The sequence below is a fragment of the Mauremys mutica genome, chromosome 1, assembly GCF_020497125.1.
Source record: "Mauremys mutica isolate MM-2020 ecotype Southern chromosome 1, ASM2049712v1, whole genome shotgun sequence".
NCBI lineage: Eukaryota > Metazoa > Chordata > Testudines > Geoemydidae > Mauremys > Mauremys mutica.
The window spans coordinates 172,349,409-172,493,587 of NC_059072.1; the positions used below are offsets into that span (position 1 = coordinate 172,349,409).

Genomic DNA, 144,179 nt, shown 5'->3' on the forward strand with positions numbered 1-144,179 from the left:
TTTGTATACACATACGCACTCTCGCTCATGACTCAGCCATGCCTCCACCGCTGCTACTTGTGCTACTGCGACTACGCTGCTACCTATACTCGTGCTAGCTCAGTGAGAGTCTGAGCCTTGATCCGCTGAGGTCATCCTGGTTGGTACCAGGTGACTGCAACTAGGGCCCAGTCTGAGAATGGGAAAAAAGAACATGATTACACTCTGAGAGCTGGAGATGGCCCAAGGCTTGAGACATAGAGGGGGTAAACTTGACGAGACCAGAAGCAGGTCAGAGGTGCAGTTTGTCCAGTAACTGACACACCCCAAGTAGAGAAAACAATAATACTGAAGTTCAGTAAACACTTTCTCATTAAAAATAAGCTATGCAATGTGGGTGGCTGATCATCTGTAATAATGAAGGATTTTCCAGGCTGTCTGCATCTCTCATTGTAGATCTTCTCCCCCCCCCAAAGCTGTACAGTTCACATCTGTGCTAAGATTTGGATCTCCACTGTGATGTGTAGAGTTCTTCTGATGACTCCATTTCATCTCAGGTGCTAGGACCCTGCAGAGAGATGAAGGCTTATACTGCTTACTCACCCTAGCAGACCAGGGAGTTCTGTTAGCTCTAACACAGGAGTATGAAAGGGTTTGAATGTTTGGAAGTACAGGGAATTAGGGGCAAGATATAGAGATGTCCAGCCAGGGAAAAACTCTAGGAAGAGCCATGCTCTGGAGAAACTGTGAGCTGAAGTTTTTATTGCTGTTTCAGTTAACAGAGGCAAACTTAAGGAAGGTGGTAAGTTTGGATGGGATCTGTCTGCATATACTATGCTAGGAACAAGGTTGGAATGCCACCCACTTTATAATAGGAGAAAACTGGGTTTTGTAAAATTTTGTTGGCCACTTTTTTTGAATTGTAAATCCAAATGTCTATATTGGGAGTAATTCAGATCCAGGTCCTATTAATTTAAAGCACTGAGATTTTGTTTGTTGGTGTCAGGGTAATGGTTCCGGCTTTGGTTCATCGCTAGTTCTCTGAATGCAAAATAGATACAACTGAAAAACAAAAGAAAGACCAAATAAAGGTTGTAGCAGTGGATGCTAATGCAACTCAATTTCATAGAAAAGATATTATACAGAGTTTGCGTGTTCATTTCTTTGTGTGATTAGGGTGATATTTGTCCAAATCTCAGATATTCGAGTTATTGTTTGGTTTTGGCCAGACTGGGGATACAGTCACCTGTATGGTATATAATCACTTATTGCAGTTAATAATAAAAGTCAATATTTAGTCAACCACATCACCACGCAAAACCAAATGTATTAGTTCAGGATAAGTGTTCCTATTATACTTTAATAACTTGCTGTTGTAACTGTAACATGTAGTGAAAAAAATATAGCAGATTTAATTTAAGCCCAGTTAGATTTGCTATATGGAAAGTTCATACCACCTCTAATCACAATTAACGATTATTACCCTTTACAAAAAAGAGACAATTGATCAGTCTATCAATTATAAAAACTGTTATATAGTGATTATTTGGTATTCGATCAATAAAATAGACTAATGTGCTCTGGAATGATCAAAGACCTTACTTAAATTGCTCTTCTGCTTGTACTATTAAAGTAGGGGGGCTAATATAAGTAAATGAACACCCTCATTTAAAATCTGCCTCTTTTCAGTAGAGGTTTAACTGTGGTAAAAAGCTGTTCTCAACATGCAGATTGGGAGAGTGAAGAATGAGACTAGCAGCTGCTTGAAGACTTGGGTGCACATCCTACTCCCACTGAAGTCCATGGCAAAGCTCTAGTTGACTTCAGTGGTGCAGGATCTGGCCCCATAAGCAGAGTTTCAATCCAATCTGTGATCTTAAGTTTCTTGCTCACCCCTAAGCGGAGGGGATGGTGTGATACCAGAAAAGTGGGTATTGCAGAAACATCTGGAAGAGGATCTTACCAGGACTGGCCATAAGGAGGAGAGACAGAAAAGCCTCCTCACCATCCCAGGGCATGTTGGGCCACCATCAGAAGAGGCCTTGGAGAAGAAGTAATTGAGTTGGCAATGGCACTGGCTGAGGAAAGTGGTGCTTTCTTCTAAGTGTTCAGTTTCTAAAAGATATTATCAGTCAAAGCCACACCTCAGAATTCTGGCCCCATTTCAGCCATTTATCTATTCAAAGCCAAATTGCCATACAGCTGTAGTGAGATCTGCAAACAGCATTACAGTGCTTCAGGATGTGGAAACAAAATTCAAGATCAACTCTAACAATGTAATAAAAGCAACTAGTATGGCAGAATCGAATTTGTGCAGGTGTGGAATGAGAGTGCTCTGCGTGTTCTTAAAGCTCTGTTTTTAATGCGAAACGTGGGGCCGTAACACTTTGGGACATGTGCTCTAATTCACTAATTTAGTTTGCTCAGTCCCGGTGGAACATTATTGTCTCTCGTTCAATCTTTAAAAAAACAGTAAAAGTTTGTTGTGTCCATCAAGGCTGTGTTTTATTTTAACACATTGGGGAGAGGAGGAGAAAGGGAGGAAAATCAATCATTGGGAGTATCTGACCTTTCCTCTTTTATTTGAGCTTTTCTATTTCTTAAGGCTTAAAAGCTATCTGGACTCTTTGTTGTTTAGGGAGTTTGATTGTTGTTTTTCAAACATAAAAGCAGCTGATTGTATAGGAAAGGATCTGCTGAAGGCAACAAGATGACAAAAGCATGCAGGTCCGTGAGGAAGGAGTAAGAAGGAGGTGTGTTCTGGTGTGATTACACTGAAAGGGGAGGGGGCGATAGAGGATTTCAATGGCAGTGTTAAATTATCCAGGAGAGGAATGTCTTGTCATCTAGTAATGGGGAAAAAGTTAATATTACTTAAGATGAATGGGCCATACTGACTGTCAACATAAATGGACACAATTCCATTGACCTTAGTGGGATTGTGCCTGTCTGTACCAGTGCAATTGATATATGTAATGTGTCATGCATGGGTGGTGTGTGTACACATCACTGCCCTCTGCGGGGCAGAATTTCTGAAATATGTAAATCATAATGTAAGTACATAGCATTGTAGATGTGAGTACCACACACTAGTTGTTGGGCTTCTTGATATATTACAACTAGGAGTGATTCCTTTAACACAATCAGAACTGGGTGGTGTGATATTTTTGATATGGAAGATCATGTGTGTTAAATACTATTTATGACCGTGAAGTCCATAGGTGTTTTGTGAATAAATAAATTTGCAAATACTAATAGAGAAGAATATCAAAGCCACTCTTTTCCACTTTCTTAAGTTCATATAAGGGACAAAGATGGAAAATGAGGCATACAACTACTAGACAAGGCTGCAGAAAGCATTCAGTGACATGAGATTTCTTTTGCATAAACAACATTGTCTTGTGAAGCCCCTTTTTATGATATAATGTCTTAGATATCAATATACAGTTAAAAAAAAAAAGAGAGATGACAGAGCTACAAGGGAGGTGGTCCTTGTACCAAAGGAGAGTTCAGACACTAGTTTCAATATAGGTTAAAAAGAAAGTTCAAACTCAGAGTATCTTGTTTGTCATTAATGGTAAGATGACATGATTCATTGAGGTGGGTGAGATTTATCAAGGTTGATGGCGAAATTGCAGACTGCCTGATAAACTAAAGAGGAATTACAAACTACAGCTAGATTTGTGGGAAAGTGAGCAATTTGTGTGAGGATACTTGACTCTAAATGTAAATAGGTGTATGATCAGTGGTGGAGTGGGAACTAAGAAAAGCAGAAAAGATAGTGTGGGGAAAGAGAGGGATGGGATAAGAAGAGACAGAAGGATACATTACCTCTTTGCTCAAGCTTGCACTGTCTTGATGAAAAGTACTCTGTGAGAAAGTCCCAGCCAGGCCAATTACATTTATTGTTGTTTCTGGTAGTGCCCAGAGCATTCTATACAAATACTTAGGAATTTGGTAGGTCTTACTGGGATGAAGACTTGAACAGAACATTGTGTATGGAGAGTGCTGCACTCCATTCCTCTTCGGCCATAGAGAGAAAAGATATCTCTTTGCTATGAAAGTGCAGGCACGGCCTTTTGAATTGTGAACAATTCCTGTTGTAACCACTGTGTGGAGTTATTGCAACACAATCCCATCTAGGCAATGTCTGAGTCACACTGTGGTCTCATTTGGTCTCTGATTGTCACTGGCCACACTGATTTTCCTGTCAATTATATCACTTCCTATCATAAAGAAATGGCTCTATTTTTCTATTTAAACTAATAAATGCGCATGGCACACATTTTCCTGTGTGCGGCTTAGATTTTTCTTTGTACAATACAGATGTTCTTGTGAATTTGACATCTTTGGTAATAGGCCATAATCTCTCTATGCTTTCAAAGCATTGTGCAGGGTTTTTTAACCATGTGATTCCCATTAAAATCATGGGAGCTACATGGTAAAACTCCATATGCCACTTTGCATACTAATGATCTTAGTGAAGTGACTGGATGTGCCTCTGAGGTTTTTACCCTCTTCTTACAGCAAAGATTTTTGAGCATTACTCTTTTTAAAAACTTGTCTAAAAGTAATTTTCAAATAAATTTACAGACTAACATGTGGGAAATATTAGGGAATTAAAGAACATTTGAAATATGTCGAATTTTGTGTGTCCTATTCCGCTTTATTTTCGCCAAACAGTGTGTGAGGCTTTGGGGTCAAATTCTGAGAGAATCTGGTCATCTTTTGATTTTTGGAAGGAATCGTGGCTCGGCAGCAGGTGCTCAGAATTTAATCCTATTATTATTTGTATTGCAATTGTGTGTAGAAAACCCCATTTAGGGTTATTGAGCTAGGCACACAGAGCAAAAGGACAGCAGACAAACCCGAACAGCCTCCAAAAAAGTACCATGAAACACGATGTATGAAGTCTACAAGCAATTATTTATTGCAATTAAGGAGCTCTAACAATAAGCATGGCTGGAATGAGATAAAGATAACTGCTACCTATGGTTGTTGATCAAATCCGTTTCACTGCTTAACATGAAGGGCAAAAAATGAGGGGAGATTTAAGCTTCCATGTGTACTGCAAGCACACCCATATTTCTGTAACTGCTTCTGACTGTCACCTGACCTGGTTACTGCAAACATGGTTGAAAGTTGTCCTCACAGCAGCTGTTTTTACATCACAATAATCTGTCAACTGAGTTTGTGACTCCACACCTATTCTGCTGCCTAACTATTTTTATCAGTGCATCCTGATAGATTCACAGCATCCTCTCGGCAGAGGTTAACACTCTCGGAGGACAGGCATGCAGAGTGATACCAGCAGCACATGGAGAAATGCATTCCGTGTTGTCCTACTTTGGAAGGAAGGGGGACTAACCACACTTTTTAGTTAGGCCTAGTTGTGGGATCTTGTCCACACAGCCAAAGCAAGCATGCAAAACCAGTTGCAGAATGGCCCCCGCAGCATGTGTACATTACCCACCTGCTGAGACAAATAATTGCTCAGCAACCTTGCCTCCAATGTTACACAGGCAGAAAAACATAACAAGTATTTCAGCAAATACAATTACAGTGATCTTGAATAATCACAAATCTACCATATTTACCTGATTAGAACAATCAGGGCTCTGTATACCAACAAAGGAGGAGATAGGGGCAAGTAAGAGGCCATATCAAATGCTGAAATTGCTGAAATTCGAGCCCTATGGAGCCTCGTTCTTTTGCAATATCACACATTGCTAAGGGTATTCTTTCCTCTGTCTGGGACTACAGCTACTAGGGGAAATGCTTTTTTCCCCCATTTTTGGTTCCCAAGAAAACGATCAATAGATTGATAAATTTTAACTCCAGAAGGGAGCAGTAGATGGTCTCCTCTGACCTCCTCTATAACACAGGCCAGTTACTCCTGTACTGAGCACAGTGACTTGTGTTTGACTGGAGCATATCTTCTAGAAAGGCATCCAGCCTTCATCTGAAGACATCAAGAGATGGGGAGCACACCATTTCCTGTGGTAGTTTGTTCCAATGGTTAATCACCCTCATTAAAAATTTGTCTTTGTTCTAGTTTGAATCTCTCTGGCTTCAGCTTCTAGCCACTGGATCTTATACCTTTCTTTGCTAGATTGAATAACTGTTAAATACCTGGTATATCTCCCTGTGATGGTGCTTATACACCATAGGCTAAAGTGATTGACAACTATTTAAATGAAAGTTCAATTTAAAAATGATTGCTTGAAGTAGCCTGAAATCTGCTCACTAATGTTCACACTGCATTCTTCATCCCACTGCAAAAGCTTAGTTGCGCTGGTGCTGTGAAAAGGAAGCTGGCAATTCTGAAAGTAGAATATCACAACTTTCATACTGGAAAGCGGAATTCACCATTAGAGACGGTGAGCTTTCACCTTGGCGCACCCACCTCACATTTTCTTCAGAATATTCCTTTCACATGAGAATTCTTGCCAAGGGAAGACTGATAACTTAGCACTTCTTGGCTTGTGCATGGCAGGCACAAAGGTCTTGTACCCCTGTATGTATCTAATACAAAGGAAGGGAAAGTGGTTGATTTTGTGTATTGGCTACTGTAATTAGCCAGCAACATGCACAGATTTTTTTTTGTGAGGATGGGGGGGGGGGAGGTATGTGGACAGGGGAGAGAGAGAGAGAGTTCTATTGACCTAAATTCTCAATCATCAGTTCTCAACAGTCCCTGTTTAAACCAGACCCACTAATTTTATAATCCCCTGCCTCAGAATCACTAATAAGTCTAGCCTGCTCTATGTAGAGGCCCAGCCAAGAAAGCACACCTGCTTTAATTCTACCACACATAATTTATGGACCCCAGTTCCCAACAATAACTTTTTCAGTTCTCACCGAAAGAGAAGTATTTCTGTCACTGATAATGTGAATATCCTGTATAAGATTGGAGTGGTTTTGTGTGTGTGTGTAAGTAATTGGGGGATCTATGGGATCAAGATACAAATGTGAAATAAAGAAGTGACAACCTATGGACAGAATGCAGACAGTTCTCTGTGTTGTGGGCCCTAGCAAAGTCAGTTGTGCAGAAAAACACCTGGGAAGTCTTACAACATGGAGCAGTCTCTGGTGCAGGGGTGTGTGAGGCTGTAGAAACCTTTCCCTAGCACTGGGGCAGGGAGTTAGTGCCTTGATTACTTTCTGCTGCTGACATCCAAACAGGTGGAAAGGGTTGAGATGAGTGAGGCAAGGCATGGTCAGTAAGTGAGAGCTTAAATCAAAGAGCCTTATAAGGAGAGTCACCTGTAGGGTGACCAGATGTCCTGATTTTATAGGGACAGTCCCAATTTTGGGGGCTTTTTCTTATATAGACACCTGTTATCCCTCATCCTGATTTTTTACATTTGCTATCTGGTCACCCTAGTTACCCAGGAGAAAAAGATTATAGTGAATTAGTCACCAAGAGTCAGGGAGCCTTAAAGAAGGCAACAATTTTTACTCTTCCGTTAAGGCTGCATGGGGATTTGAATGCTTGATTTTTAGCTTCAGAAGGGAGAGCTGTTTCCAACACCACCAAGTCATCTCCCAAAGAAGAGTGGTTTGATCTGAGTCCATATTGGCCTTCCTCCCGCTCCCTCATTTTAAACCCATTTGATTGTTCCTGGACAACAGCTCTCTTGACAGATCTCCCCCTGTGCATTAGGGTGATATCGATGTGATTCTCACAGTTCACAAGGAATTCAAAGGTATTTTTTTCTTGGTGTTTTCTGGTTGCTTCTCTATTTCTTTTCCTCCTTCCTTTCCTTTCCTATTGCTTTCTATTCATCCCCTTCCTCTTGCCATTCCTTAAAGGTGTGGTTAAAAGGAAAAACAATAGAGCTTGTAAACACTTGAAAACTTCACGATTCATTTAAAAAATAAGTCTTGAAGGTTTCCTTAAAAAAAGAAGCAGTTTTTGTCTGTCTGTGTTGTGGGGGTTTAACATTAGAAATTGAGGTTTGTAGGCTCTTGGGGGACAGGGACTGTGTGTGTCTGGTTTTTGTTCAGTGTTGGTACAACACCTAGCATAATGGAGTCCTGGTCCATAACTAGGACTCCTACAGTATGTCTACACAGTGATCCTTCCAGTCAAGGTCAACAGACTCAGACTCACACCAGTGCTCTAAAAATAGCTGTGTAGGCAGCCCTTTGAAGTTGAGATTTTTCTTTTCAGGTCTGGTTGAAAAATGAAAAATATTTAAAAAAATTTTTTGATGAAAATTTCCATTTTCAGCAAGTGTTATGGTTCAGTGAAAACAGTTTGTTTGCAGGAAAAACTGATCAGCTCGATATTATTATTATTTTTTTAAGTCATACTTCTGGGAAGTATAGACCGCTTGCTTCTAGCTGTTCCCTGCTATGGGCTAGTTCTCCGCTGCACATAGCTTGCCAGAAGGAGAGCTTAGCACACCCAGGAACTTCTTGATCAGGAGGGGAAAAAAAAGGACGGATTTTCCAACTAGCATAGTGTGTCCTCCTCTGTCCCCTGGCTCCTTCTTCACTGAATATTTCTATTGCCCTCATTTTCAGTTCCCACCCCCATTGTTCGGTCTTTCCTTCAGCACTGAATCCCTCCCCTCCCCTCCCCTCCCATATCCCTTTTGCAATCTCCTGTTGCTCATCAGGGTGTTCAGTGTTTCTGCTGCGGCTCCAGCTGGGTTGGGTAATGGAAGACATGACTAAAGGAATGAGCTTGTAAGAGAGGACCAGTGGCCTGGGAAAGGGAGACTTTCCTAAGGAGGTGGCTTGAGATGGCAGAAGACAGATCTTGGAGGTGGGAGAAGGAAGAGGCTCCCTAGGGAGGTAGAGGGAAAGATGTAGAGAGAGGGTGGCAGAGGAGGAGGAGGAGGAGGGAGGTGGTTGCATCTGGCAAAGAAAACACAAAGGAAGAAGACTGGTGGAAGGGGGCTGTAAAAGGGAAGAGCAGGAATGTTGAGTATTAATTAGTTAATGTTTGCTGAGTGCTCTTGAGGATGAAATGGCATGTGTGTATACGCTAACCTGCCAAGAAATAATCATTAGTATCTTGTTGCCCAAGATCATACATCACTACTCAGGGCTGTCTTGTCAATAGCTGTGACAAACTGCAACATGACATGAAAACTAAGCAGAAATTAAAGCACTGATCATTCTCTTCTCTCCTCCTCCCATGCCAGGGGGTAGATGCTATAGAAAATGAGTCTAAACTTGCTCAATTCCTCCTGCAAGAAGAGAGGGTTTCCTTTCTGCAAAAGGGCAGTGGGTTCTTAGCCCTAAAGTCACACTGTTCTGGGATATCACTCTGGAGGACAGGCCCCCACAACTGATGTTAGTTGAGCTCATCCCTTTCATCCCCCCTTCAGGAGGGTGGTAGGTAGGGTTGCCAACTTTCTAATGGCAGAAAACCAGCCCCTTTGCCCTGCCCCTTCCCCAAGCCCTCTCCATCACTCACTCCCCTCCCCCCCACCCGCTCATGTTCACCAGGCTGGGACAGGGGGATGGGATGTGGGAAGGGGATGAGGGCTCTGATTGGGGGTGCAGGCTCAGGGGTGCTGGCTCTAGGTCGGGACCTGGGATGAGGGTTTGGGGTGTAGGGAAAGGGCTCTGGGGTGGGGTTGTGGCTGAGGGGTTTGGAGTGTGGAAGGGGGCTCTGGGCTGGGGCAGGGGGTTGGAGTACAGGCTCTGGGCTGGGGGGGTGGATCCAGAAATGAGGGGTTTGGGGTTCAGGAGTGGGCTCTGGGCTGGGATCAAGAGGTTCACAGTGTGGGAGGGTGTTCAGGGTTGATGCAAGAGATTGGGATTTAAATTAAAAAAAAATTAAATAATTGGAGATATACCCATCTCCTAGAACTGGAAGGGACCTTGGAAGGTCATCAAGTCCAGCCCCCTGCCTTCACTAGCAGGACCACATACTGATTTTTGCCCCAGATCCCTAAGTGGCCCCCTCAAGGATTGAACTCACAACCCTGGGTTTAGCAGGCCAATGCTCAAACCACTGAGCTATCCCTCCCCCTGTAGAAGAGGGTGAGGGCTCTGGCTGGGGGTGCAGGCTCTAGGTTGGGACCTGGGATGAGGGGCTTGTGGTGTAGGAGAGGGCTCTAGGCTGGGCCAAGGGGGTTGGGATCCAGGCTCTGGGCCATGCTGACCTCAGGTGGCCCCTTCGTTTCCCAGGGACAGAGGAAATCTGAATGGCTCCTAGGCAGAGGGGTGGCCAGAGGGTTCCATGCATTGCCGAGGGGCTCTGTGCATTTCCCCCGCCCACAGGCAACCCTCCCACCCACAGTTCCCATTGGCTGTGGTTCCCAGCCAATGGAAGCTGAAGAGGTGGTGCTCAAGGCGGCACCTGCGGGCAGGGGCAACACATGGAGCCCCACTGGTCACCCCTCTGCCTAGGCACTGGAGGGACATGCTGGCTACTTCCTGGGTGCTGTGAAGAGCTGGGCATATAGCCTGCCTGCCTCACTGCAGCCAACCAGACTTTTAGCAGCCTGGTCAGCTGTGCCAATCAGAGCTGCCAGGTCCCTTTTCAACTGGTGTTCTAGTTGAAAACTGGATGCCTGACAATCCTAGGTAAGAGGCAGGAAATGCAGGAGTTAGTGTTGCAATAAACAGCATTTACTTGTGCAGCAAATTCCACAGTTTTGGAGGGAGATGACAATGCAAAACAGCAATTGCTGGTTCTCTCTGCCAGCCGCATCCTCTTCATGACTCCCTCACATGAAATTTCAGTGTCTCCACCCTATGCAGTGTATTCCTCTGGGCTCCATGAAATCTGGGGTTGGGAGAGGGTTATGCTGCATGAGTTTCTTCCCATTCTGCTCCCTAGCCACCATACATTTGGTGTCACAAGTTGGACTGGCCCTTTAAGCGGAGTTGGGCTCAGACTCACCTCCTCCTAGTTATCAGTCTCACAGGTGATGGATGGATTTGGACTTGGTTGGATCAGGTGACCTGGCATCACAAGATAATGCAGTGTGTTACATATGGCTAGAAAGGGTTAAATATCCTGCAAAATAAATAATCCTCAAAAGACATGTGGAGGGATAATGTTTGTGTTTTTGTGTATTTACATATCTATGAGTAGGGTCGACAATGTAATCAACAGTCCCTGTCTATACCATATTCTGATAATTCAGAGGTCAAAAGAACATCCTATCATTTAAATAAATTGTAAACATGGCATATCCTGGGACTGACATGGCTACAACACTACAAACATTCCCTTGCTCTTCTGCTGTATGGGTTCCAAGGTAGTGCTCCTAATTGGGAGACTTGAAAGTTCAGTAACATAATTAGCTACATGAATCAATGTAGAGGAGTGTGATGTCACACAAGTTCACAGCCACTTAATTGTTAATGAGGTGAACAAGGCACCATAATACATAATATATTTCTGGAAAACTCTGGCATCTTCCCCCCTCCAGAAGCTCTCCCTCCAGAGCCATCAGTGTTACTCACTGCAATGGTTACTCAGAGCATCTTGAGAACAAATCAGGTATTTGAGCCAAGGTCTACATTTGTAACCTGAGCTCCTTATACCCTTCCACAGTAGCACCACACTTCCTGAGTAGTGGAAGGAAGAAATTCTGTTTTTCCTTAATGATGTTGAAAATTACCATATATTCTCTAAGGGAAATTCTTAAACATGTCAAAGCAAGATATATCCTGGTAGAGACTGTAATGTACCCATCAGGTCTCCTCTGGTTTATACTGGTGACAGTTGGATTCTCTTGGATTACTGCTAAGGGAGGGAAGGTGGCACCGTCTCCTTTTCCAGGGAGTGGCTGGAGAAAATCAGCTATGGTGACAGATTTTCCTTTGTGGAAGAGGCAGATATAGTATTCCTATCTTTGATAATTCTTCCATGTGTAAGCAGAGTCAGAATGAGCTCTATCATGACATCTGGTGGTGAGCTGTGGAAAATGACTTCAGGGGCTGATCTCATTTGCATGGGCACCTCCACCCTGCTTAGCATGATGGACTGCTTGCCCAAATGAACACTTTGGCTGCTGTGGCATCCCCAGTCTCTTTGTTATTGGGGCAGGAGTAATAAAGTGTTGTTATCCTGGTTATGTGAATCAAGAACAGTAGAACTGTACTTGGCATTTTATGATGGAGGGACTCGCCCTCAACTAAGTAACACTTGCTAGGCAAGGGACATGGGTTCCAAAGACCAGTGAATAGAGAGAGAGAAAAAAAGGCTGGAATAGGTATGTGCACCTGGTAGCATGGGGCCCTTCTAAGGGCCCCAAACACCACTTGATTCTTTTTTTCTCTCTATAGTGTAATAAGAGAGCTAATTTTGACTCAATTAGGAGTCTTGTTAGGTGCTACAGAACTGAAATTAGACCTACTTTGGGCTAGTTGTTCTGAGGGCATTGGTACTGAGGCCCTCTACTAACAGCTGAAATCACGGCTGGTTGTGAGGTCTAGCTGGTGGTGAAGACTGCAGCAGAACCCTGCAGAGAGGTATGGCAATTGGCTGTTGACCTGAGCAGCGGGGCATGTAAGATGTCCCCCTCATGTCTCCCCCACTTCCACCCAGGTTGGGAGGTAAACTCTGCAGATGAATTTCTGAACTCTGGGGGCTGCTTTGACCAAGGACAGAAACTGGGGGAGGGGTGACTTCTGGGTTCCTGGACTTAAGACCCTGAGGGGAAAAGGACACTCCCAAACTTACTTGGGGGTGGGTCTTTTGCTCTTGGTTTGTGTTATGAATCCTGTTTGTGATGTTTCCCCAACATATGCCGCAATGTTTCCCTCTTTTATTAAAAGGCTTTTGCTACACTCAAACTCTGTGCTTGCAGGAGGGGAAGTATTGCCTCTTAGAGGCACCCGGGGGGTGGTATGTAATTGTCCCAGGACACTGGGTGGGGGCTTGAGCCGGTTTTGCATTGTGTTATTGAAATGGAACCCCCTAGATACTGAACCCTACCCTTGTTGCTGCCAACTCTGATGGGCAGAAGGGTTACACGTGATGCTCCATCTACTGGAGCAAGAACACTAGAAACTGCCCACCTAGGGAAGAGCTCTCTCTTCCTGCTCCGACATCAGTTTCTCCCATCTGATTTCATCAGTCAATGAAGAAGAAAGTGGGGGAGCTGAGCTGCTTCAAGCACAGGAGGGGATGCAGTGTTTTTGTGTGTGCAGCTTTACTTTAATGTCTAATGAGCAGCTAGGGTTTCCCTACCAGGGGGAACTTACTGGTGTAATGATACCAATATAATTAGGCTGGTAAATTTCCCTGTGGAGACAAAGCTCTAAATTGTCCATCTGAAATCATGTAACTGGCTTTTGTGAGGGTACTGGCTCAGTACCTCTATCATGTTTGTTGACTTTTACTGATTAAGTGTGTCTACTTTCTTGTGTCCATAGACTATACAATCCAAACAGTTAGCTGTAATAATCATTAACTTAGTTTAACTATACTTCTAACTTCTTAATAGATAGGCTAGGCACAAGAATGCCATTAATTTTAGGTAGATGGAAAGTTTCAAGAGTCTATGATTCAGTTAAGATCATTCAGGACAAAGAAAAGACTGACAAAGATTCTAAACTGGAAGGGTCCATTTAAAATTAATTTTAACTCCTAACCAATGTATTTACTAGTAAATGAACAGAAAACTCATCCTCTACTTTAAGTGGGAGCTAAAGTTTTGTGGAAGATATACTGCATCTTTCACACAGAAAGCTTGCTGTGCTTATAAGACTTGGGACTCTGAGGTCTGGTTCTCTCCCTCTCCTTGTATCTTCCTCATGCTCCTCTTTACTTCAGTCCATCAGTTGGATCAGATATTATGCAATGAAAAAACTAGATGTCAGCTGCATGCTGAAGATGATGCTGGCCATTTTTTCTCCTAACTGCTGCATATACAGGTTTAACAGCTGGGATGACAGGGGGAGACTTTTAGAACCCTATTTGAGAGAAATTTTGAGACATTACCTTGTGTGATCTCTCAGAAGAAAGGAATGGAGCCACTTGACTTTACCAGTTTATTCCTGCTAGTATCTGCAAGTAGGTCAACTCACCACCTTGCTGTAATGAGCTTTGGAATTTAAGCTTCACTTCCTGAGAAAAGAGATGTTTTCAGTGTCCTTCATTCTCCCCCTAGACTGCCTTTCCACACTCTCACTTTTTTAAGCCTTTCCCAATGGAAAACTGTTTTTGAAAACTAAACAAACCCCAAAGTGAGTGTTATGTTGTTTGACTTTTAAAATCTCCCCCTTTTTTGTTGGAAAGAAGTATTAACAAAAAAAGAAGAGGGCGGATTGAAAGAAGGATGACAGAAGGCTGAAAACCTTACCACTCCCCTGCCCCTCCCCATTTTGCTTTTGACTTAAATGAGGCCACGAGTTGACCTTAGCTGAGCATTTTGTGTTTACCCTTTCTCTCTGGGGTTTTGAACCTTTCTTCCTTTTTTTCTAACTGGTTGGGGACAGGGCAAAAATAAATATTAAACAACCAACAATAATCAAATGAAGGGAAGGTGAGAATTTAGTTTTCAAAACTGTTTGAACATACTGAAAAACTTCTCTATTTGGTCTGCAATTTTTCACTTAGAAATCATTTCAGGAAACAAAACAGTTTGTCATACTTTCCCCCATAAACATTTAATTTTCAACTAAACCACTTTTTTTTTAATTGAAAAAAGACTTTGACCATTCCTAGTAGTCTTAATTATGGGCTGAACAGAAAGCACCTGAGACTCTCATGTGTCACTACAGCCATGTGATCTCCAATGAATGCAAAAGACTTGTCTTTCTCAATCATCTTGAATTTACCTAAGACATTGATTTGGTCTGGCCATCTCTACTCTTGTAGAGAAGAACTTGATCAGGTCAGGGAGGGATCCTGTGGTATTTTGGAATGACCTATATACCTACATCTGCTCTATTTTATTCCTGTATTTATAACCTGTATTGTCCTGGATGGACAAACTAGTTAAAATATTATCTTACAACTATGAGTGAGTCCACTAGTTTCCTTTCCAAACTGTGCTAAGAGATTTGGATTATCACTTGACCTGTGCAAGCTAAATGAAGCAAAAACTCAAGTAAAAGAGATCAATACTTGCTGTTGGTGAAGCATTTAATGAACTAAATGGGGGTCACAGCACTCTTACTCTTAAAACTTAGTTTGATGGTAGCAACAACAAAAATTAACCTTGAACCGGAATCTAGAATGCTCCCCTGCATTACAGGGCTGTATTGCTATAAAAGATTAGTGTGTGGTATCAGGTCCTGATTCAGCATTTCTAATGATAAATAGTTTTTGGAGCATCAATTACATTTTCTAATGATTTTTAGAAAAGGCCCTTTTTTTTCTATCGGTATTGCTATTTTGGTTAGGGCTGTGTTGTGTGATATAGTTAGACCAGTACAAACTCCTAGTGTGGACACAGATTATATCAATATAAAGGTGCCTTAGACTGGTATAGATTATTCCCTTCCTTTATATTGGTATAACTGCGTCCTCACTAGTGGTTATACTACTTTAACTAGACCAGTTGTCTACACTGAAAAGTTGTACTGGTATACAAGTCTTGAGATGTGAAAAAGTTTAGAAATTCTCATAATATAAAGGCTAAACTTAAAAATAAAAAAGGCTTAGTTTGAAATGGACAAAATTTTCGGGGGGGGGGGATATACTTTCTTCTAAAGCCATTAGTTGTAGTCAAAACAGTTGAAGTCATCAGACCAATTCAAATTATAGGTGATGAGAAAATGCAGAAGTTTATTTCTTGGGCCTTGCTAATTAATTTACAAGATCAGACAGTTCTGAGGGCTGGCTGCCTAGCACAATTGTGTCAGTGTTGTTATAATGAGACAGTCTTGTTATGATCATATGTGCTTTTTTTTTTGCAAGCAGAGGACTTGCTACGATGGATTTGGAGGTGCTGTGTAATTTATAAATACTGTGTGTTGACCTGATTATTGGGATGTTTTCTGTATGGCTCTCTTGATGTAGTTTAATAGTAGGCTGTTAAGAAAAATGAGTGGGAAGGAAACAGAATGGCTCAAGTTAAGTTGCTTCTCAGCAAACACTTGAGGGCTGTTAAGAGAAAAGGCTCATTGAAAGCTGAGATCAAAAGGCCTATAGCAGTTTCAAAAGGGACTCTGTCGAAGGTGTGTGTGTGTGTGTGTGTGTGTGTGTGTGTATGTGTGCGTGCGTGCAGTTTGGGGTACATGATACCCCACTGCAGGTATCTGAGGAAGTTTGGCCTCACTATGTACTAGGGGAATAGACATGTGTTCACTGTTTTTAAACTCCCTTTTTCTAAATGCTTTATACCTGTTGTTAAAATAAACAATACTCACATTTAAAAACCATACTTGGGTTTGGTCACTATGTTCACTACTATGTTCCTGAAGGGAAGAACTCTAGATACAAGAGCTCATTTACACTTACTGGGTGAACTTGGGCTCTAGGCTGCAGTGGCCATGTATGAGTGGGAGACCCCCAGAATCACACTTACCACACTATGTTAATGACTGGGTCCCACAAATATAGCTGGTGGACTATTTGTAGGAACTCAGAAAGCATCAGCTGTAGCTAAGGGGTACAAGTGTTCTGTTGCTCAGGAAGTAGTGCCAGAAGATTTGGCCAAACGTTTACTTTTCTGATTTCCATCCCACTATTCCTAGTAATATCTCCTTGCAAAACATTCAACATGCTAAACCATTCTTGATATGCTGCCCAAAACTTGGCTTTCCCCCCCTTTTTGTGCCCTATTGCATGGTATATCATTTGCTGTCTGTTTTCATCTTTATGCTTTAGATAGGTGCTGGCCATGCAATAGGGCACAAAAGTGTGGGGGGGGGAAGGCAAGTTTTGGGCTACACACAGAGGCAGCGTATCAATATTTATCATTTGTTTTTTTCCAGAATTTTCTTCCCTCTGTTTTTGTGCAAGGGCTGGAAATCAGACATCTAAAAATGTGCCCTGCAGGTCCAGACTGGACATAGGCTACAAAGCGAATGCATATGGACTTGCTGCAAATGAGATAAAAATGTGATCATTGTAACGTAGAGCAGACTAGAGTTCCAAAGGCCATCATGGCATTATTGAAGGAAAGCAAAAATGACTCGCAATAGAGACTCAGCCTGGTCTACACTACAGAGTTAGGTTGACATAAGGCAGCCTACACTGACCTGACTGTGTAAGTGTCTTCTCTAGAATGCAACTCCCACCGATGTAACTTGCTCACTACACTGACTTAATAACTCCACCTTAAGAGGCATAGTGCTTAAGTTGATGTAGTTTGGTCACCGTAGTGTCAGTGTAGACATTGCATTGCTTACATCGACTGCTGCCTTTCAGAAGCCATCCCACAATACCCCACACTGACAGTTAAATCCGTGCAAGCGCTCCTGGTGAGGACGTGCATCGCTGACACAAGAAGCATAGTGTAGACAAGCAAAAGCAGTTCAATTACTGTGGTGGCTGTAAGTGGATGTAACTTAGGTCAACTTAATTTTGTAGTGTAGACTTGCCCTTAGCTAACAAATAATAGGAATGTCAAATAATGTAACTTTTGTCTCAAGTAATGATTAAAATAGCTTGCTCATCAGTGATTATGGATGATTGTTCATAAAAGCCACATTATCCTCAATCAAGTTGAGTGGCTATTATGAGACTTGTGGTAGTCCTCCTCATGGAGACATTAACACACATCTCTGGGCTGAGTATAATAATTGGAGGGAAAATAATAGAAATTGCTAATAATTCTATTGTAAAGGGCCACTTTATTTCATAAAACCTGTAGGAAGTTGGAACTTGAGACGTACAGTATTTGCATTTTGTGATTATAATCTATGCAACAATTTACAACCCTTAAATCCTAATGTTAAATCCTACAAAAATGAGGTTTGCTTTACGAAAACATGCATTCTAACAGATAACCTCTTTAGGATTTGTCTGTGATGTAGTCATCATGATTCCCTTTGCTAAAAGGGGAGAAAAATGAGGGACTTGAACACAGAAGCTTTGATCTTATTGAACAGAAGACTGAAGTGAAAGACAAGTTGTTTCTTCACACTTCAGAAAGGTCTGAAAGCTCAAATTGTGACATCAATTGACTGTAGTTACTGTAACAATTAATTTGTCATGATGAAAAGACTGCAGGAAGAGGGTGGATCAGATCATCCACCCCCACAGAATATCTGCATGTGCAGGTGGCAGTTTTAAAGCATACAAGCTGCCAAGGGTACACTGTTAGCTTTACCCGTATGTGACAGATTGTTGCCTCCTGTCCTTTTACCCGCTTCACCTCCTCTCCACACCTTTTGCCCAAGCCCCACTTAATAAAGATCAGTACCATGTTCTTTAAACACATACCAGTAAACTTTGCAAAGACCCCCTGTGATACATGTCATTAGTGCCCAGGTTCTGTTGCTTTTTGCCTACTATTTGATCCGGCTTAGTCTGCCATGCTGTTTGTGTTTATACAATGTAATAAGACATCTGCTGCCCAGCAGAATTGTATCGGTGGAGCTTTGCAGTTGACTGCTGTCCTATTTATATTAATTGAACACGCCGTATTCTGCATACATCGCTGATTACCCTAATTTATTTCAGCTCCTAAAGACCCAAGGATTTTTCCTGGTTGCCCTTACAGCATTGTTTTATTCATTTGGCTCCAATTAGCCTCACCTAACGAAAATACATCATACTGAACCCACTTGTTAGCCATTGCTGTTCCTAATGACATAATTTGTGAGTTTTGAGCTCTTTAAAGTAAAGACATTAGGAATTAAGTTACAGTCTCTTCAGTGGTATTGAGAAATATTAATTGGAGGCATCTGGGGTCCTTCCTTTAAAGACGATTTGTGATTTTTACTTAGCTCTCTGATTATGTCAATGTTTATTAATTATCAACACCATATGTCAGTCCTTTGTGAGAAACAGATCATACCTCTGCCCAGCTGGGGAAGGAAATGCTTCAACATTAGCACTGTCTTGGTATATTTTTAGAACATCATTCAACACAGGGGAGTTGCTATGGGAAAAGTTGCAACGTACTTTAAAAGCCAGGTGGTATTTTTTCCCCCGACTACTCAGGTGAGGTCAACTTTAATGACAAACAGATTCCAGAGACTGTGTATGTAACTACACTTCTCTAGTATGGTGTTTTCAAAAGCCCTCAATGTTGGCCTAACTTTGCTTCTCCTGTAATATGTGCATTGACTTCAATGGGAGCAACATTAGGTCACCACTGAGGGCTTTTCAAAATCTCTTCCCTAGTGTGCTTGTGTGTGTGTTCTGAGTTTTGAAGGCAGCTTTGAAGGAGATTGAGTTTAGGTGTTTGTGAAGGGGTGATCTTCTCTCCCTCCCCCATCTCCCAAGGCAATTTAAAAAACAAAAGCTACATGACAGTATAATTTATCCCTATAGTAGACTGCAGGAAGATAAAAAATCATACAGATTCCACAGACATGTAATACATGTTACCGAAAGGGGAATATCTCCCCTATTCCTATTCTTGTTTAGGTGCTGGCACTGTACAACCTTCACAGTCCCGTAGGGTATAAATTTTGCCACCCAGCTCCTTCATTATATACTATCTTTTCTTCTCTGACATGAAGGGAGTTCTGCAATCTCTTCAAGTTTTTGTGTCCTCCGATGCTCTGGGTTCTCCTGACCATCTGCAAGTATTTCATAATTTCGTCAGTCTCCGAGACAGTGAGCATGGATGACATCTCCAGCTCTCTAAATATCAAATGCCATAAAAGCTTTTTTTGCATGTTAATCGATTACTTATTCTTAATTCTTCAGTTTTATGGCAATGATTCTCAGACTGCACCACAATATGAGGATGTAACACCTCTCTTTGCGTTGTTGTAGAGGTGGTCATCTTGGCATATGCTGAGCATTGTGAAATTGGAGCATGCTGGGGGATGAGAGAACATAAGAAAGCGCATTGACTTCTGTCAAAGTGGAGAGTCTAATGAAGCAGGGGGAGTAAATGCTGTGCATTGAAATGGATGCTCCCATGTTGGAGGGTGTGGAAATACCCTTTCAGCTTCTGCCCATGGACTGAATGGTGGGCAATTGGGGAAGAGAGGACGGAAGTGCTAGTGAACTTGGAGGGAATGGGGAGATCGGAGAAAGGGGTGTTTCTCCATGGTAGCTCTTAGAAGCTGTGCAGGATGGAAAAGCTGCTTCTCTGTGGAGAAGTGTGCAGAAGTGGAATTCCCTTAGGGGATGATGTGGCATCACTAAACAAAGAGGGCGCATGGGGGGGGTTGGGGGGAAATTGTAAATTGTGTTGGGATTTGTGTTGATGCACAATTGCACTATATGTAGGGCCCTAAGTATAAGGCTGCCTGTCAAAGGTTGGGTGGATCAGTTCTTCCCCATTAGTCCCTTCACTTCCTTAAACACTGGTTGCTTCCAGTGTGAAGAAGGGTGAAATTCCCCTGGCATGAAGTTTCTTTGCCCCCCATAAAGCTAGCAAAGAAGGAAGGCCCCTTCATTATAAAGGTATTAACACTCCTAGCATGTGAACCTGCTTAGAGTGAAAGTGAATGGCAAGGCAATTGAGGACTTGCACTGTTTCCCTTTAGCAGAGTTCACCATGCGGGCAGGCTCCACTGCACTTAAAAAGCAAGGCAAGCTAGGCTTGGCCCAGAGGGTTACAGCATCCTCATAAAAGGCAGGCAAAGGTTGGGAGGGGAAATGGAGGCACAGAGAGGTTTGGCCCAGCATCACGTGGCAGAGCTGGGACTAGGACCCAGGTCTTGTGGGACCCAGCTCAGTGCCCTGCCCACTAGACCACACTGACCCATTCAGTTTTGGATTTGACATAGGATCAGTAAGGTTCCCGGATCCTCGATTTCATGCCTCTCTCGTGTTGTTCCCTTGCTGCTTATGATTCTGAACCCCTGTTGTTTCATTTGTGATTTCTAAGGCACCCCAAAGTGCTTTGTTCATGTCAAAACTTAGCAGCAAAAAAGAACCAGTTAACAAACTCTTTTCTATACACTCCTCCAAAAGCATGTGAAAGGGTTTGTTTGTTGGATTTGATATATTTCCTATTCTTTATTTTCAGCCTGATGGCTGAAGCATCAGGGAGACAAGCTGCAGAGCTAGCTGTGAAAGTTGCTTTACTTAAAAGACCAGCCTCTTCTCTTTTTCATTTTCTTACATTAGTAGTGCTGCTTTCACATTAACCCCCTGAGCACTGCCGTACATACTGTGTGATATGGTGTGGAGTACAAGGTAGGCGGCACCCTTGTTACACCACTCATATATGACTGAATCACTTGCATTCTAATTAACTGACACTTTAGAATGAAGACACAGCATTAGCCTATTCCATTGTTGCAGAACACAGTAGCAAAAGGACTAACCAAGAGTAAGTCTACACTACTCGCCAGATTGGTGGGTAGTGATCGATCGGGGATCGATTTATCGCGTGCAGTGTAGACACGATTAATCGATCCCCGATCACTCTCCCGTTGACTGCTGAACTCCAGCAGTGCGAGAGGCGGAAGCAAAGTCGACGGGGGAGCTGCGACCATCGATGCGCCGCAAGGATGCGAAGTAAGTAATTTTTAATTCAATCTAAGATACGTTGATTTCAGCTATGGTGTTCTTGTAGCTGAAGTTGCATATCTTAGATTGATTTCTCCACCCCCCCCCCCACCCCCGCCACCTCAGTGTAGATAGACCAGGCCTAAGTCTTTGTGTAATGGGCACAGTGGTACATACATCTGGAGAAGGGGTGTTATGAAAACTAATTTGACTGGTAAGTGTTGTGGGTACCCGATATGACAACAAAAGCCAGCCAATTGTGATGACAATAAAGCGCATTATATTTTGGAAGACAGGTATTCCAGATACTTCTGCCACCGGAGAAGCACAAGTCACTTGACCTGTTCATAACTTGAAATGCCCACAGGACATATGATATATCCATATACTTACTGTAATTATTAGGGCTGGGTGAAAAATTTATAACCAAATGTTTTCCATCGGAAAACAGGGCTTCTTTGAAACTGAAGTATTCTGCTGTAAAAGATAAGACTATAGGCAGAATTTTCCATTGGGGAAAAATATATATATTTCCAAACTGCCACTTGTCTCTCCATCTGCCTGTGTTGTCATGGTGCCTCATGGAAGCCGTACTTTCCTGTCACATGAGGTACTGTGGTGGATCAGCCTCATGAGACATTGTGATGCATGATGTGAGGCACTGTCCTGCTGAAGAGAATGGGGATCTGGGGGACCTGAAACTGCAACTCCTGTGTGGCACTACAGGAGCTCAGGTTGACCCAGTCCAGAACACTTGGACACTTCTGAAATGAAACTTTTCAGAACTTTTAATTCCACTAAAGTTTGGATATTTTGATTGAATCCTGATTCAGGATGAAACAATAAAACCCAGAATTTCTCAGGAAATGGGAATTTGATTTTTTTGGTCCACTCTAGTAGTGATTAATCTTATTCCTCATATGAACATAGGTGGCTTCTGAAAATTTCCAAAATAGATGGTACTGAAAGCCATTGGTATTCATATAATATTAATTACCTTTTAATGAGCAACAAGAATAAACAGAAGTTTCAGAGAGAAACCCTATAATGCGATATTATATTAACAATATTGTACAAGGAAAACTCAATTTTCTCTTCTGTTTTAGGATTTCAGTAGTTTGTTGGAGCTACATCCCTGAGTTAGTTATTTAATTTTTATCATATCAATGTATATAACTCTCTCTCTGAATCTACTGCCAGAGGCAACTATGATTTACAAATAAACTATAATATTTTCCCCAAAGCTGTAAGGTTAAAGGAAAAGTTTTAATTACTCATGGAACTTCAGCAATCTAATGGCAGTCTCACTGCACCTGTACTTGAAGCAAACAAGCTTTGCCCGGTGGTCTAACTGCCACCTCGCTAACCAGCTCACCTGTGGAATTCTCATGCTCCTCTTGCAATTTGTATAGGGTGATGTGGGGTGTGTGTGTGTGTGTGTGAGGTAAGTGTTGTGCCTTTATGAAAATCTCCCATTTCCAGGGTTGAGGTGCGCTCTCATTAGCCATTTAAAAGAAAAGAGGAAAAAGAAAGAAAAAAGAAGCTTTCATTGTGTTTTCAAGAAACATACTAGATTTGTATCCCTGGAACCTGAAGTCAATATTTACTAACCAGTTAAAGCCCAGAGAGCAGCACTGGTTTCCTCATGCTACTCAGCAAATTTCCCTCCAGCCTAAATCTCTGGAACTACCATCTGAGGGTAGTTGACTGTCCCTATCCAGTCAGCTCTTGACAATGAGATTGCTAATAGTTGAACTAGAATCGTGTGCTTTGCTGCATCTACCAGGATTTAAATTTCTACCGTCAAAGAGATGGCTCTGGTAACAACTGTTGTTCACTATGTCATGTGCTATATTTAAACTGTGGTGACCTAGAGGTGAAAGGGTTGGCATATTATCATCAAGCCCCTGATCCTGCAAACTCTATATGGGGTTTTGCCTCAAGCGGGATTCTTTACTACTTGCACGTCAGGTTTTGCAGGCCAAATGATGCCCTCGTCTTTATACCCCACTGCATTCAGGTTATGCTCAGCAGAGTGACATAGGTGTCAATGGTCTTGATGGGTTTGTGTAGTTTGTAACTGACTGGAACTGAATAAACAATGCTGTTGATAAAGCACGAGGAGGAGTCAGAATCCAGCTGAGTTTTCCTCAGCTGGGGGGACTCTGCAAGCCAAACAGGAATAAATAGTAGTAAAAACTAACTTTAGTTATTGAAGTTGGCAGATATTAAGAAGTTACCTTTCAGAGCAGAAATACAGTTTACGTGAGTCCTAGTATTCTGCTTATTTAAGTCTATAATGCATGAGTGCTTTTTCAATCAGGTAATGTAAAAGTGTAACACCACCATGACTGTGGCCCCAGCATAACTAAACAAATCAGATTTCCAGTTGACACCAAAAAAGGCATGGTGTTAAGAGTACAAGAACAGATTATAAATTATCAGACAAATCTTGCCACCATGTACTGTACCTTTAAGAAATGAATCATTCCACAGAGCTCAAGTTAAGTAGGCGGAGAGAAGTAACAAAGGCTGAAAGAAGGGCAGACTTATTGTTCTGGTAAGAGGTGATATTGCATTGATGTTCGAAAGACAGTACCACAACAACTGATGCAAAGGAATGAAGAGTTCTGGGGCATTTGGGTGAAGGCAGGGATCTTTTTATTGGGTGTAAAAGAACTTATTTTAATATTTTGTGTAAAAACTAAAACTTTATTTATTCAGGGCCACTCATAGAGGTGGTGGACTAAGGAGTTGTCTATACTGGCAATTGGTAAAGCCAGCCCCCTTTCATGTATTTGCCATGCTAACAATTCTGGGCTTGTAAAATCTGACATTAGTGTCAGTGAACAGAAAAGAGAGTTCATGAGGTTACTGCACTAGGCTTTCTGACATGGGGCGGGGGGAGAGAGAGCATAGAAAGCAATTCTCCCACTTGTGTTTGAATGATAAGATCACTGGGAAACAGGCAGGAGTTACAATAAAATGCTCCCAAGGATAACAGTACACCAGATTGCTGAAGGGATATGAATACATAGAAGGCTAAATTCAGCTGTCACTGAGGTGTGTGTAACTGGGTCAAATTCTTTTATCAATGTAATGTTCTACATCACATATAGAGCTAAATTATACCTCACATTAATAAATGATGTGCGCAGTCTTGCACCCATTATGCAGACAGAATCCTATCAAAGTTGATTGGCCAAATTCAGTGCTGAATGGATGGAATTCCATTGATATCAGTTGGTCTGCTTACATGAGAGAAACTTAGTCCTATAAAATTTGTCTGTGTGGTGCTTGAGGAGAAAGCCCAATGGGATGCATTTAATGTGCTGCCAACAATTGAGCTGCATGGGGTCAAGACAGCTCCTCCATTATTAGGTGCTTGGGCTCTGTTTTGTTGAGGACCATTGTGGCTGAAAATATTTTACACTAGCACATTAATCAAATGGGAAAAGTTTTTGCAGAGTTTATTTTTCAAAGGTTTAGTGTCACTGTTCTTACTGAATTGATAATCTTAATGGGATATGTTTGGAAGGGATCCAAATTCTAATTTTGGAAATTGAATTGTTTTAGTGATTTACCAAAGTAACTGAGGGCATCACCCTATTAAATACAATATTTCATGCATGTGATTAATTGTAATCTCAACGTAAATCCTTTTGATTTAGAGATTAATGTTGATTCTTTGCTTTGAATTTACTGTCCATTTGTTTTGTTAATTAAAATTAAAGATGGAAGACAGATAGCTGTGGAACCTCTTCAGGATGCTGATGTTCACTTTGTTAAATAGGACACTTTTCATTACTATAATAAAAAATAATGGACTTGGTATAGCTGTATTAACCCTCATGCAGCTCAGGATGAATGCAAGGGGAGACACATGCAGTCTTTTCTACTGATTGATAAGCTTGTCACATTTCATGTCACTTTAAAAATACCAATAGCTAACCTTTTGGCTTGAGTGCAGTTTTATCTTCTGATTTTTTTTTTAGAAGGCAAAATGTTTGAAAAATACCTTTTTTTTTTTTAGGGTAATTTTTCCTTGTACTGCTTGGAGTTTATGCATTTTAGATTAAATAGCCATCTCAAGTCAAAAGAATATACTGGGTGGTGGTGGTGGTGGTGGTGGTAGTGTCTAATTTTTTTCCTGTTGGTTCATACAGGGGGTATATACTAGGTTCCAGTCAAAACAGATCCAATTATCTCAGGAAGTTTCCCCAAACACTGAGCTTTATGTATATTCAGTTGATAAGAGTGTGTAATATATTCAGGTACAAATAGACAAAAAAATACCTTATGTCCAAAGTATGAAATGGCTGCAAGATCTCAACACTGAGTTATCTATAGCATTTCTACTATACATTAGCTAAGTGAAAGGTAAAATACATTTTTAGTTAGTATAGCTAAAGCCTTATAACACAGGAAGAAATCAAAGACTTTGTCTTGCTTGTTACAAAGAGGAATTGAATAGACAATTACACACCATAAACTCTTCAGGGGAGAGACCTTGTGTTCTTTGTTTTGTTAAACACTGTAAGTTTAAAATGCTATGTCAGGGTTCCCTCTGAACTCTGGGGTACAGATGTGGGGACCCGCATAAAAAAACCCATGCTTATTTCTACCAACTTAGGTTTAAAACTTCCCCAAGGCACAAATTCCTTCCTTGCCCTTGGTATTGCTGCCACCACCAACTGATTTAAACAACATTCAGGGAAGGCCACTTGGAGCCCTACCTCCCCCAAAATATCCCCCCAAACCTCCCTCTTTCCTGGGGAGGCTTGAGAATAATATCCTAATCAGTTGGTTATAAAGTGAGTACAGGTCAACCCCCCCCTGGGTCTTTAGGACAATCAGGTTCTTAAAATAAGTTTATTTAAAAATAAAGATAACAGAATCACCCTGTAAAATTATCTTCCATTCTAATTTTACAGAGGTAACAAAAAGATTCAAAACACAGAAGATTTTCCCTCTAGGCAAAACTTTAAAGTTACAAAAACAGGGATAAACCTCCCTCTTAGCACAGGGAAAATTCACAAACTAAAAAAAAAGATAAGCTAACACATTCCCTTGCTATTATTTACTATTTCTGTAATATTAGATGCTTAGTTCAGATATGGGAGATGTATTTTTCCTGCCCGTAAAGAACAAAGGAATGCAAAACAAAAACCTTCCCCCACAGATTTGAAAGTATCTTCTTCCCTCATTGGTCCTTTTGGTCAGGTGCTAACCAGGTTATCTGAGCTTCTTAACCCTTTACAGGATAAGGAGGGATTTTGTGCTACCCTTAGCTGTATGTTTATGACATGCTATATTAACAACAGCGATGCAAGTCTGCTTTATATTAATGATGATGCCCTTAATTCATTTTAAGGATGCAAATTATTGGGACAGCAAGACATAATTTAAAATAATTTGAGATCAAATAATAGCATGCATTTCCCATGGGTATCTACTCTTAGTCCTAGTTGTGGTTTACAGGCATGGCACTTGAAGTTTGCTCTGAAAGGAACTTGCAGCTAAACAATGTTAGATAATTAGTTATTGTGAAGTTGAGGGTTGTAAACCAAAATCTGGAGTTAACAAACGATCTGGTTCCTTGACTGACTTCTGTACTGTTTGGTGTTTGTATCTAATTACTGTTCTGAAACCTTAACACAGCCAGACTTCACTAATAGTGAGAATATAGAAGAATAGATTTTTTTCAGTTGATTTAGCTCAATTATATAAATATTTTATGGATCATTGCTTACTAAACAGAATTTCACCATCAAAATCTTCTAACAATTTGCAAATTGGCCTTACGCGCTATAAAATTATTCATAGTCCTCTGCCTGGCAATCAGAAGAGAACCCTGAAAAGATATGAATAATGTAAGCTGTAAAGCAGCATTTAATGCAAAATAAATGCAGACTGTAATTGGTGAGCTGACCTTTCATCTAATGTTTGAGTTCTGTGGGAAAAACCTCTTACTCACGATTCAGAACTCAATGTTTAAAAAGTGTACTTCATTGAATAGCAACTTCTTTCAGGTTGTGAAATGTTATTGTTGGTCATCGGACACAATTTTAAAAAGTATTAAGGTCAGTTTGTGCTAAGGGTGCTCAAGACACCGACAGAGTCACTAATCAGGGCTTGAAGTTGGTGTTCAAAGTAACAATGTGAAGAAAACAAATCTTAATACTTAGGGCTAGATTGGCTAAAAGGTACCTAGCAAGGGCCAGTGCAAAGCTGAGTATAAACACTGAGAGACATTTTCTGAATTTTTTCCCCACAACTTCTAGATGCCAAGAGGCCACAGGCCTGCTGTTTAAACTTTGTTTGGCTGGGCAGCTTCCCCTCCCCTCTCCTCTCCCCCCCACACTGGCTGCTATGTAGTTGAGGGAGAATGGGACATTAACTTTTCCATCTGCCCTGTTTACATGTTAGGGAAGCAGCTTGTCTAGTGGCTGAAGAGGTTATCTGGGTTCTGTTGTTGACTTTCTTGGGTGACATTGAAAGAACCACTCATCCTAGTCTGTAAAATGGGGCTAAGGAACTGAATTCAGCCCTCTGACACAGAGATTCAGGTTGAGGGGTTGACTCCTGGATTCCACAATCACCTATCCTTTGGGCTTATATCAGTCGGAAGGCAGGGCCTGCCAATTGAGCCTGCTGTGGATGTGGGCTGAATCCCCTAGAGATCTTGGCTGTGCAACCTAGCCAGCACAGCCACTTGAGAGGGTACATTAGCTGCCCATTGGGCTAATCCAGAAGAAGGAAAGTGGTTTTGTGCCATCGCCACCTTCCGCTTGTGATGTTTTCTGCTGCCTTGGGCACTATTCCTTTGCTTATGCTCTCAGTAGCTAACATACATACGGGATGATTTTAGTCCAGTAATGCTTACCACCTTCCTTTATTAAAGCACTGTGAGATCTTTGAGTGAAGCCACTGTGTAAAGTACAGGCGAACCCAGATTCAGGGACATACCTGAAATTCAGATGATTGGTGTGAAGATATTCAGAATTTACCTGTGATGTTAGATTTCTTTTTTAATAGTTCTGTAAATAGCTTTATTTTGCTCCTGTCTGAAGTATATTTATTCTTGCAAACCATGTACTTCGTGTGAAATCCTTGAGCACTTTAGAAATGCCCTCATTAATGTTTGACTAATTTTTGCTTTGCTTTAACACTGTGTATGAAATCAAATTCCAGCAGGTTCCAGGTTTGGCTGTCTTAACATCTGTTTCAGATCCTTAGGCAATGCAGACCTTTGCCAGAGTAGAAATGTAATTTAATTAGTACAAAAAGATGCCACTATGCTTTCTTATTGAATGTGTTCTCTTTTAGGCTAGTTTGCGCTGAAGCTTTCTAGAGAAAACCCTGACTATTTGAAGTCGTGTGAAACCTAAACCTGTAACATAACTATTAGACTTGACTTAACTGTCCTTTTTCAACTCTTGGGTCATGACCTATTTTTAAAGGTGACCTACAAAGTGTGTGTGTGGGGGGTGGGGGGGAGGGTTGTGCTTTGTTTTTGCTACTTCAAATGTAAGGAGAAGGCCTTAGGCCCCCCCCTTTTTTTTAGTAATTTTTGTGCTTGCATTTTACATTGCGTCTTGAAATCTATGGCTGACTAAAGAAATACTACTATGATGACAACATAAGGGACACAAGACCATGGGCTAGGTGTCATCTGGTGTAAATAGGCACCTCTCCACATAACTTGTAACACAAATTTACACCAGCGGAATTTTTTTGTTGTAAAAGTTTAGCACGTGGCGGGGAAGGGGGGACTCTTGAACACTGTGGGGAACACTCTGAACCCCCTGTTTTCACCAGTGTGCCATTACTCATGTAGTCCATTGACTTCTATGGGACTACTCAGACAACTAATAGTTTATCAGTGACAATAAGGGGTTTTTTTTGGTGGTGGTGGTGAACACCTATTTAATTCCACTGCCTAACCAGATTGGGAGAAAGTTCGTGTGATCGGGGCCCCAGGGTTGCTAACTGAGGTCACTCAATTAGGTGAACTGCAAAGAATGGGGCAGACAATCCCCAAAGCTGGCGGATATTCCAGCTTAGATTTACATCTTCAGTGACGTTGCATGTTGTGTGGTTTCTCACATCACCCAGCAAACCTAAAAAAAAAAGACCAGTTTTGATGTTCTTGATCAAGTAAGAAACAGCCTCACAGTTGCTGATATTTCCCCTTTTGTGAGGAAAGGGTGTGAGGGCACCTTCATGACATTGTGATCGGGTGGTCTGTCCCCATAAGGGCAGTGGTGCCTAAAGGTCAATCTTTCCCCATCATGTGGCATGACCCTTTATGTTTTTGGGAGATATATATACACAAGGACCTAAGACAGAGTGGGAGAGAGGCAACGGTCTCAGGAGTAAGTGGTGTTTGGGTGGAAATCCCATTACTCTTTCTTTAAGGCCTGGGACCAGGAAATTTGCAGAATGGCCAGGGCAAGGCTCCCGTCTCTTCCATCCAGGACTAGCTGGGAGAAGGGGACTAGCATAATATACTGCTCTATCTCTCAAAGCACACCGGGAAAAGGGCTGACCTGCTGAACCTTCTGAGCCAGGGGGCTAACAGGGGAAAGGGGCCAACTGAAAGAGAGGCTGGTTAAATTATAACCCCAGCTTCAGGAAAGAGAACTGGAGGGGACTCCTGCCTTAGGGAGAGACTGAGGGACCGCCTGAATCCAGGGGCGGCTCTAGCCATTTTGCTGCCCCAAGCACGGCGGCACGGCGCGGGGGGCGCTCTGTCAGTCGCCGGTCCCATGGATGTGCCTGCGGAGGGTCTGCTGGTCCCGCGGCTCTGGTGGACCTCCTGTAGGCGTGCCTGCGGATGCTCTACTGGAGCCGTGGGACCAGCGGATCCTCCACAGGCACGCCTGCGGGAGGTCCACCGGAGCCGCCTGCTGCCCTCCCGGGACTGGCAGAGCGCCCCCTGCGGCATGCCACCCCAAGCACGCGCTTGGCATGCTGGGGCCTGGAGCCGCCCCTACCCCTGATTCACAACCCCAGCTCCAGGAGGAGGGCCGGGGCAGACTTTATTCTTAAGGAGGAAAATGTATCCCAGCTTCTGCCAGAGAGGCTGGGAATGGCTTTAAGGATGTTGTTTGGCTAAGAACTGGCATTGGCTAAGAACTGACACACTCATAGCTGGAAACCAAACTAGATCATCCCATGTTAGTTTTGTTCAGATAGCTATTAGTCTTGCAAGAATGTATTTAGTGTTTAGACTCTGTGAAATGCTTTTAACTTGCTGCATGTGTTAATGCCACTTGTAATGCCTGTATTACCTGTTTCCTTATAGCATGTAAGTTTTGCTTTATAACTTTGAAAATGTTTGCTCTGAACTCAGGCACAAGATCTCTTATCTCCCCTGCTGCGGATTAAGGAGGCCTATCAAGATTAAACATGCCATTAAGAAACATCATAATACAAAGCATTGGTGAATGGCCCTATCATGCCTTGGAAATGCTACGTGCAAGGGAGCTTGTCTCATGGACTGGAAGGCCAAATGTGACAGGATCACAAGAAAATTTGTCATCTCTTTTCTGGTTGAATGCTTGCAGGGCCAGAGACATTTAAACAAAGGCAGAGATCCCCAAGGGTTATCCCATGGTCTGCCCTGGAAGACATTTTGAATTGACAGATTACCACATCTGTCATCTTTAGGAATTACAGATGGTAACTCATTTGTGTGTATATGCTTGCTTGCTTTAACCTATAAATGACTCTTATTCCTTTTTCCTAGTTAATAAACTTTTAGATGGTTTATTACGGGATTGGCTATAGGCATTGTCTTTGGCGTAAGATCTAGAGTACCATTTGTGGCTGGTTTCTTGAGACTGGAAGGAACCTGAATTTTTTTGTGTTTTGTTTTGGTGTGAGTCACCATTTATCACTAAGTCCAGTTTGTCTGGGTGGGTAGATAGACTGGATAAGTCTAAGGGCACTATCTGTGACTCCATGGTAAGACTGTTATAATGATCCAGAAATTCACATTTATTACTGGCTTGTTGAAATCTAATTATAGAACACACCACCAGCTTGGGGTTTCTGACTTGTTTCTGACAGTCTGCCCTGAGGTCGGCGTGCTCAGTCATGCACCACTCCAGGCAGCGTGAAAGAAGTTCCTCAGCAGCTGACTGGGAAGAAGCTGTCTCATAAATATAGAGAGAAGGGTAGCATAAAATGCATCCTTGGCAGCTGTACTGAATTGCTTTACCGGTATTTAATCAGTTCAAATAACCTAGTTGGTACCTGACCAGAAGGACCAATAAGGAAAAAAGATGCTTTCAAATCTGGGGTGGGGTGGGGGTTTTGTTTGTGCTCTCTCTTTGCTGTTCCCTCTCGGAATGGGGAGAGAAGCCAAGCAGGTACAACATCTCCTGAAAATATGCTTGGAATGATCCATCTACAATTACAGAAATTGTAAGTAGGGCAAGGAAATGTGTTAGGAAAATTCACAGGCCAAAACAAAAGAGAACCTATGCTACAGAGGTAGCTTTATTCCTGTTTTTGTAACTGTGAAGCTGAGCCAGGGAAATCCTCTGTGTTTAAAATCTTTTTTATTTACCCTGTAAAGTTACCTGTAAAGTCAGAATGGAAGGTGTGATTCTTTTACTTTTTCTTTATAAATAAAGTTCTTCTTTTTAAGAACCTGATTGATTTTAAGTGTCCTGAAGACAAAGGGTCTGGTCTGTGCTAACATTGCTAACCAATTGGTTGGTATATTATTCTCAAGCCTCCCCAGGAAAGGGAGTGAAGGGACTTGGGGGAGTGGGGGGAGAATAGGGATTCCAAGTGACCCTTCCATGAATTTTTGTGTAAATCACTTGGTGGTGGCAGCAATACCATCCAAGGAAAGGAATTTGTGCCTTGGGGAAGTTTTTTAACCTAAGCTGGTAGAATATAAGTGTAGGGGGTCTTCCATGCGGGTCCCCACATCTGTACCCCAGAGTTCAGAGTGGGGGGGGGACCCTGACAAGCTGTGAGGAGCTGTAAATCCATGGTGGCAATAGAGTCCACAAACCTGTGGAAGATGCTGACAAGCAGTGAAAAGGCAGAAGCAGCCCAGGGAAGTGGCAAGGAATTGAATGAATAGTCTTTACCTGCTTAAATTAGGGTCCTTGTGGTGGAACCCAGAGGACAAGGTGGGTCTGTGTTCCCCTACTGCTTCCCTGGACCAGGAAAGGTAGAACAGGTTTCAGGACCAGAAGAAGCAAGAGTGACTAGTCCCAGACGGAGGCCAAAGGCCTGGCATGGAGGCCACCACACTTTGGGTTTTCCTACTTAGGACTCTTCTGTTAATTCTGGAAGGAGACTAGACTGAGAGATGACCTGGCTGGAAGGCCAGACCATGGAACCTGCAGACTATTGTGCAACGAGGAGGACAGACAAGGGGGTGCTAGAATGGAAGAACTCATGCTATGTAGAGTGCTGATACAAGATGGTGCTCTGGCAGTCAGTGCACCCTGTGATGGGTTGGATCACAGAACCGCCCCCCCGCCCCTTGGGAGCTGCCACCCAGTGTGCCAAGACTACTTCTACCCCTGCTTTCCCTGCCAGCTCGAGACTACAGCACCCTGTCTTGCTGAACCAGACATGCCTGTCTGCTCCAACACAGACTCAGGGTCTGAATTACTTGCTGCAGGTTTACCTGAAAGCAGCTAACAGAAGTGTGCTTGTCTTCAGCACTCAGATGCCCAACTCCCAAATAAATCCATTTTACCCTGTATAAAGCTTATGCAGGTTAAACTCATAAACTGTTAGCCCTCTATAACACTGATAGAGAGAGATGCACAGTTGTTTGCTCCTCCAGGTATTAATACATGCTGAGTTAATTAATAAGTAATAAGTGATTTTATTAAATACAGAAAGTATGGTTTAAGTGATTCCAAGTAGTAACAGACAGAACAAAGTAAGTCACCAAGCCAAATAAAATAAAATGCGCAAATCTATGTCTAATCAAACTGAATACAGATAAGATCCTCACCAGTTCCAGAATACTCCCTTTTACAGACTAATCTCCTTTTAGCCTGGGTCCAGCAATTACTCACACCCCTTGCACACTGTCCTTTGTTCCAGTTTCTTTCAAGTATCCTGGGGGGTAGGAAGGCTCTCTTTAGCCAGCTGAAGACCCTAATGGAGGGGTCTCCCAGGGGTTTAAATAGACTTCCTCTTGTGGGTGGAGACCCCCTCCTCACTCCTATGCAAAGTCCAGCTCCAAGATGGAGTTTAGGAGTCACCTGGGCAAGTCACATGTCCATGCATGGTAGCATCCATTACTTACATGCTACCTTGAACATCCTCAAGTAGACTTCTTATGTGGATTGGAGCATTCCAAGATCCATTGTCCTTCAAGTGTTTCTTGATTAGGTACTTAATTTCAACATTCCTTTCTCAAGAAACTGACCAAAAGCTCTACTAAGGTTATTTAGAAATCAAGCCAGTACACAGCCAACATTCATAATTCAAATACAAAAATGATATATGCATACAAATAGGATTAGTACATTCAGTAGATCATAACCTTTACAGAGATATGTTACATGGCATATGTGGCATAAAACACATTCTAAGCATATTTCCATAAAGCCTTATGGGAGGTACCATCACACACCCTTTAACATATTTTTATATATCGTACAGCAGGAAAAAAGACACAAATCCATCTCTTTTCCATTTGCAGGTCACTTTTCAAATCCTTCTGTATTGGCCCTATCCTGTTTCCATTGTTTTATTAAGCTACTGTTTGATAGTCAGTGACTGAAAACCATTATTAAAGAAAAGGCTATTTTCAGGTAATGAGTTTATTATGTATCCCCGAGGTCAAACCCAGAACAGTGTATTGTGTCAAAGATCTATTTTTATGGCTCCATAGAAAGCTTTTACATGGCATACTGTAATGGCTCCTCCAGAGCCTTTGTGGTGGATCATGTCAAAGATCCACATTATAATGGCTCTCTATGACTGCCACAGTACCTCATAATGGCTACAAAGAGCATTATGTCAAAGACCTACTTGTTCACAGATCTACAGTTTGCACTGACATGGTACAACATAGTAGCGAACACCAGTTATTCTGTTGTAACACACTCAAAAGCCATGTACTTTAGCAAAGTGTCAGAATATGCAGATCCTGCGCATAATCAGCCCCACAAAATACTTTCTAAGCATCATATCATTGCCTGGAAGTAAAGTGCCATTTATCTATCTCCCTGGGGAAGAAGTAGAGAGGGGGGTTTGGACTACAGCAAAATTGGAAAGAAATTCTGTACTTCCTTACTCTCAGTGGCTCTAATAAATCAGGTCAGTCCAGCCTAAATATTGGTATTTTTTTTCAGTATTCTTCTCTTATGGAGCTGTAAAGCTATGGTTTCAATATTATTGTCTACTGATGAGTTTTCTGGCTGTTGTGGAGGACGTGGATGATAACAATTCACATTCAAGGAGTGTGTCTGTTGCATACTATTTGGTCTGCCAAAAAAGGGAAAGTATGAATTCTAGTTTAAAAAAGAATAGTCATAATACACTATTTCAATTACACTTATTTTCTGTTAGAAAAGTGTTAAGTAGCTGTTAATAGTGTAAAAATATAAAAGTAGCAAAAATCCCCACTAAAAATAAGACAAATTGCTCAAACTAATGGAAGACACTGATGGAGCGGGGGGAACCCATGATTTTTACAATGCAAAAAGTGTCCGTCACACTTCTTGTGCAAATTATACTTGTGACAAATTTTAGTTCTAGGCCACGTTTTTCAAAACTGACTAGTGACTTTGGGTGCCTGTTTTTGGGAGTCCAATCTGAGGCTGCACTGCCATAACTTCTGTAGTGAAGCCACTCTAAAACCCTGGAATCTTTTTATTTTCTTATTAATTATTTTCTTTGGAGTCTGGACGTCGACTATACCTTGACCTAGAAATTTGGACCTTGGTAAAAAATTGACTACCTGTGGTTTATAGTAACATGAAGTGAACTTAGGTCAAACACCCTGTGTTTACAGATGTCCATATTGCAGTGCACAACTCTACCTATACCAAGTTAATGTTGCTCAAAGCAACATTAATCTGATATGCTTTTAAAAATGTGTATTTTAAAAAAGAAAAATAGTATAATCTATTGCTCACATGGTGCATATTCTAATAATTAAAGCAAATGTATCAGTCTTCTGAAGTAAATTTGTGAATTGCCCTCTCCACCCCTGCATCGAACACAAAGTTAAAAAGTATGGAGATAACTTGCAGGAGTGCAGCCTGGGTAGCTAGGTGGCATGTTCTCCTGTAGCTAGAAGCCCTTTGAAGCTAATGGTTAGGCTGGGTGGGTTTGGTGGTCAGGAAGAATGTCCACTGAGGCTACATATTCCAACTCATGCAAGTAAAACAGCCCTTTTGCTCCCATAACTCTATAACGCAAATTACACTTGCACTACTCACTTAAAGCAATGACTCCACCAGCCCCGTTGTTCTAGAACAGGAGTCAGCAACCTCTGGCATGTGGCTCACCAGGGTAAGCCTCGGCCCACACCGCTTCCCACTGCCCCCATAGGCCTGGAGTGGCGAACCGCGACCACTGGGAGCCGCGATCGGCCAAACCTGTGGACGCGGCAGGTAAACAAACTGGCCCGGCCTGCCAGGGGGCTTAACCTGTTTTCAGTCTGTGGCTTGATTCCTTTCTGATCCAGTAATTAGTTAACTTCCCCCTTTTTCTTGTCTGACCAGGCTAAGTTAAAATCAATAACACCTGCCTAACAACTCCAGTGGCGATGAACAAAAGTGATTCACCACTGTCCTTTGTTATGATTAAAAATACATGGATGTCCTCACTTAAAAGGTGACTTATTTTACTACCATATCAGTTGTAATGCTATCTTAACAAGTAAGATGCATAGCTGAATAGTTTAAGGTTACAGCTATAAAAATGTCATCCTTTTAAAATAGTGATACATGGCAATATGATAATGAAGCACTTTGATTAAAAGCCTCCAACATTTCATGATGTATGGGCGCTCGCAGGAAGGGCATTGACGTGGAATGAATAAGTAGCTTTTCTTTAGAAGGTCTAGTTGTGTTCCATGGAATTGATTTTGAATGCTGACAAAGAATCAGGCTCTTGTGTGTGTTTGCTGCACAATTAAATATGTGGCTATTGGCCGGAGCAGCTAGCTCAGGGGGAGTGGTGATGAGATGAAGAGCCTTTTACCTCTTGGCTGCCAGTTGGGTTGGTGAGGTGACCAAAAGTTATTGATGACTCTTTGGTTGCCTGTGTGAAATGAGCTGGTGATCTATGTCTGATTCATGGCAGATGTGTAGCCACATCACACTTGGCACAGGTGGATGGCATCCTTACTGGCAGTGTAACAGAGAGAAAAAAGAGCGAGTCAGCATGGAAACTAATTATCCAATAAACTGTAAATGTGATGGCTTTCAGGTCAGGATTGAGGCAGATTGATAGACCAGCATGAGGAAATGTGCACCCCTGCTACTCTGGCCTTATCTTTTCCATGGTTAAATAGAGGAGTTCAGTTGTGTCAATCTGGCCCCTTTTGTGGGCACTCATGCGCTAAAGTTTATTTTAAAGAGGAAACATTGTTAATGTACTAGAAAAGACCCTTCTAGAAAATGACTTTAGTTTCATAATCTGTTTCATCCAACAATGGATCTCTGACAGCCTTCATTGTCAGATTGTTTCACTTAGTTTCAATAAAATGAATAAAGCAAAGCAGAAATAAATCAATAATTGGTTTAGTAGTTTTAGCTCACAGTGGAACGGTGCTGTCAATAAAAAGGAAGAAATTAACATTTCATACCAATGGGAGTAGAGGGGGAGGAGGAAGTGGACCTTAGAGTTTTTAGTCAGTTTCAGGTGCAGATATGTAAATACTTTTGTATCTGATTACATCTGATTTAAAAAAAAAAAGTAACACTGACTAATTTCTGGGTCTCTTTGTAATGTCAGCTATTTTTGGATGTTCAGAAAGCAGCAGTAGCTAAGAGTGCTCCATCTGGTCTGGAGCGTTAAATGCACTTTTTGGATGTGACCCTTTCTGCAGTTATTCATGCCTTTCTCATGTCCAGGTTTGATTATTGGGATGAACTCAACTTTGGGCTTCCTTTGCAGGCTACTGACAGTGCACGTGTAGACCCATCCAATTCACGTTGAAACTAATGGGAGACTTTCCAATGAGTTCTATGGGAGTTGGATAAGGCTGTGAATGCAGAATATTACTGAGTAATGATTCTCACGTGGCGTAAATTATGCCAGTGGTGTGGGCACCCTGTCTTCCAGGAGGTGGAGAACAAATCAAGGTGTTGGCTTTGACATATAAAGCTTTATGGGGTTTTTGTCCTGGTATGTTAGAAGATGCATCACTCATTCTGAGGTGCTTGAGCTGACTTTCCCTACATTTGTATAGTTGGGAGCTGGTGACAGGACACACTTGGAGTAGAACCCTAGCTCAGGAGCATACTTCCTCTGCTTCTTGGTCTGACCAGAATTCTATAATCTCAGGGCATATTGCAAAGCTTATATTTTTTTTACTCTCCTCCCCCCCCCTCTCCTCCCGAGTTGATGGAGTTTGTGGGATGGCTTGGTTTCTATAGATGGTGAAGGAAAAAGTTTTATTTTCTTATTGCTGGCATCTTGCCAATTCAGCTGACTCTTACTGTGTATTTATGCTTTTATTGTAATTGCATCTAGAGATTTGAATGCACCTTTATGCATTTTTGGGGGCAGGGGGGAGAGGAAGAGAAGATTCCTGCCAAAATATACTAAATTTTTTTGTATGTGGTCACTACTTCTAGACCAAAAGACCTTCCACTGATGTCCATAAGAGTGAGTAAAAGGGGACAAGGAAGAATAGAAAGCTATCTAAATGATGAAAATACAGCTGAGGCATTTTAATGCTTTTGTTTCAGATTATAGGCTAGTTTGGTTTCTTTTTGCTGTGGAATAATCTGAACTGCTTGTGACACTGAAGATGTGAGCCAATATGCATTTTTTTTGGAACACACACAACAGTCAGAGCCCAATTGTGACCTTAGATGCTCCTATGCCACTGCCATTGGTTTCCATGGGAATTGTAACTTTGTAACTGAGGGGAAAATGTGGCTTGTAGTTGCTTTACAAATAGCTCATTCCCATCCTGTCAGGTTCACTTAATTTTTGTGGCTCACCCAGAAGAATTCAGGAAAAAACAAGCACCTCATTAAAGCTAAGTCAGTATTTGTGTCATTTAAACTGGGTCTGAGTGAATGGTGGTGATGTCAGTACCTCAGTTTCTTGGTCTGCCTAACAGCAGGATATTGACACCTTAATTTTCAGCATCTCAAAATACATTATTGTATGCACTGAAAATTTAAGTTAATTATATAATAAAACAAAAGGAAACAGATTTGCCTTGTAGGTTGGGTGCTGAATCTTAATTTAATTGCCTAAACTATTCTTAAACACTTGTACAGAATTCAACTTTATTTCAAAACTTCTCTGTTGCTTGTGTACTTCTCCTTTTTTAAAATACATCACTGTGACTGTGGGTATAAATGGGAGCTAGCTTGCAATGTTAAGAACATAAGAACGGCCATACTGGGTCAGACTAATGGTCCACCTAGCTCAATAGTCTATCTTTGAACAGTGGCCTATGCTAGATGCTTCAGAGGGAATGAATAGAGCAAGGCACTTATTAAGTGATCCATCCCCTGTCATCCAGTCATAGTATCTAGTGGTCAGAAGCTCAGGGATATTGATGGACCTATGCTTCATGAAATTATCTAATTCTTTTTTGACCCCCCAGTTATATTGTTAGGTTTCAGAGTAGCAGCCGTGTTAGTCTGTAGCCAGGGAGATACAGCGCTGTATGTGCTTTGCAAGTGTGGATGGTGAGTGAGTTGCAGCGCTGTAATGCCACTACCAGCGCTGCAACTCTCCAGTGTAGCCAAGCCCTGTATCCGCAAAAAGAACAGGAGTACTTGTGGCACCTTAGAGACTAACACATTTATTTCAGCATAAGCTTTCGTGAGCTACAGCTCACTTCTTCGGATGCATAGAATGGAACACACAGAAGATATTTATACATACAGAGAACATGAAAAGGTGGAAGTATGCATACCAACAGGAAGAGTCTAATCAATTGAGATGAGCTATCATCAGCAAGAGAGAAAACTTTTGAAGTGATAATTGTTGGTGTTCACAACATCTCTTGGCAATGAGTTCCACATGTTGCGTGAAGAAGTGTTTCCTTTTGTTTGTTTTTAACCTTCTGCCAATTAATATCATTGTGTGACAACTGGTTCTTGTGTTATGTGAAGGGGTAAATAACACTTCCTTATTGAATTTCTCCCCACCATTCATGATTTTATAGAACTCTATCATATCCCCCCTTAGTCATCTCTTTTCCAAGCTGAACAGTTCTGGTTTTTAATCTCTCATCCACCAGAAGCAGTTCCAGAACCCGAATAATTTTTGTTGCCCTTCTTTGTACCTTTTCCAATTCAAATATATATTTTTTTGAGATGGAGTGACCAGAACTGCAAGAAATATTCAAGATGTAGGCATACCATTGATTTATATAATGGCACTATGATATTTACTGGCTTATTATCTATCCCTTTCCTAATGGTTCTTAATATTGTTAGCTTTTTTGACTGCTGCTGTGCATTGAGCAGATGTTTTCAGAGAACTATCCACAATGACTCAAAGATCTCTTCTTGAGTGGTAACAGCTAATTTAGACACCATTATCTTTTATGTACAGTTGCAATTTTCCCCATGTGCATTGCTTAGCATTTATCAATATTTGAATGTCATCTGCCATTTTGTTGCCCAGTCACCCAATTTTATGATGTCCCTTTGTAACTGTTCAGTCTGCTGTGGACTTAACTATTTTGAAGACTTTTATATTGACTGCAAACTTTGTTACTTCAGTGGTTACCCATTTGTCCAGATCACTTTCTGAATGTGTTGAACAGCACTGGTGCCAATAAAGATTCTTGGAGAACCGTGCTATTTACCCCTCTCCATTGTGAGCATTTATTCCTACTCTTTGTTTCCTGTCTTTTAACCAGTTACTGGTGGATGAGAGGACCTTCCCTCTTATCCCATGACTGCTTACTTTGCTGAAGAGACTTTTTGGAAAGGACATTGTCAGAAGGTTTCTGAAAGTTGAAGTACATTATAGCCACTGGATTACCCTTGTCCACATGCTTGTTGACCACCTCAAAGAATTCTAATAGATTGGTGAGGCATGATTTCTCTTTACAGAAGCCATGTTAACTCTGCCCCACCAAATTATGTTCATCTATGTGTCTGATCATTCTGCTCTTTAGTTTCAACCAATTTGCCTGGTCCTGAAGTTAGGCTTACTGGTATGTGTCGCTTTCCGGGGTAGAATCCAGAACCATAACTGGCTGTGTCACTGCAACCTTGGATGTCTTTGCTGTTACCAACCAGGGAACTTCTCAAGCAGCCTAACAGCATGTAGGTCACACAATGAGTGTCTGTGTATAGCCACTGCATCTCTGACCCTAGCAGCCAGTTAGCAAACGCCAGTCACACTTTGGCTTCTAGCAGCATTGGTTACTAGTTGCAGGATGACCCCAACACACAGAGTCCCAATTTTCTCCCAAAACCTATGTTCTGCACTATCCAGCTCTTTCTTGCACAGTTCAGATATTAAAAGTCTGTTGCCCCTGTAAAGGGTCCATATTCAACAGTTTGCTACTTTAACTGGAGTTACCAAACAGTTCAGTTTGAACATAACACTGGATTGCTTTAGATTAAAAGATCAAACAAGTTTATTTAACTGTGAAGAGAGATTTGAAGTGAGTACAAATGTAACTATTTCTGACTTAAATACCTTTTTAAAAAAAACAAAGAGAAAATGCTTCCTAGTAGCTAAAACGTAATAAGCTAGATTTGATTAAAGGTAAAAGCCTTACCATGTATTCCCAGAAACAGGGCTGGGATCTCCCCCGAGAGTCAAAGTGCTGGTTCTTTAGTTATCTTGGGGGGGGTGTGTGAGAGAGAGAGAAATTGGGGTGTTTTTGCCGCTCCTTTTTATAGTCCATTCACCCTTTGACATGCATTTTCCTGATGTTTACTCCTCGAAAAAGTTCATTCCAGTGGTGAGGACAGAGACATGGAGTCTCCTGGTGAAAGATGTAGCATGTTTGCTAAAAATGCAGATCTATCTTTTCCTGCCCACTTTCATTGCCAAAGAAGGGCCACTTGACTGGTGATTGCCAATCAACTTGGATGACACCTAGTCAGAGGGTCAGCATGTCCTTTTTCTTTGAGAAACAGGTTTATTCACTCTCCAGACTTGTTTGCTAAATACATTTTAGTAATGTCATCCTATGTTCATAACTCCTAATACTCATTTTGTATATACATTCTGCAAGAATATTAATGATCATTGTGGTGATACCCCACAAGGCCTATTTTGCACAAAGATTACTAGAGTGTGTAGGGTGTGAATGCATGGTGCTTTTGGTCACAGCCTGTCATTGCCAGGATAGTCTCTGGAGCCTTTTTAAAAAAAAAGATGGCATTACATTAGCAATTCTCCAGTCATCTGGTACAGAGGCTGATTTAAGTGGTAGCTTACATACCACAGTTCTACAATCTTGTATTTGACTTCCTTCAGAACTCTTGGGTGAATACCATATGGTCCTGGTGATTTTATTACTGTTTAATTTAACAATTTCCCCCAAATCTCCTCTATCAACACCTCAATCTGGGACAGTTCCTCAGATTTGTCAACTAAAAAGAATAGCTCCAGTATGGGAATTCCCCTCATCCTCTGCAGTGAAGATGGATGCAAAGAATTAGTTTAGCTTCTCTTCAATGGCTTTGTCTTCCTTGAGAGTGCTCCATTAGCACCTCAATCGTCCAATGGTCCCACTGATTGATTGGCAAGCTTCCTGCTTCTGGTGTACTTAGTTTGTTGGGTTTTTTTTGCTCTTTGTCTGAGAGTCTCTTGCTAATTACCCTACTCTTAGCATTTTTTTGGCCTGTCTAATTATGCTTTTATATTTGACTTGCTAGAGTTTATCCTCCTTTCTGTTTTCCTCAGTAGGATTTGACTTCCAATTTTTAAAGGATGCCTTTTTGCCTCTAGCTGCCTCTTTTGCATCTGAAGAAGTGGGTATTCACCCACGAAAGCTCATGCTGCAAAACGTCTGTTAGTCTATAAGGTGCCACAGGATTCTTTGCTTCTTTTACTTTGTTTAGCCATGGTGCCATTTTTCGGTCTTCCTACAATTTTTTTTATTTGGGATAAACATTCGATTTCATATTCCATAATAGTGTCTTAAATACATTTATAGCTTGCAGGATTTCGCTCTTGTCTGTTTCTTTTAATTTCCATTTAACTAGCTTCCTCATTTTGTGTGTAGTTCCCCTTTTAGAAGTTGAAGTGGTGGGTCTTTTGCATATTCACCATACACCCCCTCTCACCCGCAAGGGTGTTGACTCTCTAAACAAAACCCCCTCTGCTGAGAAATATCAGAGGTAAATTCTTTTGCCTTTTCTGCCCTTATGTGGTTTGTGCAGTTATAACAAAGTAGGTTGCACTGAATGCTCTGGAGAGATGCCAGACCCTTCAGAGAATTAGGCTTTGATTCCGGAATTGGATCTACATGGGTAGATGCTTGTGCAGAGCCTGCCTAGGAGCAGTAGTCTGCCTGTGAAGATCTGAAGGCAAGATCAGTCAGGCCTATGGTGACTTGAAAATGTTGTGAACCTGAGTTTCTGACTTGAGGGAAAAACTGGCTTTAGGCATCCTTGAAAGTCCTCATCATCAGAGAAAGGAGTGGAGCAGAAGGATCTCCAAATGAAGAGCTAGAGTTTGATTCTGCTCTCTGGCATGGGTCTCAAGCATTGGCTTCCGTGATTTTACTCCTGATTGACACTTAACGTGGGTGAGATCAGAATTGGGCCCAAAGTGAATAACTTGATAGTAAAAAATGCTGTTCTGTAACTTGAAAAGTAAAATAAAAACAAATGCAGTGATATTGACTAAACTTCTGTGCTTTCAGTCAAATCTGAGGGAGTCTGACAAATTATGCTAATATCAGAGACAACTCTCAAGGGGTAAAGCTCAGGTTTTCTAGATGAAGCCCCATGTATGTAACTGGATTAGCAATTTGGACCTGTGTTTGGGAACCCCTCGTGGAGGTACACACCAAACCAGATACAATGGTGGGTAGAGGCCTAATACCGTATGATTTAAAAGTTTAAATAAGAGGCTCATTTGGACTAGATCGGTAGTCCTAGAAAGTTGTACAAAAACTTAGCACATGAAGAAAGCAAGTTTGCATATCCCACAAAGAGCAACAATACTAAGCCAGAGAACGTGGACTGGCAACTCAGAGGCACATGGATTGCCTTCTTTTCTGCGGAAGTGTCTGCATGACAGAGCCCTGGGGAGAGAGACTCCCCACGTAGCTCCTTGTGATGTTTTCCCTGATATATTTTTTTTTCTGTAGAGGGAAAAGGTGGGGAAGAAACACTGTCTCTGTTGCAGGAAGGGCCGAGTTTCTGAGCCAAAGCACTTGGATGCTATGGCTGTGTGGAGTCCCTGTGACGCCACTGAAGTCCTGCAGCTTGGGACCCCTGAGCCAGTGGCTGCTATAGAAATCCCCCTTCAAGGAGGATGATCCAGGAGGTTGCAGGGTCTGGTAGAAAAGTGTAGGCAATCTCAGGGTGGTATTAACTTTCTGCCGCTTTCCTCAGGGATCTGGATATGGCATGGCAGGCCAACCCTTATGCATGCCGTGAAGGCACTGTGGTCCCTTGGGTTGGGTCCTGGACTGGGAGTTGGAGAACTGGGATCTATGCTCTGCCATGGACCTGGGGCAAGTCACTTCATCTCTCTCTCTGCCCCAGTTGTCCTTCTCACCCTTCTTCTGGTTGGTTTGTTTGTTTTGTTTTAGTCTGTAAGTTTTTTGGGTTAGGTGCTGTCTCCTAAGCACTGTACAAACACCTTAAAACAGTTGGCCCCCATCTTTCAGCTGGGGTATCAAGGTGTTAGGTAATACAAATAACCCTCCCTGTCTCCCAACTCTACAAAGGGTTCTGTGCAGGGTCCAGGCCAGAGGAGGAATGGTGCTGCAAAGAGACACATGCCTCCTCTGCACAAGAAGGGGAAGATGGGTGTTTGGAAGGGGTTGTGTGTGGGGATGCGGTGGGTAGGAAGGTCTCTTCCTCGTTGTTCATTTGGCAGAAGGATTGGACCAGCAATATTAATCCAGAGTGTCCTCACTTCCTAAAACATAATTAGCTCCTTCACACTTCGAGGTCATGCTGCCACTTTCCATACATTTCATTCCATGTATGAACATTAAAAATTGGAAAACGATAGTGGTGGCTAGCCTTTGATTGTATATCTCAAATAGATTTGTTCCCTAGTAATTCCACTATTATGTGGCTATTTTGGCCATACAGGTTCCAATTCAATAAAATGAAAGTATATCTGGTTCCTACTCTACAGAAGCTATTAGACTGTGGAAACCATGAAATAAATTTATGTAGGCTTTTGTGGTCTCTAGTTGGCTTTCACAGTGTTTGTTTACTCAGGCCCTACGTTGAGAGTAACCCATGGCAAACTTTACATTTCAAAAGTAACTACTGCAAGAAGTAGGCATGTAGTTATTAGTTAATCTCTGTCCTGCTGTTAGTGCATCATTTAAATGTCACAAGTGATGGAGTCTCTACCACTTCCCTCAAGAGAATATTCCTCAGTCTAATAGATCTCATTGTCAGGAAGTCTTTAACCACAAGTTATATATATCTTATGGATTCCTTTTCAGTCCATGCAAAATATGCTGCAGGGCACCAAATGAACCTTGTTTTTAAAAACAAAATAAAACTGTCAGTTTATGACACAACAGCAAAAACATAGAAACTGAAGAGATTTATAGTTAATGCCAAAACAGATTTATATTTCTGGTGCACTTTATCTTGTCCATATATTGTGTTAAACAAATCTTTGAAGCTGGCCTGTTGAATATTCTTAAAGAAAAGAAACTAAAGCAGGTTAATGTGAACTCTGGTGGGGTGGTTTCCAGTTCTGGGATGAGCGGCAGAACTGCCAAGTAAATTAATGGTAACCTGAATAGCTCAAGAACAACAAAAAGACTGCTTAATAGTTAATAAGTCTTGTCTTATCTCCACTGGCAGACTCTGTGCAGTAGGGTTAATTGGGGGGCAGTACTGATACCATCATGCTAGTGTGGTGTTGAATATTTCAGTGAAACTGCAATTGTATTCTTCTTTCCTTTATAGATCCAGATCTTCAAAAAAAAAAATAGTTTCAATGCCCACTAATTATGCCTGAGTTCATTATTTGCACAAGGGTTATATTGGTTGTAAATAACTTGAATTAGAGTTTAGGCATAATCAGTGGTGCAAGTAGATTTTAATTCTTACAGGTACGACCTGGCCCCTTTGCCTCCGCTCCCCCTCACAAAAAATGTTCGGTGACTAGAGCCTTGTGCAGATAAAAATGTATACCCATGGACGTGGATATCTGTGGATAGAAATCAGTATCTGCTGAACTGCGGAGCTCTCCTGGGAACAGCAACGGTGAAAGGAGCAGAATGTGGGACTGCCAGGAGCTAGCTCCTTCAGGGTGGCTGTAGCGCCCCCAACAGCTGCGTCTCCTCTCTGGAGTCTGTGCAGCCCCGCCGGGGGACAGGGCTTGGGGTGGTGCAGCTGCACCAAGGAGCTGACAGTGCGGGGCGCTGGCTCCTGGGAGTGGTGGCCCCACATTCTGTTCCTTTCACTGCTGTGGTTCCCAGGGGAGCCCTGCGGTTCAGTGGATACAGATTTCTATCTGCAGATATCCATATCCATGGGTATAAATTTGTATCCATGCTGGGCTCTACAATTCATTCTTGAAAATGTCTTTCTGATATGGCGTACCGACAATAAATGTCTTAATGGTACAGTGTACCTGACCGTACCGGCTTACTTGCATGACTGGCCATAATCCTGCACTCTGGTCCACTAATGCAGACTTCTGCACTCATGTGGAGTTGCAATGAAATCAATGGAACTAATCATGGATGCGGAGGTCCTTGCTAGCAAATCCAAGACAGGATCAGGTCCTGATCCTTAGATAAGTGAGAGAAGAACCAGGCACCTTATGTAGGGTCACCAATTTGCTACTCAAGAGCACTGGAAATTATACTCTTCCCCAAAGTAAATCTTTAATGAGGAGCTTGCTAGTTAATTTTTAAAAGCCATTCTAAAAGGAAAAAAGTTTTACCTAACTTTTAATGTTAACGAGATGTTTGTCTAAGATGGTTCTGCATCGTTTGCTTATCTGTATGATGACAACTCTTTTAGCTTTGGGCTAACTCAGCTGTGATTGAAGCGTGAATGGTAAATACTCATTATCTGAAAAGATGTTTGAGACTTAATCATGCAAAGAGCTGAGATGAAAGTGGCTGTTTCCCTCTCATCTAGTCAGTAAAATAGTTAAGGAGACTTTCCTTGTGCTGTCTTACGCCTGGTTGTAGAGCTATGCTGTACATTAAACTTGCATTGCAATGCACATACTCTTACAAAGAAAAACATAATGTACAAAATGCCTATTGAACAAATTCTGTGAGACATGGTTCATATATAGCCATTGAATATTGTATCTCTGGGCATAGAATACATACACTCCAACTCCCAGGATACTGGAGGACCAAGACTTAAAGATGACTTCAGAGTTTCCTTAGATCCTGGTTGCAAGCCCATCAAAAATATAATCGAGCCCTTGATCTCTCTCTCCTCCCTGCAGATGTTTTTCAGATACTGTACTACTTAGCTTTGGCTCTGCTGGCCCCCAATGAACTGTAGCAGAAAACTACCAAAACCATGGTGGCACCTGGACTTTGTGGTTGCCTCTGGGATTACAGTAGTGCAATGGAGTATCTCTTCATGCAAGTTTGGGTTTAGCCCTGGCAGAGGGCATGAGGAGGGAAATGGGGAAGGAACCCCAGGGGAAGAGGAGAGGCTGGTGACTAGTAGGGGAGAAGTCAAGGAGAAGGCCTCTCTGGGGAAAAGAGAGGTGAGAAGGGGGAAGGCTGAGTCCAGTTTAGGAGCCAGATCTGGAGCTTTGCAGTTGAACTAGGGAGACGAGGAGAGAGGAGCTGTGCAGTAGGTGAGTTTGCAGTATCCCAGTAAATCATGCCATCTACAGTAGCTGCTTCTGGTTCTACCAGTCATCCAGATGGTCGTGCTGTTTCCAATTAAACATTTTAACTATGTGGATTTCACATGGGAGGATTTCTGCCTGCCTGGGGACGTGGGTAGTAGGCAATGAATGCCATACTCCTCTACTTTGTATGCTTTCAACAAGACATGTCATGTTTGCTCCCTTCTGTGTTGTGCAGTGGAGGGAAGTAGGGAACCATAGGGCATAATAATATTTAGTAGAACTGGCTGAAGTGTGTGTGTGTGAGTGAGTATCATTCAGCAATGGCGTTTTGATGAAATGAGAGTGCTTTGCAAAAAAAGTTTTTTAACAATTTGAAATAAAAAATTAGTGTAACTTTTTGTAGACCCCTGTAATTTTTTTTTCCTTTTTGTGGTGGTGATGGGGGGGAAACCTATTTTTTCTCCCTTTTTAAAAAAGAAAACAAACCAAAAAACTTTTTTTATCCAAAGGAGGAAATTTTCTTTTCCTCTACTGAAAGGAAGTAAGTTTAAATTTTTTTTTCAAAATACAAACTTTTTGATGAAAAGATCAAATGAAACACATGTTTCTAAAATACTTTCATGATATACTTTTGTTTTACCCAGCTCTAATTATTGTGATTTTTACCATGTACGTTGTGCACAAGGTATACAGGATGTAGAAGTTCCTATCTGGATTTATTTTTTGTTGTGTTTGTGTTTATGTTTTTACTCCCTATAAACTACAGTGACACCTAAAAGAAATGAACAATTCTTAGAAATACAGTACCAGTGAACTAAAGCCCGCTTCATTTCTGAATGAGAGCATCCACAGGGGGGGAGTATGTGCTTTAACTAATGTGCTTTAAATTCACACCTTTAGTTAATTCAGCTTAAATTTCCTGAGAGTCTCCGTCTAGACGTGGCCTTAGACTAATTTTGGGCCCAAGCATTCAGTTGTTATGCTGACACAATTCCTATTACATAATTTGCATGTATTAGCTTCTGAGAGAGAAGAAAATAACTTGATTTTTTTTCTCTTTCAATATGCCCATTGTCCAGGGTTTGCTGCAATTTCTCTGTTCCTCACTAATGGTTTTTATAACTTTTATGAAGCCCATTCTGTGCATTGACAGAGAGGAAGGAGAAATAAGACATTTTTAGGTTTATGACTGTGTCACAGTGGTCACTATTGAAAGGTAGTTGTGTTGCCTAGAGATACCACTTGTGGTTATGAGGTAAGAATATGGAAATATTGTGGTATAACAGGAAATATCTGCTATATCTCAAATGTCACTGTTGGAGAATTGTGATTGAGCACTACAACTGTAATATTGTTGACTTGGCTATATCAGACATAAACAGCTACTGAGACCCATAGACATTAACTGTACAAAGCAGTGTTGCTAACTCTTGGAATGTTGTTGCAACTCTTCCAGTAACTGGCATTTTTCTTATACTCCTGGAGTCCTGTGATTATTTGAGACTTTCACCTCTCCCATAGTCCCATGTCAAACAGTACTATGTTAACACATGTAAGAAACTCTCTTAATGTGGGCCAGGTGAGTACACATGGACCAGTTAGTGCATAAAAAGCTGGTGTAAGCTAGAATTTACAGCCCAGTGGTGTGCACTAACACAGAGTGGACAAGCCCTACTTCAGGATTTCTCAAACAGGGATCGCCGCTTGTGTAGGGAAAGCCCCTGGCGGGCCGGGCCGGTGTGTTTACCTGCCCCATCTGTAGGTCTGGCCGATCGCGGCTCCCACTGGCCACGGATCGCTGCTCTGGGCCAATGGGAGCTATTTCTGTGTGATAGGAGAGGAGACTATAGCCAGCTTTGTGGACTCCTCTCGCTAGTTCCCTAGGCTTCTGCTAGCCTAACTCACCAGTCTATACTTCTGGCTCCCCACCCTGCTCCCTGGGTGGAAGCTAGGCTCCAGCTCTGGCTCCTTGATCTGCTTCTGGCTGGCTCCATAGATCAGTGTAGGAAGCATGCTCTGTAAATCAACGTAACACCTTCTTGTGGGGAAATCTGGAGAGAGAGGGGCAACTGCATACAGGTCCCAGCAGGGCACAGAGACAAAAACAAATTGTCTGGTGCCTGGTTGCAGCAAAATAGATCAGATTTGCAGGTCTGTTGTCATGTACAGGGCGGGATGGCTAAGCACAGTGGGGTTTGTGTAGTGCACTGTACTGTAGCTCCAGAATGATTGAGTATGCTCTTTCCCATACATTCTTCAAATAGCACCATACATTCAGTAGAACTGACTATGCTCCCAAGTCAGCATTTCACACACCATTGGGTTGTAACCCGTTCTCTTCTTGGTGCTGACTTAAGCATTAAAAACAGACTTGTGCCCTCACACTGTGCTATGAGTGTCTCTAGTTTCCACATTCCATCCCTAGGGTACACCCAAAACAGAGAGAAGAATTTTTTGTGTATGAAACTCTGGTGTTTTTTTTCTCTCCATGTAACTTTAGTTTGGTTTCCAAGGAACATACTATCAATAAGATGTTATGAAATATTTGTAATGAGGTTATCTGACAAATATTGAATGTTTAGGGTAAAGAAAATCTTGTCTATGAAAACTGTAGTGTAGTATAGTGTGTGTATATAATGTGTGTATATCTATATCTATATATATAGAGAGAGCATGCGGTATATTTATACACAAACATATGCAAGAGTATTTTCAGTCCTGTAACTCTCATATCTGTCTTGCATGATTATCCAAGTGACCAGGTAGAATTAAATATCTGCTAGAAGCAGCTTCTCTACTTTAAACTAGACTCTAAAAACACAACACTGCTGTTGCGAGCAAAGGCATATTTACACCTGACAAAAGCCTGCTGTGGATTTTAGGAGTCTGTTCTGATAATGTTTAACAATGTAAGTATAAGCAGACCTATGTATGTGTAAGAAATTGCAGAATAATCATGTTGAGTGTTGCACACGTGTACGAAATTGCAGAGTAATCATGCTTGTGAGAACAGAAAAGATAAAGTAACTAAAGCTAGAAAAGACCCATTTGAACAATCTCTAAACCTGTACTGATGGGGGAGGAGAGTTAATATAGAAATGAGAGACTAATAATAGGTATAAAAAAATAACAGTTATTTATAAGTTTGTAACAAAGGGGAGCAGAAGCAGTATTGTCTGCTGTTTAAGGTGATACTGGTATTTTCCTGATAAACTTTACTCTTGTGAATAATTGACCACTATTCACTGAGTGTTTTGCCTTTAACAAATACTTAATCCAACAATTAACCGCTAGAAGCATTTGTTAATATTGTTTAGGCTAGGTTCTGCTCCTGGTTCCACTGGTACAGTTTCCTTGAAATCAGTTATACCCTTCTAAGAGAGAGAAGTATAAAACAAGCCAATGGCTAGAATCTGAAGTTAGACAAATTCAAACTGAAAATAAGGTGTAAACTTTTAACAGTGAGGGTAATTAACCATTGGAACAATTTGCAAAGGGTCGTGGAGGATTTGCCATCATGTGCAATTTTTTAAATCCAGATTGTTTTTCTTAGATCTTCTCCAAGATAATTCTTTATCACCTGTGTTATACATGAGATCAGAAGATGATTACAATAGTACCTTCTGGTCTTGGAATCAGAGTTTATGGATGGGAGTTGGATGGGTGTACTGGAGAGCAGAATTTGGTTTTATATTTATTTGTATATTCAAATTAAAAACATAAGAACAGCCATACTGTGTCAGACCAAAGGTCCATCCAGCCCAGTATCCAGCCTTCCAACAGTGGCCAATGCCAGGTGCCCCACAGGCAATGATCAAGTGATCTCTCTCCTGCCATCTATCTCCACCCTCTGACAAACAGATGCTAGGAACACCATTCCTTACCCACCTGGCTAATAGCCATTAATGGACTTAACCGCCATGAATTTATCTAGTTCTCTTTTAAACCCTGTTATAGTCCTAGCCCTCACAACCTCCTGTGACGTTATGAGTATAATATAATATCTCACTGAAAGGTGACAGGGCCAGAAAGAGTTAATTAACTCACAGACTGACCTGACCCATGACCGAACTTTAGAGACTGGTCAGGAAGATATGTAAATGAATAAAGCTTTGAAATGCAGGTCTGCATTGTTAGAGGTAGAAGGGGAGATGTTTGCTTACATTACAAGATCTGAGCAAACAAGTCTTGTCTATTACCATGGCTTTGATTCAAAGATCAAAAAAGGAATATTAACATTTAGGAAGATACTTGAGTGAAATAGTATTATTGTCTGTCTCTTTGAAGGTTGTGGTAACCTGTATCTGAACTGTTTAATGGATAAATTACTCTGTGCTAATTGCCAGGATGTTTGGGAGAAGGAATTAAGCCTATTGTTTTCTCTGGCCAAAAGGCTGCTGGAAACATATAAGAACCCTGGGACATGATCCTACTTCATCTCAGATCTGCTTTGGGTTTCAAGAAGGGGAAACCTTAAGCCATAAGGATTGAGATCCCCAGTCACTGACTGGAGTCACCCTGAATATGGACAATGGACTATAACCTATGGACTATTTCTAAAAGGACTTTTGGCAACTACAAGCTCATCTCTACTATGTTTCTGAACCTTAAGAATTGAATTCAAGTCTGTATGTATACGGATCTTTTAACCAACACATTCTCTCTTTTTTTCTTTTTAAATAAATTTTAGCCTAGTTAATAAGAATTGGCTGTAGCGCGTATTTTGGGTAAGATCTAAGTTCAAATTGGACCTGGGTTTGTGGCTGATCCTTTGGGATTGGAAGAACCTTTTCTTTTATATGATGAGAGAAGATTTTCAGTAATCATCATCATATCTGAGGTGTGTGTCTGGATGGAGGCCTGAGGCTGTGCACTTTAAGGGAACTGTGGTGTTTGAACTTCTAAGTAACCAGTAAGGTACGGTAGAAGCTGTTCTGTGCTGGCTTGGTAAATCTAAGTATTGGAATAACCACCAGCTTCTGGGGTTTGTCTGCCCCATTTTGTTTGCAGTTCACCGTAATTGAGTGACGTCAGCTGGCTCCCATGGGCAGCACAGTTACGCCTCCTCAGGCAAGGAGTTCCACAGGTTGATTGTATGCTGTGTGAAGAACTTCCTTTTATTTGTCTTAAACCTGCTGCCCATTAATTTCATTTGGTGGCCCCTAGTTCTTATATTATGGGAACAAGCAAATAACTTTTCCTTATTCACTTTCTCTACACCACTCATGATTTTTATATACTTCTTAATTAATGGGATTGCACAGATGTAAGTGAAGGTACACAGCATCTCTTAATGGCAATGATGCACAAAGAGGAAAGAACAAATTCCAGGTTGTTTGCTGGGCTGGTAGGTAGAGGTCCCGTAGGCTAGTAGTTGGGGACAGCCAGTAAGAGCAGTGGAACAGCTCCTCCTCCAGCAAGTTTTCCCAACAAGTCTTCACTTCCTCTTCAATATTGTCAGAAGCTATCCTTTGTAGATCTGTGCAAATAACCATCATATTGATCTGGCTGGTTGGTTCAGTGGCCAGACCAAAAAAATAATTCAGGTTGATCTGAAATATTTGGTTTTTTTGGGTGAAACAAAAACAGAAAGCTTAATCTAGCTCTCATGATGTCAAACAACCCCCAACTCCCTCACCCCCTTTTTTTCTGTGAAGATATTGCCCTCTGGTGCATTGGCACCATTTCCTTCTTTATTTGCTCATGCACTCTGCTAAGCTCTTTCCTGCTTCGGCTTACCATTGTTTCAAACCTGAACTATATCTGAGGTTACTTGTTCTTTGACTCTGGAGGCATGATTCCTTCCAAAGGGTCCAATTCTGCCAACTCTACGAAGCGTAGTTCATTCTACTGTGAGTAAGCCCACAGAAATGAATGGAACTGCTCAGTGTAATAGTGAGTGTGGTAGTAAGTGCTTGCAAGGTTACGTACAGTGTGTGTGTGTATTTTTTTTAAAGTATACTGTAAAATTTTTTTCAAAAACACAAGCTCCACTAACTTTCAATTAAACTTAGGCTACATGTTGTTGAAATTTTTTTACCCTTAATGTCCTGAGTAGTATTTGGTTCAACAGTCATTAAAATGAGTGTGATGCTAATAAGAATTGTCACCTGTTTGTTTCTGATCTTCTCCTGTGTTATAGTCTGAAAGCAAAAATCAAGTGGTGGTGTTTATTTTTATAGCAACCTGTCATCTAACATGCACCATATTCCCTAATAATAAACAAACACGAGATATCTAATTAGTGGTTAGATCTTGGAAGGAAGCTTTTAAAATACTTAAAGTCAATTGAATTATCTCTATTTTTTTAAAATGTGGAGTGAATATAGCTGGCTATATGACAGTGACTGAATATATCATCTTTTGGCTTGTTGTCAACCTTTAGAATACCAGTGTTTAAAGCTGAATAAATATCCAACTAGCAGAAGATAATAAAATACAATATTTGATATTGTGTTCCCAGAGGCAGAGGAAAGGTTATAAACCCTGCTATCTGGCTAATGGCCCTGATGGTTTCTAGCAAGTTATTTAACTAACCATTTATTCATTCTAATTTATAGTGCAATTAATGAGAGCTAAAACACAGCCGCAGGATTCAGGTTCCCAGAAAAAATAGTAATAAATTATGGCCAGGTTTAAAGAGCGTGACTTATTAGCCAAGCTGCCCAGTAACCTCTGGGGATATGGTGTCTGTACCACAGATACTTATGGGTAGTCAGTTCTGTGTTCTGTAGATGATTTTTCTTTTGGTCTTCCCTGACATTTGACCAGTTCAAAATCTTCCTGCCTTCAAGACAAAAAAAAAAAAAGAATTGAAATAGACAGTATGAGGTGCAACTGAACATCAGTTTCACACACGTGGTAGATGTTTTGTAAACCACTGTGATAGCTTTTCTGGCAGAATCTCCTGCCTTTTGTTGGCTATATGGTTCGTTCTCTCTCTCTCTCTCTCTCTGTGCGTGTGCACGCGCGCATATATAGATAGTATCTGTTAGCACGCCTGGGGCATCGGGAGACCTACTAATTTCCAGTCTGTTTAACTAATTCTTAAATGTGGCAAATGCACCCCACTACATGGAAAAAAACTAGAGATGTGCTTAACTTTATTAAAATTCATAAGGACTTGTGGGATTGGAGCAAAATGTACCAGCAAAAATTAATGATCAAACATGTACTTTTTAAATGATATATGGTGACACAGGTTTATCAAATCAACCTTCAATAAAGTGAGAGAGAGAGAGGGATAAAAGACTTGATTAAATTAGTACCCAAGTATTTTAAAAACTACTATTGTCTAGATATACACAAAATTGATTCCCCAAATGTACACAATGTAAATATTATATATTTATTTGAGTTGCTGTAATCTTCATCAAATTTGTAGCAGGTATAGAATGTGTTGTGGGGAAAAAATGAAATTAAATAGGAGATAAAACATTGCTCTTTCTTACTCCTCATATTGAATTGCTGTTGTCATAGGTATAAGAACACCTAGAAAAGCCTGAAGTAATAGAATAGAAACTTGAAGTGTTAACTACGTGGCAAACAAAAGCAAGATTACTGTACAATAGCACATTCTGAGATATGTTAATATTTCTTGACACATTCTGACTCTTTCCTTATTCAGTGTTTATTGCTTATTTAATTTTAAAGAGCTCTAAGGAAACCCATGTGTGTGTTCCTGAAAACTTGAGAATTTTCAAGGGAGTGGATTTGTTTGGATATGATCTGCTCTGAATACCTGTGACACATGAATTTAATTTGGATCAAGGCTGTGGCTGATTATGTATGGAAGCTGAATGGGATTTCTACTTTCTGTTTAGCTCTAATTCCTTTGAACTGTTTATCTTTTTCCCATTTACCAGGAAATAAACTACCTGTACTTTATTTGGAATGCCTTTATTTATAGGACTGCACTTATGTGCCACATAAGCTGCTCACCTTTTCGGGAGCAGAAGGGGGGCAAAGGGATGTGAGCCAAGACAATTGGTGCTTGACGTTCAGAGAGAGAGAGATGTGCATGCTATTTTACTGGTCAGTCAAAAACATAATCCCTACCCTGAGGTGATTATCATTTGGTTGTGCTTGATCCTTACTAGATTATAATGTGGCACCAGGATTCGGGGGTGGCATTTTGTGCACTCCCCACAGGGCTCACGAGAGCTTCCGGTTCCGCTCCCGTCACGCCGCCGAAGAAGGACCTTCTGCCGATGTGCCGCGGAAAACAGTGGCAGGCAATTGAGCAGCTCAATGACTGCTGCTGTCGCCTGCCGCATTTCGGCGGAGGGTCCTTCTTCGGTGGCGCGATGGGAGTGGAACCGGAAGCTCCCGCGCGCCCCATGGGGAACGCACAAAATGCCGCCCCCCGAATTCTGCCTAGGGCGCCAGAAACTCTGGCGCCGCTCCTGGGGTCAAGATGTGTTTTAAGCCATATTTATGCAGCCCGGATTCTGAGATGGGGGTTGGGGAGATGTAGCCTTTGGTGTGAACTAGAGTGGACCTATGGGTTGTTGTCTATTTTGTTGGCTTTTCATGGGATGCCTGTTGGTGGTCACAGTATAGGATCTCTGTAGCATCATACACTATGCAGGGGGTCTCAGACTGGGGGTTGGGACCCCTTTGGGGGTCATGAGGTTATTATGGGGGGTCGTGAGCTGTCAGCCTCCACCCCAAACCCTGCTTTGCCTCCAGCATTTATAATGGCGTTAAATATATAAAAAAGGTTTAATTTATAAGAGGGGGTCACACTCAGAGTCTTGCTATTTGCAAGGGTTCAACAGTACAAAAGTTTGAGAACCACTGCAGTATAGTGACACTCTCTTCTTCTGCTGTCAATACCTCCCATCCTGCGGCTTTTGTGGGGAGCAAAGTAAGGCTCAGTACTCCAGCCCTATCTTCTCACTGCCTTGAGAGAATTCTCGTCTGTTCCCTGGTGGCACAATTATGGCTCTTGTAAACTTCTGGGGCAGTATGGATATGTGCTAATATCTTCTAGGGAGAAGAACACAACCCTAGAGTGTGTATGGAGTTTTCTGCAGGAAGCAAACCATATGGGTGTTCTGTTTCACATGCTTCTTGTTATGTTTTACAGCTGTGGTTTTAATTAGAGTGTTCTGTTTAATTCAAGAACCTTGGGTTGGTTACCTTGAAACTGCATTCTTGGTTTCTGTTAAGCAGAATCTAACTGAACAGGAAGCCTAGTGGAAGGGTTGTCCCCAAGCTGTCTTGTGGACCAGGTGTAAGTGTATATGAGAAATTAGGCATCCTAAAAACAAGGTTGGGTTATCCTGTGATATTCCCCCATCCCAAATACTGGAAAAGGGGTGCTGCTTGGATGAAGAGATTTAGGGGTGATGCAGGCATTCAGCAGTGGAGTAAACATTTACTTTTTTCATACTTGTTTTTTGAGGACTGTGTTCTTGTTAATGACTATATAAATGTGTCAACTAAAGGGAGTTCTCACCACATGTGATTTTTTTTCTTCCTTTTTGTAACACACCTTCAGTCAACTTGTGGATTCTGAGGCAAAATATTAGAAAACTTAGGAAACCGGGTGGTAACTTCTCATTTAAGTTTCTCCTTAATAGCCTAGTAGTCTAACTTAGGAGAAGGGCATTCCAAATTATTGGGTCTCATGGAAAAAAGCCATGAGGTCGTACTGGAAGAAGATAAAGTGGAGAATCCTGAATAGGCATCAGTAACAGAGTGGAGGAGGTGGATGCACCATTGAAAGAGACCAGGGCAGAGGCATAGAGAGGGGAAGAGACTGACAATATTGTGAAGGTGAGGACAAGTAGTTTGAACTTCTTGCAGTGGACAAATGTGTGTTAGTGGAGGTATTCCAAGAGAAGGGCAATGTGTGTTTTGCATTAATGGGCAAAGAAAATGATCTTATTGGCTGTGTTTGTATAGACTTGTGGGGAGGGCCTTAAACTGTGCTGGTCCAGAAGATGGTGTTCTGGGATGTGGTCAATATCTTATGAGCTTAATTTAGAGCATGATAACCAACCTCTACTCAAACTGAGTTGGATTTAGTAGAAACAGGGTTGCAGTTTGAGGTTGTTGGTTTATAGGAAGTGGGATGCTCCAGTTTACAGATGGATTGCCCTGTGAAAAATGGGAACTGATGGGAACTGTAGCTGAATCCACCAAATACACTGTATTTAAGGAAATTGAAATAATCCTACTGTGGGTCTGCAAGGCGCTGAATCATTTACAGGTCACCAGTGTGTGTCTGGTGTAATGCCTGTTACCTCTGCTTACTTTGTTACCTCTTCTGCTGAGCAGTGTATCACATTACCCAGTGTTATATGATCATTTAATGCAAGACCCTTTTAGAAGGGCATTAAGTTAAGATTGCCCTCAAAACCTTTAAATAGGAGCTTAAATGTTGAAGGCAAATTGATACTTTTTGTTTGGGCTACTTGTATTTGTGGAAAACATTCAATAAAAAATAAATTTTTAAAAAGAGAAAAATTCAGACACGCAAACCCCTTCTGAGAAGTGTGGTAATAATATCTAGCTCTTATGTAACATTTTTATAAATAGATCTCAGAATACTTGACTGAGGAGGTCAGAATCATTAACCCCCATTTTAGGGATGGGGGAACTGAGGTTTGGAGAGAGAAAGTGACTTGCTCAAGGTCACCCAGCAGGCCAGTGGCAGAGTTGATAATAGGATCCAGGTCTCCTGAGTCCCAGTCCAGTGCTCTAAGTCATTAGGCAACATTGCCTTCCCATTTAAATCTTAATGATCATGGTGATCATGGTAACCATGTAGGGAGATTGAGGAGACGTCTCTAAAAAAGAGCTACCTAAAATGTGTGCATTGTCATGAAATCAACAAAAACACATACATTGTTACTACTAAGAGTTAGGCAGGATTCTTTGGAAGGTTTTAGTAATGTAGGCTCTCTGAAATTCCACATCAAACCACCTGCCCTCTTGTCTCAAACAAGTGTGTGTGCATGCGTGCCTGGTGGTGGGGGTGGAATCCTGTGGCTTTAATTTTAAGGACTTGATTCTGCCTCTAAACTTGTATTTATCACCCAAAGTGGAGTAGTTGTTGCTTTGGTGAAGAGTCTCTTTCTAGCCCTTCAAATCTACTATTCTGATGGAATCCCACCATTTCCTGACAGCTTGCTGGTCACACACATAGTTTACATAAAGTTGCATCTTTGTGTCTAAAGAGCTTCAAAATGGGGCATGGTTAGACCAAAATAATTATTCCTACTCACCAGTTGAGCTTGTTTCATATGGTAGGATATGAATATTGGAACACATGTAATACATGTTACTTGGGCTAAACCTTTGCTGTTACTTGGGTTAAACCTTTGCTGCAATCAACTGTGCGGACACAGATCTCTTTAAATGTGTCAGCTAAAGGGATTTTTGTACATCTTCAGCCAATTTGTGGATTTAGAGGCAAAATTTTAGAAAAATCTTCCAGATGTATTGTAGTGAAACATAGTCAGGAATCATCCCATTACCTCAGTACTATAAACATATGATCACAGTTCATATCAGCTCCTAATTATTTGACCTTACACCACTCAAGAACATATACCCCCTTCTACTGTATTATGTAGAAGACTTGACTCCAAAATTGGGGATTTAAGATTTGCACACTGTACTTAATTTTCTGGTAATGTTAATTAGCTAATTTGAAACATAAGTAAGATACAATTAATGTTGTACTTTGATATTTTATTTCTAACAACAGGAAGATGATTACCTTCAAAAATAATAAGATTGAAATCTAAATAAGGATCTAAATTATAGTTGTTGGGTTGTGAAGAAAAGCAAATTCAGTTAATCCCTATTTCAATGTGCCAATTAGCTAAGTATTAATCAATCTCCTATATAAATGGAAATGAGGATACTAAGCTCTCTTTGGTAAGATAATGTTTCTCATTAACACAAGTACAATCCTCCTAACACTTTAATGTAGGGGGAAAAAATCTCTTCTTCCTAGTTGTCTAAAAAACCAAACCCAAATCCAAAGTCACTTGATGAAACCAGTGCATTCTAATGTCCCTGTAGTCTGTCAATATTTCTTGTAGAAACCCCTGCTTTAGTATGAGGGTGTGGGAAAGGGAGAGTTTTATTTTGAATACTTAAAAATATAGTGTAGATTTAAAAACAAAGTCTCTGGGGATACCATAATTTACATGACTGCATACAACAGGAGTTGAATAATTCTGGATTTTTTTTAATGCTCCTGTGACTTAAAAATCAATTTTCTTAGTGGAATTTTGCCTCTCAGATATGTTGGGCCAGAATCTTTTGTCAGTTTAAGCATGGTCAAAATAGTTAGTTGTGTAGTTCAAAAGATAAATGACATAACACATGCCCTTTCAGAGCTCTTGCAATCTTTTTAGTATGTGTACAGTTGCCTAATAAACCAGGGTTTATATATGGGTATGCTTGTGTTCATTTTGGATACAATGTGGTTTGCAGGGTGCTTATGCATAGGGAAGCATGCTATGGCTCACCACCCTAGGAACATTCTAGAGGCCAGGGGGAGGGGGGTGAGCTCAACATGTGGAGTGGAGAACTATGGGCATGTGATGAACAAATCCATATATGGAAAGGTTAAATATGATTGGTTAAAGGTTTGTTATGTAACTTGTTGTTATGTAAGTGCCATGTGCTATAAAATAGCAAAGGGAGGGGCTTCTTGCTGGAGGGACTCAGCCTGATTTTTGTACCAGGGGCTCTCCCTTTGTGCACATTGAATAAAGCCTTGTTGAATAGAATTGAATCGCATCACATCATATCACATCGAACTGAAGTTCCTTGATTCTGCCCAGCATCTGACTCATTGGGAACCACAAAATCCCAACAAGATACACTTGCAAGGCTGTGTTGGGCTCCTGTGTTGTAATAGAATGAGCACATTTTTAGTGATCTCCTGTATAGAATTGCTGATTAACCTACAGTCCTTCACCCTTTTTGAAGGATTTCACAAATGTAAATGAATTAAGACTTACAACCTTCCTGTGAGCTAGGTAGACAGTATTATACCCCCATTTTATTGATGAGGAAATTGGTAGAGGACGTTAAGTGATTTGCCCAAGCATGCAGAGGAAATCTGTCATAGCCAGCATTAGAACTTGGGAATTCCCAGCTCTAATCCCTGTACTCAAACAGCTAGGCTACAGCCCTCTAATTTACATAAAATCCTAATAATCTCCTAGGATTTCTGCTTCCCTTAAAAAAAACATATTTTTGAAAGGTAAAATGAGACAACCATTTCCCCCAGCTCTGGGCTATTGTAGGGAAATAGAAAGTAGAATGAATTGAATAAAAGCTCTGAGTCAATTCACTAGGTGTTTGCAAATATTCAGTTGACCACACCATGTGTGAGCATATCCATTAATCCTGAAAACTTCAAGAATTTTGGCACATATGATTTAATAGTCCGAGTAGCTATAGCTGATATTATACATTAGTTACTACTTGCTATTGGCTGTTCTCATGTTGAAAGTGTTTGCCCTTCAGGCTCTGATCAAGCATGACCATTAAGTAAATGCTTAATTTTATGAGTAGTTCCATTGATAACTTACATGCATGTACCTTTTAAGCATGTTTTAGTAGCTTGTTGAATCAGTATTGTAATGAGTAAATTCTGGAATGTACCAGTTCATAGTATGCTGAGATTAGTTTTATTACCTTAATTTTAGCTAATTTGTAGTAGATACAATACAAAGTCCACTAACCAAATAGTGATTCTAGAGAATTCAAAATCTGTAAGTGAATTTGGACATTAACTACCCTACATCACTACATATTGTATGTGGTTTGGGCAATGCCAGTTTCTTTTATCACCAGGGGCGGCTCCAGGCACCAGCACGCCAAGCGCGTGCCTGGGGCGGCAAGCCATGGGGGGCGCTCTGCTGGTTGCCATGAGGGCGGCAGGCAGGTTGCCTTCGGCGGCATGCCTGCGGAGGGTCCGCTGGTCCCGCGGCTTTGGTGGACCTCCAGCAGGCGTGCTGCCAAATCTGCGGGACCGGGGACCTCCTGCAGGCAAGCCGCCGAAGGCAGCCTGCCTGCCGTGCTTGGGGCGGCAAAATACCTAGAACCGCCCGTGTTCATCACTGAACTACTTTACTGTGGGTGTGTTTTTGTTTTTTTTAAATTGCTACATTAGGAGAAATGTTTGGCCATTTTTATTTGTGTTTCCCAGATCTGGCTTTAGTATGAGGCTTTCACATTTAAAAAAAAAGAAAAAGAAAAACACAAAATCAGGCTTTGGATTTCATGTTTTGTTTTTTCCCTCCATTCCGAAATAAGACCAATGCTTGAATGAAAACAGCAGGCAACATCAGTGAGAAAGCCATGTAGAATATTAAGCAGAGAAATATACTGATCATGGAATGTATTTTACAGTGCAGATCTGGGTATATTTGGAAAAATGTCAATGTACTTGTAAGTATGGAATACTCTGCGATCTACAGGCAGGATGGATAATTTTGGTATTTCTTCTTTCCTGAGCTGACCTAATGTTCATAATTGCACTGTTTGCTGGGGTGCTGCTAGGTAGATAAAGATTTGCTAGTGATTATGCTATACCCTCTTGTACAGAAATGCTTACTGAGATGTCACTTTGAAGAATGCACTCAGTGCAGTGTCAGCATTTGCTGAATATGTCAGTCTGTAATAATATAGTATTGGGGACACTTGTGCATAGATGCAATAGGGAGGTCTTCAAAGAAAAGCTGAAGATGGTTATTTGATTTCATTGCATACTATACATGGAATATAGGAAAATATACACGTTAACCCCCTCCCACACACTATTGTATTTATATTGCTATTTTATCCTCAAAGATAGTGAATTGACACTTCATAGCATGGGGGCCTAAATTACAGTAAATACAGGAATAAACCTAAGCGTAACTCAAGTGGTGAGCTCTAGGGACCACTAGTTGTTTCTCTCACTATTGTATGTTTCAGGAAGAAAATGATCCGGCTATGTTTTTAAAAATGCTTTTTGGGTTGCTGTTGGTTACTTGAGTTGCTCCAGTAATATACACCCACTCATTATTATTATTTATTATTTTATTATTATTTTATTATTATTTTATTTATTTAATTATTTATTATTTAAAATATTAAGGGTTAGGTTACACATCATAAACATCATCTTTACGAGCTCCCTCATAGAAGTGATATATTTCAGCTTCCTTAGGCGTAGTGAGTAAAGTCGCTGTCAGAGAGGAGGCCATTCATGACTGATGAACACTGTATCAGCAACAGATACTAAATCTATTTTATAGTGGTCAGTAAAAACTGTGCTGCAAAATAAGGGTTGCTTAATCTGGCTGTATCTACCTAATGTAAATTCTGAGAAGAATTGAGGAGGGAACAAACTGAGTTTGGAAAATACCTGGTGTATAGCTCCAAATTGAGAGGAGTTGGTGTTTGTTTAAAGATTCCTGCAAGAGCCTGGTAAATATGTACATATGCATCAGTTGCTGTTGGGTAATTCAGAGGTAGAGCTGAGCAGAATCTTTTGAGTTTCATTGTATGGTCTTCATCCTGCTCTGTTCAGGTCCACCCAGAGGATTCAGGGGGCCTGGGGCCAGGGGCGGCTCTAGCGATTTCGCCGCCCCAAGCACGGCGGCACGCCGCAGGGGGCGCTCTGGCGGTCGCCGGTCCCGCGACTCTGGTGGACCTCCCGCAGACATGCCTGTGGAAGGTCCGCTGGTCCCGCGGCTCCGGTGGAGCATCCGTAGGCATGCCTGCGGGAGGTCCACCGGAGCCGCCTGCCACCCTCCCGGTGACAGGCAGAGCGCCCCCCGCGGCGTGCCACCCCAAGCACGCGCTTGGCGCGCTGGGGTCTGGAGCCGGCCCTGGCTGGGGCAAAGCGTGGGAGCTGTGGCACTTGCACTCACCCAGCGGCAGTCTGGGTCTTCTGCATTTCGGCAGCGGGGGGCCCTTCAGTCGTGCCGTGTCTTGAGCAGCACTGAAGGGCCCCCTGCCACCGAAATGCCACCGAAGACCTGGACCGCTGCCAGGCCAGGGCTTGCAGAGCCCCTGAGGGGCCCGGGGCCTGGGGCAAATTGCCCTCCACCCCCAGGCGGCCCTGGCTCTGTTACCCTAATGTAAATCTAAATAAATCTTCTGAGTCAGTTGAGTTACACTTGAGAGAAGTGCACGTGAACTGGGTATTAAGCCCATAGCACTTTTAAACACAAAAGCAAGGACTGCATCTGCTCTCATGTGCTTGGCTTCTGTTTATTTCAGTGGGAGCCATGTCAATGCTTTCAAAGATGGATTTTTTTTCCTGAATCTTGCGAAGAAAGCTTTTTAGGATATTCTAACTGTAATTTCTCATCTGTTTTTTAATTGCCACATTTTTCTTGCAAATGAATTAGGTGTGAAAACAGCTGCAGCAACAGAAATCTGTTTAGTTGTTATGGTTGAAGGGTTAATTGCATGTTGCTTAGTGCCAAAAGGCTACTGTTAAAATGCAGGGATCTCTTGAGGTTTCAGCCTTGTGGACTTGATTCTGCTCTCCCTTTCAGCATTCTACATCCGGAGTAAAGCCCTTTGAAGTCACAGGGATTACATTAGTATCAATGAGGACAGAATCAGGGCCTGTGTCTCTATTTACTTGCAGGAAAAATTGCCAAGATACAAGACCAGTTTTTCTCTTTAACGTAACATTTAAGTAACGGGTTCAGGGCCGCCCAGAGGATTCAGGGGGTCTGGGGCAAAGTGGGGGAGCTGCGGCGCTTGTACTCAAAGACAGTTAACCCATTCAGGGCTGCCCCGGGGAGGGGGACAAGTGGTGCAATTTGCCCCAAGCCCCGGCCTGGCAGCGGTCTGGGTCTTCGGCGGCATTTCAGTTGCTCTGCGTCTTCAGCAGCACTGAAGGGCCCCCTGCCACCGAAATGCTGCTGAAGACCTGGACCGCTGCCAGGCCAGGGCTTGGGGCAAATTGCACCACTTGTCCCCCTCCCCGGGGCAGCCCTGAATGAGTTAACTGTCTTTGAACCAAAACTCTCAGCTTAAATCTCAGTATGTGGGTAATTTTAAGATTTGGAGTTAGTCCCATTGAGGCCAGTGGGAACTTCTCATGCTTAAAGTTTCAAACATGTATCTTGCTGAACTGGGGCTTCAATCACAACACTGTTAAATTTCATTTCCCTTGACAATGAAAGAATAAAAAAAGACAAGAGAAGTGTGCTCCTTTCTACAGCCATCTTCATCTGGTAGAATCTGCAGCTGGGTCAGGAATTTTTACATCAATTGTTGTTTGTCAAAAATGCAGATTGTCAAAACTGAAACTACGCAAAACCGAGTTGGGTTTGAACTTCCCTACTCAAAAAAAAATGTTGAGACAAGTTTTGAAACTGCCTTAATGTTTTTATTTTTGACATTTTCAATAAGGAAAGACTCCGGTTTTTCTGCTTCAGAGCAACTTTTTGTTTCGAAATTTAAGACAATTAGATTGAAAAAGGTTTTTTTTTTAAAGTGTTTTAATTGGCCTGACATGGGAAATAAGTTCTCCTTGTCAGTTGGCAAATATTTTGGGGATTTTTTTTCTTTTCATCCCAGCTCGAGCCAGTAAAAAGTGTTGAGCTCCTAAAGATATTCACAGTATGGAAGACTGTTTCCCTCCCATTTCTAATAGAATCTGTGGTGTATTGAGCACTGTGTTGGAATTGTAAGCTATCATTTCAAGAGTGGCGGGTTTCTTGATGCTGTTTGCCAGCTAAGGGGACCTGTTGGGAAGTGTGCGAACAAAGTCAGTCTGGAAAGAGCCATCCTAGAGCAAGGTGGGGTGAGTTGTTCCTCTCTGCCTTTGGGAGCAGCCTCCTGTCTGCCTTTGGGAGCAGCCTGGCTTGTATTTGTGTTTTGGTTGTTTTTATTTTTTTAATCTAATTTCTCTGTGTGGCATGAACAATCCCTGGTCTGTCTCAGTCAGGTTGGAAGACTGAATCAGAGGCTTGATTGCATTGTTTGTAGTTTCCAGTCGTCAGGAACAAGCAAAGACTAAATCCGTGGCCTTCTAGGGCATGCTGTTGAATCTGAGAAACAACATGGCCTAAAGTGTAACAGGCTTTACGTCCCACTTATTCCAGAGGAATTTAATGGACAGTGGTGAACCAGCAGAGCAGTGGAGTAGATGTATTGAACTGGTTAACTGACAGTCTTCTGAACTGCTCAAAAGTCTGTCTTAAGGCCAAGAAATATATCAAATTGTTCCAATAAATAAGTAAAATTGCAAAGAGTAGATAATGTACCTAGAGTATAACATATTGTGCTTTCTCTATCCTTAAAGCATAAAAGCTTTTTCAATAACTACTAAAATCTTCAGACTAGACTACATTATCTTCAAATGCATTTTCTATTCCAAAATGTCATGAAATGATGGAGTTTGTATCAAAAATCTGGACGCATCATACAACAAAAGAAACTTTAAGTGGTATCATTTTTATCGTTGCTTCCTGGGGAAAGCAGCGCTGAATTGGAGCCAACTTTGATATTACTACAATAAACCCACCCTCTCTCTCTCCAGCCAAAAAAAAAAACCCTCACAAAAAATAAAAACCAATAGTGCGTTTTTGTTTGTTTGCCTTTTAGACCTGATATTGATCTCACGCTGTTTTCCCATTTTGAAATCAAGAATAATTCTGTTGAAGTTATACTTGAGAGCAGAATCATGCCCTTTTAGGTTAGGAAAGTGTAACTTCCCATTCTTGTTTTCCGAATATTCTGAGGTAAACATTCTACTAACTACTGATAGTAGATGGGATTTGGAGTGTGAGAGTGAGAGTGAGAGTGAGACCATGTTCTAAAACAGGGATGGGCAAACTTTTTGGCCGGAGGGCCACATCGGGGAATAGAAATTGTATGGAGGGCCATGAATGCTCACAAAATTGGGGCTGGGGTGTGGGCTCTGGGATGGGGCTGGGGATGAGGAGGTTGGGGTGTAGGAGGGTGCTCTGGGCTGTGACCGAGGGGTTTGGAGGGCGGGAGGGGGATCAGGGCTGGGGCAGGAAGTTGGGGCGTGGGGAGAGGCTCAGGGGTGTGGCCCCCACCCTAGTGCCCCCCGGAGCGGGGCCGGAGCGCTGGAGCAGGGCCGAGCCACATGGTGCTGCCCCTGCCCCCTGGCTGGAGCAGGGCCACACCATGCGGCTTGGCCCCTGACCCAGCGCCCCGGCCGGAGCAGGGCCGAGCCGCTTGGTGTGGCTCAGGGGCTGGCTTAAAACTACTTGTGGGCCGGATCTGGTCAACGGGCAGTAGTTTGCGCACCCCTGTTCCAAAAGAATAAATTAAAAGTCCTAGAACCATGCTCCCCAATATCTTTAATGGTAAAGACGGATGCAGCCAGTTTAGCAAACCTTCTTTACGTGTCATGTGGAGAGACTTGACGTGTGAAGGTAATTAGGGGGTACTTGTAAGTAAGCTGTATGGTGTCAGCTTCTTGCTGTCCTTACTACTGCCTAGTAAGGCATTTGATATGGTCTCGCATGATATTCTGATCAATAAACTAGCAAAATACAACTTAGATGGGGCTACTATAAGGTGGGTGCATAACTGGCTGGAAAACTGTACTCAGAGAGTAGTTATTAATGGTTCCCAATCCTGCTGGAAAGGTATAACAAGTGGGGTCTCTTTTGGGATCAGCTCTGTTCAATATCTTCATCTACAACTTAGATATTGGCATAGAAAGCACGCTTATTAAGTTTGCATATGATACCAAACTGGGAGGGATTGCAACTGCTTTAGAGGATAGGGTCATAATTCAAAATGATCTGGACAAATTGGAGAAATGGTCTGAGGTAAACAGGATGAAGTTTAACAAAGACAAATGCAAAGTGCTCCACTTAGGAAGGAACAATCAGTTTCACACATACAGAATGGGTAGAGACTCTCTAGGAAGGAGTATGGCAGAAAGGGATCTAGGGGTTATAGTGGACCACAAACTAAATATGAGTCAACAGTGTGATGCTGTTGCAAAAAAAAAGCAAACATGATTCTGGGAATACATTAACAGGTGTGTTGTGAGCAAGACACGAGAAGTCATTCTTCTGCTCTACTCTGCGCTGGTTAGGCCTCAACTGGAGTAGTGTGTCCAGTTCTGGCACCGCATTTCAAGAAAGATGCGGAGAAATTGGAGAGGGTTCAGAGAAGAGCAACAAGAAAGATTAAAGGTCCTGAGAACATGACCTATGAAGGAAGGCTGAAAGAATTGGGTTTGTTTAGTTTGGAAAAGAGAAGACTGAGAGGGACATGATAGCAGTTTTCAGGTATCTAAAAGGGTGTCATCAGGAGGAGGGAGAAAACTTGTTCACCTTAACCTCTAAGGATAGAACAAGAAGCAATGGGCTTAAACTGCAACAAGGGAGGTTTAGGTTGGACATTTGGAAAGTTCCTAACTGTCAGGGTGGTTAAACACTGGAATAAATTGCCTAGGGAGGTTGTGGAATCTCTGTCTCTGGAGATATTTGAGTAGGTTAGATAAATGTCTACCCGGGATGGTCTAGACAGTATTTAGTCCTGCCATGTGGGCAGGGAACTGGACTCGATGACCTCTCGAGGTCCCTTCCAGTCCTAGAATCTATATTACTTTTGGGCCTGATTCTGCCACCCTCTGTTGTATTGCCTGGTACCTTACTCCATTAGATCTCAAACTGACCTCATGAAGATTTCTACTGTCAGTCTTTGTGTGAACATTTTTCTGCATGTTTTGGAGGCTGGTTTTCATGAACATTTTTGCAAATAACAAATTGCTTGTACAAACCAGTGTCAAAAAATGAAGAGTTTTGAATAATGTCAAAGTGAATGTGTGGATTTTCATCAAATGAACATGGACTGAATACTGAAGCACAGAGGTTACGTAACTTTCCCAATTTCACACTGTGTGTTCATGGTGGAAGTGCGGATGTAACTCATGCTCTTGACAGAAAGAGATCCCTGTTCTTAACCACAAGACACGCTCCCTCATTGGCTCAAGGAAAGGAAGAGAAGAGGATAACCTTTACCCAAGTTAAGGATGATATCTAACACATTATTAACTTAAAACTCCCCTTTTTTTCAGATCCTGTGATAGACTTTCCTACCACAGCATAGCCTTCTCTGCAACAGGATGCTCATGTGACAGTTACCACAGAGCTAGGTTGGAGTGTGGTGGCAGCACACATGAGTTCAAGTAGGTGTTATATTTTTATTAACTGCTTTTATTTTGTACAGTTCATTTTTAATTTAGTTTCCCAAAACTTGCATGGTTTTAAATAGCCTGAAGTTGTTGACTTTGGGATATACTGCAAGGCACAACTATTTTCTCGGTGACAGCAAAGACAGAGATCAAATGATTGGTGAATTAGAGAAAAGGAAGCTTAGTGTTTATACGTGGTTTATTGTTGGAAGGTTTCGCTGTAAATTGGTTGAATAGGCTATTCCAGTGGTCCCCAACCTTTTCGGCTGGCGGGTGCCAGCCGAAGGACCACTACAGCGGTGGAGCACCCGCCGAAATGCTGCCAAATTTTGGCAGCATTTCGGCGGTGATGCCTCTCGATGCTGCTGCTTGCCGTCGACAAGCGTCGTCATCGAGAGGCGTCCCTGCTGAAATGCCGCTGAAATTCGGCGGCATTTCGGCGGGTGCTCTCCCGGGGCACCACGTTGGGAACCACTGGGCTAGTCCAATATTTTGTTTACATTTTGCTAGTTTGTAGAGCTTGAGAGGGGTTTTATTAATCAAAATTCATATTAAGTAAATAACATTTTATTCTTGTTCAACAGTGATTTTAAAATGTTAATCTACATAAGATTGCAAGAATATTAGTGTGTGTGTCATTCTGAACCTTAAAATGTCTGAATCCATGTGAAGTGAAGTAAGCAGCTACACACATGGTTGAGAGCTCTCTTTGTTCAGAATATCACCATGTTAAATTATCACTGGGATTCATGTCTGTTACCATCCAATTTTTTAACTTCTCAGCCATTTAGGGCTTTGTTATGCGAGTGACTTTGTTTAACCTATGCAATAATATGGCCTTTCACCCACTAGTATTCAAATAAGGGCCCTAATTCATGCGTGGTGGAACACCATTGGTTTGACAGATGTCAGTCATCACTGTTTAGAGCTATGTGACATTTTTTTACACTTTTTTTCTGCAAAAAATGCAGATTTAGCAGCACTGAAACACTGCCAATCCATGTTAGTTTTGCCAAATAGTTTCAGTTGAAATAAAAAAAAAATTAAAATGTTTTGACTTTTTTTTTTAAATAAAAAAATTTGGTTCTAAATGACATTTTAAAAATGTCCTTAAATTTTATTTTAGACCACCCTCAAATTTACATGCTCGAAATCTACAAAACGTTTCATGTTGAGTCAAAGAAGATGTTTTGTTTGACCCAAACCTGTTTTCAGAATTGCTAGTGAACTGGAAAAAAAATTCACTCTCTACTATTGTTGAGCCATTGCCCCATAGACAAAGACAAGGTCCCTCTCTTGCAAGGCTCCAGTGCTGAAAACACTGGTATATGTAAAGTTACTTATATTCCATATCAGCTCTCCCATTGACTTGGCTCATATGTGTTTGCAGGATCAGGTCTGAAGTTACGTCAATGACACGTGAGAGAGGGTGCTACCCAATAAGGTAAAGAGGTAAAGAAAGTCAATGGTCACAGCAAGCTGATGAGTTACTTTGCATTGTAACATCTTGAGGTTCCTTGAGCTATACCAAGGATGAATTTGGTCCCAGATCTGAAATTATGTTAAGCTTCTTTTTGCCATTGCTGATTCCAATAAACAGGTTGGAATTGGTTTATGCTGTGACAGTAAGCTCAATGCTATAGATGATCTCAGTTTTTCAGCAAGTTGGTCATACCAGCCAGAGGCATGATAATACCAAATGCAACTGAAAACTGTATTTTTCAAACAAAATCCACAGGTCATTCCAAGTATGATGCACTTAACCTTATGATTTTTCAGACTGCTGTGCTGAGTTGTATCTGGGATGTTGTGTGTGGGGTGGTGGGGTTTTTTTGTTTTTGTTTTGGGGGGCTATAGTATGTCTATCATACAGCTACAATAATTTGCGAACACTTTATAGGATATATCGCCACAAGGCATATGACAGGCCTCCAGGGTAAGGTAAACCACATATATAGTCAACAAAGCTTTATATTTAGAATGGCCTTCACAGACTTGTTTTTACCCTTTGATGATGGCGAACTGTGAAGATGATAATTATCTTTCAACTATTTTCCTTGCTTTTATATATTGATATAGAGCCAGATTCTGCTACCTCTTCTCATGCTGAATGGCAGTTTATTCCACAAGTTGCCCCATTCATTCTAAGGGGTAAGGGTATCAGAATTTGGCGCACATTACTAAACTGTAATTCACTATACGCGCATGTTTTATTCCTTTTCCTTGCTAAAAGTGTCTTTTAACAATAAGCTGTGTAATTATTTAGGGGAAAGATATAAAAAATGAAACTTGGATAAAACAGGCACATTTTATAACAGGGTCCCATCCAGTACCTATACCAGTTCCTTGCACCAGGTAAATTTTGTGATTGCTATAACAGCACAGCATGCACCACGTTGGCAGATCCCACGAGAGCAAGAAACTGTCTGTCTCTGAATTTGAAGGATCTAAAATTTAATAAAGGCAGATTTAAAATCATGTACATGCTAATGTCCCTCTTACCATTTTGGGCATTAAGCACAAATCCCTCTGTGTAGTTCATAAGGTAGAGTTGATCATTGTTTTTAGGTTTGTATTATTTACATCTTTGTCAGAACAATCAAACTTTTAAAAAACAAAACAAAAAAATAAACCACCAAACCCTGGTAGTTTCTTATATAGGGGATGTTGGGTACTGAAACATATTTGGCAAAGAAGTCTGGTTCTTGATATAATTATTAAAGACTTTGATACTTGGATGGGAAACTCTAAAGAGTAAAATCGCCTTAGATCTGTCAACTCTTGCTTAGCTTTACTTTGTAGTCTAGCTGATTTTTTTGCTTCTATCTTTTCACAGCTTTCATACATATTGCAGGGGTGTCTTTAAAATCCTGTTAGAAAATCCCAGTCTTTTGAATGATGTATTGCTTTGACAGCTCTATCTGTATTACGTGGAGAAATTAAAGCTAGATGTCTAGAGATTTTGCAATATGGTTTCAAAGAGGATAGAGAAGGGAAACCCTTCCTATTCAGATGTATTGGCAAGGAGTTCCAGAGGATTAAAAATTATTATTCTCAACCCTCTTCTTTGGTTGTGTTTTCATATATCAGTGTACAGCGTTTATTTTATCTGTGTGGAAGTTATAACCCAGTGACATCAGAATAACCTTTCACAGAAGATCTAAAAACAAAAAAGCCACAATATTAAGAACTTTTCATTCTGTAAATAGTGTGTTTCAGACAGAAATGTAATTAAGTTGTCTTTTGCCTTTATGATCATCAAAACACCCATTTGACTGGAGAGGAAAAATTCCTGAAGTCGTCTATAAATTGAAATCCTTGTAAAAATATTTTTAACACACAAGATCACTGTATCTGAAACAGATGAGAGGAAAAATGTAGTTTTGCTCCTTTTTTGTTTTTATTTGTGAACTTTGAGCATTTGACAACATTCTGTGCGGAGACAGTATAATTGTTTTTCCGGTGGTGGCTGATGCGCTTGCAGGCAAACTTCCTTTTAGACACCTTTTCATCCCTCTCAAGCACATGCCTTTGGGGACAGGTTTCAGTATCTTCATTCTTTTCTGAGTGAATCCATGTGGTCCAGCTATGCTTAAAATTAATCTCTGAGATGCTGTCCCTGTTTATTGACTGTGCTAACCCAATAGGCCCCTGTGAGTTTGGCACTTGTAATGCCTTTCATTCCAAGAACCTGTGACAGCAGCTTCTTAAAATGATTCAAAAATGACTTCAACACAAAACCTTATTTATTCATTCACCCCAAAGGTACATAGCAATCAGAGAAAATGACTAAAACAATGAAGGGCTACATGAACATTTTCTCTTATCTAACACACAATCTTTCCTTGCAAGCTTTGGTAAGTTCCAGTCAGCCCAGCTACCTCTAGTTGTGTGGGGAGAAGCAGACTGCCCGGACACTGTGGCCTCTGTGACACTCTCCTCTTGCATCCTTGTGAGCACTCACTGATGCTCCCCGAGTAGCCATGGCAATTCACTCTACTAGCCCCACTTCCTTTTCTAGGTGTGAGGCTCTCTAACAGTTTTTAGTATCCTTTTTGCTCCTGGGCTCCAGCGTGGGAAGAATAAACATGCCCAGCTTGCTGGGATACAACCGGGGAATTCTCTGATCAATAGCTTCCCCATGGTTTCCTCAAGGTCCATATTCTCTGGACTGTACTTCATCTTTGCCATTGTTTTGTTGTCTGTTGGTTTTTCCCCCGGCATCCTCCACTGACTAACTCCTTGGAGTTAGGCAGGATAATACATGAGTAACCTGGGGAACATAAGGTATTTATAAAAAAAAAAAATACAAATAACTACCTCATTCTCCAAGTTATGTAGGGCCAGATCTACCACTACTTATGCAACTGCCAGCTTGGCAGACACACTGGGGATGGAGCCAGGGCTCTACCAAGCTAGAACCATGAATGGCTACAACTTGAGCTAAAGAGCCAAGGCTTTCTAGCTGGGGCTATAACAGACTTGTATCCTCTGTGGATTGGTCACAGAGGGACCTGTAACATACACACTCACCAGTGGGTTACAGCCAGTAACAGTACGGCCAGTAACAGCTTGACTCATGCGAGTTATCTGTCTGAATTTAGTGTAAAAATACTCATGTGCCTAAGTGGTGGAAGGTTTTGGACATGTAGGGTAAATCCTGTGAAGTTTTATGAATAGTCCCACTGGCCTCATTGGGAATATTCACAAAGTCTTGGTAGGATACTTTGTAAGTTTCTTCTGTGTTGTGTGTGGGTCTTTCACCCACTCACCCAGGACATTGATTAACTAATTAATTCTCATACCACCTGTATGAGATAAGTAAGAACTATTATCCACATGTTGTTAGATATGGGAGCTGGCACATGAGAAAATTATTTAAACTCATGGAGGCTGCACAATAGATCAGTGGCAATGCTGGGAATAGAACACACCCAAACTGGCTCCCAGTTCTCTGTGTCAACTACAAAAACATCCTTCTCCTTAACCCTCCAGGGCAGCTTTAGTTTTGGTTGCATGACTTAAACAGGTAATATCCACACTGTGTTCCTAACGTGCAGAAAAACAGATATGTTAATTCTCTCCAGAGCAATAATAAATTGAATTTGATTTCAAAGCTTTCTTCATAGTAAAATTTTACAAAATCAAAATGCAGTGAACTTGTCAGCAGGTGTGCAGGTGAATATGCTGTGGTAACAACTGGACGCTTTAGAATGTTCTAATGTATTTTTTTAAACAAGTTACATTGACCAAACATACAGTCATTAACAAGTTTTTCAGTTCCTTTTGTAAATGCATGATTTTGCTGGTTGTATTTGAGAACTGTAATCTTTCCCTTTGGCTGGATGGGGCAGTGAAAGGGTGTCTACACTAGCCATTTTTTCTAAAATTTCCCATTGCTACAGCTCCATTAGTAGCAATGCTAATGTAGGCAGGTGTTCGTGTTTTAAAACCTTCTCTGACTAGGTCGAGGCAACATAATGGTTAAAATTAATGACAGTCACCAAAACCCTACATTAGCATTGCCGCCATTTCTACATATGAGGTGGTGGGGATCAACAATGGGGAAAATTAAGTCTACCACAAACAAGGGGTGTATGTGCGTGTGCACATGCTTACTAGTGTGAAAAAGCAAGTCTGGACTGTAAACAGTTTTATCAAGCCTGACCAGCACTTGAGAAAGTTTATCCCAGAAAGAGGACTCCCCCTCCCTTCGCTCCTTAGAGACATTCAGCTCAAGGAAACCTAATAGCTCCCACCTGAACTAATGAAATGGTGAGGAGCGATTTTGACTTTAATCCTCCAGAACCAAAGCCAGCTAATTTTTAAGGCTTCATATAACAATGGGGGTCCCAAACTATCATCCCTTCCATCTGAATTATCGCCATATGGACAAATAAAATATACACGCTCAATAGATTTGGTTACATATCTTTTCAAAATAAAATATACTGCGGATGTATTTAAAATATATTTGATAATTTAAAGAAAATGTGTCTAGCCACTTGGGTGCCCTCTGGGGGCACTTGGTGCATATAAAAGAAATCATGGCATCTGTACATAATATTGGACATCTGAATGAACCATTAAAGCTTCCTGCACTGCATTTGGTTCCTTTGGAGCTGGTATCATTCCATATTCCACTCCATGAGGTGCATTAATGGGTTTCGTCAGATGAAATATTGTTTTCATGCTCTGTTTTACAAAGTTAACATTGAGTAATTACTCATGTATTGACTGTATCTGAAGTGAAGCTGAAATGGTTTAGGTTGTGGATGTGAATAGTTAGCTTAAGAGGAGTTTTACAAGTAGTTCCTCTGCTCGCTCAACACTTGCCCTCTCCCTCCTTCCCGTGCCCACTGTCTTGGCTGCAAAGCAGTGTCTTACCAAACCTAGATGGCTGCAAATAGCTGGAACTCCACAAGGTCTCCCTGTTATCTTTCAGTCTGCGGTCTTGGCAAAGTAAATCCCAGCCTGTAGAACTGAATTGAAAAAGCAACATTTTGTGGGAGTTAAATTGCCTGAAATTAAATTGTGAAACAATGTGCAAAAGAAAATTCATAATTTTGCATAGGCTTATTTAATGTATACCCCTTCTGTAAAGTTCAGGGGGCTTATAATATGTATTGATCAAGTGCCTGGCTGGTTATGTTGGATTAAAAGCTAAAATAAGGAGAAAATATACAGTATGTCTAAGATATAGTCATGGTCAGGTTTTCCTGGTTTTTGTTTTGCACATCTCGGTTATAAATATTGTTGCAAGAAACACTTTAGCTTTTAACTTTTCCAGAAAGTCCTAAGGACTTGAAAGAAGGGCTTTGGTATTGCCAACCCCAAGCATTTACATATCATGAACCAGCATCCCCCCGCCCCCCAAATTATGAGATTGATTTAAAAATCAGATTATTAAAAATAATGTTGGTGTTCTTTATTTGGCTTGTTGAATATCTAGGATACAATGGGAATATGTTTCCAAACTTTTCTCTGCAACTGTGACAAACTTATTTTTAATGAAAGATGAGATTCTCAACTAATCATATGCTTCCAAGAGCTGAGGCTTTTAGAAAAATATTCAGTATTGTGGGATTTTCAATACAATTGTGAGTTGGCAAAACTGGGCTTGTAATAATAATAAATGCTAACCTGTTTCTTTTACTCTCACTAGTATTTTCTGCCAGAGGGAAAGTGGTTGTAGGTGATGTTTTTAATCATTGTACATTAGAAACTCTGGATATTGTTCACATATGAGACCTACTTTTGTTGTATGCAGGACCACCCACTGGCTAACTGGGAATCAGATCCAACTCCTGTTGAAATAACTGATGATCTTTCCATTGGCTTCAGTGAGTTGGGTCAAGTGCTTGCTATATAAGAGGAGGGGAAATGGGAAATACGTTAGTACGCTGGTGACCGCCTATTCTCTGTGTGGTTATGTCTAAATGAAGAAAATTGGTAGTTAGCTAACATGTTTTTAAAAGACAGTTATAGACAGAGTTTAAAAATCTTGATACATATTAGCTAGTCATAGGCAACCCCTTGGAGGTTTGAATTATATTAGTGAAAACATGTTGGCTAACACACTTTTCAGCATGACTTAGTTTTAATCTAGACAAGGCCTAGGAGTGTGGCTTTCTCATCTTTTCCGTTTACTGTTCCTTCTTTATTCTGTTTAAATGAAGCTTAAATTGCTGTATCCATACCACCAATTTGTCTCTGCTAAATCACCTCCTCTAGATATGTTCTCTGAAAGGAACACATTACCTTGGGAAGTGTTGTTTCATTGTGGTAATAAACAAAACATTTGCCTTCAAGAGCAAAAGATGGGCTAAGTGGCATTGATAGGAAACTTTTAAAACTTGCACTTTGTGCCTGGGGTTCTTATTAGGTATTCAAATAGAATTCCCTGGGACACTCCCAACCCCTTAAAAAAGCAAACTGGGGAAAAAAGAGTAGGCACCTTGATATTTTGCCTCATGGACTTGTTCTGGCATTGCAAAATGGAGATGCCACCTCATGGCATTTGGCAGATTTTTAATTCTGAACGGCAAAACCTGAAATTGCAGCCAAGAGGGTGAGTATTAATAACAATTCAGGGCAGAAATTAAATCCCCTGCACCCCCTTGTTTTCTGAGTGGCACTGAAGGAATGATACAGCAAACCACAGATGCTAAACTTCTAGCCGCTGCTATGTCTTTCCTGACGTAGATCAATGAAAGTTAAGTAAATCCTATAATAGTAATTTCCTCACCTAATTTCCTCATCTAGAATGAGGGGATCTTTTTTTGCCTTTTCAGGATAATAAATCAGTTGAGAATGCCATTCTAGGAAATGATTATTTCCTATGGTGTTACTTATATCCTCTATATTACACATATTTTCCCTCTCTTCTCCTTTTACCTCAGGCTGAAAGTATCATGCAGGCTGGGTAAGAAGAAAGGGATATTTTATTCTGTGCCCGTAACCATCACGTCCACATGTCATAGCTTGACAGATGAACTTCCATTTAAAAATAATCCTTGCAGTTTGAGCCAAGATATGCTTATTTTTAGGGCTGTCAAGCAATTAAAAATATTCCATAATCACGATTAATCACACTGTTAAATATAGAATACAATTTATTTAAATATTTTGGATGTTTTCTGCATTTTTAAATATATATTTCAATTACAACACAGAATACAAAGTGTACAGTGCTCACTCTATATTTATTCTTGATTACAAGGATTTGCACTGTAAAAAACAAAAGAAATAGTATTTTTCAATTCACCTAATACAAGTACTGTAGTGCAATCTCTTTATCATGAAAGTTGAACTTACAAATGTAAAATGATGTACCAAAAAAAGGCATTCAAAAATAAAACAATGTAAAATTTTAAAGCCTGCGGCTCCACTCAGTCCTACTTCTTGTTCAGCCAATTGCTCAGACAAACAAGTTTGTTTACATTTGCAGGAGATAATGCTGCCTGCTTCTTGTTTACAATGTCACCTGAAAGTGAGAACAGGCATTCTCATGGCACTACTGTAGCCGGTGTCACAAGATATTTAAATTCCAGATGAACTAAAGATTCATATGTTCAGTTCATGCTTCAGCCACCAATCCAGGGGACATGAGTCCATGCTGATCACAGGTTCTGCTTGATAACAATCCAAAGCAGTATAGACTGATGCATATTCAGTTTCATTGCCACCAGCATGCCACCAGCTTCAGTTCAGATGCCACCAGAAGAAGGTTGATTTTCTTTTTTGGTGGTTTGGATTCTGTAGTTTCTGCTCTTTTAAGACTTCTGAAAGCATGCTCCACACCTCGTCCCTCTCAGATTTTGGAAAACGCTTGAGATTCTTAAACCTTAGGTTGGGTGCTGTAGCTATCTATAGAAATCTCACATTGGTAACTTCTTTGTGTTTTGTGAAATCTGGAGTGAAAGTGTTCTTAAAATGAACAACATGTGCTGGGTCAACATCCGAGACTGCTATAACATGAAATACATGACAGAATGTGGGTAAATCAGAGCAGGGGACAGAGAATTCTCCCCCAAAGAGTTCAGTCTCAAATTTAATTATTTTTTTTTAATGAGCATCATCAGCATGGAAGCATGTCCTCTGGAATGGTGGCCAAAGCATGAAGGGGCATATGAATGTTTAGCCTGTCTGGCACGTAAATACCTTGCCACACCAGCTACAAAAGTGCCATGCAAATGCCTTGTTCTCACTTTCTGATGACATTGTAAATAAGATGCAGGCAGCATTATCTCCCGTAAATGTAAGCAAACTTGTTTGTCTGAGCGATTGGCTGAACAAGAAATAGGACTGAGTGGACTTGTAGGCTCTAAAGTTTTACATTGTTTTGTTTTTGGAGCAGGGCCACTCAGAGGATTCAGAGGGTCTGGGGCAAAGCAATTTCAGGGGCCCCTTCCATTTAAAAAAAGTTGCAATATTATAGTAACATGTATTTGGAAATGTAAAAAATAACCAGTGAAATTCATTCAAAAATTAATTTTTAATAATTTGAAAATACATGAAATACATTATTTAAAAAAAATTAAATGGTTTAATGGTATGTATACATTTGCAATTACATAATTCTTCTTATGAAATCGGTTTTTACAAATTGTTCTGAATATGAATTATACAGCTGCAAATTTTTTCCTCGCTTTCATTTTGGCGAACTCATTAATAAGGTCATCAAAACTTGTGTCTTTGGTCATTTCATATTCTGTGCTCAAAGTGAGCAAATGGTTCAGCCTTTCTTCCCCGGTGGCTGAAAGCTGAAGATTGTTAATCAATGTTAACTTACTAAATGCATGCTCTCCCAATGCTACCGACACTGGCAACACTGTTAGTAGGAGTAAACAAATACAAGTTTGTGGAAACTCATTTTCCAACCCTTTTTTTGAAGAGAACATTAAGAAGTGTAAGTGCAGATGTTATATATCCATCAACTCTTAAGTTGGAATCTTCTTTTATTTTGTAAAAGATTGTAAGTTCTTCTTTAAGATCTTCTCTCTGGAGGTCTTTTGGATATGCTGTGGCCAAAGTGTCAACAACATTTTCTATAGAAGATTCATCCACTTTATCTGGTGCATACAAAATGGGTGAAAATGAATTTGAGACTTCATCCATTCTTTTGCCAAGACCTCCTAGCTCTGATAGAAGTAAATCCATTGTCGGGAAGAACACCTGTACTTTGAACTGAATATCGGGAGAGTCAAACATATAGTCTGCATCCTCTGTATCATCAAAGAATCGCTTGTTCTTCCGATCCTTAAGTCACTTTTTATTTTTGGGTCAATGCCAAGGCTTGAAGTGACCTAAAAAATTGGCCAAGAATCTTTCATTGTTTGAATTTCCTTGACTAAGTTGCTCATGTGTTTAGCTCCCTCTTCCATTGTTTGTTTGGCGCTTTGTAGGACCTTGTTATCAATTCATTGAAGCACTTTAAACCATATTGTAGAAAGAAGTACAAATTCAAATGACTTAAGCCACTTAATCAAACAATCAACATCTGCCTGGATTTCAGGATGTAAATGAAGCTCTTCTTCAATGTTAATTAAACTTTCCAGCATGCCTGTGTGATTTTTGATTAGGGGGCGAACAGCATCAACGCTTGAGCGCCACCTAGTTTTAGATACAGAGTGAAGAGAGAGATTTGCAGTGGTCTGCAAAATTTTCCATCTCTCAGGGCTAAGAGCAAATACTTTATAGAGTTTCTGAACATTTCCAAAATATATTTTTACCTCTACACTGGTTTCCATAGCGTGGGTGCCACAGAGGTTCAGCTTGTGAGCGCTGCCTGGAGAAAAATAGGCTTTGGCATTTTTCTTCCAAAATTCTTGTCTTTACTCCCTGAAATTTTCCTGACATGTTAGAGGCATTGTCATATCCATGCCCTCTGCACCAAGATAGTTCTTTTAAAAACCTTTTTATCTGTTCTGCTATATCTGCACCAGTCTTCTTTTCAAAATCTACTAGTTTAACAAATCTTTCATGCAAATCCCAATTTCCATTTTTTTGCATCACATATCTGAGAATAAAAAATGTGTGTGAAACATCAGGTGTACCATCAACAACAATACTGAAATATCAGGCTTTTCTAACCTTTTCAAGAACAGGGTTTAAAACTTTCTCCCCACACAGTTTCAAGAACTCATTCTGACTACGCCATGCCAGGTAGTGAGCCTGCATTCTTCGACCAGACTCTCTGCATTGAGCTACCATCTCTAGATGTTTTACCTCAGTATTGTACCTGCCCACAAGCCTCAGTGTTGACAAGAAAAGCCCACAGTCGTCATGATCAACAGTAGAATGGTTATCACAAAATGGCAGATTATTCTTTGCTAGGAAAAGAATAATGTCAACAACAGCAGTTAATATTTTACGCCATTTTTCCTACTCCTGTATAATACTATGATGTAATGCTGCATCAATGCCTCTTTTATCACTGAGTGTCTGAAATAATTCCTTCCACTTAATGTAATTGGTCAAATGTAAAGTGTTTTCTTCATGACCCTTGATTTTCTCGTAAATCTTTTTCCAATTATCGGCGATTCCACCTTTGACAAATTTTGAATGATGTAATTGGTTAGTTTGTGTTTCACTTCTGTAAAGACTGCAGGGAAAACAAAATATTGCTGCAGCATCTTTACTCCACATCATCCAGTATCTTTTAATACATTTGCCATTACTCAGATGTTTAGAAAAAACTGTTATCTGCAATTTCCTGCCAAAAGTTTGACGAGGAAAGCTTTTGGGCTTATGTGGTGGACCCTTCAATACAATAAGATCTCTCTTTGTTTATATCTAGGCACTTCCAAGAGGCTGGGTCATTACTGCACAACTCTTCATCATCATTCCCATCTACAGCAGCAGGACTAGTCGACTGTACCAATTTCTCAATGATAGCAGTGTTACCGCTGTGTTCTCCATTGTCTAGCCAAAGAGGCTGGATTTTCTTCTCTTCCTCCACAACAACCATAAAAATTGTTTTCTGAATGTGGTAGTATTTTGGATTCCTCACACACCGCCTTTTCTTTTTCTCTTACAACACCACTTTCACTTCCCATCTCTGAAGAGCCTTGAATGTCAGCATCGCTCAACTCAGTTAACTGACTTGACTTAGATTGTGCCTGAGGAAATTTGTCAAGTTATTTTTCCCTTTTCTTCTTGCGTCTGTCTAGCTTTCTTCTGCTTTCTCTTCTCAAATCCTGAAAGATACGTACGTTTCATTTTTCTAACCCCTAAGATCATTCACTATGTGGTGATACCTGCAAACAAATTAATTTCCTTGGTATCTTTCTTTTTTGTTAGTAGTGTGACACTATACTCCATAATGCTTTATGGCAATATGACATAACTGGAATATGATCCATTGAATCTATCTATGCTACATATGCTATGTAACATATCTATATAAAGGTTATGGTCTACTGAATCTATTAATCCTATCTGCATGCGTGTATAATTTTTGTATTCAGTTATAAATATTGGCTGTGTACTGGCTTGGTTTCTAAATAACCTTAGTAGAGCATTTGGTCAGTTCCTGGAGAAAGGAATGTTGAAGTTAAGTACTTAATCAAGAGACACTTAAAGGACAATGAATATTGGAATGCTCCAATCCACATAAGTCTACTTGAGGACATTCAAGATAGCATGTAAACAATGGATGCTACCTGTAAAAATTGTGAGTTATGCATGGACATGTGACTTGCCCAGGTAACTCCTAAACTCCATCTTGGAGCTGGACTGTACATAGGAGTGAGGAGGGGGTCTCCACCCACAAGAGGAAGTCTATTTAAACCATGGGAGACCCCTCCATTAGAGTCTTCAGCTGGCTAAAGAGAGCCTCCCTACCCCCCCAGGATACTTGAAAGAAACTGGAACAAAGGACAGTGTGCAAGGGGTGTGAGTAATTGCTGGACCCAGGCTAAAAGGAGATTAATCTGTAAAAGGGAGCATTCTGGAACTGGTGAGGATCTTATCTGTATTCAGTTTGATTAGACATAGATTTGAGCATTTTATTTTATTTGGCTTGGTGACTTACTTTGTTCTGTCTGTTACTACTTGGAACTACTTAAACCTTACTTTCTGTATTTAATAAAATCACTTTTTACTTATTAATTAACTCAGAGTATGTATTAATACCTGGAGGAGCAAACAACTGCTGCATATCTCTCTATCAGTGTTATAGAGGGTGAACAATTTGAGTTTACCTTGTATAAGCTTTATATAGGGTAAAATGGATTTATTTGGGTTTAGACCCCATTGGGAGTTGGGCATCTGAGTGTTTAAAGACAGGAACAGGTCTGTTAGCTGCTTTCAGGTAAACCTGAAGCTTTGGGGCAGACCCTGGGTCTTTGCTGGAGTGGACGGAAGTGTCTGGTTCAGCAAGACAGGGTGCTGGAGTCCTGAGCTGGCAGGAAAAGCAGGGGTGGAAGTAGTCTGGGCACATCAGGTGGCAGCTCCCAGGGGGTTTTTGTGATCCATACCGTCACAGGTAGTTAATTGAAAAATTCCTTCTGTACCCCATGTGTTGCAGAACAATTTGAACTCCAACTCCCTGCCCCTTATCCAACCCCCCTGGCCCCTTACCATGCCGCTTACCCCCACCTCCCCCCTCTCCTGGAGCCTCAGCGAGCTGCGTCTAGGAGTGCCCCTGGACAGGGCTGCAGCAGCGTGACTCCGGCGGGACATAAGCTCCTGCCGCTCGGCCCATCGGAGCTCGCAGCCCCTCCCCCTTATCACGTGGCTCTGAGCAGGAGGAGCTCAGGTCCCGCCAGAGCCATGCCACTGCAGCGCTGTCCAAGGCGGCTCCTGGACGCAGTGCGTGAGGCGCCGGGGGAAGGTGGAGATGGGGGCGGGGACGCGGGGGAGCCTCCCGGGCAGCCCTGTTTTGGAGTGCAGTTATGTAACAAAAAAATCTACATTTGTAAGTTGCACTTTCACGATAAAGAGATTGCACTACCGTACTTGTATGAGGAGAACTGAAAAATACTATTTCTTATTTTTACAGTGCAAATATTTATAATGAAAAATAATATACACTTTGATTTCAGTTACAACATAGAATACAATATATATGAAAATGTAGAACAAATCCAAAATATTTATTAAATTTCAATTGGTATTCTATTGTTTAGCAGTGCGATTAAAACTGCAATTAATCAAGATTCATTTTTTGAGTTGATCACGTGAGTTAACTGCGATTAATTGACAGCCTTACTTATTTTCATTCTGATAATGCTTCCTGGGTTTGGTACACTTTTTAAAAAGAAATTTAGGCAAGGTAATACTTTTGTCAACATTTTTTTCCCCTCTCCCTCCAGTGTAGTGGAGAGGTTCAGCAGGAGTATACTTTTGTTAGTGTATGGCTTAATGGGAGGAAAGGGGAAAATGTCTGTTTCCTACCCCCAATCACCTGCAGGGAAGTGTATCCTGGTTCAGAGCTCCGCTGAGCAGGAGGCAAACCCATTCAGACAGTCCCTGTTCTCCAAAGTTGCTGTAATAGAGTCCCTTCCCTCTTTGATCCTTGCTCCCTCTGTATGGCACAATGATTAGAACCTTTGGAGCTCAAAGTTCTGAAGCAGCATGCTGCCTTATCAATGGATGCTTTTGTTCTCCTTAAATTTATGATGACACGAGCTACCTTAGATGGATGGGAACAGAGCACTTTCCCTTAGTGTTGTGCAGGACCTAGATTCCAAACTAAGCAGCGTTCTGCAAATCCCTAAAATAGGTAGGTTGATTAGACAGAAACTGGAGAGTGAATCTCCAGAAGATTGGATGTAATGTTACTCCATGACTGGAGAAAGATTGAAATCAAGATAAACTCCTAATTCATCTAGGTCCTTGTGCCCGCGGGAGTTCTTGGCAGTTTATAGCATTGCTGAGATCTCAACTCTAGAAATCAAAGTATTTAAATACCTTATATTTTTAGTTATTTTTAGATAAAAAATTAACTTATTTTTAAGGGAGCAGGTTCTGCTTCTTTTAAACACCTTCAATGCCTTGATTTTTCTCTTAGTACTAGTAGGCCTTCTGGATGGTACCACCCTCATCCAGCCTCTAAGAGGTCAGGTGTAGTATATATGCTGGTTTAAAGTCAGATTGGCCTGGTTACTTTGATTACTCCAGGTTGCATTCTGGACCTGACTTCCCTATCAGACCAGACACACATGCTCTCTTCTGGCTTCCTCATATCATATGAATCGCAGCAGGTAGCATTTGGCATGAGATCAGAAATCAGCTGTCCAGTTGATGTGGACACAGCTGCTTACTCTAGCCAGCAAAAGGAGGTGCCAGAGACATCAAGTGAGGTTACCCTTGTTTGGTTATCTGACCAGCGAAGATCGACGGGAAGACTGGCATGGACAGGACATACACAGAATGACTCATTACACATCTTGTAGAGGACTTTGGTGTACTTTTTCAGAGACAACTGAGAGGAGAGAGGGCTGGGTAAACAGGCAGGACTTCTTATTCTGCAAAATAACCATGCTTAGATGTGACAATCTAGATCCTTGACTGGTGGCAGAACCAAAATACAATACACCAACAAATTTAGGAACAGTGTGTTAATGGTGCTATCTGTCAACATAAATACGCTTGTAGTCAGCCTTGTCATACCCTCATTACAAACCATGGGAAAAAGCTGTAGTGTAGATGATCCTTTTGTCTTTATATGGCACCTGACATGATGAAGGCCCTTAATAAGAAACATTTAATAATAGCTTGTTGCAATACACTACTTAAAACATAATTAAAATGAAAGAGAAAACACACGGGAAGCTTATGCCTACCTAGTGGGAAATATGTTTGGACTATTATTGCAATGACAACAAAAGTCTAATATTAAATTGCCATTTAACATCTTGCTCCATTTCAAATAAAATTCCTGAGCCTAAACATTTTTATTACTTATTGTTTGATGTTTTCTATAATTGGTGCTGCTAAAATCTGAACACGAGTGTGTGCTTTAAAATGGTGACACAATGCATCTAATCTAGAGTAGTTTGAATGTAAGTGACATCAATATACAAATGCCATTTGGTAACTTGGCATCAGATGCCTTCTTCCAGCTTAGTAAAAGGTGTAAGGACTTTCATTGTTGACATTTCTATTCCTCATTTGCTGTTTTCTGCTGAGGAATCTCAGTGCAGTTACCCCTGTGTTATTTGGCTATGCTGACCCATAGGGCTTTCTTAACCTTTTTGTAACTTAACTGCCAATCACGAGGTTGGATATAATTACTCTTTGGTGATGAAGTAGACCTTTTTTCCAACTTTGAAGGCCAAAAGATAGCCTCAGGTGTTTAGTTAACTGCTTGAACTTTTCTAATTGGTACAAACTGTCTAGTTTGTCTAGCACTATCACCCAACAGCTTTGCTATTTTAAATTTATACACTTATACTGATGTTATTCACTGATATATGATATCAGTATATGAGCACTGAAGCTCAATAAGATTCTGAGACATCCCTTGGGGCCATCAAACCAAAATTATATAGTAATAAATAAACTTTAAATGCATTGATACCAAGTTATATGATGCATTGGCCAATTTAATGCTTAAAATTGGATTCTGCTGTGTTCCTTTTAAAATGTCACTGATGTGTTATCACTTTCACCTTACCAGTTTATATGAAAACATATTAAGGAGCTCTCTATTAACTCCACAGTTGCAAGATAGACTTGAAATAAAGAAAATGTCACAAAGATTAATCTTTGCTATAGAACTATAAGTGGTTTTACTTAAATGATTCCTTCACTTAAATATTGACAATTTTTTCAGTCCTATAGTATATACTATATTTAATGACAGTAAATATGTATTTATTGATTAAAATAGGTGGAATGAAGTATGATCACAGTAGTAATTTCCTGCTGCATGAGAAATACCAAGGTGAAGTAGAGATGTTTATAGAAAATAAATGTCAAGGCAAAGGCTAGGTATTTATTTTCAGTTCAGGAGACATTGATCATGTGACAACCTTCTATTTCAGTGACTTTATTTTTATTACTCTGAATGATTGATCAGTAGATGTAATATGAACATGGTACATCATGATTCCTTTTATTGGATCAACACATGTCAGTAAATTAGAGTATACAAATTTATTGGATCTTTGTATAATATACCTATTCTATTTGAATAGTAGAGAAATGTATTTTTACAGAAGCTTTATTCTACCTTTCTTCCTTTTCTAAACTCTAATTAACATAGAAAATAGACTTGTGTGATTCAGCAATCGGAGATTATTTTATCCACATCAGATTTGAAGTATGATATACTTGTATTCATAAAACATTTTGTATTCTTAAGAGGAATTTTCTTATGGTTCATGCACTGAACTGGAACTCAGGAGATAAGATTTCAATTCCCTGCCAGAGGCTTCATGCGTAACAAGGGGGAAGTCACACAATTTTTCTGTGCTTCCATTTTCTGTTTGTAAAAAGAGGATTTTTTCCCCTTTTTATGTAGCCTTCTTAGGCTCTGATACTGCATGTGGATACCTGAACTTGTCCGGAATCCCATAGGCTTCAATGAGACTCTGCAAGGGCTCAGGAATCTGCCTATGTGGAGAGTTGCAGGATCACACCGTCAGATGCCAAGCTCTGCAGGACATCGACTGTCTCTTACTATGTGTGTTGTACAATACCTAGCACAACATGGTTGGATCTCAGTTGGGGTATTTAGGCACTGCTGTAGTAAAACTACCTTGAGGTTTGTTTAAAACTAATTTGTTTCACAAACAAATATGTCCTTCAATCTGGTTGGTTCAGATTCTAGTTCATGTAATTATGACTTTGTATTGTTAAGTTACAACTATGAAGTTTATATAGTGCTTGAACAATAAAGCAACTTGGTATTGGTATGTTTTATATATATTTTCATATAAACATCATAGAACTGCACTTACATGGGTCTGATTATGGTTTAACCCAGTTTTACACCTTTATAACTTTTTCCTTCAGTGGAAATAACAAGACAATAAATAACCTGAAAAGGGGGAGTCAAGTAAAATAACAAAAATAAAGAAATAATCATAGTCACACAGGGAATCGGAGTGGATAATATGAAAGGATATGAAAATAGTTTTTTGTTGGGGATAGAATGGAGGACTAATTGCAGGAATGGCTGGCTGAGAGACCAGGTATGGATTTAAATTGCTCACCATTTTGTCAGTGACCCAAACTGGCTCAAGTCTATAATCATGGAAAGCTTTTTATGAGTGATTTATCGGAAAGAGTTGGCTATCTTAGTGCATTCCTGGTGGGAAAACGTGAACACTACTAAAGCCACACATTACATCTGGCACTGTAGACAGATGGATCAAGATTTGGGTAGAGATGGAGAATGAACTATACTTCTAGCCCTAGATCTGCTCCCTCTCTCCACAACAGGGCTCATTGGTGCAGAAACATAGCTTGCATTGCATTATCATTCTGTCCATATTAAGCCCACAGACCTTTGGCTGTCCACTGAGTAGAGCTTAGCTAGCTCTGTCTGGTCCAGTGGATCATGCACAAACAAAGGGAGAGTCACTTGTTTCTACCTCAGCTTGCAGCTGGAGCTTTTAAAGCCTCTTCCCTCTCCTTCCAAAACTCTGTCCCTGGAGGGAAGACCTACCTACCACCATCACTTCCTGAAGACATTGGAAAGGATAGATTTTCAAATGCAAACAGGGTGCCAACTTCCCTAAGACAACAGTAGGTAAAATGGGTCCCAACGCTTATTGGAGGTAGGTCATGAAATTTGGGAGGAGGGAGCTCCTGGGCCCCAGGGGGAGAGGATGTGATTGAGAAGGAAGATATTCAGAAATTTGATGGTGGTCTGGCATTTGACTAGCACCCAGATATAAGGAACCCTGAATAAGTTGAATTTTCATATATATCACTCTGTTTGCACAGCATTCCATCCTTACCCTTAAGTGAAAATGGCAGTGATCGGACCAAAGGTTTAAAAACAGATGTGCATCCCATGGAGCCCTGATGGAGGAGCACTGGCTGTGGAATCACTACCACTTCCCATAATACTAAGTCTTGAATAGTAGTTACCTATGCAAGTAGTGATATGAGCCACTTGTCTCATGCATAAATTATTTGTCTTCACTTTCAAGGTCTTTCATGTTCAGTCCCCACCCGACTTACCATTTCTAATTCACTATCGAGAGGTTGACTCCCAACTCCAGTGACCCATGATGCCAGCGTCCGTTTCACAGTAGTTAAACTTTCAGACAAGCACCTTCATGCTTGCTTCCAATCTGTCTTCTGCATGGGAGGTGCTTGCTATAAACACCAACAAAATTACCTCACTATCCTCCTTTAGACTCTCCTTTTTCCATGATGACTACAAACAGCTCCCTTCCTGCAAAAAAACCCTTGACGTTGGCAAGGTTGTTGGTGTGCTGAGGGCATTGCCTAGCATGCTGACCAATACTGTCTTGTACTCATTCAAATGTTTCTATACATATGTTATCTGTTATACTCAGATTGTAAACTGCTTGAGGCAAGGACCATTTTTTGTTCGGTATGTGTTTGTACAATGCTTTGCACAATGGGTTTGTGGTCTATGACTAAGGCTCCTAGTCGTTCTACTACTACTAATGACCTAGCTTTAATGGTTTATTTTGTGAGAGCTGATGAGACCACAGTCCAAGGGGCTGTGGCAGCAGGCAAACTTACAAGAGCACTAATTGTTTTCAAAACCTTGTGAGTAACTTTAGTACTCATGAATGTGAGAAATTAATAGCAGCGACTTGCTCTGCTTAGGCCTGTCATGGATAGGCAGAATGTGCTTTTTACAGATGTAGATCTACCAATGTGCTTTTGGCCTAGACCTGCAGAAAACCCTGTTACCTTTTGACAAGAACAGGTTGTTGTTTTTTATTTATTTATTTATTTTTAAGACTTGAGTGTGAACTTCCTATTTTGTCCCTTTTTGTAGAATCTAATTTCCTATTGAGGACTTACTTTAAAATAATTCCATGTGAGCAGCAAATAAGCATCACTTTTTTTAGAGCTCTTGTTTTGATTCATAGATTTGAAGGTGAAAAGGGACCTGTAGGATTTTCTTCTGACCTACTGACACAGGCATAGCATTTTATCTAGTAGTTTCTGCCTCAAGCCACCTAATGTGTGTTTGTATTAGAGCATCTTTTTTAGAAATACATCCAGTCTAGATATAAAGACATCTACTGATGGAAAAATTATTTTATCTTTGCTCAGTCCTAATCTACATTTTTTTTTTAAATGAAGGAAATTACTCTTGTTCCATAACAAATTTCTCAGGAGGGAGTTCCTTTTCTTTCTTTCCACTTCCTACCCCTATCTTTTGTGGTATCTCCTCACAGCTTCCCTACTTTTGTTAGTCTTTCCATGGTCTGGTATACAAGTACGATAGAAGCAGTGGGAAAACATATTCAGCTCTGTCAGTGGTAGAGACCTATGTAAATATTGCAAAAAAAAAAAAAGTAGGAGAGGGCAAGTCAAGCCAGTGATGAAGTATATAGAAAAAATATGGGATAGCTGCACCTCTGTCACCTGCCTGGTCTCTCTGGGTGCACCCCCTCAGCTGTCAGGCCTGGGGCCTTTACCGCTCCAGGAACGGGATTCCACAATTCTCTCACTCTTACACCAGGCCTTGCGGCATAGCACCCTGTGTATCAACCGTGATTACCCAGGTCCGACTGAGTTGTAGTACCTGCAGTTCTTCTCTTGGGTGGGGTGTATGTGTGTGTCTATGAACAGTGGTATTTAGTGACCAGACAGGCTTCTTAAACCAAAGTATTGTTTATTTTTACAATAAGAACATAAGATAAGAATGGCCATACTGGGTCAGACCAAAGGTCGATCTAGCCCAGTATCCTGTCTGCCAACAGTGGCCAATGCCATGTGCTCCAGAGGGAATGAAAAGAATAGGTAATCATCAAGTGATCCATCCCTGATTGCCCATTCCCAGCTTCTGGCAAACAGAGGTTAGGGACACCCTCCCTGTCCATCCTGGCTAATAGTCATTGCTGGACCTATTCCATGAACTTATCTATTCTTTTTTGAACTCTGTTATAGTCTTGGCCTTCACAACATCCTCTGGCAAGGAATTCCACAGGTTGACTGTGCATTGTGTGAAACAATACTTCCTTTTGTTTGTCTTAAACCTGCTGCCTATTAATTTCATTTGGTGTCCCCTAGTTCATGTGTTATGAGAAGAAGTAAATTACACTTCCTTATTTACTTTCTCCACACCAGTCATGGTTTTATAGACCTCTATCATATCCCCCCTTTTGTCATCCCTTTTCCAAGCTGAAAAGTCTGTCTTATTTTTGTCTCCTCCTATCGCAGCCATTCCATATTTTTGTTGCCCTTTTTGTTGAACCTTTTCCAATTCAAATATATCTTTTGAGATGGAGCAACCACATCTGCATGCGGTATGTGGGCATACCATGGATTTATATAGAGGCAATATATTTTCTGTTTTATTACCTATCCCTTTCTTAATGATTCCCAACATTCTGTTTGCTTTTTTTGACTGCTGCTGCACATTGAGTGGATGTTTTCAAAAAACTATCCACAATGACTCCAAGATCTCTTTCTTGAGTGGTAACAGCTAATTTAGACCCCTGTCATTTTTATATATATATATATATAATATAGTTGGGATTGTTTTCCAATGTGCATTGCTTTGCATTTATCAACATTGAATTTCATCTGCCATTTTGTTGCCCCCTCACCCAGTTTTGAGAGATCCTTTCGTTGCTCTTCACAGTCGGTCTGGGACTTACAAAGCTTCCCAAGACAGTTATTTGCAAATTTTGCCACCTCACTGTTTACCCCTTTTCCCAGATCATTTATGAATATGTTGAATAGGACAGACCCATGGGAAACACCACTATTTATCTCTCCCCATTCTGAAAACTGACCATTTATTCCTACCCTTTGCTTCCTATCTTTTAACCAGTTACCAATCCATGAAAGGATCTTCCCTCTATCCCTAGTAAAATAAAAAAAAACCCTCAGAGACAAAGTTTCTTGATACTTTAAATGACTGCTTCTTGGAGCAGCTAGTCCTGGAACCAACAAGAGGAGAGGCAATTCTTGTTTTAGTCCGCAGGACAGCTTGGTAATAGTGACCATAATATAATTAAATTTAACATCCCTGTGGCAGGGAAAACACCAGACAAGCCCAACATTGTAGCATTTAATTTCAGAAAGGGGGCCTACACAAAAATGAGGAAGTTGATGAAACAGAAATTAAAAGGTACAGTGCAAAAATCCTTTATTTAGACTTCTAGCATTTGTATATAAGCACATTTAAAAAACTTTTTAGCTGTCTGCCATTTATATGATGTAATTGAATGGGACTTTTTTTCATTTGACTTTCTCATCAGATCCTTCCTGTATTTTATCATCATCCATCCTCGCCTCCTTACTAGGACATAGAGAATCTTCATTAATAGATCCTCCCCTAAGAGATGTCTCTGTCCGAACCACGTGCTCCTCCGCACCTGTCGGCTTTCCCCCAGCCCTTAGTTTAAAAATTGCCCTATAACATTTTTAATTTTAAGTGCCAGCAATCTGGTTCTATTTTGGTTTAGGTGGAGCCCATCCTTCCTGTATAGGCTCCCTCTTTCCCCAGTTCCTAATAAATTTACCCCCCATCCTCCCTACACCATTGTCTCATCCACGCATTGATACCCTGCAGTTCTGCCTGCCTAACTGACCCTGTGCGTGGAACTGGAAGCATTTCAGGGAATGCTACCATGGAGGTTCTGGACTTCAATCTCTTACCTAGCAGCCTAAATTTGGCCTCCAGGACTTCTCTCCTAGCCTTCCCTATGTCATTGGTACCTACATGTACCACAACAACCGGCTTCTCCCCAGCACTACACGCAAGTCTATCTAGATCTCTCAAGAGATCCTCAACCTTTGCACCAGGCAGGCAAGTCATATATACAAAGCACTTACAAGATTTTAAGTCAGTCTACATCAGGGGTCGGCAACCTTTGGCCCGTGAATGCCAGGGTAACCCCCTGGTGGGAAGTAGGCAAGCCGAGGGATATGCTGGCTGCGGCTTCCCACAGTCCCCGTTGGCCTGGAGTGGTGAACCGCGGCCAGCGGGAGCCGCGATGGGCTGAACCTGTGGACTTGGTAGGTAAACAAACCGGCCCGGCTCTCCAGGGTGCTTATCCGGGTGGGCTGTGTGCCAAAGGTTGCCGATTCCTGGTCTACACTAAGTCTATCTTCCCTTAAGTCTTAGGGGAAGTCTACTCTTAAAACACTGCATCGCCACAGCTGTGCCTCTGTGTCCCTTTAATGAAGATGTTCTAAATTGATGGGAGAGAGCTCTCCCATTGGCGTAGTTAATCCACCTCCCTGAGAGGCAGTAGCTATGTTGGTAGTGTCTGTTACAGCTGTCCCCCTGCTGGATTCCTTTCCCCCCCATCCTTTCTGTTTGTGCTAAGTGGCCGCTCCCCCAGCCATTGAACTGACCAAAGTCACAGCCTGGCCCTGCTCATGGGGATGGCTTGTGCAGACTGACTGGAGCCATTGCTCTGCTCAGGGAGGGAGGCTTCTTGCTCCTTTGTCTAGCTTCTTTGTTCAGACCCGGCTCGGTGTAGGGTGCTCTGCCCAGGAATGCAAGACCTAAAGTGGCCAAATAGTTAAGCATATGAGTCATACCTGTGGCTCAGAACATGCCCAGGCATGCCTATGCTCACCTGCAGATTTTCCCTGCCTCCTTTCCTCCCCTGTATCAAGAGGAGCCAATCAGAGTTACTGGCGGTAAACTGCCTGAGTTTGCCTTTAAAACCAGATATTTTCTGATCAGACCTTGGAGAAGGTCCTTGCTTTGCCACCTGGTCTGATCAGCTAGGGGTCTTTGGGGGGCCCTCTCCCCGCTCTCGTTTGTTTTTGAGCGTACCCCCGTTTTTAAACTCCCCTCCCACGAACAACGAATTTGTGCCTGGAGATCTCCTGATTATTGTAAGCGAATCGAGTCCTCTCTGCGTCCTCTGATGCTAAAACTGCTGTTCCTGTCTCTGTGCTTGCTGCTGTCCTGGGGATTGGTAAGAACTCCCTCTTGCAAACTCCCCCTGTCCTAGCTGCTGGCCTTGTTTCCCCAGCAGACAGACCCAAGCTAACTCCTTGGTCTGTGTCTGTAATCTGTTTCTTGCTCCGCAGCGCCTTTGCTGCTAAAAATAAGCCTGTGCTGCTGCTAAGCTGTGCCTCCCTGGACTCTATCCTGGGCAGCCTACTTGCAGTCGTCCCACTGCTGCAGCCACCACCTTAACCACCCCCCTTGGAGCTGTATCCTGGGCACACACCACTCTGCCCTCTGGAACAGGGCCGCCCGGGGGGGGACAAGAGGGGCAATTTGCCCCAGGCCCCGAGCCCCACGGGGGCCCCCACCAGAGTTTTTCGGGGCCCTTGGAGCAGGGTCCCTCACTCGCTCCGGGGTGCCCGGCAAACTCTTGTGCGGCCGGGCGCAGGAGCTTCTGCCGCTCCCGGTCTTCGCCGGCGGGGGGTCCTTCTGCTCCGGGGCGGAAGGACCCCCTGCTGGCGAATTACCGCCGAAGATGGAGCGGGACCCGCCGCCAAAGTTCAGCCCGGTCTTCGGCGGTAATTCGGCGGAGGGGGGCCCTTCCGTTCCAGGACCCGCCGCCGAAGTGCCCCAAAGACCCATGGTGGGGGCCCCTCTCTGCCGAATTACCGCCGAAGACCGGGCTGCGCTTCGGCGGCGGGTCCCGCTTCGGCGGTAATTCAGCGGCGGGGGGGGGCCCCCGCCGCGGGTCTTCGGGGCACTTCGGTGGCGGGTCCAGGAACGGAAGGGCCCCCCGCCGCCGAAGACCCCGGGCCCCCGGAATCCTCTGGGCGGCCCTGCTCTGGAACTACCCCTAGTATAAGGTGCACCCATTAGGTTAGGTTTAGCCTTTAGTCTAGATAAATTGTAATTTCATTTTGCATAGCTGTGGTTAAGTTAGGTTTAAAAATTGTTTGTATTGTGCTCTGTAAGTTAAGTTTAAAAAATTGTTGCATTGTGTTCTGTTGCTTGCTAATTTGTGTAGTCTTGGTTAAGTTAGATCATAGATAAGATTTTGCTGTGTTCTGTATAATTGTGGTTAAGTCTGTCTTCCCGCTGCCCTAACCCCACTCCCCCGAGCTTGCCCGTGTCTCCCCCTGAGCTCCCCAGTCACTTCTTGCAGTCTTTGCTGCTTAAACTTACAGCCTGTCTTTTTCTCGGTGTCTCCCTGAGTTTAAATCTCCCTCCGCAGCGCCTCTGCCTTTGGTCTCTGCTCCACCACGTGCTCCTCTTCCCCCATCCCAATCTAGCATAAAACCCCATTGGTTACCCTTTTTCTCTCTGACACACCTCACATTTTACATTTACACCACTGTAACACATTTTTACCTAGAGTTGTTGGTTATTTAACACATTTTACCCATAACTGTTAGTTAGTTATATGCTGCTGTGACACACCCTTTACATAGAAATTGTTAGCTACCTGTTACATTTATACTTCAGTGTTAATTGGTTACCAACTGTATTGTACCCCACTATTGAAACCCTCTATACTATTTACTAAAAGAAACCCCTCCCCAATTGTCTACCTTAACAAACCCCTTACCCCTCACTATTGAATTTTCCCTGTTTTTGCATTTTCTTAATAAAGTTTATTTTGCACCCCACCAGTGCAGTAGTTGTCCCGCAAGATCCCCTACCTGCTGGCAGGGTCAGGTAGGAGCTCTCCTGCTGACCTAGCACTGTCTACATGGGGGCTTATGTCGGCATAACTACTTTGCTCAGGGGTGTGGATTTTTCACAGCCCTGAGTTATGTCATTATACCGATATAAGTCTGTTGTGTAGACCAGACCTTACTGTTCCTTGATGGTACCTAGGCAAGCCTAACTTATTCAGAATTCCCCACCTCCCATATGGCTGTTTTGTTCCCTCCAACTTACTCCCCTCCCACCCTTTGAGTGTTTTAAAAAGAATTCATTTGATCTATAGTGTGTATGGACCTTTTCCTGTCTTGATCTTGATTCTTAACCCGCTTCTCAGCAATACTTGAGTTTTTAACTTGAGCCATATTTTCCTTTTCTACTTGTTTTGCCCAATGGTCCCTTATTAAACTAAAAAAATATATTCATAAAGTAAACATCCCAATAAATATAGTAGACAAAGTATTGCAGAGCAACTCCACTTCCACCACAATATAATCATTTCATTAAAGGTCAATGAAAGTAAAAACCATAAACTGAAATCACGAGTTGATATTAGTTAGCTCTCATAGAGGCTGATGGGTCTGTAAATATTAGTTTAGACCATTATTTACATGCTATATTGACGTTTTCATGCAGTACCAAAATTGTGGGAAAAAAATCACTTTTGTTGGCAGAATGTGGAAAATCACTTGGAGACACTTTTATTTACAAACAAGTATATTATAGTAAGTGTCAAATCAATCACTTTTCCATGGCACAGGATTAAAAATGGAAAAAAGCATCCCTGTTCCTGCTTTAATCATTGATGTAAATAAATTGTTATGCCTTTGAATAAAGAGATCTGCTGAGGGACAAGCCAAGGAAAGCAGCAAGACAAGGTTTGGAAATGACTGTACCCGGAACTGTAGAAGTTGAAGGATTGTGACAGAGAGAAGTGATGGTTCAGATGTTTTCTGGCTAGAAATAGACCCTAGAACAATGGAATTAAATTGTGGTTACAAATAATAATGATAAACTTAGTTAGTATTAAATCTTAGGAGTGGTTTAATGTGGCCAGACATCAGTGACAGTGATAGGATCCTTCTCTAAACTAAGCTCCAAGTAAGGAAAGAAGCGTGGTGAAAGGTCAACAGTGGCACGGATCTTGGAGCACTTCATTAGCTCTCACTCATTGCACTGAAGACAGGATCCTGATGATATCAATAGCTGGTCTATACATAATACTTTTTTTGTATTGGCAGATAAAACCCAATTGAACACTTCTTTGAGTTGTGTGGAAGAAGGCAGAACTCTTTCTGTGTATGTACATGCTGCGCTATACAATACATTAGGACTCCTTGGCAGTCATTAATCTGTGTCCAGATGCTGTCTTGTCTCCATGATATATCATAGCACATACATAATTAAATACGGAAAGGAGATGAAGCCAGAAGATATCACTTCTGTGCAACCAAAAATTCTTGATTCCCCCCCCACACCCACTTAATCTTTTACATCTCCAGATAAATATCTAATACTTAAAAGAAAAATAATTTTATGTGCAATTTGTTATACCTCTTCCTAACTGATTGCAGTACTCACAGCTGCTACATAGGCATAAGTTCACAGCTTCTGTAGCAATAGTACCGTTGGCTCAAATGGTGTCTCACAGGTCACAAGATTCTGTGTTAATACAAGTGCATTGTTTGTTAATACAAGTGGAGGGAAATCATGACTCCTGGTGTCACAATGAATTATAAAGCCTGTATTAAGTATCTTAGTCTTGGAGAATTTCAAGAGATTCCATTCGTGTTACTTTAGAACTAATTACATAGTCTTTGTGGCAGATATTTGTGGCAGATGATGGATTTAATCAGGCAAGACCTGAAATTTGCAAGTGATACACCAAATATACTGACTTTTAACATTATTTTCTATTGGCTTGTTTGTTTGTTTTTAAATGAGCATTCTGGTTTCATTAATTGCACACAATATCTGTTTGAAGCTAGGTGTAAATGAACTAGAACTAAGAAACATGTTCAAACTTGTACCAAAAAAAAGTATGGGCCATCTTGATTGGGGAGATTATTTGAATACAAATGTTTGAATTTATTTCTTTGTAACAGGAAACTCATTTTCTGTACTCCCAATCTTTCAGTGTTTAGCAATATAAAAGTTCTTGATCTTGTTTTCTGTGCCGTGCATTTTCAAGACGCTCTCTGTTGCTGACAGCTGCTATTATGTGTTCCAGTCAGATGCACCCCATTACAGAGAGAGCACTCTGTGCTCTCTCATTGAGACTTTTTTTTGTTCTTGATTGGTTTTCCTCTTAATCCAAAACAAATAAATTTAGATTATATAAACATAGTAGAAGTGCAGGTTGCTGCACACAACCCTACTGGGTTCAACTAATAGTTTGACAAGCTAGGGCCTCAGCTATGGAGCAAATTCTTCTAAACCATCTGTGATTAACAGAAACATTAAGCCAAAATGTCAAACTTATTAACAAAAGTGATAAAATATATTGAACTCAGTGAAGAGATATGGGTTTCTTAAAAGAATATGAGATTTAACAAGTTTTAGCTGTCAACCTAAAGTTCCTTGTGGGATGATAAAAACAAAGACTTTGTGCCCCCTCCTCCCCCCGATCATCATGGCTGGCTGTAGGAAGGAGCTCCACATTTTCCTACTTACCATGGGACAAATCTGGAGCTATCAGTGACAGGCGCATGCCTGAGTTTCACAGTGTTGAGAAGGTGACTACAATCCCATTTTTTAGAGCCTGTGTCGGAGTCCTTCCTCATGCACCGGTCCGGATTGGCACTCACTGACAGACAAGTTATTTTCTTCAACTGCCATGAAATCTTGACTCCACTCAATCGAGCATGCTCATTATATAGAGCATGCTCGCTCTAGTGTGAGCTGTCCAAGAATATGACAAGTCCCTTTCACTATAGTTTAGTGGAGGAAAGGGGTGGGAGTGGTGGGGGGTAAAATAGCTTGCAACCAGGGCCGGCGCTTCCATTTAGGCAACCTAGGCAGTCGCCTAGGGCGCCAGGATTTGGGGGAGGGTGGCATTTTGCCGGGAGGGCGGCAGGCAGCTCCGGTTGACCTCCCGCAGGCATGCCTGTGGAGGATCCGCTGGTCCTGCGGCTCTAGTGGAGCATCCACAGGCATTCCTGCGGCAGGTCCACCAGACCTTCGGGATCAGTGGACCCTCCGCAGGGACGCCTGCGGGAGGTCCACTGGAGCTGCGGGACTGGCGGTGAAATGGGTAGAGCCGGCCCTGCGCCTAGGGCGCCAAAAACCCTGGCGCCGCTCCTGCTTGCAACGGCTCTGTGAATACAGAACAACATCTCAATCCTCTTCCAGATCCAGCACAGCTTAAACTTTGACACACATCTGAGGACCAAGAGGTTTAAACCATCACCTGCCTACTTAATTATCATTATTAGTAATGGAAGTAACATGGTATGTAAATGGGTTACCACATTGGTCATATGAGATTTGTGCAAACCATTCCTATGACTCGTTTAGTTGGCCTGATTTCATGCCCCCAAGTCCTGTCAAACTCTGTGGAAACTACCAAAGCTATACAAAACGATGTTTACAAACAGTTATGATGCAATCACATGAATTGGATGTCTTTCCTTGAAACTTGGCATAGCCTCTTGATGAAGCCAAGTTTTGAGTGTGCATTGAACTCCCTAAACTGTAAAATTTCACCTTTTTTATTTTTTTTTTCTGGCTTGTAACTAAAGTTTGTTTGCAGCTTTATTATGTATGAATGTTAATGGTGGCCTAGATTCTTTTACTCAGTTTGGTCTTTTTAGGTATACATGGACTAGAACATGTTTTGAAACATCTTTCCAAAAAGCTAGTTTATACCTTGGTTATACCTTGGTTATATTTTCTGTAATGATTCCAGAATGCTGAAGGATTTGGGAGCTCTCTGGCTGATAAGCCTTCTCTTTAATTCTATTTTGGTTTTGGACAGTGCTGTTTTCTTCTAAAAGCAAATGCCCACACATTGTCTGGATTATTTGACAGTGCATCTGCTCTTTTCAGTTCCTGCAAATATTGATATAAATCTTAATGATTCCCTGTTCACTGTAAGATTTTACTTGTTTGCTAATCCTGATTACATGTCTCTCTCTTTCTATGTCTTCCAGTTCAGGGTATGAAAACATAAATAGGGAAGACAAACACTGAACATTTTCGGATAGATTCTTCCATCTGTTTCATTTTGGCTAATGCCTGAGAAAAATCATCAGCTAACATTTATGGGTTCCAATACCTTTAGAGAAATACTTAAAAGGCCTAATCAAACCCTCTTTCTGTTACTTCTGTACTGGGTTAGTCATCAGATGGGACAGAACTGTCCTGGCTGTGAAGCAGCTATCTTTTACTAAGCACTCATTGTTCATAGTATTCAAGCTTTGCTATAATGCAGCTGTCATCAGATTATTCTGATTGAAGGATGTGAGTTTTTAGTTTTGGAAATTATAAAGTTCAGAGTCTGCTTGGACTATCTTCCTTCTTTTGCTATTGCAGTATATTTCTCCCTCCCATTTTTTTTTTTACCATGTACAGTGCCAAAGTGCTTTGAACTGGAAACTATAGTGGTGATGAAAAGCAGCTATACTACAACTATAAGCTTCTCCACAGAGAAGCCCCTTAGTGTGCATTCTTACCCACACAAGCACTTTTAACTAATTAAGCTTTATGAATGCTGTCTTTAAAACCTGAGATCTTATCTTTGTCATGCTGTGGGAGGGGGTGAGAAAGGTCCAGACCACATCACTTTAAAAAACGCTCTTGAACTATGTACTTTGTGTTTAACAAGAGGAGGGCTTCAGTAGTGGATATCAGATGCTATTGAATTTCTGTTCCTGAAGCTTTATGAAATTATGTTCAAAAGAACTTGAATTAAATTGAAACAGATGTCAGTCTTTAATTACGGTGTAACAAGTCATGCTACTGTAGGCTGCAGTGCACTGTTTGATAAGAAGCCTTTATATGGTAACAGGTCATGCAATTTCTAAATAATCAAAATACAACGTTCTGCTTTATACATGCCACTTTAGGTTTCCAATTGGGTTTAATTCATGCAGGCTATAATGTGTAATTAGTGTCATGTTGATGCTTTTGATGGCCTATGAAGTCTATAGAATATAAAGTTTATGCTCTGTTCTGAATCCGAAACTGGAGTAGTAGCCAAAATACATTTCCGGAAGGGTCAAATATCCAATTCAATGAGACAATGTTATCCAGGGGTTGAGGCATCGGAGTGGAAGCAAGATTACCTGCGTTCTATTCCAGATTCTGCCAAGGAATAGATATTTGTTCCTCAGCAAGCCACTTGTGCTTATTTTATACACAGGGAAATGGGGTGTGACAGGAGTGGAATGCAATGTAATGCTATGAATAATGAGATGTAACCATTTTAGGAATTGTGTATATGACCTGGCCAATGAGTGGAGGTTACTCTATACTGGAATTATAGGATTTCCCTGAGTGAATGCCTTGATCTAGCAAGAGAGGGCTCTGCAAAGAACAAAGGGAAGCAACACAATGACTTCCCACATAAGAACATCTAGGTAGACACTTGAAAGAGAGTGGGGGCTTCAAAGACTTGTATCTAGTCTCCAACACACTGTAAGCCTTGTTTTGCCTGTGTTGGGAGCTGACAGATCAAAAGCACTATAGTTAGCGTCCTGATTTCTGGGAAGATGGCAGTGGGGGAATGGGCTGAGTTGCCAGGGTGTTATCAGTAAGGTCTAGCAGAGACAAGCCAACAGAGGCTCCACAGAGGGAGTCTAAAGAAATTGGGCCTTTCAAGATCCCAGGAATGGTATGTGTTGGGGAAAAGCTAAATGCACATATGGTGCATGGTGTGTTTCAGGTATTTTGTCTCTGAAATGCTTTAATGTTAAATAATATGTTGCTTTAAGGAAGTTTTCATCACTGATTATCATTATCATTGCCCCAGTGGGAATAGCACTATAGGGTCTGAGCTGAAGTCAGACCTGCTGAGGTAACTGATTATTTCCCTGGGACTGCAGCCAGTGCCCAGTCTGAGTGGGAGAATTGCATGATACTGCTCTAGGCCTGAGCCTTGCGGATGGGATGTACACAGTGAGACCACAAGAGTCTGTGTGAATCTGATTTATGGCGGCTAGCATTTACTCAAGTGTTTTATCCAGGTATCTGTTTTACTAAACTTGAGAAATAATTTACCTTTTAACTTCCATTGTTTCTCTTCAAAAATGTTTGCGCAGATATTAAATTCTGTTTCTGATGATCTCTGATGTCCTGACTGATGAATACATAGATTTGCAATGGCCAGGATAGCCTTTGGAGGACTAATTACCCTATTTGTAATCACACAACCATGACTTCTGTTCAGATGTTGTGATGATGTGATTTAGGCTCGGTCAAGATTAATCTTCGGGAGAAGCCTGGGACAGCAGTCACAAGTCATAGCATGACTCTTTCATTTATGTTATTGGCGTGTACTACCAACTTAGATTCAGAGAGCCAGAGTCTATGTAAACTGAGTTCCACTGAAGTCAGTAGAATAACTGATACAAACTAAGAATCTGGCCCAGAGTGTCTTGGAGCTGTGTTCGAGGGAATTGTTGAACACAACATTTCCCTAGTGAAGACAAAACCCTGTAAGATGAGATCATTTGAATCCCAGGTACCCATGCATACCTTTGAACACTGGTGCCTTATTCCTTCCACTGTAAATAAGCAGCTTTTTCAGTGGATTAATATATTTCCATCTGGAAGCTGTAGAATGGGGTGGCAAACGACATCTCACTGTTTGAGTGGCAGCTCTAGCAGTGTATACTGCTCCCAGGTTGGCAAGTACCCCCATCTTCAGTGACTGCATGAGATTTGAGTTGGAATTTTATTGTGAGTCTTGTGATACCTGGTATGTGTTCCCAGGTGATGGAGTCAGAAGAATGCATGGGAATCTTGATTTCATTTGAACAATCTAAGTAAATTTCTGGCTTTTTTGATTGTGGCGAAAAGCTTGCAAATGTGATCCAAGTGTGTACCCTGATGTCTCAGAAATCAGAAGACAAAGAAGGAACCCCAAATTTATTTAGTATTTCATGATTTGGGGAGAGGGTCCTGATGCATATTTTTCAAATGTTTGGGATGAGAAAACTGATTTTATTACACTATTTCTACGTGTAGGTAGCAGTATATCTTTTTTTTTTCTTTCTAATTACTGACGTAATTTTGATGGGCAATGCTTTACCAGTATTTGAGTGGTTTTGCTTTTAAAAAATCCTATGAATGAAAAATGGAACAGAAGCAGAGCAATGATAGTACTATACCTTTTATTGCTCTTCCTGCAAATCAGAAGAGTAGCGTAGACAAACTTTGTGAATCAAACTCTGATGAAGAATGAATTGATTCAAATACTCTGGTTAGTTCAAGTTGCTAGAGCATGCAAAGGAACAAAAAAGGATTCAAATCTGTTTAAAGAAACAAATCAAAGTATAAACATACTCCTACAATAAATATATCTTACAATATCCTGTAAAAGTCTTTAATGTTCCTGAAGTTAAAGTTCTTTCATTTCATCAGTTCTTTCACATTTTGCATGGTCCTGTAGCTGAAAAATATTCTTTTGTTAACATAACCTCAATGCTAAAGTAAACGATGCCACAAAGCCCCTCGTTTTACTGTAGCTCAGGCAACAAACCCAGAACACACTAGCACTGATTTACCATGGTTCTAATCAGCATTTTGCACATGGAAAACTCACCATGTGTCTCAGAACCCTTTGACACTCATCTCTTTCTAATACAACTGCCTGTTTCTCCCTCTGCTGGTTTCAGAATAAACGCCTTGTCAAAAAAAGAATTAGATTTGGACAGCTTTTTTCCTATGGTTAATTGAGGTGATAGATACACTTGACATTTATCTAACCGCAGAAAAGAAGATTAAGACATATTTTTCTACATGCATTCTCTGTATTAGAGGAGGTCACTTTTCGGGGTCTTTTTAATATGCCTGTGCAATTAATAGTGGTGATAATTCCGCTTCATATCACAGTGTCTTTAAAGTTCTCTTTCAAACTGACAGATAAAACTCTCTCTTCTGTATATAGGGCTTGAATTTGACTAATCTTTTTCAAGTTTGCCCTCCAGGCCTTTCCCTTCTCACAGTCCTGAAAATTAATACTGGCTGAAAAATACAAAAGATAGTTTAACTTACTTACTTCAAAGAAAATGAGAAAAAAAGTCATATTTCAGATTTATTTAATTATTCCCACTAAATTTTTGAGGGCATTCCCCTGAATTGTAACTCTTACAGTAATGCAATTAGAATGTTCCATGTGCTAAATGTCCCTTCATATTGTGTAGTGGTTTCTGTTCCTTACAATGTAGAGTGGCTCTTTTGACTTTCTAAGAAGTTACAGTATGAGTGCTACAGTTCATATACACTCAGCTTATGTAATATAATTATAATTTCCTAAATACAATTAATACATTTTTATAAGAGAAATTATTCATTTATACAGAAAACCTTTATAAGCAGAACTGTTAAAAGATCAAAGCCAACAAACTTCCCTTTCAAGCCCTCGGAGAAAGCAAAAGTTCTCTAGGTCCCAAAATTACACAAATAAATCTTTGGGTTAAGCAGACCAGAACCTGCTATCTGGCTGATTATTAATATTTTAAACTCCACTTTGATATACAGTCCTATAGTTTCTTTCTACAGAACTGTATTTTAATGAAAAATTGACATTTAATTCTAAGATAGGTGTTAAATACTTTCCAGTTTTCAAGTTCTGACTTCAATAACATTCTCCACTTTTAAATTCTATTTTACTCTTGGTGGTGTCTTTCATTTTGGTCCGGTGAAGGAGCCTGTACTTTTTAGGATGTTGAAGTTTGCTTCCCCCAGGATATCCTGTCTTCAGGGAGTGTAGGAAAAGTGTGTGGTTCTTTACTTCACTGTGTAACCATCAATGTCAAAGCATGCAGTGCACAAAGAGCTCTGATTTTTGGGTAGTGGCTCTTTTTTTTTTAAAGGATCCCTCAGTGCAACAAAAATAAATCTATTAAGATTGGAGGTTGGGAACTTGCTGTTTGATTTAGCTGTGTCACAATAGAGTGTGTAAGGGCAGTGTGGCGCATGGCTGTCCCATAATGCTGTGGGTAACCTAGTTAACCCTATCATGACCACTTTCCTACAGAGGGTATGACTTATAAATGCAGTACAAATTTGTTCTAGTTTTGAAAGGTTTGTAATGAACCCATTTGTTTATATTGAAAACTTGTTTTTGGTAAATGAAAAATTATTGGCAGCCATTTCCAAACATTTTCAATTTTGGGGGGGAAAAACTGCTCTGTGTGGATCGCTCCCTGCCTGTTTGGAGTGGGAGGCAGATATCTCCTCAGCACTCTCCTGTACCCCCTTCTATAGATGCTGTGTGAGGAGAAGAGATGGCCAAGGGTTGGGACGCACGTTAAACCACCCCATTCCCCAGCTCTCTACAGAGGTTTTTCAGAATGTAATACTACTGGAGGCTCTAATTTACATTTTAAAACATGTCGATGTTAAGTCTTAGACTGTAAGGACAAGTATCTTGTCCACAATGCAGATTGTAACCCCTACACTGGATGATTGATATCACTCAAAAGTACTAAAGTACTGTAATATTTTCCCACATGAATACATTGCATGTGACCAGAGTCACAATAAGAGAGCAACAAGCATTGGAGAGACAAAGATTTCAGCATCAATACATTGTCACCCAACTTTTTTCTTTTATTTTTCATGTTTAACTACTGTTAAGTTAATTTTGTCTGTCCAGTGGAGTTTATAATCATTATTCATTAAGGCCTGGAAGCAAGAAAGCACTTAGGTGTATGCTTAGATTCATTCCTACCAGGATGGCACTTAAGCACATGTATAAGTCCTTTTGATTTGAAAACTACTTAAACACATGCTTAATTTTGAACATGAGCTTAACGGCTTTCTTGAACTGTGGTCTGCAATTATGTCTTGCATTAAGGCCTGATCCTGCCAACCATTAGCATTGAGTATAGTGCCTGCTATTGTGAGTAGTCCCATTGAAGTCAAACTCTTATTGGTTTCATGTCTCGGGTCCAAAGTGTTTTTTAGCATGAAATGGGATGAGAGTTAATGGATAACTCTCAGCAATAGACACTGTACTGTGTAGTAAATGCTGGCAGGATTGGCCTCAGAGGTGGTGTCTTCACTAGAAATGCTGAAGCTCTTCAATATAGACACACATTACAGCAACAGGAGGGGTTCCCACATTGCTGTAAGCAATCCACCTTCTTGACAGGTGGTAGCAAGGTTGACGGAAGAATTCTAGCTGGCTCTGTCTACACTAGGGCTTAGGTTGGTTTAACTATGTTGTTCAGGGAGTGGATTTTTCACATCCCTGAGCAGCATAGCTGGGTTGATCTATCTTTTTAAAGTAGACCTGGCCTTAGATTGCAAATACTCAGATTGTAAGTACAGTAGTTTCCTTTACAGTGCAGATTGTTAGGACTTGTCGATGCATACAGTTATTCCTGACTAACTCCATCTGTAGATGCTCATATTCCAGAACAAACTCAACTTAACTCAATTTGAAGAGGACAGGGTCTTCATGATCCCTTCATGATAAGAGCATCCATACATAGCTGTTCTTGAATAATGCCATTTTGCTTCAAATTCATATACGAGCTTAATTAGTATTAACTTTCAAGTGGAATCAAGTCTTAACTTGAATTCATCCTGTCTTGCCAGCAGACTATCATCCCATTTCATGCTCTCAAAAAAGCGTCTGACCTGAGAGATGAAATTAACAGGAGTTTGCCACTTAGCTGCTGGGCCCTGTTTCCATGGAAATGGAACTTCAAATCGGGGATAATATATGAAGATGTTAAAATATAGATGTCTTCTCTTCTTCTTCAAAAAAGAAACCCTCATGTTTTTTATGGAGAAAGGGGGCTGGATCAGCAATTCTGTTCAGCAGTTGATGGGCTGCTGGCAGTCAGTGGCTGAGACTGAGAGGTGTCACGGTGAGATTTCAGTTGCTGGCTGCCTGCTGAAACCTGAAAGTGATGGCTTCATTATAATAATAAAGGAAACCCATATTAAACAATGATTAACAAAATAAGTTGTTTTAATACAATTCATTCACATACACTGACATATTTTGTAATAAATGCATTTACATACGTTCTGTAGTGATGTAATTTAGTTACAACACACATCCACACTTCTGAAGTGGTTGAAGGCATTTGGGCATACATTTTATGTCTCTTGATGCATCTGACCCATGAAGGGCAGTGGTTTTCAACCAGTGGTCCAGGGCCTCCTGGGGGGGCCATGAACAGGTTTCGGGGGTCTGCCAAGCAGGGCCAGTGTTAGACTCACTGAGGACCAGAGCAGAAAGCCAAAGTCCCACCATGTGGGGCTGAAGCCCAAGGCCCTGAACCCTGCCACCAGGGGCTGAAGTAGAAGCCTGAGCAACTTAGCTTTGTGGGGCCCACTGTGGTGTGGGGCCCTGGGCAATAGCCTTGCTCGTTACCCCGTAATGCTGGCTCTGGATTTTACATGCAGAAAACAGTTGTTGGGCTATGGAGTTTTTATAATATGTTGGGGGTTGAGGGCTCAGAAAGGAAAAGGTAGAGAACCCCTGATGTAGGGTATATGATGGGAAAAGCAGGAGTGGCAGCAAGGGGAGAAAAGCAGCGTGAATTTCCATTCTAGAAGAACTACTAGAGTTTCTACCTAATTTGTATTTTGGAGACTTCCACGCACACCTAACACACTAACCCAAGAACTCATACCCATCTTGATGACCAAAGGCTTCTCCTAGGTTTTCTCTGGTTCCACTTGCACCATCAGACATATGCCAGTTGTTAATTTTTGGTTTGAGATTAAACTCTGGATGCATGAACAAGATTCCACCCTCCTTTAAAATAGATAAAAGTGATCTAAGGACTAAGGATCTAAGTGAACTAAGGAGCTTGGTGCTCCTGGTTCCAGGGAACTTCAGCAAGACCTTGAGGTTACTAAACTCATCCATGTGACCAAGGCATAAATGACCTAGTAGAACATTGGCTCAAACTTAATCCAACAAACACAGAACTGATGACAGAAGGAAAGGAGAAACATCTCAAGGAACTCTAAGCAAGGGCAGTATCAGCAGTTGTACAAAGCTGCAGTGTCATCTAGGTCTTTTCACTACTTCCAGAAACAGGTTACTATGTGGGTAAGAAATGTCCTTTACCAAATTCAGCCAGGATGATCATGATAGAACCAGAATGGCTGAGACAGTGCTTGTTCTCAGATCTAATGAATGTCTCAATTAAATCTCCAATTCAATCGTCTCTTCAACCATATGTGAAATCCCCAAGACAAGAACAGATTTTTCTATCCAGATCCACCTTCCTTGCACCTCATGACATGGATGCTGGCTGCATAACATCTGAGGTACAAAACCCCTTTACCCACAGTATAGAGGACTCTACTCTTACTCAGCCAAGTGGAGAAGATTGAGTGTCTGGGCTCAACATCATTCATAGTCTCCATTTAACCTCTAGGTATCTGATACCGTTTAATACAGTCTTTCTTAAAAGAACTTTGGATGATCTGTGAGCTCCTTGAGAGGGTCCACCTAGTAGCCATCTTACTTTCTACCTTCCAGTTTAGGGGTATTCCACATTTTCACATCCTAAGACACACAGACCCTTCATGTACTCAGGGGCGGCTCTAGCCATTTTGCCGCCCCAAGCACGGCAGCACGCCGCGGCGGGCGGCTCTGCCGGTCGCCGGTCCCACGGCTCCGGTGGACCTCCCGCAGACGTGCCTGCGGATGCTCCACCGAAGCCGCGGCACCAGTGGACCCTCCACAGGCACGCCTGTGGAAGGTCCACCGGAGCCGCCTGCCGCCCTTCCGGCGACCGGGAGAGCGCCCCCTGCGGCATGCTGCCCCAAGCACGCACTTGGTGTGCTGGGGCCTGGAGCCGCCCCTGCATGTACTTAGCTATATCTCCTAGTCAGAGAGCCTCCCCCTCTGTGGGATCTAAACATTGTGCCAACAGATTTAATGGGTCCATGCTTTGAACTGCATATTCTCTGTTCCATCCATCAAAACAGACTTTTTGGTAGCAATAATATCTGCCAGAATATTAGAGAAGATAGAAGGTCTTGTGGCAAACCTCCACATATGTTTTTTCATAAAGACAGAGTAACCATGAGACCGCACCCAAAGTTCTTCCTGAAGGTAGTCCATCTCAACCAAGTAATACATCTACCTGTTTTCTTTATGAAGCCATGTTGCAGCAAAGGAGAGGCTAAACTTCACACCCTAGATGTTCTTAGGGTATTCTCCTTCTATCTCAACAGGACTAAGCAATTGGGGCATCTCCCAAATTATTTGTGTTTTACAGGGGTATGGCCTAACCTTTCAACCTCTCAATGCAAATACTTTCTAACTAGATTGCTACATGAAGTATGTTGTGCTATGAAATAGCCAATTTAGATTTGCCATTGAGAGAGGCCGCTCCATGAGATATCAAGCAGCTTTTTTGAGAAATGTTCCAATACAAGAGATGTAGGGCAGCTATTGGGGATCAGTGCATATGTTTACTGAGCACTTCTCCATAGCAGAAACATCAAGATCTGTGGCTCATTTTGGTAGGGCTGTCCTACAATCATCATTTACGTAGACTTCTTGCATCCACTTCTGGTGATGTAGGTCACTGATTGTGAGTAACCAACAGTGGGATATATATGGACAAGCACTCAAAAAAATTACTTACAATAACTGTAGTCATCAACATATTCCACAACCCACCCTCCTTCTTTGCTACTGTGGAGTCCCATAACACCTGAGTTCTGTGTTGGTTAATGAACTTACAATGGGATTGCTCCACCTTTGAAGCACAAGGCACTCAGCACAGGTGTGGCCCCAGTGGGCACTGCTGTCCAAAAGAATCCAAACTTGAGTGCATATGGTGCATGTGTACCAACAGTGGAATGTATGTGGGCAACACATCTCAAAGAACTATTCTTATTGTATGGTAAGAAACACGTTTTCCTCCTGTGTGTGTTGGACAGAGGCCCATCCCATCATGAGTCCTTTAAAAAATGAGTGAAATCTAAAAAAAACTTGGTCCAGTTCTTTTGCATCCCCAAAGGGATGGAAAGAAGCTGGATCAGGCCATCTGAAAATCCCCGTGCTGTTGCAGGAGCTCTCAGGTGCTACGTAACTGGTCACGGTTAGACAAGTGGGGTGTGTCCAGAACCTGTTGCATGCTGGCTATGCTCCTCTATCATACGGTCCCTTAGATATCATTGCCAACTGGCATAAATTAGACAAGATTGATTCTGTAGGATTAACTGAATGAATCCAGTCTCTAATATGACTTTCTGAACATGAAGTATACTATTTAGGAGCTGAATTTAGCAGCCTTAAGGCTGCTGTGTACACTGTGTACATGATCCTGAAGCTTCTTGAAATGAAGTTGAAGGTGGTCAGAGGGAAAGAGTTTGGGAATGAGCTGAGTGGGTCCCATCTTGCTCCTATATAAGTCCATCTGTCACAGTTACAGGGAAAATTTACACCATAGACTCTCTCTCATGCCTCTCCAGGGCACCCCTCAGGTGATGGGCTGCAGGAAGTGGCGCAGGCTGAGGGATGTGCTGGCCGCTGCTTCCCGCCACCCCCATTGGCCTGAAGCGGCGAACCGCGGCCAGTGGGAGCTGCGATCTGCCAAACTTGCGGACACTGCAGGTAAACGGCCTGGCCCGGCCCGCCAGGTGCTTACCCTGGTGGGCCGCGTGCCAAAGGTTGCCGATCCCTGGTTTAAGTACATGTTTCCCTTTACCTAACCTTTAATCTCTCCCTGCAAACATGTATGTTTCATTTAGCCCAATCACTTCGATCTCTGAGTTGTGAGAAGAAGATTGCCCTTGCCTACAGTGTGTCCTGTCAACTCTCGTTGGCTCTCTGGGCAACCCCATCCACCCCCTCTTCCTTAGAGCAGCATCTTTAATGTTTAGGCTCCTCTTTGATCCAAGGTTTAACCTTAAAGGGTATGTCTACATAGAGATGTTAATTGCAGCTCAGGTAAACATACCAACCCTTGCTCTGATTGAGCTAGTGTACTAAAAACAGCAGCACAGCTACAGTAGCACTAATGGCCGGAGAGGCTAGCCACCCAAATATGTACCTTGGGTTCAGAAGGGATCGTACTCAGGCCAGCTAATTCCTCCCACCACTTGTGCCACTGCAGATATGCTGTTAATTTTAGCTTGTTAGTTTGATCAGAGCTAGTGAGGGTATGTCTACCCAAACTGGAAATTACACTATCCAGCTCCATTGTAGACATACTCCTGTGTCATTGTCTTGCCTTTGTTGCTTGGTTTGTTTAACAACCCCTTTGACTTAACTTTATGCCTTCAAGCAGGAGAATATCACACAGGTAACCTGAGGGGCATATGATACTTAAGGAAGTTGTGTGTCTTTTTTCTCCATGCCATCTACAGCAATACTCCCATGAACTTAGATAAGATCAGGATGTAGTTTGGAATGGTTACAAACTAAAGCCTCCTGATTCAAATTAGACCATGGAAATAAAGTTATTGGAACATGATCATGCAGTTAAAAATAAAATAAAATGAGGTCTGATTATTGGGATAGGAGACAGCCATCTCTTTACTTTTAATCTCTGTTCTCAGGGCCTTTAATTCCAAAAGAAGTTACTCTAAAATGACCTTTAACTTCCTGCCTCAGTTTTCCCATTTGTAAAATTAAGTCTACCTCTCATAGGTGGTGTGAGAGCTAATGTTTGTAAAGGGACCTGAAGACTGGTATACACACAACCAACTTTGAGGGGGATTTTAATATTCCAGTCTAGTAATAACAGTAATAACTTGCTCTTCTCTAGCATCTTCTGAAGAGGACAGGGTGCTCAGCAAACACTACATCTCTGCCACTGTCACACATAGGTAAATTGAGGCACAGAGCACTGAAGTGACTTGGTCAAGGACACATGGTAAGTTTGTAGCAAAGCCTTAAATTATGGCTTCCAGGCCCAGATTAACCAATGTTTGCTGGGTCACTTGCAAAGATCTTGATCTCAGGTCGTGGTGGTGCAGGGCCCTGACCACTAAGAAAAACTAAAACAAAAAAGCCTGTGCAGCACTGCACCTCCATGTTCCAGGTCACAACACCACTCGCTTGAGTTTGGCATGGCCACTCCTCTGTCATGACAGAGAGATGGAGGGGATTGGAGTGTTTGAGGTAGCGTGGTACCAGTGAGTGGCCAGGAAGGGCCCTGGGGGAGAGTGGAGGATGTTGTGAGTGGTGGGGTTGGGGCTGCAGTGGGTGGGATGTATATTGGGGCTCCAGAGATGTGTGAGGGAGGTGTCAGGATAAGTGGGGCTAATGGAGGATTGGGAGGGGCATTCGGTGGTCTGTGTGGCACGGGGTATGGATATGGCGGGGATACTCTGGTGTCTAGTTAACCGAAAGCGGAAGCCACCCAAATTCTTATCAAAATGTAACATCTATGTATTTAGGAAAGGGTAAATGTTAGTAGCACACTTTCTTCTGGAAGAATGGTTGATAAATTTCCTACATTGGCGAAACACTCTGCAGTACTTGGTACTGCAGTGCCATCTTTCTTGTTTATTAAGGCATGCTGGCAGATAAAGTAATGAAAGGCATAAAATCTTTATTGAAAAGCTTCATAATTTGATCACAAACAGCAGAATGGTTTTGAATACCTTAGAAAGACAAGCTAACGGTAACTGATTTGAGAGCCTGAAGTGTGTGACTGACAGCTATTTTAGAGAGTTAGTTTACTGCATCACAGCTTGTGCTCTGATATCACTGATATGCTCAACTTCGGTTTTATTAGGATGATCATGTGCAGTGTATCGTGGTGGTGGTGATCATAAATGATAAATTAAGCATATACAGCAAAGACAGCCATGCTTTAAAATTATTTTTGTAAAATTACTATCACTGATCAATAACCAAAAATAGATGGGTAGATTTAAAAAAAAATTTTTTAAGGCCTGGAGGGACTACCAGAGTCATCTAGTCTGCCTTCCTGCATAACTCAGGCTATAAAACTTCACCCAGGAATTCTTGCACCAGGACCAATAACTTGTGACTGAAATAGATCATGCCTTTTAGAAATTATAATCTCTGTTCCACATTAGTGGCTGTTGGCAAGTTGAATAATCAACATGAGCTAATATTTTGTAGAACAGCTTTTGCTTTGCATATCTTGGAAATCTGATGATTTGGGAAATCAATACAATTTATGAATTTGGTAGGAGATTATAAACTCTGTGCATATCTTTATCAGACTGCAAACTCCATTTTGAAAGCACAGTCCTTTTGCCTTCTTTTTCCTTTCACCTCTACACTGGACTGACATTCCTGGGGGTAGTGGCACATAACTAACAATAGTTCTTTTTTAAATTGAAGTGGTTCACTGTTCAAATATGAACATCCTAGATAATAAATGGTATCCCACGCAGAAGAACTGGTTTGTAGTGGAGAGACCACCGTTAGAGGTGGGATCACCTGAGGAGGCTGATCAGGAAGTGGAAAGTTATAAAAGGTCAGGAGCTAATCTATTTGGGGTCTTTGGCTGTTTTCACCAGCTCAGACCAAGCAAAGCCACTGAAGGAGTCTGAAGAAGCAGGAGCCAGGGAGACCCTTATTACCTGAACACAGAGATGGCTCTCCAAGGAGTGGGTAAGCTAGAGTGAGGGGCACTGCGTTCAGGGTGTATGTTTTCTAAACGATCTGTTCTCTCTCATGCTATCAAGTAAAGAGGAAAGATGTTTTAGAATCCTGTGCAAAGACTGTGTGTGTTATACCTGTCATGTACCTTTAAAGAGTTAATCTGTGGACCTAGAGTACCCATGTGGCTGGAGTTCTGGGATGGGGGGGTGTTTAATCTATGGGGCAATCTGGGGTAGGTCAGAACTTGTGGTCCAACTCACCAGCCACTGGAACAAGGTTTCCACTTTCAGGAGATGGTGCTTGATAGAAGATTTGAACCTCCTAAGATCATGCCTAGGACCCTAGCTGGGGTAACACCTGGAATCCATTCAGACTTCGGAGGCTTAAAGAGAATGGGGATTACATGTTTGGATCCCCTCAGAGCAGTCTGGTGAGAGTCCAAGAGCGGGCATGTGACTAGATATGTGACAGCAAACAAGTGCTGATAGACGCCACACAGAACTGTGTACTTGCTGTCTTGCTTTCTAACGTGGATCAACAGCCGAGAGTACCTTCCTTGTGAGTATGCTGCAGCCTTTGTAGTTCAGGAACCCAGAGTGAGACCAGGGATATAAAGTTTTTAAACCAGAGCTCTCTATTAGATACTTAACAAAATGGCTCCTAGAGTCTCTGAGCAGTCAGACCCAGAGTATGTCTGCATCGTGTGTGAGATTCCCCCCGCCGCTTAAAATTACACATGATTAATTTTGAAGAGACAATACCACAATATGCTCCACTTGCCCAAGATGAGCTCACTGTTTCCCTGATGAATGGCAGTTGGGCCCATGCTGCATAGTCCTGCTCATGACTCTTGCAGAACAACAGCATGTCTCAGAGGCACTGAGTCCTGTCTCCTAACTGGCAGTTCCTAAAGGACCAGGACATTTATGTGCTCTGGGTGTTCATCCAGAAAAGCAAGACATGGTTTATTTTGCTTAGATGGAGGTGCCTGTGCTGGTCAGTTCTGTCCACCACAACTTCCTGAAAACCTCCAGACCCCTCCCATAGCTTTCGCAACATAGAGGCTCCCTCCATAGTGTCTTCTCATGAACTGCCTCCACTTCATGGGGCCTGCTCACAAAAAGAGAGGCCTAGCACTCCTGTGTTACCTGGGTCACAGTTCTAAACACCTCTGTGGAAAAATTAGCCATCTCCTCTGGACTGGGTCTAATGAGCCAGCTGCTCCAGAAACCATCATGAGATGCAAGTGCCAACATCCCGAGAACAGTAGAATGCTTTGAGCACTGGCTGGCAGTTATTAAAAATCTAAGTGGTGGTCTTGAAGTTGTTGCACAAAATGTTGGTTTTCTGGGAGCAGAGAAAAGAGATGGGATTTTTTTTGTCCTAGCCAGCCAGCTACTCTCTAATCTGATTTTTTTTTGAAGCAAAGCTGTTTATTTCAAAAATTGATATTGTCATTTTAATAACCCGAGCCTTTCGCAACTTAATTTCCTGTGTCAGATACCAATTCTTACTTCGAAAACAAGTTACTCAAGCTGGTCACGTCCACTGGGCTACTTTGAGGGGAATGCAGGCCTCTATGGGTATGTCTACACTACGGGATTATTCCGATTTTACATAAACCGGTTTTGTAAAACAGATTGTATAAAGTCGAGTGCACGCGGCCACACTAAGCACGTTAATTCGGCGGTGTGCGTCCATGTACCGAGGCTAGCGTCGATTTCTGGAGCATTGCACTGTGGGTAGCTATCCCATAGTTCCCGCAGTCTCCCCTGCCCATTGGAATTCTGGGTTGAGATCCCAATGCAATAACAGTGTCGCGGTGATTCTGGGTAAATGTCGTCACTCAATCCTTCCTCCGGGAAAGCAACGGCAGACAATCATTTCGCGCCCTTTTCCCCTAGATTGCCCTTGCAGATGCCATAGCATGGCAACCATGGAGCCCGTTTTGCCTTTTGTCACTGTCACCATATGTGTACTGGATGCTGCCGACAGACGTGGTACTGCACTACTACACAGCAGCATTCATTTGCCTTTGCAAGGTAGCAGAGACGGTTACCAGTCATATTGCACCGTCTGCCATGCCATTGTAAATTGGCGATGAGATGACGGTTATCAGTCATTCTGTACCATCTGCTGCTATCATGGGTGCTCCTGGCTGGCCTCGCTGAGGTCGGCCGGAGGCGCATAGGCAAAAATGGGAATGACTCCCTGGGTCATTCCCTTCCTATGTTTTGTCTAAAAATAGTCAGTCCTGCCTAGAATATGGGGCAAGTGTACTAGAGAACCAGAGAGCACAGCTTCTCCGTGTCAGAGCCCCAGAGATCCCGCAGAAATGATGAGCTGCATGCCATTTTAGGGGGTGCACCTGCAACAACCCCACCTGTTGCTTCCCTCCTCCCCCAACCCTCCTGGGCTACCGTTGCAGTGTCCCCCATTTGTGTGATGAAGTAATAAAGAATGCAGGAATAAGAAACACTGACTTTTCAGTGAGATAAAATGAGGGGGAGGAAGCCTCCAGCTGCTATGATAGTCCAGACAGTACAGAATCTTTTCTTTAGACATGAAAGGGGGGGGGGCTGATGGAGCTCAGCCCCCAGTTGCTATGATGAGGACAGTTACCAGCCGTTCTGTACCATCTGCTGGGAATGACCAGGAGTCATTCCTATTTTTACCCAGGCGCCCCCGGCCGACCTCACCGAGACCAGCCAGGAGCACTCACAGGATGATGACGAGGACGGCTATCAGTCCTTTTGCACTGTACCGTCTGCCACAGGGGAGGGGAGAGGATGCTGCGGTTTAGTGCTGCAGCACCCCGTCTACCAGCAGCATGCAGTAGACATAGGGTAACATTGAAAAAAGGCGAGAAACGATTTTTTTCCCTTTTCCTTTGGGGGGGGAGGGTGTAAATTGACGACATACACCCTGAAACACCCGGGAAAATGTTTTTGACCCTTCAGGCATTTGGAGCCCAGCCAAGAATGCAAATGCTTTCCGGAGACTGCAGGGACTGTGGGATAGCTGGAGTCCTCAGTACCCCCTCCCTCCCTCCATGAGCGTCCATTTGATTCTTTGGCTTTCCGTTACGCTTCTCACGCAGCACTGTGCTGAGTCCCTGCTGTGGCCTCTGTCTATCATAGCCTGGAGGTTTTTTCAAATGCTTTGTCATTTCGTCTTCTGTAACGGAGCTCTGATAGAACAGATTTGTCTCCCCATACAGCGATCAGATCCAGTATCTCCCATATGGTCCATGCTGGATCTCTTTTTGGATTTGGGACTGCATTGCTATCCGTGCTGATCAGAGCTCCATGCTGGGCAAACAGGAAATGAAATTCAAAAGTTTGCGGGGCTTTCCTGTCTACCTGGCCAGTGCATTCGAGTTCAGATCGCTTTCCAGAGCGGTCACAGTGGTGCACTGTGGGATACCGTCTGGAGGCCCAATACCGTCGATTTGCGGCCACACTAACCCTAATCCGACATGGCAATACCGATTTCAGCGCTACTCCTCTCGTTGGGGAGGAGTACAGAAATCGATATAAAGGGCCTCATTATCTGGACGGGTGCAGGGTTAAATCGGTTTAACGCTGCTAAATTCGGTTTAAATGCGTAGTGTAGACCAGGCCTAAAAGTTCCAGGATCCCTGGGTGTTTTATGCTTCCTGAGGGAAGTACAGCCACTGCTCCAATCTTGGGTCCCCGGGCACACTCTGAGTGCAAATCTGCAGTCTAACACTGCCTCCCTGAGAGCTGGAATCTGCTGCCCAACTCCCTAGCCACTGGGCACAAGGGTGACCCTTCAGACTCCCCTGCACTTAAATATAGCATCTCCCAGCACCCCTCTCTGAAGGTGTGAAGCTTGTGGTTTACAGTTCAGCTCTCTGGAGACATGCAGTAGTTGGAAACATTCAATACATAGACACACACTTTGGCCTTACTTTCATTTTTTCCATTCGCAGTGGTATTAAGACTGACCATTCATCTCCTGAACACTTCTTCATTCCATTTAATTGAGACAGTCTCCTTAATATCCCTGTAACCCAAGCAAAAAAACCCAAACCACAAAAAACTGAAAACCTCCCACTTAAACTCTCTCATGCTCCTGGGATTTCAGGGACACTATTAAATTTACCCGGGTTATAACTACTTCCTTCCTCAAATTGGAGAATCTTTCTTTCTCTATGCTGGCTGATCAAGGTCTTGAGCACCGTATAGTGCTGATCAACAATTTTCCAGGGCCTTTTTAACAGAAAATTGGGGTTTTGAGCCAAATTATTTTGTGTGGAAAGTGTCTCTGAATTTTTATTTGAAAACCTAAAAATGTTTTCTAATTTTCATCAGAAAACCAGTAAGTTTCATCATTGTCTTAGCATGGAGAGTTAGGATGCTATATTGAGGGGAGAGATAGCTCAGTGGTTTGAGCATTGGCCTGCTAAACCCAGGGTTGTGAGCTCTAATCCTTGAGAGGGGCATTTAGGGATCTGGGGCAAAATCAGTACTTGGTTCTACTAGTGAAGGCAGGGGGCTGGACTTGATGACCTTTCAGGAGCCCTTCCAGTTCTATGAGATAGGTATATCTCCATATATTATAAATCTTGGGCCAAACTGGTCTCTGGTGTGATCATAGTGAAGTCACACTGGAACTAATTCAGCCCATTTCCATGGCCTTTGCTCAGTATGTCCCTCTAATTAAAGCTGTACAAGTGTTGTCATTGTCATTTTCAGCATTTTTCAATCTTTTGCCTTTCTTACTGAAAGTTGGCAGGTTTGTTTTCAGTCTGGGAGTAAATATTTTTAGGATGTTTGAGGCAAAGCCATTTCAGACATTTTCAAAAGCAGTATGAGGATAGGAGGGGAAAAAATGTTTCCAATTACAAAAGATGTGTTGTGACTTTAAAAAATAAAAATGCTGTAGCATGCCAGGTGGAAAACTGAAATTTGGTAGGAAGATAATCTCTAGGCCATGAATATTCCTTTCAGTAGTCTGGTGAAAACTGGCTGGGATATATTCAAGTATTTTGCACATGGTCACTAGATATTGTAATGCATAGTACTAAGTTTCTGATACAGTTGTATTGGTTTTGTGCATGCATGTGTAGCTTAGGAAAGTTCATTGTCTGCTGGGTCTTTGTCTACAGTGATGTGTATGGAAGGTGGCTGGACTTAAATGGAGTTCTGCCTTATTTATTGTGTGTATGGCACTAGTATCTAGGACTCATGGACCAGGACCCGCTTGTACTAGAAGGCAAGGTCTCCTGCCTCACTGACGGTATAAAGAATTCTACTGCTCTCTAGCAAATACTTCTATACAATAGAATTTCTTTTTCAACTCAAACATAGAAAATTTCATACCTACAACTACATTGATACCTGAGCAGAGGATTCAGAAGGTAGCTGTTTTGTTGAAGGCACTGGACTGAAACCTAGAAGGTCCAGGGTGTTTTCCTGCATCTGCCACAAATAGAGCTGGTCAGGAACTGGAATTACAGGTCTGCAGGAAATTGTGATATTTGGAAGGGGCGGGGAATTGTTTCAGTCCAGATAAATTCAATAATGTCAAAACATCTTGTTTCAAATTTTATTATACTAAAATATTAAATTTCATATAGACATATGTAACCATAGCATATTAATTAATATTTAAATGAATATCACTTGATTTCTCTTCCTATTGAAAAATTAATTGAAAGTGATTCTCACAAAATGGTTTGATTCAACAAAACTGCATTTTTTGACAGAAAACTTCTGTCTTTTTTTGATTCTCAGGCATTGGTGCACTAAAGTCCTTCCTATTCTCTGCCTGTGGACCACAATAGTTAAATCCCCTGATGCCTGTGATACTTAATCCAATCTAGATTATTGGGTTTAGTACAGGGGTAACTGAGTGGGGTTTAGTGGCCTGTGATATACTGGAGGTCAGAATAGTTGAGTTGCTGGTTCCTACTGGCTTTAAACTCCCATGACTCCAGTTACAAACCCTAAATAAGTCATGTTAGGCAAGTCAATGTCTGCGTGCCTTGGTTCTGCATTTGTCAAATGACTACTATACTTTCTAATACCAAAGATGTGTTGAGGGTGAATTCATTAATGTTTGTGTGGCACCTGGATATTGTGCCAGTGAGTCCCATAGAAAAGCCTATAAAGCAGCAGTCCCCAAACTTTTCAGGGTCGTGCTCCCCCTTACTCCTGTTCGTGCCTCTGGGAGCTGGAGCAGGGTGTGGGGTCACTCATCATAGGCAAGGGGGGTTTGGATCTGCTGCCTCTGCCTACCCGTGGGCTGCCCCCTGCAACCGCAGTACCTAATTGGCCTTCCAGTAGGCCACAGACTGGGGGGTTTCCAGGCCAGAGCTCCCCAGCATCCTTGGCCTTCCCCCAGTCCTGCTCCACTCCACGTACCTTCTCTCAGCTCACTGTAGCCAGGTCCATCCCTCTCAAAGCTAGAGAGAGTATGTCTCTGGCTTCTGGCCCCAGCCCTCTTATAAGGGCCAGCTGGGCCCTCATTAAGCTAGCCATGGCCTGATTGGGGCATGGTCCCCAGCTGAGGCTGTTTTCCCCAATCAGCCCCGCTTTTCCTTCCCTGCCACAGACCTCTCCCTGGGCTGTTTTAAGCCTTTTAAGGCAGGAGCGGGTGACCAACCCGCTACATGGCTCTTCAAATTTTATTTATTTGCTTCATTTAGGAAAAATAAAATGAAGAAACAAATTCTACTATGCTCAAATACTTTTTAGCCAGAAGAATTATTATTAAATGCACTGAGGGTCCCTTGGAACCAACCAGGGAGGAAGCAAGGCACTTCAGGATATTAAGGAGAAAGGAAACCCAATCAGTTTAGTTTACCTCAGGGGATGACTAAATTAATGTTTATAGTAAACAGTTTAAAATGGATTTTTTTCTTAGTAACATTAAAAAAAAAAAAGCCAATGGGCCAAAGTCAGGCATGAAGTAAGCACATAACTACCTGTGAAGTCAATAGGAAGTAATGCATGAACCAGGTCCAAATTTGGTCTGTAATTGTGGTGTTCTCTTCTAACTGGCTTCAGTGGGAACTATTTAGTTAAAGCTCCATATGCTGCCTTTAAAATGTACCCAATAATGTAAAAGCAGCAAAGAGTCCTGTGGCACCTTATAGACTAACAGACGTATTGGAGCATGAGCTTTCGTGGGTGAATACCCACTTCGTCGGATGCATGTAGTGGAAATATCAAGGGGCAGGTATATATATATGCAAGCAAGAATCAGGCTAGAGATAATGAGGTTAGTTCAATCAGGGAGGATGAGGCCCTCTTCTAGCAGTTGAGGTGTGAACACCAAGGGAGGAGAAACTGCTTTTGTAGTTGGCTAGCCATTCACAGTCTTTGTTTAATCCTGAGCGGATGGTGTCAAATTTGCAGATGAACTGGAGCTCAGCAGTTTCTCTTTGAAACAATAATGTACAATATGTTCGATACCAGCCATATAAAATATGTGATGGACTGTTGTGTTGTGGAGCTACTTTTCATATATCTTTCCTTCTCCGTAGGAAAGGAAAAGGCAAGAGAGAGAAATTTTATGTCAGTCTCAAAAGGCAGACTTTACATAAAATAAAGTACTTAATTAAAACCTATTTTTTCTGCTGCCATCTAGAGGAGATGGATTATTTAATATCCTACTTAAAAGCACAGGAAATATCTATTGTAACACAGGCCAGCTATCTTCAAAAAACCCTTGAACATCAAGTGCCAATTGAAGAGCTGTAAGTGGCCTGTAGGCAATGCTATGCCTCCATGCAGTCACTGAGCTGTAGTAAGCTGTACTCTGTCCTGGGATTTGAGCAGTCTGCATGTTAACAGGAGCTCACTCCCTTCTGTTTTGATGTTTTGGTGGTTTCGTGATTGGTACCAATTTCTTGCAGCCAAAACATAAATTTGTCATAACTTTAAGCCTGTGAAAACTAATTGAAATAAATCAGCCATGACCACTCAGGGCCAATTGTGACAGTTAGAAAGGGGTAATGGAACATTATAATTAGCTGCCTTTATACGGGTGCTCACCTGAAATTTCTGCACAGATTTGGGCACACTGGATTGCTTAAGTAAGTATTTGCACGCAAACTAGTGATATTTGATCCACCTCAGTGTCAAGTGCCTCCATAACTTAAATTTTTAAAGAAGCTGAGAGTCTCAAGTGGATTTCAGTCAGCGGTTGGATTCAGATTTTATTATCAGCAATGGGTCTATAATAAGCATGAACTGTCCTCTCAGATTAGCTATGCCTCAGCAGCTACCCGCTCCATTTCTCCCTCCTCCCCCTACCTTTTGCTGAAAATGGAAGAGGCCTTTTGCAGGCTTTGACTTGCTATTCAAGCTGGCTGCTAGGAGTCTAGATAGAACAAGGCGATACATGTGCCTGTCTTCACACAATATGATCAGTCTCTTACACCTGACATTTTCCCCCCCTCCCTGGACTGTAAATACCGACTAACAGTGGGTGTAGCGATAAATAGGCAAATGTGAAATTTAGCCAAACGGTTGAGCTTTTCCATTAAAAACCTGTGGTATTTGTTCCATAAATATCTGAATGAACCATAATAAGGTGTTTTAAGTATAAAACCCCTTCCTTAAACAGTTGCACATATTCAATTTGTTTAGCAAATATTACACTTTTAGCACACAATTTCATCTGCTTTAGTCTTAATGGAGAATTTAACAGCTTAGAACTAGACTGGCATGTAGTATTTTAAATGACTCATTTAATAGTCCGAAACCCATTTTCTTTGTCTAGATGTGTTTTATCTTCTGGTAGGTTAATTACTCCCATGATTAATCTCTGGTGAACAGTCAAGAGCTTATTATTAATTATCTGTTATGTGCATTATCAACTTTTTCCACTGCTCATAAAGTATACTCACTAAACACTAACATTAACAATTGGTATAATCAAAACTGATAAAAGCAGAAACAATATCCAACATCCGCAACAACTGTAACAGCAGTGACACATTGAGTTCCTTAATGCTAGAGTCTGTACCAAGATTCTGAGCCATTGTGTGGATAGGAGAACTTGATGTTGCTGAGGATGTGAAATCCCTTTAAAATGATTCAATCAATAAATCTATGGGAAAGCAGAGGACTCTGCAAATGTCTTAATGCACTACATAGCAAATGACAGAAATTCTGATTTGAAATGGTATCTGTGTATAGAACATAATTTAGAACTTAACCTAACTTTTGTAAGGTTTTTTTTTTATAGCAAACTGTGATTCACTGAATATAAAGGGAGATGTCTCTGCTTAAGTGAATGATCCTAAAGATCCTACATTAGAGAGGTAGCTATCATCAAAACCCTGCTTTTTCAAGCTTCAGCTTGGTGAGAGCATACCTGGTAAAATTAGAGATGTCCTCCAGGCAGTATTTTATTTCTAGAACTTTTTAAGGTCATTATGTAAAAAGAAAAATGTTGAGAACAAAACTTCTTTATGTAACACGAGTGTCATAAAACTTCTTTATGTAACACGAGTGGATATAATTTAAATATATTATCACTTATTTTGCCTCTATGGTTTCAATAGTTTGCAGTATGTAAATGATAAATTAGTAAATGTGGATCAGACTAAATTAAGAGATGCTGAATTGTTTTCATTTCAGCTAACTAACTCATAAGGCATTAAAGCTATTTTTGACTTAGAAAAACAAATCATAGTTTATGGAAAAGAATTCTACAAGGAAAAACCATATCTAGAACAGGGGTTCTCAAACTGGGGGTTGGGACCCCTCAGTGAGTCGTGAGGTGTCATTCTCCACCCCACACCCCACTTTGCCTCCAGCATTTATAATGGTGTTAAATATATGAAAATGTGTTTTTTAATTTATTAGGGAGGTCGCACTCAGAGGCTTGCTATGTGAAAGGGGTCACCAGTATAAAAGTTTGAGAACCACTGATCTAGAATGTAGGTTTATGTTAAATTACACATTTTTTAATATGTGAGAGATTTTCAACAGTTGATTAGTGGCTTTTGGGTTTTCAGTTCCAGACATCTTAGAAGCCTGATTTTCATAAAGTGCTCAGCACCTAGTCTAAAAATCAGACCTCTGTGAAGGGGGTACCAAGTATCAAGAGTTAGTTTTAAAAATCTCTGCCTGGAAGAAATATTGTAGATGTTCACCCTGCCTGTTTCCCATTGATTAAACATTTAAGCGTAAGTATAATTTATGGTTGTTTAAAATGCCTTTTCTTCCCTACACACCCTTCCACCCTCCAAAACCAACAAAACAGCATATTCTGAATAGCAAGATACATATTGGTTTTACTTTAAAGCAGATGCTAAGGAAAGACAGCTCAAAAGCTTAGAAACAAGAATATCAAGGAGGAAAGCAACATTGGAATGTCATTTTTTAAAAGCATAACAGAAACCAACCAAACAAAAATCCCCATGAAATGGTATGTTTCATCTGCATATTAAGACAGTTTAAACAATGAAAAGTTATGAGGCCTAATACAATATTGGGAAAGCTTTGTATGTGGTTTTAATACAATTATTGGTATTTTAAAATGTATTTGCTGCCAAGACATTCTGTATAGTACACTAAAGAGCCATTAGTCATTTATCACCCTAACACTCTTGCTACTTCGTAGTTCATATGTCTGCTAGGCTCAGATGGAAAGCTCTAGATCTGAATGTATATATAAATCTTGTTCCATTAATTTTGATTTTGTTCTTTGAGCCTTTATATTACTATTAAAAATACTTGACTAGGAAGGCTGCTGTTTCATCCTGCAAACTAGAACAAGCCGTTTTTATTTTAATTTCCAAATTAGCCAGTATTTCTTTTTTTTGTTGTTTTGTGTATGCTAATGGTCCTTACGTGTGTGGGGGTTTTTTTTGGAAAAGGAAGGCAGGCAAATAATTTAGAGTGCCATGCTTGTCTTGCTGAACTCTCCCTGGTTTACTGCATTATTAAATATTTCATAAATTATTCAATGTCCTTTATATAAAAAAATACTTCTTGCAGACAGAACCAGATGAACAATTGGGTATTAAGTAAAACCCCCAGTTAGAAATGAAGTGGCATTTTCCCCCCTTTTCCCTATAAAGAGCCACCTCTCCTTTATTAACATCCCTGAAACACTAGAAGAAAAAAATGGTGACAAACTACATGAACCGCTCACTTTGTGTGATGTTAAAACACCTCCTTTGCCAGCCAGCAGCCAATATAGCACGTTAAATTCATTGGAATTATAAGTATAGGATGCATGCCACTTGGTTGCCGGACTTGTCAAGTGTCTAATTGCCTCAAGCAGATGAGGTTTCCCTGTATTTTCATCTTTTGGCAGGAATAAGTCACTTAATACATAAGGATCCTAGCTAGCTAAGAAGCAGCATGAGAATCTGCTGTAAAGTGAGGGAAAAGGTTGCTTGGTAGAAGGGGGTGACGCAACACAGTAAATCACCTGTCTGTAGATATACGTATGTTTGAATCACATTACATGTTAAATCCAGGGAATAAATATTGCGTGCATTTGTCTAGTCTCTTTGGTCCCAGTCCTGCAAACATATAGGCATTTGAGCAATTTTACTCACTTGAGCGGTCCCATCAGTTTCACAAGGATTACTCTTCTGAGTAAAGTTCTTCTTGTGTGCAAATATTTGCTGATTCAGGCCCTACAACATTGCTCGTATCTAAGAGTATTTTGGAATGGGGGGGGGGAGGGGGAGTAAAGAATAGAATTCAAGTGCTTTTAATGGTGTGGGTAGGTGCTTTGTGTAGACAGAAAGGGACGGTTCCGTCTATGAGCACTTGTTCTGAATATTGCGTGGTCAGATTAGCCATGCTGCACCGAGCAGTTTAAGGAGGTCTGGGAACCTTGCAATATTTACCTCTCCTCCATCTTTCCATCCCCCCCAAACCCTCTGCACTCCCTCCTCACCAAGCAACAGCAAGGAGATGAACTAAAGAGCAGGAAAATAGGAAACGAAGGATGAACAGTGGCCCTTAAGTCTAGAAATGAAGATTTCTGAATGCATTATTGAGCTCTGTGCATCTGTGTGTTTCCTTTTAAAATAATTGGAAATGTGTGTGGGAATTTGAGGGTCCAGGGGGCAAGGGTTATTCTCCAGGTTTTAATACTGGATTTTGGTTTTTGTTACATTAGCTCTTTACATATGAAATAGACTGGTGGTTGAAAATTTCGATGTCTGATATGCGAAGAGCTGGAAAAGGAAGTCTCGGCTTATTAAAATTCTCCAGCGTCACTTTTTTCCCTTACAACAAAGGTGTCTATTTTAGAAAGGGCTAATCTGTGATCTTTGTGGAAAGTATTTTATATTTTGGCTGCTCTGTAGTGTTACAATCTGAATCGTGCTATAGTTTCAAGCATACTTTTATAGATGTTGTGGTGTTTTTGCTTGAGGGAGTGGAGGGTTGATTTTAAAAAAGCTGAAAATGTGCAGGGTACTCCACCGCGAGTGATCTTGTGAAAACTGCCAAAAGACAACATTTGCTATTGACAACATTTATATTTGTGGCAACAGAAGATGTAAATGAGGTATTGTAAAAACATTAAAAATTATGCTGCTGTTCAACATATTAAAAATAAACATGACTGGCAAACAATCATCTTTTTTAAACATACTATTTATTTCCCTAACTATACTTGCTCTTATCAACAAAGACATTATTTACAAAGGCAAATATTTCTATTATTTAATGTTTGGTTGCAGTAATGTCCACAGGCTGTGATCAGGAATGGGCTCCCAGATGGCAGACAGTGTATAAACACACATGAAATAATAATTCCAGCCCTGGAAAGTTTACAATCTAAGAGTTTTAAGATTCTGTTGATTTATCCTGTAACTATCTAATCCTAACTACAGTTTGAATACACTAACTTTTCAATAAGCAGTTTAAGGGCTTTGCAAAATCATTGTGATTTGGGGTAATTTCCAGCAGAATACCATGTGAAAGCTAATAATAATTCACATTCATTTTCATGTGCTATCAATACTAAATTTAATATAAAACACTAACACAGCAAAAAGAATGGGGATTGGGAGGGTAAGATTTTCAAAAATAAGCATCTAAAATAGCTCCAGAATATGGGTTTAGGAGTTTAAATAAGTGGCCTGATTTTCATAAGTGCAGAACAGTGGGAGATGTTCAATGCTCAGCATTTGTGAAAATAGGCCACTTATTTTATGCTTCTTAAGAGCCAAATTTGAGGCACTTATTTCTAAAAGTCTTAACCTCAATTAATTTTGCTGATTCAGTTTTAAGTATTGCAGTAATCTCAGATCACTATAGGCCTGATCCTACATTCTGTGGTTACCCCAAACTCACATCTATTCCCGGTGATTTCCCACTGATTACAGTTTGGCTTTGTATTGCATCAGTGGGGCAAGTTAAGGGCACAATCATAGGAAGAGGGTATGACTTTCAACCATCAGGAGTAAGGAAATTCCATTTTCAAGTTTGTGCCTATTTTCAAGTCTGGGACAGAATGCCTCATCTAGAACAGTATAAATCTGGAGTAACTCCAAATGAAATGGGAAAGGGCCACTCGCAGATGACCCAGAATCCCTGAGGTTTGGGGTGCTTACCATAACCTTTGCTGTGGGCAGGGGGAAACCCTAAATCCCAACAAGACACAGTGCTGGAATCTAGCTCAATTTATGTGTTATCACCTTAACATGACTTTATTTTGTTAGGGTTTTTTTTACCAATGAAGATAAGCCATGAAAAAAGCTTCTTCAGTTATTTCCAGGCACTTCAATTCCATTTGGAATTCTTTTGCTTAGGGAGATAGATCTGTGGAGTGAGCAGTCTGGCTTCTGCAACATCAAAGCTCAAGAAATGTATGCTAGACATTTTTTATTTAATTGCACCAGGTCCTTAGTTAAAATCTTTCAGATCACATTGTCTTCTAGCTAAGGGGCATCTGAAAAAAATTAAATTTCTGTCCTTTACTTTTCTAAGTTAAAAACAACATCATTGATTTATTTGCTCCCTAACGGAATTGCTTCCAAAAATGGGTTGATAATCATTTGCAATTAGAGATTATAATGGAAATGCTGGAATATACTTTTAATATCCTTAAAATATTAGCAAATGTTGCTGTAACCAAAATATTCTTGTGCTTTTTTTATCCCAAATTTTCATTATGTACATTTACAATGAAGGTTATATTGATTTACATATAAAACAAAAAAACATGTTCAAGCTTCCATAATAAAAACAATAGCTGAGAAATATTTCACCAAATCATGGGGCATATTTTTTTTCATTGTATCTTGTGGTAGTTACACAAATGTAAGTACAGAATTTATCCTCTATTTTCTGTTTCAAAGTGTAAAAACAGGGTAATCTGGGAAGTTTTTTAAAATAAGAGTTGAACCAGACCGTAGCAATATGTTTTTGCATGTTAATTAATTAAATCGGCAAAAGTAACAAGTTAATCTCAAGATTGTTCTTTTATAGTATATTAACAAATAACCCAATCCTGCAAGTGTTCCATGCTCAAAACATTTGACTTAATGGAAATTGTGCATAAAGAGTGCTTGAAGGATTGTATCCAATAATTGGTATGTGAACATTAATAATTGTACTTCTATATAAAAGTATACTCAATATGCTGAAATATACATGTAGTAATTCTTTTAGATTCAACAATGAATTTAAAAGCCCCTACAAAAACTCTAAGTGCCCTAACAATTAATTAGATTTAAAATCTTAGGGCTCCATTCTTGCAAGTTGTTCTGGGTGTACAACCCCCATGTGCCACCCTCCTGCACACACATTGAATAACTTGCAGTATGAAGTCCATAATAACCACACAGCAGCATAAAAATGATCACAAAGAGGAAAAATTGTTACAACATTGTATTTAAATTGTGTCTTAAAAAAAAATCACTGATGTACTATTTATACTTGTCAAAACTAGCTAATATATAATGGAGTATTAAATTATTAGGTTCTCTTTGGGAGAGGGAATAAATCTCATGTATGTTTCTAGTGCTTATGAATTTCAATTTTTTGCAGTTTAAATATTTCTCAATTTTTCCATGTGTTTCTAAAAGTAAGTCATTAATTTTGCATTGTCAACATTTTAGGAGTAACTGCAGTTGTGATTCAAGGCAAATATGTTCAAGATTTTTTCACTTTCATTAATTGTATTTAAAAGATGGAAAAACCCAGGAACTGCCCATTTGATGACTGATTAGTTTTAGCTGTGTACCATTTTTATAGGAAAAATATCCAAACTTTCAGTTAAATGTATTGTTCCTCATCTCTCATTATTCCTTATTCTATAATCTTTTATTCTACGAGAACAGTTCTTGCTCTATTGTTTCCTTAGTAGAAACCTCCCATTTTTATGTTCAGATCATGGACTAATGGGAATAAGAAAATAGCTTCAGGAATTTGTTCTAATTACATTATATCCGCATGAACACCAAAAGAATTTACCATGATTAATGTTGTTAAGGCATACTAGGGTCAGTAACAATGGTTTGAAACTTGTTTTACAGTGATCCAAATTTTTTATTTGGTCCTGCTTTGAACCAAGTTCCTATAAAAGTGCATGAGATTGGAATACTTAAATTAGCATGTGTGTAGTCAAGGAAATAAAAAGATAGTATTCTTTAGTTAAAATTACTATCGGACATACCACAAATTAATAGTGACTAGTGACAATTCCAGTTTAGCTCCATTGTGGAAGAAGTTAGAGGCTGCTGAAATAAACTGGAGAATTATGGGCTAAATTTTCTTTCATTTTTTTTTCTGTTTTAGATTAATCTAAAGATAGTTACTCTAGATTTACTCCTCTGTAAATAAGCAGAATTTGGCCCTTAAGGAAGTATTCTTTCTATGGCAGTCTATTCAAAGGAAAGGCAAAACAATCATACATGGTACATTTGTAAAGGGATTGTCTTTAGATGCATCATGATCCACTAAACAAGAGAAGCCTAAGCACAGTATTACCATTGTCATAAATAAATGCCTGTTAGCTACATATAATGCCAAATTCTGTTCTTGGGTGTGGGTGATGTGTATCTGGATTTGCATCAGTGTAATTGATAGAACTGGGCTCATAAACACACTGTTCTTGATGCTCTGTGAAATGTGTAGACTTGTCTTCTCTTTCTCTCTCTCTGTACTTGTATGTATATTTTTATCACAAATGACTAGTCAAGTGATATTTGAATTTTAATAATGAAGAATTTTATTGAAATAGTATTCATAGCCAGATCAATAGCTGAAATCTTAAGATTTTGTCACATGTAACACCAATATGAGTAGAATTGTGTTTTTCCATTTTAGTTCCATTGGGTGACAGCAGTTCTTCCCCCTTCTTGTTGGGAGAAGCTATTGAAGTCAAGAGGACATTAAGAACGTGCTTATGTGCTGTCCAGAATCAGGGTCTTAGTTTCCAACCCCACATTCCTTACTCAACCAAAACTCCCATCAAAGTGAATGGGAATACTGCTTCAATAAGGACTGCAGGATTTGTCCCCAAATGCTTTTCTCCCACTTCTCACAAAGCATATATGTAAGGCAAGCATATGTTTAAATATAATGTAAGGTATTATGCAAGGCAATGTTGCTAATAGATGGTCAGAATCCGCTGAGTCCTAGCACTTAAAATACTACCAGGATTGGGTGGTTTGTTAGTATATAGAAAAGTACTACTTCTCTGTATTGCAAAGTACTATCCTACTGACAACAATCATGTGTGTTATGTGTGTGTCTCAATCTTTCTTTTAGTAGCGGTGTTCAGCCTTCTCATTCGTTAGGGTGTGGTTTCACCTGATGTCTGGGTTGATTTATTTTTGTACTTCTGTTTCTGTAAGACTCTAAAAGTAGTAAGCTTGAGAGAGATTTTTATTATTCTTAACATTTGCTAGTTCACATTCCCTTGTCTTGGAGTCATGGTCTGGCCTCCTACCAGCTGCCTTCTATATCCTTGTTGCTCATTTTAGAAGTGATAGGAATTTGCTGTACAGAAGATATTAAACATAGCTCAGATCCAGTCAGAATATGAACAGCAGTAGCATTTAAAAAAGAAATCTGATGAAGGAGTTGGAATTCTATTAATCATGATGGGGCCATGACCGAATCTTAATATGAATGGTCTATGCCTTGTTGTGTGTGTAAAAAAAATTACTATAAAAAGGCACTCTGACAATAAAGCTTTTTTTATTGTTATTGCTTTTGTCGAACACAGAAATAAATGGAGAGAGACTGTGATGACTAGTGCCTTTGTGTTGCCACTGTTTTTGTTTAATTATCTGTTAAATGTACTCATGCCTTCCAACCCCCACAAATTAATAAAAACTGAGGTTGAACACACTCACAAGTCAAGCAACCCAGAGACTTTGTTTACCTTGCAAACTGTAATTTGACTCTTTTTATGCATGAGTGGTTTGTTTTATGTGCTAGAATTGGGAAGGTGCTGTACAGAGGCAACTATCTGAAAACCTGCATCAGCAACTGAAGTGTAGACAAGAAAGTGACTGTCCCTATTCTGATTTCACCAGAAAGTTGTTGTCTAGACTGTCCAGGACAGGAACTGTGAAGGGTCATCTTTATTCACCTTTGCTTATTTTAATGAAAAGAAAAATAAATTTCCATAGAAGGAAATTTCCTTACTTGTGCCATGAAAAACCATGTTTGCAAGCTGAAATGGTAATGTTCTTATTTTTGAACTCTATACTTGAATGAAATAGGCTGTATTATATTGTATATCTTTATTCAAAAGATTACACATTCTCTTAAATATGTATCTTGTGGTATATTAGTATCAAACCTAAAACCTATCCAACTAATAGGAATTTGCAACTCTGAATTTCTCAGTGAAGTGAGTTCCAATGGTTTGTTTTACCTGGAAAGAAATACTCTGCGACATTGATTAATCCTACAAAATTTAAATTGGGGATAGGATGAATAGTTTGCATATAGTAAGACACCATCTTTTGCCCCAAACTACTTCTCCACCACTTGCAAGTCTTTGAATGCCTTCTATTACTATACCTGTGGTATCAATTTGAGCTGAAACCCAATTGTGCTGGTCAGAAAATTTAATCAAAATTTCATGAAAAATGAAGTTTTTCAGACATTTTCATGGTACATTTTCCTCCCCGCTATTATAAGGAGTCAAAAAACTTCAACAAAATTAAATTTCAGAGGAATAAAAACGTAACAAATTTGCATGCATTCCCATCTTTCCAACTACCTTCTACTAAAGAAATTCGGGGGGGGGGGGGAAGGGAATTGAGAGATTTTAAAGATCCTATTTTGTAGTGTGAGATTTGGTTCAAGGTATGTACTTGTAAGTGCTTAACTCAACCTCTCAACTAAGTTTCACCCAGCACTAGTGTAAGTAACAAAGGTTTTGTCACTAGTTGACATAAACAAGTAACTGTGAAACTTTAGGCCATTTCATGCTATTGATTTTTTTTTAAATGAGCACTCTCCATTATCAGTGGGAAGTTCTGCTCACAGATGTATAGCACAATGTGGACCTCTCATTTAGTGGGGGTTGCTAATTCCTTGGGTCACCCTGCTTGTGCCTAGATAGTACAGTATACAAGGGACCAATTCCTATGGTTCTTTCTTAAGCAGAAATCCCATAGAATTCTTGACTCAGTAGGGACTGCAGGGCTGATTTGATTTAGTACTAAACTTTGTGCATTGATCTGACACACAGTATTGCCATCTCCATGTATTTAGAAATCATAAATCAGGTCCCCAGCATGAGACTGGTTTAGAAAACAAGATTTTAAAATAAACTTTTTTTATTTACCTTCTGCTTCTTGAGCTTCTAGGGTTCACATTTTCAAGCTGTTTCCTGAGGACCATGAGGGTTGAGCAACTTAATTTTTATTAAGATGAAAGCTGAGATTTAGCAGACTCAAGGAACGAGGCTTTAAGAACACATCAACCATTTTGAGAGAATGATAAGAGTTGGCAGTACTGGTGTGCAAATAGGTGGGCGCACTTGGGAAAAGAAAGGGGAAACTGTGTAGCAACCTGCATGGAATTTGGAGGGAGGAACACAGGTTGCAAGAGGGAAGAGTCTGGAGGAGGCACCAGGATGCCAGCCGATGTGCACATGGCTAGAATGCTAGCTGCAGTTGTGATATCTCTGTAAATAATTATTTTAGTAAACAATCAATTTAGTTTTACAAGCATGGAGTCCTTTCATGTTATTACCCAGCAAGTGGTACATAAAAAAGACTGCAAGCAAAGGGGATTATTCACATGGGCTAAGCAAGACGGATCTGAGGGGCAGGCAGTGGTATTTCTCCTTCCTTCCCTTAAGAGGCTCTCCAGGAAGGGAGTAGCTATAATTTATGGCTGAGGCTGCTCAGGAGATGTGGGGGATCACCCGATCACACCCCCTTCCCTAACTAGCAGATGCCAAGCAAGTCTTCATGTGTAAGAATGGGCTCATTTAAGTGAGTGTGTGACAAATTGCCATTCAGTTTGTATAAGAATAGTGCCATTTTGTGTCTACACATATTCACTCAATAGTGCTCAATAAACGAATACAAGTACTAAATAATCACATGGGTATTAGTGATCTTTCATTGGTGACATTGCATTCAATCCTTGAGTCCTATAATGCATGACACATCCATCTGGTAGCATATTGCAGAGTCCAGCCACCAGACTGCTATGTAGAGTGTACCTATAAAATAGTTATGGTTATTCATATATGTTCTAGTTTCACTAGATAAAATACATGCCGTGAATCACTTTCATGTGACCATTTCAAAAGCACTGTTTAAATGTAATGTAAACTGAGACGTGAAAAACATTGTTTTTATACCAAAGATGTTGTGAAGATCACCGATACAAACAAATATGATATATCAGTGAGCACTAGTAGCTACTTCTTAGTAATCGAACAGTGGAAAAAGTGGTTTTGTCACAACCCTGCTTTTAAGGTGTACCTGTAGTTATTCCTGTTTACCCATTTCACCCACGGAGCTGAGAAATGGCTCCCTCTGAATTGTTACATTTCTATTTATAAAGAAGCAGCTTGAAAGTTGTGGTTAGGGGTGTGTGGGGGTGTCTGGAGGTGTGTACACACCAGCCAACAATTTGGGTAATGTATGTGGTTACCTAACTTGCCTTTGCGTGCATAAGGCTCTTGCATATTTAAAGCTTGGGTATTCAGGGATTATCTGTCGTGCTTGTTCTTTTTGTTCTGATCACGCAACGAGAGGATTTTAGGCAACATAACGGGAACAGGATTTCTTCCCCCTCCCCCGCCCCAAGCTTTACTAGTGCTTCACATCTTGCTACATCTTGCATATGAGGGGAAAATATTCCCGGTTTACATGTGATTTTTTTTATTACGTCTGTATAGCACTCATGCAATAACACTCTCAAAGCATTTAGCCTAAAGGTGCAATATTCCTTTTCAATCAGCCCTTGTCAATTAAACTGCAAGAGCCTTACAGAAAAGCTTATGAAAGCCAGAACACAATTGTGAACAACAGCTAATATGAGAAAAGCAAAAATATTATAAAATACAAATAGAATTCAAGGGATACACAATCAGAAAATGTCTTATGGTGCACCGGTAAATTAGAATTTTATGTTTAAATATGTCTAAAATAGAAGAACTAATTTTTCTCTAGAAAAGCTACAGAAATGGAAAGAAATGTAGACTAGTGTATAGCAATATTTATGTGCATGAGTGATTCCTTAACTCTTCATTTCAGGTTTGCTGCTCCAGCTGTTTCTCCTAGTCTTCAAAATATTATATAATTATGGTACTTAAAAACTGCACATAGTCCACATCTGTAATCCTGTCAACCTTACTTTCAGGAGATTAGTAGCAAGTACAGTACTGAGTGATCAAACTGATTTGTATTGTATAGGAAGAAGAAAATACTTCTCTTTTATAAACACAGCTTAATTAATTTGTAATTAGGCTACAATGCAGTTCCTGTTCTAATTATTCTATGCTTCTTGGTTTTTAATCAAGGTAAGTTTAATTTTTTTCCCCAAATGAATCAAACTAAATTAAAAATACTACACAGTTGTCTTTTTTCCTTCACAGATGTTAAACTATTAATCCTGTTTTAAGAAACCGTAGTGCTAATGGTTGTTGACAGTAATTACTGTGTGCATACTTTGATTCAGAAAAATCAGAGTTTTAGGGATTGATATCACACCAGTGTTTTGTTGCAAATGGTTTGCAGATGAAGAGAATTGGGCTACTTCAGTCTATGGATTTAGTTCCCTTACTTATGTCACAAATTGAATAATAAACTTGGTTGTACAACAATAATAAGCAAATATCCTTTAAAGATTATCCCCACTAGCTGCACTTGTCAAATTGTACTGTGAATTAAAGACTATTCAAGTTGTGATTGCTAATAAAATCCTGATGTGGTAAGGTTTGCTTTGAATTAATTTCTAAGAATTCAATAATTTTTGGTTTAAATATATACTTAATTTGGTTAGAGTCCACTTAATGGATTTGATGATTTTGCAGTAATTGAGATACTAAAATCAAATATGTCCATTTAAAATCTGTTACTTTTCACAAGAAAATTGGATAATTTCTTTTAAGAAGGAGCATAATATATTAGATTCATTTATAAGTAAGTTTTGACTTTGCACACAGCATTACACAGATGTGCAAAAGCTAAGCATAAAGACCACAAAAATAAATGTTGCTCATATGCTCTGTAATGTCAGCGTTAATAACAATTGCCTTCCTTCTGATTACACAAAATGTGAGTCAAAATGTCAAAGCAGTGTCAATTGCAGCAAGTACTTTGTAACTCTGTGGATAACTAGATAAATTAGGTTAATTTGGATATTTTACCCTATGGTACTCAGTCCTACAGTTGTCTCAGATTCTCACTGTGAGTGTAACCTGGAATGATGCACTTCTGGCTGTAAAATATTGAACACATCAAATGTGAATGTTTCTTCCACTTCAAAATAATGCCAAGGAAAATAGGAGCAACTCACTCTTCTTAATTTGTCTTCATTCCTTTCTCCTACTCTCTATATTGTTAAAAACATTTTTGATTTGACACTTTGCATATATACCTAAAAATAATCACACTCATAAAATATTGACTTATAAAATATTTTATATCGACTTCAAATGTAAGGAAGAAATTATTGTTCCATTGCTTGGATAAAACTCTACAGCAGTTTGTTGCTTTATGTTGTACGGGCTATGAAAAGCAAGGATTTGACTGAAACTCATTCTGGCCGAACCCTAAAGTGACCTAATGAAAAATGGCATGAGTTCATAGTTTTGCTGCAATACCTACATTTAAAAAAAATCTTACAGTGCTGTACAGTCTATTTCCACAAAAGGCATATTACTAGTGTTGTATTTTTAAAGAAACAAGGATTCTAGAGAATTTTATTTTATACTCTGGCTGTGTGTTGGCAGAATCATTTGATATTTAATAACTTGGGTGTCTGGTTCCAATTCTCATATACTGTAGAATGTGCCAGCTGAAATTATTTGCAAAGAATAATCTTTCAAAATGTTGTCTGGAAGATCTGATAAACTGTCATTATGGTGTGATGCCACTGAAATACAATAATCTCCCATCTAGCAATGTAGAGTAGACTGTATTAATATGTTTTGTTCTTGTTGCAGTTCAAGGTCACAAATAAAAACATGACATTTTTAAATAGGAAAGCATGACACTTTGGTAGTTGTGTAACACAAAGGGGGCACACTAATCTGTTCTGCATTTAAATATTGGTTCAAATGAGATTAGCCATCCAGACAGTGCAAGAGAGATTTTCAAGTCCAAAAGTCAGAAAACACACTGAGGTAATAGGAAGGATGCAGAAAAGCTTAGGGCTTGTCTGCACTTCCAAGTTTTGTTGACAAAACTCATGTTGACACCCAAAAGTCGACAAAACAAAAATTGTCCAAGGGTGTTCACGCTTGCTCCCTCTGTCGACAGATCATGCCCACATTGGGGACACCATCAACAGGGTGAGCAACGCACTGTGGGTATATAAGAGCTGATCGTTGCACATTTTGGGATTCTTTCTGAGTTCTTCCATGGCCCCTTCAGCTGCCAAGAGCAGCATCATGAGTAGCTCTGTGAGCTTTTCCTGTGGAGGAATGGCAAAGCAGCACAGCAGTCTGCCTGCTGCTGTGTTCCTAGTGCCGGGCAGAACAGGAGCATTCCAATGATTTGCTCTTTGTTTGTTCCCCAAACAGAGCAGCACACAGATACTTCCCAGCACTTTGAAAAGGAAGGGGTGCATGCCGATAGGGCAGCAGAGGTCAAAACACTGAGCAGAGCAATCAGGACAGGCATTGTGGGATACTGGCAGAAGCCAGTTCTGTCGACATAACAATCAGCAGTGTCTACACTGGCTCTTCATCAACAATAAAGGGAGGGGAAAAGACAAAAGTCTCTCGTAGGGGTGGACATATTTTGTTGCCCAAACTGGGCATTTTTCATGACAAAAGTCCCATTCTAGTGTGTACAAACAATGTACAAACAGCTCTTGCTGTTTTGTCACCAAAAGGCAGTTTTTGGCAACAAAACTTGCCAGCGTAGACAAGCCCTTAGATAGATAGTTGGAAATCCACTTCTCCTTAAAGTAATCGTTCTGCTTCACCAAGACAGTTTTGGACACACTTTTGATCCCACTAATGGTTGAATTACAGACTGGCAGTTGGACTAGAAAGGCTATAAATCCTTGTTACAAAATCAAAAATAAAATACAAACAAAAGCTATCCTTAAAGTTTTAAAACATAAAAAAACCCCAAACCTTGGGTTGTTTGGAACTGATGAATTGTACCTCTTAAAGTAGTATAGGTCTGATTCTCTTCTATCTTACACTGGGGTGAATCAGGAGCAATTCTGACACATGCGGAGTAATAGCAGTGTGTAAAACTGAGGTGTGAAGGAGAACCAAACCTTATACTATCATTTAGTAGAGAATTGATCCCAGGTTAACTGGATCCTAGGTGAGTGCACTAACCACTATCTCAGCCTTTCCATTTTCTCAGGCACTTTCCGCAGAATGCTTGAAATGTCTTGGGCTTTCATTTCATCAACCATAAGGCTTAGTAGTTTAATTGCTGGAGATGTTCAGCATTACTTATGTGGAAAGTTTTCCAGCTGAAAAAATGTTTTTTACTTGAAGTAAAAAAACTTTTGTGGGGAAAAAGGGAATTTGGATTTTTCTCTTCCACCTCTCCCCACAGGAAATGTTGAAATGGCACTTTACATTTTGACATAAAATGTGTATTTGTTTAATTTTTTAAAATATTTTTAGTTGAAGCAAATGAATTTTTTTCAAAATGTCAATTTAAACCAAAATTTTCATTTTAAATCAGCTTAAAACTTCCTCCATGAAAAATTTGAATTTTTGAAGAGATTTAATATTTCTACAAGATATAATGCTATATGGATTAGAACCTATTCTGTGTTGACCAAGACCAAAAAGTACAGTGGAATGAGTGCTTGGTGTGATTATCAACAGAGCGGGTAAAGAATTTTATCTCCAATATTTTTCAATAGAAATTGTGGCTTCCATGAAATGTATATTTTGAGGGAAAATGTCAGTTTGTCCAATTCTTTTTTTCAATTTTCTTGATGGAAAATTGAAACAAAATATTTTGGTTTTGGTCAGTTCAACAATAATCTCTCTATTTAATTCATCTGCTACTATACTTCAAGGGACCAGTAGTTTAGGTAATTCATGCCCCCCTAATCTTTTATGGACTGGACTGCATCTCCCATGAGGCACTGCATCTGCTCAGGCAAATGCAGATTAGGGTTGATGTGATCCAGAATAGAACACTTTTTGTTTTCAGTTAACAAACTAAAACATTTTAACATTGTGTTTCATTTTGATTGCTAATGTCAAAAGAAAACATTTTGACATTCCCAAATAGAAAATTTTTAAAACTTTTCATTCCACAAGAAGTTTTGGTACTTTCATATCTTGTTTCAATTTGGGAGGAAAATTAAATGTCAACATTATTAATTGATTTTTTTAATCAGCTCTAAAGAACTGAGCTTGGGGTGAACAGCAAAGTTAAACAAGTGTGAGTTCTATCAAAGCTATTCTTTTACTCAGTGAATGTTACTGATGTTACTTGATTGTTTCATGATAAACTCATTCAGAATAGTAAGTTACTAGAGGCAGAATCCTCCATTCCAAGAAACATATAATGTTTTACTGTCAAGTTGGCAATCTAGTTTTAGTAGTGCCAGTATTCATTTAAAAAAAAAAGTCAAATTGAGGGAGGAAAGTAGGTGGTGCTACCATCCTAAACTCTGCCCACAATAAGATTTACCCATTGGAGTTGCCGAAATGAGTAATTGCTCACAGTTGATGGCAGAGATGTTGAAAATATGACTGTGTGCAAGGGTGGCTCCAGGCACCAGCGCATCAAGCGCGTGCCTGGGGTGGCAAGCTGCGGGGGGTGCCCTGTCGGTCACCGTGAGGGTGGCAGTCAGGCTGCCTTCGGTGGCGCGCCTGTGGGAGGTCCGACGGTCCTGCGGCTTCGGTGGCAATTGGCGGCGGGAACGCTGAATCCACATTACCAGTGGACCTCCCGCAGGCGCGCCGCCGAAAGCCACCTGACTGCTGTGCTTGGGGCAACAAAATACACAGAGCCGCCCCTAACTGTGTGTTTGCTCCCTGAGTTCCCTGGGTTTTTTGAGCTTGGCTTCCCATCAGTGAAGTTTAAATGTGTCCATGGGTTCTGGTGAGTTCCTTGGTGACTTCCCCTCAGTGGGGGCTCAGTTGGCCTACTGGCTCTGGTAGGCTCCTTAGACTTGGAATCTTCTAGATGGTGGGGGGGGGGAGCGGAGGGGAAGTAGCCACCAAAATGTGTCTCCAGAATGAGATGTCAATCACTGTGGATTGTGCACCAATTGTGCTTTCATTAACAGTGTTGATATTTAAATTACCTTTGCTAGGCATCTGAGTTAACCCCCATTCTGAATTATGGAGTAGTTCACATTACTCAGAGCTATTGTTCCAGACTCAGGCAGATGCTGTGTGAGTTGCACTCAGTTCACAGTTTTAAGTTTGCTTTACAACCATAATACCTAGGCTGTGGCTACACTTAGCGCTTCAAAGCGCTGCCGCGGCAGCGCTTCAAAGCGCTAAGTGTAGTCAAAGCGCCAGCGCTGGGAGAGAGCTCTCCCAGCACTGTCCGTACTCCACCTCCCTGTGGGGAATAACGGACAGCGCTGGGAGCCGCGCTTCCAGCGCTGGGGCTTTGACCACACTGGCGCTTTGCAGCGCCGCAATTTGCAGCGCTGGAGAGGGTATGTTTTCACACCCTGCTGCAGCGCTGCAAATTTGTAAGTGTAGCCAAGCCCCTAGAGATTTAGGCATTGATCCTACAGGGTGCTGAGCACTCTGACTTGCATACCTAAACACGAAAGTCAATGGGACTACACACACAGAATGTATTTGCACACATTGCTGAATCAGGCTAGAGTGCTTAGTGCCTTGTAGGGTTGAACATCCCTTCCCTTCCCCTCTCTCATCTTTTTAAAACATGCAATTGGAGATTCTAGAACAAAAGACGGCAACTTGGTAGAGGTGCTAGTATAATGTACCACCACATACTGGTTATCCAAGCCCTGAAAAGAGTGCCCTTCTGTCATTTGTATGTTTTTGTCACAAACCTAAAAAATGTTGCTACAAAAGTGTCTCCTTTTTATGTTTTGAAACTATAATAATCTTAACTGTACAAAAGAAGAAAGCTGTTCCTCATGATTCTACCCAACCCTGTCCAGAACCACTGAGCCCCTGTAGCACAAAGGGCTTACACTTTAGGAGTTAGGTAGAGAAAGTTGCTCTTATCCCATTTTCTCTAGTTCCTGCTGTTCTTCAAATACATGAAACAAAATGGCAGTCTCTATCTCTTTCTCTCTCTTGCTCTTTTTTTTTTAAATAACACACTTAATATAACCTTTAAGTGTTGGGATCATGTCAGTGAAATCACAGTTTATACCCTAATAATCATTTAAAGGAGAGGAAAAGAATGTTTCTTGGCTTTGTCTAACCATTTATCTCAGCTGCACAGGCTATTATCAGGGAACAAACTCAGATCCAATTAGCTTTATCACTTAATTAGAGACACATTTTAGGATTCATGTCTTTCTGGCCTGAACTGAGTTGAAACTACAACATGTAACTTCTGAAGAAGCTCATTAAGTCATACCTCTCCATTCATTATTTTGCACTACTTTGTACCATTCATTCCATTGTACATTGAGTTCTGTCAATAACGTGATGAATCAGGAGTGGACTATATTTTGCTGGGTTCTAGGGATTCACAAAAATGACTTTTTGCCTAGCAAAAACTATTGTGTTTTGTAAATTTTCCTTTCAGTTGAGAAAGAAGAGGGAAAATCTGGTTAGAGGATCTTGCCTCATTCTTCAAAATCTTCAACCACCTTCACTATTTTAAAAATAACTAACCTTCCAGTTTTTCAAATTTTCTTAAATGTTAGTTGTGAATGTTACATAATGAAGAAACTATGATCCAGTGTTTTGCAGCCTTTTTTCTTGTGTATTGCACATTTCAAAAAAAAAAAAAAGGAATTGCTAGGATTGATTGATTTCATGTTAAGCTATTTCATCAAGCATTGTTTTTGTCTTTTAGGGCTAGTCTACACTTACCTGCCGGGTCGACACGGTGAATTCGACTTCTCGGAGTTCGAACTATCGCGTCTGATCTAGACGCGATAGTTCGAACTCCGGAAGCGCCGCGGTCGACTCCGGTACTCCACCACTGCAAAAGGCGGTGGCGGAGTCGACCTTGGAGCCGCGGACTTCGATCCCGCGGCGTCTGGACGGGTAAGTAGTTCGAACTAGGGTACTTCGAGTTCAGCTACGCTATTCACGTAGCTGAACTTGCGTACCCTAGTTCGACCCCCGCCCTTAGTGTAGACCTGCCCTTAGTTGTGATTGGAACAGCTCAAATGCTCAAATAGAATATTCTGATGGGATACTAAGTTTGGCCTTTAGATTAACTTCTCATGAAAATTTGAAATGGATTCTCTTTCAGTGCAAACAATAAAGTCATGTCAAGTTCACTGGGTATCTTAAGAGAAATTCCTAATAAAAGAAGAATTTAGGATACTTTGCTGTTTCGTGTAAACTAGGGACTAAATAGTGGCTCTGCAGAAGTTGGCGAGAGCTTTGCTATTGACTTCATTTGGTTTAGGATGTAGCCCTGCTACATGCCTCCTTTATTACCCATCTAAAGCTGACTTTTTTTAACTCAATACTGGAACAGTATGAAACTCTGTGGTTTCTGATTTCCTGGGTTGATGTGAACCTATTTCATTCTGATTCAAATTGGTTTGTTTTCCAGTTTCCCTTGGGAAAAAGTTGAAAGCTTATTCAAATCCCCCATTCCATCCTGTGGTACTTAACAGAGAGATTGGTTGGTGAATGTTTACAACCTCATCTAACAAGCAGGGGTAGATGTGGGACAAAGCCCCCGAAGCCATGGAAAGGAGAAGCTTTCCTTTTGCTTTTATCTGATGAGAGAGAGCCATTCCTCCACGCTCCCCATACCCATAACTTCAATTTCTTTGTATCAAGAATGCCTGGGGCACGGTGCATGTGACATGTGAGTGCATGGATAAAAGGGATGAGTTGGGGAGCAAGTGAGGGGATGGCAAACTTGGGTGACTGATTCATAGAGCAACTGGGGAAAGTGATGGGGGGGAGGAGAGATCAAAGAGTGTATTATTTTCTTTACACCTTGAAAGGGAGGCGCCTGGCCAGCTCCAGGTGAGTGCCCCGCTGAGGCCCTGGATGCCCCCCTTCTCTCTCTTTAGACCAGGCACGCACTCTGCAGCACAGGGAGTCCCGCTGCACCCTGGCTCCGGCTGCCCTGTAGGGTTTTTTTGTTTTGTTTTTTTCCCCTGCTTTGCTGGCCCCGCCATTGTTCATCCCTCTCTCCCCGCTTTGCTGCTTTTTTTGGTTTTGTTCCCCCACCCCTCCCCCCGCTTTGCCGTTCCAGCTGCACCGTTTTGGGTTTTTTCCCCCTGCTTTGCCGCTCCGGCCGCCTCCCCCCGCCCCCCCCCTTTTATTTTTTTGCTTGGAGCGGCAAAAATGCCAGAGCCAGCCCTGGTCATGTTCATCTGCCTGCCATACTGCCCCTAGGGCAGTTATTTTACCTGGCTTAAAAAAGGATGCAAGCTGGGTTTTGGTTTTAAAAGGCCCAGAGTGTGCAAGTGTAACGATGCTGGTTCTGGTGGGACCCAATTGAGAGTGTCAATTCAGGACAAATTGCTTAAAACGGGGCAGTTTGTCACGGAGCGTGGGGGGACACAAAGCCTGGGAGGACGATCTGCACTGGGGGATGGGAGACTGGCCTTGAGGAAAGATACCTGAGCATGTAACGTGAGAACCCAGGAAGGGGTTAGAGGCCAGGTGACACCTCTGCCCAGGAAGCTGAACAAAGGCAGAGGGTGGAGACACTGGGGGGAGGGGGGAGTTTTCAGGAGGTGGCTGGGGAATGGAGGGAAGCGCAGATGGGGCTCTGACTCCCCAATGGGGCTGTGGTGCCCCTGCGACCCCAAGATGGACCTAATTGGGGAGGATCCTGTTGTCCGTGCCTGCAAGATCTGTCTTGGACTGTGTTCCTGTCATCTAAATAAACCTTCTGCTTTACTGGCTGGCTGAGAGTCGCTCAGCATTCACAGACCAGATTAAGAACAGTCCCAGTTTGTCACACAGTTACAGCCCAAGGCTGGGGTTTTTCCACCTCTAAGGCAAACCAAACCAGCCATGCCAGACAGAGAGGACTTTGGTTTTGCCCCACTGGCTAACCACAAGTCACACAAGCAATTCCCTTAGACACTCCAGTTTCCCAGTATCACCACAAGTGCCACTCGTTACGGGGATGAATGGTTATGAAAACCAATGCCCTAATAAAAGAAAAAGTGTTCTTCTCATCTCCAAGGACCAAGCCCCAGATCCAGGTCAATATATAAATCAGATCTTACCCACAAATCACGCTGTTGACAATCCTTTAGAATCTAAAATCTAAAGGTTTATTCATAAAAGAAAAAAGATATAGATGAGAGCTAGAATTGGTTACCTACAGTAATCAATTACATACAGTAATGGCAAGGTTCTTAATTCAGGCTTGTAGCAGTGATAGAATAAACTGCAGGTTCAAATTAAGTCTCTGGAGTACATCCACAGCTGGGATGGATCATTAGTCCTTTGTGCAGAGCTTCTGTTTGTAGCAAAGTCCCTCCAGAGGTAAGAAGCAGGATTGAAGACAAGATGGAGATGAGGCATCAGCCTTTTTATAGTCTTTTCCAGGTATAAGAACACCTCTTTGTTCTTACTGTGGAAAATTACAGCAAACTGGAGTTTGGAGTCACATGGGCAAGTCCTTGCATACTTTGGTTGCAACAATGATCTATACGGTCCCAGTTCAAGTCAATAACTTGACAGCAAGAGAAGAGGGACTAGAAACAATGAGAGTTGTTGGGAGGAGAGGGGGAGAGAACAAAAGGATATGTGTTGAGGGGAGAGCTTCTCTCATTTGTCCTGGTAGATGATAATCTTGACTGAGGCCCATTAATAGTAGGTGTATGGTACCACCCACGGGGATTCTCTTATCAAAGCAATTAGAATTCATCCTAATGCCTGGTCCAGACAGACTTCGTACTTCGGGGAAGTTTGGATTTGAGCTTGGGTTATGCAGGCCTGTTGTTCACCACAACTGTGTGCCCTATTCCTTTCCACACCTTTGCTCACAAAACAGTTTGAGTATAAAGAGGGCAAGAGAAACAGAATAGAGTGGAAATTGGAATGAAGGAATTCAAGGTGACTGGAAAAGGAGAGAGTGGATGGTATGAGGCAGGACACAAAGCCATCAACATAGGGACAGAAGAGCTTTAACAGTGAGGCGACTGGACCTTTGGTAGCAGTATTGGTCAAAATGACAGAGACAAAAAGGATGAGTATGTTCACTGCCCCTTGGAAGTTAAGAAGGAAGAGACAGTTGCTTGGAGCATCTAGGCTGGAATAGATAATCAAATGCATAGCTGAACAATCATACCTAGGAGATTTGGCCACCCTAGAAAGGGGCCTATGATTTTTAAAGTTTAATTGTTGTGTTTTCATTGTTCTGTTTTTTCTCCTGATGTGTGAGAAACTCATCTCTTTAAGTAGATGAACATGTTTCAGTGCCCTTCTGAGTAGTTTCAGTTAATGAGTCTCCTGGCAGTCCTTCAAAATCCATAAGCTTGTAGGTTTAAAGAATTTTTTTTATTCACATACTCTTCTTAATCACTTTCTGTTGTTTTCCATCATGATGCAGAAAAAACACATTTAATGAAAAAAACCCTTAACCTCATTTTGCCAGCTGCAGAGTTGGTGTGTTAATATAGAATATGAGACTGTC

The 144,179-nt window shown here is 41.1% G+C and overlaps 2 long non-coding RNA genes across 2 annotated transcripts; one reads left to right on the forward strand and one right to left on the reverse strand.

Annotated features, from left to right (window-relative positions):
• Window positions 1-7,328: 7,328 nt before the first annotated feature.
• On the forward strand, window positions 7,329-87,060 carry LOC123354445. The gene is made up of 4 exons (XR_006574757.1): window positions 7,329-7,688; window positions 68,709-68,819; window positions 70,216-70,269; window positions 86,800-87,060. It is a non-coding gene; the product is annotated as an uncharacterized LOC123354445 (long non-coding RNA).
• Window positions 72,635-83,858, reverse strand: LOC123354450. Its single transcript, XR_006574758.1, has 4 exons — window positions 83,737-83,858; window positions 76,081-76,189; window positions 75,213-75,307; window positions 72,635-73,098 (listed from the first exon to the last, which is right to left on the reverse strand). It is a non-coding gene; the product is annotated as an uncharacterized LOC123354450 (long non-coding RNA).
• Window positions 87,061-144,179: the final 57,119 nt, after the last annotated feature.